This window comes from Berghia stephanieae, chromosome 14, assembly GCF_034508935.2.
Source record: "Berghia stephanieae isolate SIO BIC M18660-M18661 chromosome 14, UCSD_Bste_1.3, whole genome shotgun sequence".
In the NCBI taxonomy this organism is placed as follows: Eukaryota; Metazoa; Mollusca; class Gastropoda; order Nudibranchia; family Aeolidiidae; genus Berghia; species Berghia stephanieae.
Window position 1 is genome coordinate 29,172,920 of NC_088373.1, and position 115,000 is coordinate 29,287,919.

Sequence of the window (115,000 nt, forward strand, 5' to 3'; positions counted from 1 at the left end):
TTTGTGGTTTTAATGGTATTTTTTTTTGGTTCCATTTACCTTTTTTCTTTTTTTTCACTTTCATGTTGTTGACATCCAATTGTAAAGAATTATTGGCAAAAAGCCTAAGATTAAATAAACAAAAGAAAAAAAAAAAAACCCTTTAATTTGTCTGCAAACAGCGGCGTATGCGTGTTTGCCTCAAGACTACAATAACCCTCCAGTGGTGGCAGGCGTGGTGTGGGGTGGCATCGAACCAACACTAAAACCCCTCTCGTGACAATCTTCGGAAACTTGACACTCGACGTACCTTTGGGTGGTCCTAACAGCCCATGTCTTACCGTGATGACCTAAATACAGGTCATTATCCATTTTTCAAGGGGGACAATGACGACCCCACACAGTGTTATCTGCAGATAATTTCTCTGAGATCTTGAATCGGAAGTTTTTCAATGGAACACACACCCCCCAAATGTGTTCCCCATTGATCATCTGTGGATTTTCTTGGTCGTTGTGTTAAGACAAGGGTACTCCCCCCACCCACCCCCCCCCACCCCCTCCAAAAAAAAAAAAAAAAACCATTCGGGTTTGGGGGAGTGTTTTTGAATGAGAAGTAGAACAATACCCCCTAAGAAATCGTTACGAATTTTTATAAGTTCCTGAGGAGTTGGGTTTAAACATGTCTTAGACGCAACAAAGGGCACACTCAATATTGATATCTGCAGGCGAAAAATTTTTCAATGTCTCTGTAAAAAGGAAATAAAGATATTATAAATTTATCTGAACTTTTCTAATGACTTTATTACCTGTTCAGAAATGTTTGTTATTTCTACTGTTGAATTTTGTTTTATGAATTATGAGTTGTTTTCAATTGTAGACTTTAAAGTGGTTTCTATTTCTGTGTGGCCAAGTTTATCCTAATCAGTACTCATGTCAGGCTTAAATTAACTACAGTTATGCAATGACCATAAAATACGTCACAAAAAAAGGGGGCAAAAAACTTTTGAGAGTTAGCAGTGAGTTGCATTCATATGTACAAACATTAGGAATTCTTTTTTCTTGAGCACTACTAACAACAATCAATTCATCTTTGAGTGATCATAGCTAGGATTGTGCTGTAATAGGGAACAAAGTGTGATGTAAAAAAAACTGGTCCCAAAACTCATTGAAAGTTTTAAAACGTTCTTCCAAGGATGTGACCTACCTTGTGTAATTGACCTTTAGTCTAATGATATGCTGGTCGTCAATAAATATCATCCATCCTCACTCCTTACATCCCGTTATCTTAGAATCTGCTATACATCCTGTTACTAAAATTAGAGTTATGCCACTTTAAGATTCATTAGGGAAAAAACTATTCATTATTAGTCCTCCAAAGGATGGTTACATAACTTCCAAGGAGTTTGGAACTGGAAGACTAGAAAGTGTGATGCAACAACTTCTCGGGGCAGTGTCAGCATATACGTTATCAAAAGCTACGATTCATCCCATTTGATTTGGAAAAAGAAAAACAATTTTAACATGCATTTAAAAAACAGTAATAGTGATAATTGAAAACAACCCGTCAAAATTGTATTGAATGAATCTGATTCAAGAAAATATGTAACTAACTAACCAACCGAAAACATAATATGAAGCCAAAGGTAATACCAAAGGTGATGGCAGCGGTCAAAAATAAACCTATTTGCCCTAATGGGTTGCACATGAGGGTCACGGCTAGCTCTCCACGGTTTAGCCCATTGAAATCTTGGAGGAATGACGATAAGAACATCATAGTTTCACATTAATTGATTGCTATGATAATATTGCCGCCTCCCCCCCCCCCCCTCTCTCTCTCTTGTATCTATATCTCTCATGCTCAACACTCTCACATCTTCTCCGCCTTTCACATACCAGACAAAACAACTAGACACACACACATACATAAACACTAACACATACATACACAAACACACACACTAAATCACTCACTCACACATACACATACATATATTCATAGATATATACATACATACATAAACACACACACACACACACACACACACACATACATACATTAACTTATATGCACAAACACCTAGTACAATCAGAAAGAGGCAGTTGCGGTTTCTGGGACATGTGTGGAGAAGAGACGGAATAGAAAAGTTGGTAACATCTGGGATGATCGAAGGAAAGAGAGCTAGAGGAAGACAAAGAATGACATATCTAAATAGCCTGCAGAGGATCGTGATTCGTGGGAGACAGCTGGAGACAACTGACCGGCAACATGCTCAAGAGTACAAGCCACGATTGATGATGATGATGGAAAATGCGACATCATAAGCATCAATTTAATGGATAAATCAATACAATATAGCATTCTCTAATGGCTTTGTATTGATTTATCGAATTTATTGTACCAAATAATACCACGAGCTTGCCAGTGTCTTATCTTTAAGCAGACATTCTCCACTATCCAAAGCTGATGAAAACTCAAATGGTAAATGTAGATAAAATTTGCCAACAAGTTTAAAGCCACACCTATATAGATAGTATCAGGGTATTTAAGCTTCAAATGGAATGACACATACACTAGCACACACACACACACACACACACACACACACACACACACATCAGCAGTCGCGGCAATACGGCTATAGATTCCAGTAGAAAGATGGGGTATAAATCAAACAATTCAAACCTTTAAACACGTATTATGACAATAAAAAAGGATGAATTGGAACAAAATTTAACTTTTCATTTAAATCAGATTGAACCAAATTTCAAAGAAAGAAAAAACGGTAATTAAATGAAACATTTTCAAAATGTTATCGTCAACACAGTTGAAAGTCTAAAATCTTTAAAATTTCCATTTATTATAATCTAATAAAAACATATTAACTTTAACATCGGAAAAGGACCTTATTAAACAGCTGTGCCGTCAAGAAGATCAGATTCGGTTTGAGTTAGAGGCTGCACTGTTTGACTGTTGAAATAATAGAGGAAGATGTATTTATCTTTTTTTATTTCAGGCGGCAAAATCTGTTAATGTTTATATAATTTATTTTTCTTTTAGAATGAATAAGAAAAATGGAAGTTTTTGGTCAGAATTATTGAGTTTTACACAGCAACATCAAAAAGTATTGACTCCACAGAACTATTGGGGTGCCTATATAGAAACATTCACTTCTGGTGAGGTCAAGATTTTTTTTCTGACCCCCCTGTCCATCCAGAATTGCATTGCGTATCTGGGTCTTTGCACTAGACTAGCATCTTATCCAATGGGTAGCAAGCAATTGCTACTGTCCATCTAACATTATAGAAACTGGGATACACCCCAGTTCTACGGGCCTTATGGCTCTGATGGGCTTCTTTCTTTCTCTTTTAATAGAAATCTATTGGGACAGCCTGGATCAGCTGTGAGGTCTTTGCATTATACCTGTAAGGTAGCACGTTCAAAATACCTGCTGTGCTGTGTGGCCTTAAGCAAATCACTTTACCCTAGCTCAGTTTGCAGCGCTGCATTGAGGCTGATGCTTGGATTACAACAGTCTTCCTTGAAACAGACCCTAAAGACAACTTCCCCCTATGGGATGAATAAAGGGAATTTTATCCTTTAAAAATATTTTTTTAAATTATTGAATATTATTTCCATTACACGTGTATTTCAACCTATGAAAAATGTCATAAAAAAACAAAGTCTAACTACCCACCTAAAATTTGCGCTGCCAACACAGTGAACAAATCAAATTGTCGAAAACGATAATGTCAACTCCTCGACGCACGGCTAACACGTTATAAACATAAACAAAGAAGACGATCCAGACCTGTTATGAAACAGTATTCGGTCAGCAACAACACACTCAGCAGAGCGAAGTGCAGGCGTCAGAACAAACAAAAATACACACCGCACCCCCACGATAAAGCCACGATGAAGATGTCACACAAACAAAATACAAAATTTAAAAGATGAGGAAAGAGAATGCATACTTAAAAGGAAACACAAGAAAGAGATTACATAAAATATGAGAGGGGTAATTGAAAATCCGGAAACGACCAACTAGACAAACAAGTTGCGAATATTGACAGATCGAAAAATGATCAGGCAATGTATCAAGAAGTAAAATACTTAACAACAAGTGACAACAAAAATCTAAAAGTGGCAGACAGTACAGGCAAAGGTTTGACAAACCCAGACGATGTAATGACAACACGCTTCAGCAGACGTAACGTCACTTCCCTCGCAATGACGCATGGTAACTTAGTAACAGTAACTGGCTCTAAACTATCGGAACAATGGCGGACGCCCTTATGAAATATTTCTCCGACAAGCATAAAAGCGTATCCAGGAGGAAAAAAAACCTTTATGAATCTGATCATGTTTTGACTTTTACACATTCTGATCACAAGACATATGAAAAGTTCTAGCCAGCATGAAGAATAAAAAGTACTGATTTTCTTTGTTTAAAACCACGATGGCCGCCGTTGCATCAAACTATTGAATCCAATTGTATCTGACTACTACAAAAAGTTCAAAGATGGAAAGACACATTCTATCTCATCGTTTTCAGGACAACCATGTCCAATATTCAGGCCCATTACACCAAGGGAGGTAAGACTCGCCTATAATAGGCTATGTGGTTTTGTGGTATGACACTCGCTTTCGGATTGGAAGGTTCTGGGTTCGAGTCTCGCTCGGTGCATAGTTGAGTCCTTGGAAAAGGCTCTTTACTCACATCTCTCACTGTACTAAGGCATAAAATGAGTACCTGGCCAATAACAGCGTTGTCTCTGTCCCAAAAAAAAATTGTAATATCGCCTGATAGGTGTCATGTCTCGTCCAACATGTTATGTGTTGCTGTTGGCCAGGCATACCTTGTAAAGCGCTTTCAGCACGTTTAGTAGATATTGCGCTATATAAAAAAAGCTCAGCAACAACAGGGCACCAGAAGAACACGACAATATTCCAGAACTTTTAACAAACAGAACACTTATCAGGTAAGGTAGTAGCCAATTTGTTGACTGCACCTTTGAAACACATAAATCCTTCAACATCAACACGGACATTTTAGTTCCTATTCAAAACCCTGGCAAACCAACAAGGTCCACCCCAAAATCTAAGGCCAATTACTCTGCTTAACATTATCATAAAGGCATTGTCAACATAGGATCAGGCCATTCATTGAAACATATCTCTCACCTAGCCAAAGTGGCTTCGGCCAAGACAAAAATACTGCAGATGTTGTTTGGACACATACATGCAGACCTTCCAAATTGAAAATGTCAAATTTAGTAAATTTATATGTCATTTTTTAGTAAATTGACAAGGAAATTAGTAATTTCTAAAACCTTGTTCGAACAACCACAATTTGACATTGATGATCACTTCAACATTACATCGTCATGCTTATCTGCTGTTGATATGCTTTTTATTATTATTATTATTATTATTATTATTATTATTATTATTATTATTATTATTATTATTATTATTATTATTATTATATTATTATATCATTAATATAATTGTATTTGTTATTATTATATTATTATTATTATTATTTTTATTATTATTATTATTATATTATTATTATTATTATTATTATTATTATTATTATTATATTAATATAATTAGTATTATTATTATTATTATTATTATTATTATTATTATTAGTATTATTATTAATATAATTATATTATTATTATTATTATTATTATTATTATTATTATTATTATTATTATTATTATTATCATTATTATTATTAACAAAATTATCATTATGATCAACACTATTTAAGTATTACAGCCAGAATCTATGGGTCCTCAATCAACATCAGTGCACCTCAAGGAGATAATTTGAGTCCAATCTTGTTCGTTGTTTAAATGGAAAATGCACTAAGAATTACTACGTAAAGCACAGTCCGCATTTGAAAATAAACTTCAATTAGAGAAGCAGAACACACCACAAACTCCTTGTCAACATCTAGAAAACTGTATATAACGAATTTATCAAAGGAAGAAAATAGCTGGTGAAAAACAAAAACAGTGGGATCACTACTACTAGGAGATAAGGAAGATATCCAGAGAAAAAAAAACAACTCTCTGCAATTGCTCTAAACAAATTACAGTAAATATGGTTAAGAAAAGATAAAATCAAAATCGCAACAAAGATCAAGCTCTATAAGTCCCTGGTCAAATCTGTCCACAATGACAACTGTGGAACATTGACTATTATTTGGAACAAAGAAGAAAAACTCAATACATTTCATAGAAAATACTAAGAATCATGCTGAACATCCGCTATCTTACAAAAATTGTAAACAAATCACTCTATAAAAAATGCAATGAAATGCCACTCTCAAACCAAATATTAGAAGCATGATGGAGACTATTTGGACATGTACTTAGAAGAGACAACAATATTCCGGCAAACAAAGCCATAACAGCATACTTCACACAATCAGGTCAAAACAAATATCAAGGCAGACCAACATCAAACATTCACACAATATTAAAACAAGCTTGAAGCGCCTCAAGAACAATCAAGAGCTAAGGTCAGAAGACCTTGCAGACCTTCAGTCCCTCGCCAAGGACAGCGAACGATAGAGGGAATTTGTAAATAGGAATTAGAGAAGTCAGTAAGTCACGTTGAAAAATTACGTTTCCACCCATTCACTAATGCCCTTTACAATATCTCAAATGGCATTTCGCTTTAAAGTTTAGATTTACAGGATTGTCTAGTATTGGTGTGCCATTAATTATAATTAAGTTGTGTCCTGATCTCAATCCACTCCTTGTTGTGGGTAGTGAGCATTTTTCAGTCAGTGAATATCAGTCTTTTTGGTCGACAATTAGCACTATTCACTCTAGTCGAATTCAGTGGTTGCACGCGGATCACCTCTTCTTCCTCCCCCCCCCCCCCCCCCCCTCCCCATATGTTTGCCCAAAGTTAAGAGTCAAATACACCAATAAGGCAAATGCAGGTATCAACCAACCCCCCCCTCACAACCCCTCCACCTCCACACTCAAAACAAAATAGACACAATATATTTTCAGCAATAACTATTAAAATAGGATTATAAGCTATTTTTAAAAATTAAAAGAAAAAAAGAGTGGAGGCACTTTTGATTGAAGCAAACATCCAATCAGCTGCTTTCAAAACCAAAGTTCATTCATCTATCAATCCACCCACATACCCTTCCATCCATCCATCCATCCATCCATCTATCAATCCACCCATCCACCGACCAATCTGCCCATCCATCCATCCATCAAATGATATTGCCTTCTTTGTAGATCTCCATTTCCAAAGCCAAACAAAATGACTACTGTGCTTAGAATAAAGTTCAAATAAGCATCAATTATTAATTTTGTTGGTTTTGTTGTTGTTGTTGTATAGGTTGAGGAACAGAGAAGAAAGTAATATACACTAACCTTCCTCTTCCCCCTAAAAACACACACATACACCAACACACATTTACATGGCAACAACCAAGCATTCTATAGAGAAATATATTGGTTTGTACAACAAGAAAGCCAAACAATACTTACTTAACTGACTCAGTGCTTGCACTTTCTCTCGCTAGGAATAATAAATAATTAAACAAATAATAATAATGATGAAAAAAAGAAAAGATAAATATTCACATTTATATCAGGCTACAATTCCATAGTTTCACCAAGACCAATGTGGTGTCATTTTTTTCAATGACAAATGGGGCCAAATTTTAATTTCATTAACATATATTCTTCCATTACACTATCCATCATTAATAATAATTTAAAAAAAAATTATTTAACTTCCAACCTAAAACAATGTAGATGCAATGCATAAGCAACACGCCTTTAAACCGACAAAACACCTTTAAACCCGTCACTATCAGTCTCCTATCCATAAACTACAACCACTAGTATTTTTATGTATAAAGTTGAACTACTTACGTTTATTATCTGTTTCTTCAACTTCTGAGGATGAAGGAGAAAAAAAGAAAAAATGTGTAAATCAATAAATTAAAGGCAGTATCTATGTACACGGTTACCGGGCACCTAGCCTCAGGATCTACGTACACGGATTATCCAGTAACTGGTTTGCCACTGCAATACAAGCAGTGGATGGACCTTGCATTGTGTGGATAACAATACAATTTAACCCATAAAAAGCGAGATCTTACTTTAACCTAACACCAGATCTTATTCTTAATGTTATCATTAAAAAACAAGCTATGCGATTATAGCTTAGTACGCTTCAACAGTGGTAACGTCACTTCCCTCATGACGCATGGTAACTTAGTAACTGGCTCTAAACTATTGGAACAATGGCAGACGCCCTTATGAAATATTTCTCCTATGAGCATAAAAGCGTATCCAGAGGAAAAATAAATATTATAAATCTGATCATGTTTTCACTTTAAAACATTCTGATCATAATATATATGAAAAGTTCTAGCCAGCATGAAGAATAAAAAGTACTGATCTTCTTTATTTAGAACCACGATGGTCACTGTTGCTGGGCAACGTGACATCAGACTATTGAATCTAATTGGTGGAAACTATTTATTCTGCATTAACAATAGGGAAACTATTATCTGGATGAAAAAAAAAAAATCAGTGTTGCTGTTAAGAGTTTAAAATTGCACGAATCACGTATCATAAAGCACCACCGTAGCAGCCCTACGTCATCAGCTAACCCATTGTTTCTTTCATCTTCCCCAATACTACCTCCCCCCCCCCCCCCTTCTCTCTCTCTTTCTTGTCATAGTGTCATCCCTTCCCCTTCGCATCTCACAGTGAAACGAAAACTTTCAGCTCGGTTTGCAAATACATGTAGGATTTGTCTCTCACTAGGCCTAGGCTAATGGATTAAAAACCAAAACATCGAGTTGTGGGTGTCTAATACCAAATTATAGATTCTCTGCTTGGCCAATTTAATCAGGCATTTGGCCGTCTGGCAGCCCAGTTATTGCTTACGTTCTGCCTATAACACACACACACACACACACACATAAAGAAACAAAACACAAAGAAGTAGAAATGAAAGAAATCAAGGTCACAAGTTACTGCGCACCAAGCTTAATGCCACCCCCCCCCACCCCACCCCAAAGCATGGTACAAAGGTTACAGTGCACGTAGATCCTGATGCTAGGTGCCTGGTTACCGTGGACGTACGTAGACACTCCGTAAATTAAATACATGTCCAAGGACAAGTAGTCAAAATATTTTACGAATATCTCACAGGGTAGAGTGAAGATATGTGTTTTGTTTTCAAGAAAAGTTGTCAATGACATGATTGAGATGATTGTGTCCAAAAAAAAAATAAAAAATATGCCCAGTTAGTGCTAGATTAACTTTGAAAACATTTCAAACAAAACTCCTAACAATGTGCCTTTTCATGTTATCTGGCTAATTGAGAGGAAGTAGCTCGTCGACTTCCAATGACCGCCTCCTACTGTCTCAAGGCTGTAGTGGACAATACAAATTCAATGGCGGCCCTATTGGTCTTTTCCTTGAATTTGATTAAGTTATGTGGGTTGAGTTCTCTTTCTATTTGAATATAAAATCTAAGAACTTGGATTGCATTCTCTTAATCTTCATAAATGATAAAATTAAACTTTTAAAATATGGATATTTTACGTTACAAATATGTCCAGTTTTATCATGCTCAACATATAAAACACTTGGGATGGTTAGGTCATCATGAAGTACAGGCTAGAGCTATAACAATAACTTTGAACAAAGGATTAAATAAGACAGAATAATAATACAATTGGTAACAATAGTACAGATAAAGATTATAATAATAACAACAACAATAATAATAATAATAATAATAATAATAATAATAATAATAATAATAATAATAATAATAATAATAAAATATTTGATTTATATTTATTTTCTACACCTCATATCGGATCTTAATAGTGCTAATGGATTTTTTTTTTGGGCCGTATTTGATTTTAGATATAACCATTTTTCTAGTAAGAATCAAATGATTCATCCACATGTGATCCATTTCAATGATTCCAACGTAATCAATTAATCCCACCATTACTTTTTTGTAATGTAATCTAATTGTACATGTTCCCCTATCTTATTGTTAATTATGCTCATGCTCTCTCTCTCTCTCTCTCTCTCTCTCTCTCTCTCTCTCTCTCTCTCTCTCTCTCTCTCTCTCTCTCTCTCTCCCGCCATACATATTTACCAATTTACAATAAAATAAGAAATGCTCAGTGTAGTCTATTTCATTACAGTATTGACATTTATTTGAATTTGCAATGTTCATCTTATAAAGCAGTATATTGGTAGGGTAAATATGGATAATTTTCCATTCTAAAATCCTTAATCATAATCTAGATTCTTTTGAATATACACAAGGCATCATCCAATATTTTGATTGTATCTCTATGCTCTCTTTTTTTTTGTCTTTTCCAAAAGCCCTTAATGTGTTCTATTGATCCCTCTCCTTGAATCTGTTGCCATAATTCTTTTCTGGAATGATGTTGAATAATATTCTCCAGTGGGTAACATATAATGATAAGGACAACATACCATTAGTGACATTAATGATGTTGTTGATATTCAGTTTGATGATGGATGTCTCTTTGTCCAGACGCCAGTGGGTAACATATAATGATAAGGACAACATACCATTAGTGACTTTAATGATGTTGTTGATATTCAGTTTGATGATGGATGTCTCTTTGTCCAGACGCCAGTGGGTAACATATAATGATAAGGACAACATACCATTAGTGACTTTAATGATGTTGTTGATATTCAGTTTGATGATGGATGTCTCTTTGTCCAGACGCCAGTGGGTAACATATAATGATAAGGACAACATACCATTAGTGACTTTAATGATGTTGTTGATATTCAGTTTGATGATGGATGTCTCTTTGTCCAGACGCCAGTGGGTAACATATCATGATAAGGACAACTCACCTTTAGTAGGTATTCCAAACCCATGCTTAGTGTGAGTGGAAAATGGCTGCCGTAACGCAGAATCGGATATCGAGTGCCATTTTCCCTTTCTACTTTCCCCCTTATTTTTAAAATGAAACAAAAAATTATGTGCACCAATGAAATAGTTTTGTTTTCTTTTTTCAATTGTGACATTAAATGTCAACAAAAACGGGTTCTGTTAAATAGTACTCATGTGCTTTAAAAGTACTATCAACCCGGCTTGGACCGTGAAGACGATCTCTTATTTTTAAACTTCGCCTTATTTAAAAAAGGATAACTTGGCAGTGAATTAACAGATTTTCTCGTGGTTTTCGACAATCTGGACAACGGAGATTTCCTGTCATGCGAGTTCAACAGCATTTTTTCTTTGAGTGGTAGAAGGCGGTTTAAATCTCAAGTAAAGACCAAAATGTAAAAAATATCAGGTCATTTCAAATTTAAAGGTCTTTGCTGTTTCATCAAACGATCGGGGATGCATTTTTACGTCTAAATACATCAACTTTGTATGGAGTTTTAATTCCACGAGTGAGGCAGAGCTACTTTTATGAAGACACTATCCGCAGTTTTCCACTCATTTTGAACGAGGTTGGATAATGGCCGACTGAGAGCAATCGTCGATTCGACGGCGAATGACGGGTTGCGATGGACAGAGATGTCTCAACAAAACGAAACCAGTAAGTAGCTAATGATACATTTAAATATTATTATCATGTTTTAAAAACATTTCTTCCACTGTTTTTGTCTGAAAGTGTGGTGTTTGTGTGTCCGTTTTTTGGTGACGGTAAAGCGAAGTGAGCTAAGTCTAAGTCTCAATCAAGTAGACTGTGGTTTTCACGGTCATCTAATTAATTTGGAAGCATAATGACATCCATTTCACCTATTTTTAACAAATATGTATATTTCAGAGTGTAGGTATAAGAAATTTTGATCGTGATTTTAAGCTGTTAATCGAATAATGCAATTACTAGTTGGGGGGGGGCTGAGATGGCGATTTTTAGCAACGAAATGTCGATGGCACTCGCTAAAAATGACAGGCGCTGATTGGTTGATTCATTGGTTATAAGGTCAAAGGTCTTCCTTGACGGCAACGTAAACATTGGCATTATGAGAAGTTGATTTCTTATTTTCTGAATGCTTCGGAGGATTTAAGCAAGGTTTGTTTAGTACAAGTGCAAATATCTTTTAGTCTTATCTACCGTTCTCTCAATGACTCAATAATTAGTTTTGCACTTTCATATAATATCTGGGACGAGAGTGCAATTGCAGTGCCGTTTTCTTTCTACTCGAGCAGCAGGTATCAAGTTTGGATCTTTAAACTTTCAGAAATTAGCATAGACCTATTGCTGCTGTGTAATGTATGTAGCAGATGCTTTCAGCATATTTTTTATTGTGGTGAAGTGAAGCACTGGAGAAATGCTCATACTATTATGACTGCTTATATATTGTACATTGTTTCATTTCCCTTTGGCATTTGTTTATAATTCCCTACTCTTTTTTCTTCCAACAGTTTCAATTTCAACACCCTTCCCATCTTCTTTGAGGGATGATCCCTTCAAAAGGCTTGCATTTTCCTTATGACTGGCAAAGGTCGTCGACCAAGCCTTCCCAGCCCTGTGCCTCCATTGACAAACAAGCTGCTGTGTCAGCTGCACCTGCTAAAGGATGAAGGCAATGCCACTTGGAACGATGTAAGTTCTTTTGCTTTTTAATATTTTGAAAGACATAGAGTATCAGTGCAGTACTCACGCTCCTGGGAGCAGGAGCAAATGTGCTTTAATCAGAGCATATATATATGAATTTGGAGAGATGTTGTACAGTACAACCCAGATATCTCGACGCCGGTCAATGTGCTTGAATCAGAGCATATGTGAATTTGGAGAGTTGTTTTGTATTTTAAAAATGTAATTCCGTAACCCGACTCTAGAATGCTTTATCATGTACCGTGATTATATTTAGTGTGCTCAAATCCTGCTAGAACACGCAATTTTTAGTTAAGACTATGAGATGTGGCCCGTGGAGAGTAGTACTATAATCATTGTATATATCTTCGTTAATGTCTTCCTCTCGTTAATGTCTTCCTCTTTTCTGTTTTTGTCATTAACTAGGTACATGATCTTCGTTAACGTCTTCCTCTTTTCTGCTTTTGTCATTAACTAGGTACATGATCTTCGTTAAAGTCTTCCTCTTTTCTGTTTTTGTCATTAACTAGGTACATGATCTTCGTTAACGTCTTCCTCTTTTCTGTTTTTGTCATTAACTAGGTACATGATTGGTTTGCTACAGTTCACTCTGGACAATCCGTAACCGTGTCGCAGTTGCAGCACAGATGCCAGAGTGCCTGGAAAACTGCTGGAGCTCTCGTGCAGGGTGAAAGATATATGGACTTCATCGGTGCCCCCATAGACTTTAATGAAATTCCTTCTGTTTTAATGGATGTTAGAGAGCGAGAGAAACACCTTAAAGTTGTGAATGCTGTAATCAGTCAGGGTGGTGTTTGCACGACAAAGGAGGAAGTTGATGAATTGATCAGTAGAGACAGAGGGGGTAATAGGGTTGAGAGTCTTAAAGCGCAGATTAGATATAGAAAGTTAGTGCTCCAGGAGAAAGAACTAAGTTTGACAGGTAATTTGGATAAATTGTATCAGTCCCTTATTTCTTGTTTGGGATCGGGAGAATTTGAACCACCTAGAAAGCGTCTTAGGGTCAGTTAAAGTTATCGCCAATGTGCGTATGTTTGATTTAATTAATTTTTTTTTTTTCAGTCTTCTACTACTATTTAGCACCATTGGTTTCAGTTGAATTATGCATGTTTTAGGACCTTTTTCTAAGACTTGTGACTTGTTTTAAATGAAGTTGACATGCCTACTAATGTTTTTCATATCACAATTATGTAGTCCATCAACTATTTTTCATACAGCAGTTCATTCATTATTGCAAATTTTGACCATTATTTGGTGACACATATACTTGCACTGCTTTAAAGTATATCATATTGCATGATTAGTTGTATTGTTTTAGTATAAAGAGATAGCTGAGAGAATACTGAAAATTTTGATATGCGGTTTGTGTATGTAGTCCGGAGGGCTGAAAAGTTATGTTGATTCGAAATACGCCGAAAACGCGAAAATTTCGCTTTTCGTCCGAAATGTTGATTTTTACGTTTTTTGCCAGTTTTGGATGTCTGTAACTTTTTAATTTGACCTATGTCTTGTATGAAAAAAATTAGAGTGTATCTGTGTGCATGGTGGAGTGCACAGATCAACTTTAGGCCGTGTATGATATTCGTATTTTGAGTTGTGTAGCCACCAAAATGGCCCAAATGGCAAAATTTGTCGAAGATGTCGTAAAATTTGACGTTTTTCTCATTTTTAGGATCATGTATTTTATCATTGTGTTACGAATGGTTTTATTCTTTTTGCTTTTTTATTTGCCTGGGTTCCACAGATGTTAAAACCCTCCTATTATCATTTGTTGGAGGGTTTCATTCTCATTTACTTGCTTTAGAAGATGACTCAATGTTCATGTTCGATTAATCGTACAAATTTTTCTAAGTCCAATAAACTTTGAAAGCCCGTAACTTTTTTGTTTTTTGAGATAATTACATCTGGTTTTTTGTGTTCTTCATGGGTTTTGAAGCTGTGTCCAAATAGACAAGCGTCAGGCGTGCATTTTAAATTTGAATTTTTGGTTTGGAATACCTACCTTTAGTGACATTAATGATGTTGTTGATATCAAGCCTGATGATGTTGGCACCTTTGTCCAAACTCCAGGTTAAATCAACCCTGATGTCATCAGACAGATTGTTTCTCTCATCCTCTGGCACTAAGTCTACCACCTTTACTCGCCTCTTGTTTAGCTGAAAAAAAAAGTGACATCGAAGCATGATGATGATGACCATGATGGAGATGATGACGATGATAAAGATGATGATGAAGATTATGAGGATGATAAGGACAATCATGAAGGTGGTGGCACTAAAGATGATGATGAAGATTAATGATTATGATAATAGCAATGATGATGATGATGATGCACAGTGTTCCAAATTGCTTCTCAGCGATCTTTTAGTCTGAGTCACTAAACCGTGAAGTCAGTGATTTCACAGCAGGTTATCTTAATCCTGGGTGCATTCCATACTGATCCCTATCTTCTGTTTTTTTGTGTTAATTCAAACATTTTTTCACCCCGATAATTGAATATAACATATCTTTTAGTTGAATATCATTTACCCTTCTTTGCTACACATCATTGTGAAATTCTAATCAAAATAAGTTTATTGGTTATGTTGTAACTTGGGTTATAAAAGTATGTACATAATAGAATTTTGAAAAGTGATTTCTCAAATATAATTAGTGATATCTCATTAACCAAACGATAGATTTCCTTCGTTGATAATTTATAAGTTTTTAAATTTTATTGTCTTTTTTGGTGTGAAAGTTCGGTTAGTGCGCAAAGCGTAGTTTATTTTTTATGATTTTTTTTTTGGTTTCACTTATCAGGTAAAAAGGGAACATACACTTGACATACAATTAAAAATCTCAATTCACTATGTTGTTTATGTGCTAAAGGTGCACTAACAGTTAAAGAAAAGCCTAAAAACAGGAAAAACATTTTTTGTAAAGACTTCAAAAATGATATCAAACTGTTCTTTGACATTGATATTGGAACGGACCTTAAAAATAAACATTCAGAAGTTATATGTTAAAAATGTGAAAAGAAAATGAGAGACATGAAAACATATACGAGTCTACTAGCAGTTGTAGAATCTTACAAGACCTGTGAATTGCTCACCGATGTGCCTCAAGAGAAAAAAAGAATGGGAAACTAAGATCCCAATCACAGAAGAAAAAATAGCCTTAGTTGTTCATAAAGAGAAACTGTCAGAACGATGTGGGCCAGTCTGCAGTTCTCTTGATGACATATTAAAAACAAACACAATCATATCTCAAGTATGTCACAGTCGTAGCTTCATAGGAAATCATTGCCATAGATATTACACACAAGACGTTTACAAAAAACTCACTGAAAATGTTGTTTCTAAAACATACATGTATACAAACAATAAATTAATCAGAGATAAAGCTGAAACTATAAACAAATGTTTTGATGAAATAAATGGAGCTTATTCTGAAATACATTCACTAATTTCTCACACAAAACCAGTCACAGAGACAGTAATAGAAAGTCTTAATAGCAAGATAGAGAAATATATGACAATATACCGTTATTACTTTTCTCAAAATGTACTTCCAAAACACCAAATATTGGAAACCCATTGCATACCTTTTGTGAAGAAATATACTTTTGATCTAGGTCTTTTAGGAGAACAAGGAGGTGAATTGTTACATTCAACAATTTCAAAAATTGAAAAGAAAACAATGAGAACAGAATCATCTCAATTAAAAACAATAATAAAAAGTAACCTCCTGCAGGTTTCTCCTGATATCATGTCGCATGTGCCCCCCAAAAAAAGAAAGGTAGAGAGAAATGAAAATTTGATGAATCAAACAAAATAATACTTAAACATCTTTAAATATTTGACATATTACGTGGTTAGACTTCCTCTAAAAATAGAGCTGTTATTTGTATATTTTGAGTTATATGTTGCTTTCTCAATCCCCTCCCCTTTTCTTCCTCTTTTCTCTCTATCCCTTTCTCCCTCCAACTATCCTCCGTTCAATAGCTACATCCTCCACCACAAATCTTTTTGTTCTTTCTCATACCTAAACAGATCCATACACATACCAACACACACTAGCAACTCCCCATCTCTAACACAAACACACACACATACACAAATATAAACACACACACATGCATTGACACGCAAATTACTCAATACGCAAATTACTTAATATCTAATTTATAAATGGGTTTGGACGCATTAATGGACTCTACTAGTTTTCACAATGACTTTTAAAATAAAATGAATTCATTTTTTTGTAAACACAGATAAAGTGCTGGGTATCTGCTTTTTAAAGAAAGTGAATATATAATATTAAAGTATGTTTGATGGCATTCTAACTATATTCTGTAATCTCGAGTTGTAATACAAGAGAGATTGCATATTGAATCCTCAAGGATGTCGAATGTTGAATGGGAGGGGTCAAATATCAGACGGAATAGTGAAATAACCAAATTTCTGGCACATGTGAAGTTTTGTGAGTAATAAGAAATAGTCTTTGACTTTTAATTAGTGAATTTTTTTTCACTTTGGTCGTTTAAATTTTTAGATAATTAAGAGTTTATTATGCATGTTTGAGTGAATTTTTTTTTCAAAAATACTCTAAAAGTTAATGTTTAGTGTGAAAATTATAGACATCTAATTATTAATAAAATTATACCAGAATAAAGATCATCTTCTCCTTTTTCTAAGTAATCACTTTGTATTTATAAATAACATTTTTAAAATAGTTAAAAACAGGTTTAAAAACCATAACAAAGGTTGATAATTTCAATAGCCACAAAAGGCTCTGACTGAATAGCAGAAATCGGTGAAGCGTGACAGTATGCATTGTGAGAGCAGGGGTAAAGCGGGCTGAACGAAAAGATCGCTTTTGGAACACTGTGGATGATGATGATGATGATTATGATGACCATTAAATGCCTGACTACATACTGCATTATTTCCGTCATCGGGCCCTGACTTATGGTAAAATTCAAATCCAACATCAGGGTTCTTTTTCAGGGTCTGTGTTAGCTTGGAATTTTTTTCCACCTGATCCAGGAGGTTGTTTAACTTTGCATTTTTCTTACAAATTAATCTGGAAGACAAATCAAAATATTTTGGGAGAAAATAGATATAAGAAAGAGAGAGAGAGGGAGACAGAGAGAGAGAGAGAGAGAGAGAGAGAGAGAGAGAGAGAGAGAGAGAGAGAGAGAGAGAGAGAGAAAGAGAGAGAGAGAGGGAGGGAAGGAAGAGGGGGGGGGGGAGAGGAGGGGAGAGAGCATAATGGATATCTCAATTCAAGCACGAGTGATTCCCTTCTATTTACAGAGATGCCAACTTAAAATTTCAGATAACATGCGGAGGAATTTCAATGGTGAAAGAGAAATTTTATGTAAATGGACGGGATGGTATTTGGCATTGTGGTTACATTTTGTCTAATTCTAAATAGGAACTAATTAGAACTATACGACAACACAATAGCAAAAATGGTGGTAGTGGTGGTGGTAGTCGAAGTGGTGGTAGTAGAAGTAGTAGTAGTAGTAGTAGTAGTAGTAGTAGTAGTAGTAGTAGTAGTAGTAGTAGTAGTAGTAGTAGTAGTAGTAGTAGTAGTAGTAGTAGTAGTAGTAGTAGTAGTAGATGATGTGGTGGTGGTTGTAGCAGTTATGGTATGAAGATGATTTGGTGGTTGTAGTAGTTGTGGTAGTGATGGTTGTTGTAGTGATAGTGATGATGTAGTTGTAGTAGTACTGGTAAAGATGATGATGTTGTGATTGTGGTTGTAAAGGTAATAGCAATGGTGTGGTGGCAGTGGTGGTGATTGTATTGGTAGTGGTGGATGCGACGATGATTTGATAGTGGTGATTGTATTGGTAGTGGTGGATGCGACAATGATTTGATAGTGGTGATTGTAGTAGTGATAGTGATGATGATGTAGTGGGTTGTGGTTGTAGGAGTAGAGGTAGTGTGGTTGTAGTGGTGGTAGTAATGATACAAAATGCGTTGATTAAAGGAAAAAAAATATTATAAATTTTGAAAATCAAAATAAAGTATTTTCAGTTGTATTATAAAGGGAAATAACCCATTTATGTTTTATGTTTATTGTCAATACAGTCCTTGATTGAAGGCTTCATTGTCAAAGATTTTGTTTTTATTTTATTTTCATTTTAACAAGTTCTATTTAACAAGAAGTAAAAGCTTAAATAAGATCTGAGACCATTTGAAGTCTAAAGTAAGCTTATGCATAATTCAATGCAAATATTCAAAAACGGTGTGAAAGGTTTTTAGTGAAAACCAACGTTTCAATATCAACTGAAAAGATAATATATATAGTACAAAATAATGCCCCAACAGTTGATGTGTCAGATGCAAACAGATCAAATTTAGGACAGAAAAGTGACACTACATGTGTATAATTGTCACCTTAAAATAACCTACACAGGCCTGGCGCACCGGTATTTCCTAGTATCAAAAGTTAACGTTCCAATGGTGGACTAATGATAAAGCCCGCAAAAGAGTCACAATGCCAGCAGGCTATTATTATAATAACTAAAACAAAAACGAATTTCCATCATATGCCGGCGAAATTCACCCATGAGGCACTATCCATAATCTGTTGAACACAATAGAAACCATTCATTGAAAATTGCTTGTGATAGTTAAATTGGATTCAATGAAAGGATGTCAGGTAAGGTTTTGACCCATGAGTAGTTTGTTGCTAAATCCTTATCACAAAAATTTGACCCATTGCCTCAATTTGTTATTATTTTAGGCGTCACCACACTTCGAACATTGAATTTAAAACCATTACAAAATAATTCAGACGCTAATAGTTTGAGACACTGCATTCTTTCTTTTCATCGGAAATTATAAATTCTTTTTTTAATCATATGATTTAGACCTAAAAGTCAATCTGATTGATCTCGACAGACAAAATATCGGATTGATATGGTGGGCACAAAAAGATGTCTCTGATTGTTAAAAGTAAAAGTTTCTGATAATAATACACGTTTTTGACCTGATGATGGAAGAGGCAGTTTAAGCAATGTTATGGTGTTGTAACGGATTGTACTTACTGCAATCTCTTGCTCATGATATCTGTTAAGTAAAAAAAAAAATAAAAAAGAATGAATGAAAGAAGACAATTGATATAAAATAGCATTATCATTAGTTTAACATCTCATAAACAAGTAATGTTACATTGGCTTCAAGGTTATCTTTTTTTTTTTTTGTTCAAACTTTCGAAATATGAAAAATCGAATTTTGTTACATTAGTCTGCCACAATTTCCGTTTTGCTTAAAAAACTGCAATTTTACTAAGAACTTCAAAGCATCACGTGTTCCTTGCATCGATAAATTTAGTTTTGTACTTTGAAATACAGCAGCAATTTGGTGTCTTTCTTGTGAAACAAATGAAGACAGCTTATTCCACTGTTAAAATAATGGCATCAAAACATTTCCCTTTGTCTACCAGCAAGCATACTTCAGTACGATATAAAAACCTCAGTTCAATTGGTTCCATGTGTTTGCTGGGAGTAAACACTGAATTTCAGATCCATATCAGTCCAATAAAGATATCGTGGGATAATAAATGACATCAGACTTCCACATATTGCGTATCTATAACATATTATATGAAGTTGTTTTTGTAGAGTGACTATATTCTTATTATGCCAATATGTTGCATATCCAAAGGTCAAAGTGGTACATCCTTTTAAAATTCGATACACCCTGGTGTGTACATTATACCCAGTTGAAAATAACTAAAGTAGAGATGGACTAACGTCATGGTTAGTTTTTTGAAACACCAGATCTAATAGGCCCAGCTACCCAATCACTACTGGGTGGACAGGGAAGGGGGTCGATCTAAAAAAATCTCTTTTATCATCTTGGCCCCTTTGCGTGTAAAGCAACAGAGCTACCCCCAATGAGGCCGTAGGCTAAGAGTTAATATTTCCATATCGTTGTCACAAGACAAATACATGAACACACCACATTAATAGTATTAGTATGACATCAATCATTGCTAATTGAACTATATACAACCCCCCCCCCCCTTACACACTTCTTTTCCATTGTGTTTCTTTCAATTCTAAACAATAAAAAGTTTTCAATCTCAAATAATTGTGACCGTTTGTTGGGGGTCAACTATGACTCCTTGACCCTTAGAATGAACGTGCCTATAATTAATTTCTGAATTGTCTGACAGTTTTATGCACACCTTTTCAGATTTTTTATCTTGCAACAGTGTTTGTTCCCTAATATATCACTATGATATTTGGGAGGAATGATACTCACATTTGTATGCAAAGAAACATAAGATGGCCACTACAATCACAGCAACAATGATACCAATGACGGTGTTGGCCATTCCACCACTGCCGGGTTTTTCTGTTTAAATTTAGTCAAAAATCATTACAACACTACGTAAAGCCATAATTATGTGTTTAGATACATACACGCACACACTACATATCAATCAAAAGCATACATCAATTCAGCACAGAAGGCAGTGATTTTTAAAGCATAATATTTAGATTATAATAACTATTCTTATCCTAAACCTTCTGAGTTGGCCATACTATCATTTCATTACAATTATCATCATCATCATCATCATCATCAGCAGCAACCTGTGGATTCCATAATATGATTATTACTATTAACTTAATTTGTTAGACCAAGGCCTTCGAAAAGTCATAGCCTGACACTGGCCAAAAATTCCAAGGCGACAGTCATAATCAAAGTTAATAATAATATGTGGTATCATTTGTTTCTTGAACACTATGAACAAAACTCACTGGGTGTTGCACTAACCTAAACAAAAGATGTCACACTACATGTGGTGACAGTTTATAGAATGCATGTAGTTGACGTCAATCAACTCTTTTTTTCATGTTTTAGACAGCCCATTGGGTGATAAGTTCCAACTAAATTTTCTCAAATTAACTTTAAACATTTAAGGTTACACATAGTTTTGCATTAGTATGATTCATATGGAGGGTAGAAATGGTTAATATTTTCTATATAACACACACACTATACAGTTAGCATCTTTCTCTCAAGCATTTGTAAACTGAGGATTCTTAAGCTTGACAAATTGTATAGAGCCACAGATTTGTTAAAAAAAGCATGAATTCTTTATGTCAAAAAAAAAAAAAATGAGGAAGGCGAGCTGGATGGAGTAAGGGAAAGATTGGAAGTAGGAGAAATGGTGTTGAAAGATGGATAGATAGATAGAGAGAGAGAGAGCGAGAGAGAGAGAGAGAGAGAGAAAGAGAGAGAGAGAGAGAGAGAGAGAGGATGAAGAAGGAGGGGGGGGGGAGTAAAACCCCACCCTGTGACCCCCACTCAAGAGGTCAGGTTGAAAGAGATGTAAGTAGTGGCAAAATCATTCTTAGTTGACATTTTAAATTCAATTCAATTGCTTTTCTTTCATCGTTATTCAATTGAAAGACTTCCTTCATTTATGAGTGGTTTTGGATGAGAAATGGTGAAACAATAAGATTAAATCGCATTTATTGGGTTTCGAAAACTTGTATTAATTTAAGAATTTCAGTCGTTAACCTCCTGAAAACTCTTAAATTATAACTTGTGTTTATAACCATATAGACGTGCTTTCATTCAAGAGCAACTTTTAAATAACGACATCGTATAACACAACACAATCTGGAACAAGACATAAAATATAAAGACAAGTATGAATATTTGATGAATGTCGATGAAATTTTACAAACTTATGAACAGAAAGAATGAAATCAAATAATTCTAAAATTTAAAAAAAATAAACCACATATGCAAACATCCTATAGTTTTAAAACCAGAAATCGCCAAGAATAAATTATCAAACATAATTGAACATTTGAAAAAAAAATAAAAGTGGAAGAAAAAATTTGTCCCCAACACTGACATGACTTTTTCTCTTCTGTTTCATTTTAACCAGGAAACATTTTCTTCACAATGACATCAGTTTAAGACGACAAACCAGAAACTTTTAAGAAATCGGGTGAGGTGGTCAGATGGCTAATGCATTGTAATTTAGAAAGGGGGGACGTTTATTTGATCCAAAATTGTTTTTTGTTTCAATGTTTAAAAACAATTTTTCATTCGTTGTTTTATCTGTTCTTCACTTGTAAGATTGCTAATCCCCCATTTTCTCTTGTGGACAACATGATTGATTCCTGTTTACATCAGGCGTTTGATGGATTATTCTTTATTCTTTGGAGGAATATCTAAAGATGGCATAATATTACATCCCTCTTCGTAAGGTTCTAGTGGTGCTGAAAGGGTGCATGCTTTTCCCATAAAAGCACTCAGCAAACGATTTTTAACACTGTTTTAGTTTTACGAAGGTTGCTAATGTATTATAACATTTATAAAAGTCCACAGCAACAAACCAGGACTTTTTCTTTGAATCGGATGACAAAGCAAGGCGAAGTAATCAAAGAATATTTTTTAATCAATCATTCAGACTTCGATGAAATTATTAAATAATTTATGAGATTTTTTTCTCCAAACTATTCTTTGTGAAATGGGGGTAACCAGAAGGTCTGAGATTCGAACCCCAGTCGATTTTTTGGGATGTTTTTTTTTTCTTGTATTTTTCTTTCTTGCTTTGTCTGGTACCTTCCATACACACTTCTTCAGATCTTCGTGAAATAGGATATGTAATAACGACGTGTGTTGTTATTCGCTCCAGACATCATGTATAAAAACGACACAAGTTGAAAATTTGCCTATTCTGATACCGTACAAAAAGATGTGATCTGCATTCTCTGTTTAAAATGAAAATAGCAATTTGTCAGTATAATGTGGTTTTGTGTCGAGGAAATAAAATAAAAATCTTAAAGAAAAAAGGTTTTAATACAAATAAAATCTGAATGGTTGAGTAGAGATCCAAGTAAATGAAATCTCCTCTAACTTTTATTTTAAACTCTTAAAGAAACAGTGTATTGAAATGGTACAACGATAATATATTATAACTAATAAATTTAAACTCAGTGCGATAACATTATTGATAGCGGAAAGGAGTCCTATAACATTTTACCCATTTCTCCAGTTCGGTTCACTTGAAGTAGAGAGGGAAAGATGATAAAAGTATTATGTGTTGGGTAAGCCCATTGTGTCTTCTTTAGAAATGTGCATTAACACAAAAATAAGACAGAGAAAATTTTATTTTAATTTTGTAAAAGAAAGATATGAATTTGTATGGTGAAATTTACAAGATATAATATAAAATAAAACTTGGAGAAATGAGTTATAAGAGACAAATGATTTCAGGTTGCTTTCACCTCTGAAGTTCAGTGTAATTATTAAACCGTGAACATTCAGTCAATCAGTTCAAATTAATGAATAAAGAAACAAATAAATAAAAATCATCATATTGTTATTATTATTATTGTTATTATTATTATTATTATTATTATTATTATTATTATTATTATTATTAATTATTTTATTATTATTAGTTATTATTATCATTATTTTATTATTATTATATTATACTATATTATAATAATAATAATATATAATATAATAATAATAATAATAATAATAATAATAAATATATATCAATCATCATCATATCATATCATCATCATCATATCATCATCTCATCATCATCATCATTCTACCATCATTATTATTATTATTATTATTATTATTATTATTATTATTATTATTATTATTATTATTATTATTATTATTATTATTATTATTATTATTATTATTTATTATTATTATTATTATTATTATTATATATTATTATTATTTTATTATTATTATTATTATTATTATTATTAGTAGTAGTAGTGGTAGTAGTAGTAGTAGTAGTAGTAGTAGTAGTAGTAGTAGTAGTAGTAGTAGTAGTAGTAGTAGTAGTAGTAGTAGTAGTAGTATAGTATAGTAGTAGTAGTAGTAGTGTAGTAGTAGTAGTATAGTATAGTATAGTAGTAGTAGTAGTAGTAGTAGTATAGTATAGTATAGTAATAGTAAGTAGTAAGTAGTAGTAGTATAGTAGTAGTAGTAGTAGTAGTAGTAGTAGTAGTAGTATGTAGTAGATAGATAGTAGTAGTAGAAAGTGGGAGCAGGCACTTATGTTGGTAACAACAAGATATGAAGTGAGTAGAAAAGTGCCAGAAGACAATAGAGAATAAAAATTTTTTCGCGGTGGTGGTGGGGTTTGAACCTGCGACCTTATTGGTACGACAACTCCGCCTGGCAGGTGAGAGCGTGGCTCTACCGTGTGAGCTATCCACGAACACAAACAAAAATATTCGTTTCAAACCCAAAGTCATTTCTAGATCCCTCTCTCACCCACTTCTTGAGATCGCCGATTCGTTCACCACCATCGCAAAGTAATTTGACCAGCAGTTAAGCTTAATAGCCAATATTCTCATCACAAACATATAACATAGAAACGATTGAGACATTGAGTATGCTCCGGTGTATGGGGTGAATTTTTAATTCAGAAAAGTGAGTGGAGCAGGCACTTATGTTGGTAACAACAAGATATGAAGTGAGTAGAAAAGTGCCAGAAGACAATAGAGAATAAAAAATTTTTTCGCGGCGGTGGTGGGGTTTGAACCTGCGACCTTATTGGTACGACAACTCCGCCTGGCAGGTGAGAGCGTGGCTCTACCGTGTGAGCTATCCACGAACACAAACAAAAATATTCGTTTCAAACCCAAAGTCATTTCTAGATCCCTCTCTCACCCACTTCTTGAGATCGCCGATTCGTTCACCACCATGTGATGAGAATATTGGCTATTAAGCTTAACTGCTGGTCAAAATTACTTCGCGATGGTGGTGAACGAATCGGCGATCTCAAGAAGTGGGTGAGAGAGGGATCTAGAAATGACTTTGGGTTTGAAACGAATATTTTTGTTTGTGTTCGTGGATAGCTCACACGGTAGAGCCACGCTCTCACCTGCCAGGCGGAGTTGTCGTACCAATAAGGTCGCAGGTTCAAACCCCACCACCGCCGCGAAAAAATTTTTTATTCTCTATTGTCTTCTGGCACTTTTCTACTCACTTCATATCTTGTTAGTAGTGTAGTATAGTAGTAGTAGGTAGTAGGTAGTAGTAGTAGTAGGGAGGTAGTTAGTAGTAGTTAGTAGTAGATATAGTATGTAGTAGAGTAGTAGTATTAGTAGGTAGTAGTAGTTAGTAGGTAGTAGTAGTAGTAGTAGTAGTAGTAGTAGGTATGTAGTAGTAGTAGTAGGTAGTAGTAGTAGTAGTAGTATGTAGTAGTAGTAGTAGTAGTAGTTAGTAGTAGTAGTAGTTAGTAGTAGTAGGTAGTAGTAGTAGTAGTAGGTAGGTATAGTAGTAGTAGTGTATAGTAGTATAGGTAGTAGTAGTAGTAGGTAGTAGTAGTAGTAGGTAGTAGTAGTAGTAGGTAGTAGTGTAGTAGTATGTAGTAGGGAAGTAGTAGTAGTAGTAGGTAGTAGTAGTAGTAGGTAGTAGTAGTGTAGTAGTAGTAGTAGTAGGTAAGTAGTAGTAGTAGTAGTAGTAGTAGTAGGTAGGTAGTAGTAGTAGTAGTAGTAAGTAGTAGGGAGTAGTAGTAGGTAGTATAGTAGTAGGTAGTAGTAGTAGTAGTAGTAGTAGTAGTAGGTAGTAGTAGTAGGTAGTAAGTAGTAGTAGTTAGTAGTAGTAGTAGGTTAGTAGTAGTAGTAGGTAGTAGTAGTAGGTTAGTAGTAGTAGTGAGTAGTAGTAGTAGTATGTAGTTAGGTAGTAGTAGTAGGTAGTAGTAGTAGTAGTAGTAGTAGTAGTAGGTAGTAGTAGTATAGTGTAGTAGTAGTAGTAGTAGTAGTAGGTATAGTAGTAGTAGTAGTGTAGTAGTAGTAGTAGTGTAGTAGTAGTGAGTAGTAGTAGGTAGTAGTAGTAGGTAGTAGTAGTAGTAGTGTAGTAGTAGTAGTAGTAGTAGTAGTAGTAGTATGTGTGAGTAGTTGTAGTAGTAGGTAGTAGTAGTAGTAGTAGTTAGTGTAGTATGTAGTATAGTAGTAGTAGTAGTAGTTAGTTAGTAGTAGTAGTAGTAGTAGGTAGTAGTAGTAGGTAGTAGTAGTAGTAGGTAGTAGTAGTAGTAGGTAGTAGTAGTAGTAGGTAGTAGTAGTAGTAGTAGGTAGTAGTAGTAGTAGGTAGTAGTAGTAGTAGGTAGTAGTAGTAGTAGGTAGTAGTAGTAGTAAGTAGTAGTAGGTAGTAGTAGTAGTAGGTTAGTAGTAGTAGTAGGTAGTAGTAGTAGTAGGTAGTAGTAGTAGTAGGTATAGTAGTAGTAGTAGTAGTAGTAGTAGTAGTAGTAGTAGTAGGTAGTAGTAGTATAGTAGTAGGTAGTTAGTAGTAGGTAGTAGTAGTAGTAGGTAGTAGTAGTAGTAGGTAGTAGTAGTAGTAGTAGTAGTAGTAGTAGTAGGTAGTAGTAGTAGTAGGTAGTAGTAGTAGTAGAGTAGTAGTAGTGTAGTAGTAGTAGTAGTAGTATAGTAGTATAGTAGTAGTAGTAGTAGTAGTAGTAGTAGTAGAGGTAGTTAGTAGTAGTAGTAGTAGTAGTAAGTAGTAGTAGGTAGTATGTAAGTAGTAGTAGTAGTAGTAAGTAGTAGTAGTAGTGTATAGTAGTAGTTAGTGTAGTAGTAGTAGTAGTAGTAGTAGTAGTAGTAGTAGTAGTAGGTTAGTAGTAGTAGTAGTAGTAGTAGTAGGTAGTAGTAGTAGTAGGTTAGTAGTGAGTAGTAGGTAGTAGTAGTAGTAGGTAGTAGTAGTATGTAGGTAGTAGTAGTAGTAGGTAGTAGTAGTAGTAGTAGTAGAGTAGTAGTAGTAGTAGTAGTAGTAGTAGTAGGTAGTAGTAGTAGTAGTAGGTAGTAGTAGTAGTAGGTAGTAGTAGTAGTAGGTAGTAGTAGTAGTAGGTAGTAGTAGTAGTAGGTAGTAGTAGTAGTAGGTAGTAGTAGTAGTAGGTAGTAGTAGTAGGTAGTAGTAGTAGTAGGTAGTAGTAGTAGGTAGTAGTAGTAGGTAGTAGTAGTAGGTAGTAGTAGTAGGTAGTAGTAGTAGTGTAGTGTAGTAGGTAGTAGTATGTAGGTAGTAGTAGTAGGTAGTAGTAGTAGGTAGTAGTAGTAGTGTAGTTAGTAGTAGTAGTAGTAGTAGTAGTAGTAGTAGTAGTAGGTAGTAGTAGTAGGTAGTAGTAGTAGTAGTAGTAGTAGTAGTAGTAGGTAGTAGGTAGTAGTAGTAGTAGTAGTAGTAGTAGTAGTAGTAGTAGTAGTAGTAGTAGTAGTAGTAGTAGTAGTAGTAGTAGTAGTAGTAGTAGTAATATATTATTATCATAATCATCGCCATCATCATTATTATTATTATTGTTTTGTTTTTGTTTTCAAGAGATTTACGGCGCTTGCAATAATTTAAGGTCATATCAGCGCCAGTAAAAAGGAATAAAATCGGATAATAAAAACATTCTAGACATACCTACAATTAAAAGGACTAGAAGAAAAATTAAGACAAAAGGGAATGATACAAACAGGGAACAAATGTAGATTCCAAGAGCACACTATCAGTGTACTTAGTTTGAGATTACCCAAAAGTCTCACCCAGACAACAGCACAAGATCCCAGTAAGAGGAATACACTCAGATGTTTACAAATCACATGTTAAAAAAAAAGTTAATTAAAAATAACAGTACAGAACAGAGAGATGATTTGCAAGGAAAAAATAGCATCTCCCAAAACTCTAACTTTACGTTTGACTGTTTCCCTCCACGCACAGGGTATTCGGCAAGGACCGGGACAAAACCAAGTAATCTCATTCCAAGACAAAGACAGAGAGCATGTTGGAAACATATTGAGGTGTGAAAGACAAAGTAAGTGCCTCCCTGCCGGCAGTGGATTACTATTATTGCCATAAATAATAATAATAAATAATAATAATAATATAATAATAATAATAATAATAATAATAATAATAATAATAATAATAATAATAATAAATAATAATAATAATAATAATAATAATTTTATTATTATTATTATTATATTCATCATCATCATTATCATGCTTTCATGATTATTAGCATTATTATTACTAGTGGTAGTTATAACGATTCAGCTCCGACTTCGTTAAACAAGTAATATGACTTGGTAACTTTTAATATAGGCATATATACAATACGACCAGCTAGGGCGGGTTTTTTTTTCTGTAACTAACTAAAACAAAAGCACAAATCAACACTCACACTTACGTGCAAAACATGCATTACACAAATAAATGCGTAACTCTATAAAGAATTATAACATAGTTACACACAGGCGAACAACTCCATATATTCATACATAGCCAAACAACTCCAATACATTACAATACATATTACAATAGTAAAGTAATAGTAGTAGTAGTAGTAATAGTAGTAGTAGTAGTAGTAGTAGTAGTAGTAGTAGTAGTAATAGTAGTAGTGGTAGTAGTAGTAGTAGTAGTAGTAGTAGTAGTAGTAGTAGTAGTAGTAGTAGTAGTAGTAGTTAGTAGTATTATTAGTCGTATGTAGTTAGTGTAGTATAGAATTAGCATTAGTAGTATTATTATCGTATTATTATTATCAATAACATTATTATTATTATTATTATTTTATTATTATTATTATTATTATTATTATTATTATTATTTATATTATTATTATTATTATTATTATTATTATATATTATTATTATTATTATTATTATTATTATATTATTATTTATTATTATTATTATTTATTATTTATTATTAATTATTATTATATTATTTTATTATCATTATTTTATTATTATTATTATTATTATCATTATTTTATTATTATTATTATTATTATTATTATTACTATTACTAATGAAGAACCCACATCATTTGTGGGGAAATAAAGACTATTACGAACAAGCACTTGTCTTTATTATAATGCAATGTTATTCTGGAAATTAACATAGATCAAGATCAATCTTGTGAGCAAGAAAAAAAAAGCCTGTCGGTGAGCGCGCACTAATGAATCTGGTCTGAAATTATGCTGCTAAGCTTAACTAATACATCGTTCATGCAATTTTTGCAGTTAAGAGCCAATCGATAGTTATAGTGGGAATGGGAAAATAATCGCTAGGATAGAATACCGGTTTATACTAGTGGTCGTCTGATCGATAATAACAATATTAGCAATAATGATTGTGTTAACAACAAAAACAACAATAACAACAACAATAATAACAACACAATAAAAACAGGAGCAGCAGTAAGAACAACAACAATAATGATAACGACAGCAATATTAATAGCAATGATACCAACAACAACAATGACAACAGTTACAGGTATAAGGATAACAACAAAAATAATTACAATCAATGATAGTAAGTAATAAAAATAATAACAAAGACGACCATAACAAAAACAATAATAACTTTAACAACAACAGTAGAAAATATGATAAAAATAATAACAATTATAACATAATAACATTAAATGATAAAATAATATTTTTTTTAACATACACATATCAGTTATTGTTTTTAAGGGTTTTTCGGCAGTTGCAACACATTAAGGTCATATCAGCGCCAGTAAAAAGGAAGAAAATGGGATAGAAAAAAGTTATAGAACTACAATTAATGCACACAAGAAAAGGTAAGGCAAAGGGGATTTGGTTCAAATAAGAAACAGGTGTAGATTCCAAGAGCACACTATCAACGTACTTAGTTTGAGATCACTAAAAGTCTCATCCAGACACAAGAACAGGTCCCCACTAAGAGGAATACACTCAAATGTTTTACAAATCATATAAAGAAAACATAATGCAATGCACAACAGAGAGATTATTTACAAGGACAAAAATATCTATCTCCCAAAACTAAGTATACATTTGAATGTTTCTCCCTTCAGCCAGGACCAGGACAATCTCATTCCAAGACAAAGACATAAAGCAAGTTGGAAACAGATATAGGGGGATAGAAGACACAGTAAGTGTTACATATTATTAATAGAATATTAGATATATCTGTTATGTAATCGTCCTCTTGTCGACTAGACCCAATTAAAGATGGCCGACTTATTATCATGTGTTCCTTGATGTTTATAAATTAAGATTACTTGAGCTACACTATATAACATGGTGTCATATTTTTTAAAAACCTAATTGACTTTAGTGCTTTATTCAAGAAAGGATTTTCTGTGATTAAAATTTTATAATAAAATTGTGACATTGATAGACGAAGATATCGCACGGAGAAGTTTACGGTGATTTACGGGAACCGACTGCACACAACTGCAGGAAATAACAACAAACCTGATACCTATATAATATTGAATACTCGACGATGTAACACTACAATATAACTCGCTTAACTAAATTCAGAAAAATCAGCCTACAGTAAAACACTCTTAAACTACATTCTAGAAAATCCGCTTAAGTTGAAGAATAGCTAAAAATGTCTCCCAGCTTAAAATTAAAACAACCAGAGGAGATGCAATTCTCTAAGAGTGGAGAACAGACTCTCATGGAGAGATGGAGGTCATGGCAAAAGACTGTGGAACTCTACCTCCAACTAGCAATGCCGGAACACAAAGAAAGAGAGAAATGCAATGCCTGACTATAAATCATAGGCCAGGAGGGTAGAGACATCTACTCAACATGGAATCTGTCCTTGAGGAGGAAACACAGCTCGAAATTATTCTCAACAAATTCAGCGAACATTGCAGTCCAAGAACAAACATAACATTAGAGAGATTTAAATTCAACACCAGAAACCAAGAAGAAGGAGAAAACATTGAAAGCTATGTGGTAGAATTAAAGAAATTAGCAAAAAACTGTGCATTTGGAAACTTTGAACGTGAGCTGATTCGAGATAGATAGTAGTGGGTATACAGTCCCAAACACTAAAACGGAGACTTTTGAGAGAAAGTGATTTAACATTACAACAAGGAATTGACATGTGCAGGGCCGAAGAGCAATCGAAAAAAGGGATGAAACTGATAGAATTAGAGCCAGAATGGGGCATCATCGGTTTAGGAAAACTACATGAAATCCAACAAAAGAACATCGCCCAAACAACCATTAGAGAGATTTAATTCGGAAAAGAAGGAGAAAAGAGCTATGGGCGAATTAAGGCAAGCAAAAACTGTGTTTGAAATTGTGTGGGAGAGAATGTAGGGAACAGTCAAGATAATTTCCAAGCCGTATGCAAAGCGACCCACCGATCGAAAGATTCACGCCAGAACGGTAGAAGAAGGGTTTATGATGTAGAAATAGAACCCGAATCAAGTTATGATGAACAAGAATACAATTATGTTGGTGCAATCAGAAAAACAAAACAAGAAAACAATCAAGCGTATATCACGCAACACATTCATGACTGCCCAATCCGGTTCAAAATTGACACAGGAGCACAGGCAAATGTCCTTCCCCTCAAAGATTTCAAAGAAATAAACAAAAATCGTGAAACAAAATTGTAAAAAACAAAACAAAAACTCTGCATCTATTCTGGAAACATTATAAACACCAAAGGAAAATGTTTCCTGGAAATCATGGGAAAGAAAATATTTTTTTTTGTTGTAGACACTAAACAAGACGCTATACTTGGTTTAGAACCCTCAGAACATTTGGACTTGATAAAAATGATGGTGATAAATAAAGATAAATCTGAAGAATACAGCATATACAACGAGAATAAAGATGTGTTCACTGGAATAGGAAAACTTGAAAAAAACTACAACATAGAGCTGAATGCAAACGCTCAACCGGTAATACATCCACCATGACGAGTCCCTCTGGCATTACACGAGAGAGTAAAAAAAGAACTAGATCGTATGGAAGAGCCTGGAATAATCGAAAAACAAAATGAACCAACAGATTGAGTGAGCAGTATGGTCATAGTGGAAAAGAAATATGGCAACCTCAGAATTTGCATAGACCCGAAAGACCTAATTAAATCTATTAAAAGAAAGAGCACTATGCAATTCCATCCGCAGATGAAATTTCAGCAAAAATAGTAGGAGCAAAATATTTATCAAAATTCGATGCAATGTCCGGATTCTGGCAAATCCCCCTCGACAAACCAAGTTCGAAACTTTGCACAATCAACACACCATTTGGAAGATACTCTTTTTTCCCTGCCCATTCGGTATTAGTTCTGCCCCCGAGGTTTTTAACAAAAGAATGAAAGAAATATTCGGAGATGAGGAAGGAATTGAGCATTTTTTGATGATGTTCTTGTATGGGGAGAAACAAAAGAAGAACTAAATAGAAGAACAAAAAGGTTCTTGGAATTGGCTAGGAAAGCGAATTTGACATTTGGAAAAGACAAAAGTGTCATTTGAGCAGAGAGTTTGAAACATCTAGGCCATATCATTAGTTCAAATGGAACAACACCTGACACGGACAAGATCGATGCCATTCAAAAAATGAAAATTGACGACAAACAAAAACTCCAAAGGTTTCTAGGAATGGTCACATATGTTGGTAAATACATACCAAATTTATCGGACATTACTAAACCACTGAGAATGTTGCTGGAAAAAAGTACTGCATGGCACTGGAATAATGAACACGAGGTGGCTGTGAATAAAATAAAAGCACTTATTACTCAAAGTCCAACTCTGAAACATTTTGATCTCAACAAAAACATCGTTATAACGGCAGACGCAAGCCAATATGGACTTGGTGCTGCACTTCTACAAGAGGGTCAACCAATATATTATGCATCAAGAAGTCTGAGTAAGCGGCATGAAAAGCACAAACCTCATAATTCACATGAAATCTATTTTCAGTAGGCACAGTATAATACCAGAGACTCTGATCACAGACAATGGACCCAACTATGCCAGTGAACCATGGGGGAAAGTTAACGGGGATCAATTTGCCTGAAAGACAGAGTGGTGAAGCCGGTTTGCCTGAAAAATATGCTAATTTAATTAAATTTTTTTGCGATCTACGACTCGCCGGTTGAGTGCCAACCTCTATGACCCTAAATGTGTTTTTTTTTTTAAGCAAAAAAAAAAAAAAAGAAAGAAAAAAAGAAAAAAGGATTTAGTCTGCATGATTGAAAACAAAATTTATATAAAAGCTAACACCAAATCACCGTTTATACACTCATTCGCAGCAATCTCTAGTGATTACAGTATTACCTGATGTATGGAAACACCAAGAGAAGCCATCACTTTAAATTTGTATAGTAAAAAGGCTCAGAAATTGCAATACCAAGGCTTATTACAATTCGAAACACCCCAAAGAAGTGATCAAGAGACCCCAACCATGGTACTTGTTTTGATGCTAGTGTTGGTATAGGTTGTAGTAGTGATGATGCTCTGGTGATACTGATGATGACGTGGTGGTTGTGTCAATGTTGTGATGGTGGTTGTAGCAGAGGTGACTACTATTACCATTACAACTACTACTACTTTTGGTTCAAATATGGGAAATATCCACCTATGTGATATACAAGTTGAATACCCCAAAAATAGTCTTAGTGCATTTTTTAAAAAACCTACAGCGTTCTTACAGCTCCCCATTTAATAATAATAATTCAAAAATTAAACTCATACAAAATATTAAAGAAAAATATTAAAAATGTAAACAATCAAATCAAAGTATTTTCAGTTGTATTATAAAGGGAAACAACCCCTTTATGTTCATGTTTATTGGCAATACAGTCCTTGATTGAAGGCTTCATTTTCAAAGATTTTGGTTCTATTTTATTTTCACTTGGCATGTTCAATTTAACAAGAAGTAGAAGCTTAAATGAGATCTGAGACCATTTGAAGTCTAAAATAAGCTTATATGCATAATTCAATGCAGATCTTCAAAAAATGGCGTGAAAGGTCATAGTAAAAACCAGCGTTTAATAACCAAATGAAAAGATAAATAGAGTACAAAATGTGACGCATCAGCTGATGTGTAAACAGATCAAATGTATGAAAGAAAAGTGACACACATTTGTCACCTATGAAAGAATATTAAATAGTCTACACATCGGTGCATCGGTATTTCCTAGTATTATAAGTTAATGTTCAGGTGGTGCAATAATGATAAAGCCGGCAGAAGAGTCAAAATGCCAGAAGGCAATTATTACATTTACTAAAAAACGGGAATTTCCGGCACATGCCGGCGAACTTTCACCCATGCAGTGAACAATTTTTAAAATACAAAAGCATGGGCAATCAAACATATCACCAGCAGCCCCAGATACCCACAGAGTAATGGTTTGGCAGAAAAAAACGTCCAGACTATGAAACGGTTGTTGAAGAAATCGGAAATTGAAGACCCATATCTAGCAATACTTAACTTCAGGACGACACCCCTAAAACACTCAAAGTCACCTGCAGAAATTTTGATGGGTCCAAAACTTTGAACAAAACTAACAACAGATAAAAAACAACTCGAAACACCTAGGACCAGTCTTGCACAGACAGCAATGAGAGAGAGCCAAGAAGCACAACGTTGTACCTACAGAGGTCAACAAGACCTTCCACCACTCTCACGAGGAGACAACGTGTTTGGAGACCTGCCAAAATCGTACAGGCCTAAGATGAACCTCGCTCATACGTGACAACAACAGAGGAGGGTTCAACAGTTAGACGTAACCGGCGTGACATACTAAAACCTTCCAACTGTTACGCCAGGAACCATGAAGTACCAAACGTAATCGAAAATGCCAACGATCGAGCAGAGACACCTCGCGTGGACTTGAACCAGCCAGCAGAGGAACGAGAAACGCAGTCCACAACAGTTCCATACCTCATGCCCAGCGGGAGAACGTTATGTTTATGTTATGTTTTTAAGGGTTTTACGGCGCTTGCAACACGTCTAGGTTATATCAGCGCCAGTAAAAAGGAAGAAAATGGGATAGAAAGTTCTAGAGTTACAATTAAAGCAGCCAAGAGAAAGCAAGACAAAGGGGAACTGGGAACAAATAGGGATCAGATGTAGATTCCAAGAGCATACCACCAATGTACTTAGTCTGAGATCACCTAAAAGTCTCATCCAGACACAGGCACAGTCCCCACTTAGAGGAATACACTCAAATGTTTACAAATAAAATACATATCATACATAATACAGTGCATAACAGAGAGATGATTTACAAGGAAAAAAATATCATCTCCCAAAACAATAACTATGCATTTGACTGTTTCCCTCCCAGTCAAGGACTCCGGCCAGGGTCGGGACAAAACCGAGCGATCTCACACCAAGACAAAGACAGAAAGCAAGTTGGAAAACAGATATAAGGGGATAGAAGACACGGTGAGTACATCCCTGCCCACTGTGGAGGTAGGGAACCCCACCCAGAGCGGTAGAACGGTAATTCAACCAGCAAGATATCGCCAACAATGAGATGAGAAAAAGAAAGTTTATACTATAACATAGTGGTGTGATTAGTTTATTGTTAAAAAGTAAATTACGTCATCAGTGTTGTGCTGATTTTAAGTGACGGCATCTAGTTGCAACGGGATCCTAAATATAGTCATATATTCGAAACAATTCACGGAATACAAACATTCAACATCAGTAGAAATCCCTTTACTATTTAGAACTGGATTGAAAGCAACACGACATAGAACGAGAACTTTATCAAAATCAAAACAATTCAAATCAAAAGTTGATAAACGGAATATAAAATGTCGAATGGAACAAACGATTGGAGAACTTTCATTAAAACATTATTATGTGATTCTTAGAGCAGAGATACAGTACCAATTTCGAAAGAAGGGAGATGTTACATATTATTATTAATAGAATATTAGATATATCAATTATGTACTCATCCTCTTGTCGACTAGACCCAATTAAAGATGGCCAACATATTATCATGTGTTCCTTGTTGATGTTTATAAATTAAGATTACTTGAGCTAGACTATATAAGAGTAAGTACCTCCCTGCCAACTATGGGAAGTCAAGAACCCCACCCAGTATATCAATTATGATAAATATTATATAAATATATGCACAATACATACTCTTTGTTTTCGTTTGGTTTGCTATTCTTGTTTTGTCCAAGAGAGATTGTACCTGGGTATTGCGGTGGGATCTGAGCTGTGATATATTTATGTGGGGTTGGACTGGACTTACTAATTGGGGGAAGGGGGGGGGGGTGTCAGATAAAAAAGACAGAGTATTCGTTGTTATATCCTATGTGCCGCTAACTTTCTCCGAAGGCTAACTAAAAGGCAAGAGGGAAATGAAAAAAAAAAAGAATCTAACGCATGAAATTTCTGTGTTGTTCTATTCTATGAGTCTGTCTTTAATGATAAATGATTGGCTTTGTCTATCAACTTGGGCAGATGAGTTTTAATTTTGTTGTTCAGTGCTTTGGATACAATTTTGTAGTCTGTGTTTAAAAGGAATATCTGTCATCTGCATTTTTTGCGGCCGCAAATGGCAATTTGCGGCCGGAAATATCAGGGCGATCCGCAAATGTGGGCAAATTTCCCAAAATTGGCAAATCGTGGCAAATTTGGGGAAAATTGGCAAATCACGTGGCAAATTTTGGGGAAAAAAAAGAAGCGAAAACAAAATACAGTGGACTCCGGATAAGACGATGCCCAGGGGAACCGAGAAAAAAATCGACTTATCCGAAAATCAACTTAACCGGAGGGTAACCAAATGAGCAAAAACTCATTTGAACAAAGCAAACCAATCTAGAATAAGTATGTCCCTTCATATCGCGCGGTCTCTGTAGTGGTCGTCAGAGGTTACCCCAATAGCCCCATAGAGGAATCAGAATACATAACAATCGGAATTTGAGATTTTAAAAAAGCGGAATCAACTTATTGTTATTGACTATGACATGCTTTGCAACAGAAAATGTAATAGACAATCCAAAAGTACTCAAATGATTAAAAATAAAAAATGTGTAAAAATGTACAGATTGTGTAAAGACTAAGAATGGGGTCAAATAATAATAGAGAACACACAGGTCCTGGCCGTCTGAGAGCAAAGCATTGAATGGATGGATTTAACCTTGTCAGGACCCTCCTCCCCCCACCCCTCCCACATACACACACCTAATCAAGCAAACGCGCGTGCCGGTACACATACACACACACACACACACACACACACACACCACGGACACAGGGCTAAAATTAAATAGGGAAAGAAGCTGACCGTACTCAAATAATATTATTACCGATTGAAGCCAACATATAATATTACCAAGGTCATTGACCTCACGAATCGGAGTCACAATAATAATAATAATAATAATAATAACTTCGGTCAACCCCACTCCCAAACATAAAATATTATCCGACATCAGCAGCACACACTTTGAAGAGACTAATCAGACATACAAAATGTGTGTTGATTGACCATAGGAGATGACGAAATAAGCCATAGCTCACTTTTTTTTTCGCTAGAGATTTTTTTTTTTTTATTTTCCTTGATGGGAAAGGTGAAAAGCGGAATTTTTGCCTTGAATGTGAAATGTATACCAATTAAGTGAAATTATTCCGCGAAAAGCTGAAGGGTAGGAGCCTCTAGGTCAAGGTCATGCTTCTTGTAAATCGTCGAGACAGAAATAGCTGGTATGCCAATTTCCTATGCGATGATTTTCTGTCGCATGCCAAACTTTCCAAATGCATCGAATCTTGAATCTTCCTTTTCCGCGATAGGTTTGCCATTGTAGTTGTAGACTTGACTCGAATTATTCTTGATAAAATTGATACTAATTAAGAGGGCCATTACATAGGATGGCCTGGGATTAGAACCAAAAAAAAAATCTTGAACTTGAAGTTGCGAGAATGTAAAATTTGAGATGGAGAAATTAAAGTTATTCAATACTGCTCATGTACATTGAACACGGACGTCAGGCAAAGCACCTACATTACATCGATGTGCGCCAATCGTTCGCGGATATTCTTAACCACTTAAAATTCTTACTGGTAGCTTTTTTAACCAATGGAAATACTTGTTTATTTGTGATTTTTTTGTAGTCATGAGTGATAAGAACATCGACTTAAGCGACATCGACTTATGTGGAGTTTTTTTTTTTTTTACTAATGTTGTATAGGAAGAAGGGGGAGGGACCAAGAAAAAAAATCGACTTAGGTAAAAATCGACTTAGGCAACGTCGACGTATCCAGAGTGCACTGTAACGAAAGAAAAAAAGTGCGAAACTTGAGAAATGTTGCAGCTTTGCCTGGGCCCAAACCAAGGGAAGCTACTCTCTACGGATAATGATCCTTTAATATCTTTGTAACAACGCTATTGTGTAAATTAATAAATGTAGCCTCCTTAAATGTAATAAATTGTCTTTTATATATTTTTTTAATGTATCGCGTGTTAATTTTTACTGAAACGCTTAGTTCTCCTCGGCAAATTTTTTGGTAAATCTTGGTCTTTTTGGCAAATTTTGGGGGTTTTTTTTTGGCAAATTTTAGGTCCCAATTTGGCAAAAAAAAATGCAAATGACAGGAATATTGGTCTGTATTGCTTGACGTCTGTCATGTTATTTCCTTTTGGTTTGAGGATTATGTTTGATGTGTTTTGGCTCTTTTATAATTGTCCTTCTATACACATTTCTTTTGATTAATTGCACACAAAAAAAGGTGTCTTTGTAAGGGGGAAGGAAACTCTGTAAAGTTCAACATTTTAGGCCATATGGACCTGGGGACGTGTTTGTGTCCATATTGTCTATATTATTGTGTTGTAGGTATTCGTGGGTCATCTCTAGATCTAGCTGTTCCTTGTTCACCTGTTAGCTTTTTTGTATATTTAGTGTAATGATCTAGTATGTCTAGGTGATGCTTTGCCGCGCGTTTACAATTTTGTAGAAATCGTAACAGGTCTTAAGTACTTCTGTCTCGTCTTTTGTTATATCCTGTCTCGTATTCTAAGTTTATCAATCCTTCGTCTGTTCTGTAATTCATCGGCTAACCTAGCTATATTATTCTTCTGGACAGATAATAGGCAGTTCACACATACATACAAATGCAACTCCAGACAAAAAAATCATACTACCCCGAGAGGACAGATACCACCACTACTCACAAAGAAAAAGGAAAACATCAAAAACACAATATGCAATCATGAGAATGAACCACCACCCCTGATAATCATCACTTTAAATATCAGAGGGATGAGACAAAAGACTGTCCCCGCCCCCTCGAGGTTTGAGGGACCGAATTAGTCCAAAACAACTATCTTGTACAGCCAGCTCTGTCTAAAGTCAGGGAGACTACGTACAAGGGTTGCTGGGAGTTTTTTGGCTCAAAACGGGAGTGCCATCCATAATGTGCTTGAGAGGGGTATCCCCATTATTAAGCCAGTTGTTTGTAAGCATCTCCTGTCAGACATCATGGTGCTGGATTGCTGCCATTATCGGGCCCCATTCTCTAGGTTTTGTTGCCAGAATTCCTGATATTATATGCATGGATTTGCAGAGTTTACATCAACCTTCTCAACGTTCTTGCTTCTACCTAACACTGAAGCACAATACTCTGCAGTAGAATAGCATAGGATTTGGGTCTGGTGACATCCTCACTGAGTACACTTTTGAGGCGGATCCACACTTTACTTTGAGTAACCAGCGCACAGTCAGCCGCTTATCCCTGCCTCAGGGAGCGGCATGTCTCTAATGTAGACATTAAACAACACTGGAACCAGAAGAGATCCCTAAAGGACACGATTCCTCAGTTTCCTGACTTTGCTCGTGGTTCCTTCCAGTGTGACATGGAATTGTCTTTCCCCTAAGATTAAAGAGAACAACTTCAAGGTCTTTTGCACCTTATGATCTTTGCAAGTTTGAGCATTAACCCTTCGCACCAGACCAAATCGTATGCCGCTGATAGATCTATGAGTGCAGCACCAGTTTGCTGTTTCCACCCTTAAGGATCACTGCCTTGACGTTGGTTGGAGTGCTTGAGGTATATCAGGGGCAAAGGAGTAAATCTGGTTGCCCATCCGTCACTAGACCATCCTGGATGTCGAGCCTTTAAGCAGGTGCCTTGAACAGCCCGCACATTATAAGTGACAGAATGGAGTTTCAACCCGACACCCAAATGGCTTCGGCTATACCAGGTTCCGCACTACCACATCTTTATACATAATGTAACATTCCAGCACGGCTTCCTTGAACATTTTTGCATGTCCCATGGCATTTGATGGGGAGGGAACAGGGGGGGGGGGGAAAGCAGTATGGCTCAGCTGTAGGGTCTTTGCATTGCACCTGAAAGATACCTAGTTTGAATATCCACCATATTATGTGGTCGTCAGCAAGCCAATTCTCCCTAGTTCAATTTACGGCGCTGTGCTGCAGTTGACACCTGGGCTATTCCAGTCTTCCTTATGAATATTCCCTAAAATAAATTTCCTCATGAGGATGAATAAAGGGAACTTACTTTATTGATATGCTACAAGTGTGCGTGTGTGTGTGTGTATACAGTGTGTAGGTGCCTGCAAATGACTTTGGCAATAGTACGGCAGGCAAGACAGCGATTCCTTAAGTCATGACTGATCACAATTTCCCAGTAACTGGACGCTTTTTTACCCCTTTTTTTCTTTTCATTTTTAATTTATTTTTACAATATATGAAAGCTGTATTCAAAAGCATTTTAAAAAAAATCATAGACCAACTTATCTAATGACCATTTTAATTAGTATTAATTATATCAGTTGGATTTAACTTCGACGTGCTAGATGTTGTTGGGGCGATGGAATGATTCAAGAGCAATGTTTACTTTCATTCTTCATCCTAATCCGCCATAACAATAATATTTGCTAGTTATAGTTCCATCGCAGATGGCAGAGAAAGGTAAAACAGTCGCAAAAAGGGGAAATCCAAATTGAGTTGTGTACATCTTCATGATTAAAATAATGATATAAATGCGTGTATGAAGGGACGAATTAGTGAAAACAAAAGAGATATGTCATTTCTAAAAAATATTATACTGCTATATTGCGGAAATTAACGTAGATCAAGACAAATCTTTTAAGCAATCAGCAGTCAAATTATATGGAAAGCCCAAAGGCCAAAGGTCAAATTAAGGACTATTGATTACACCTCATCAGATATTCTAAATAACCATTTGAATCAACGGTGAAAACTAATTATATATTTTTAGATTTGCCAGTAATACTGTGTTCCATGATAAAAATGTAACATTGTTTCAAGGGAACAATGTTGATCTCTAACCCTATTTTGTTAATATTATCATCATCATCATTAGTATTATTAGTATCATTATTATTATTATCATCATCATTATTATTATTAGTATCATTATTATTATTATCATCATCATCATCATTATTATTAGTATCATTATTATTATTATCATCATCATCATTATTATTAGTATCATTATTATTATTATCATCATCATCATTATTATTAGTATCATTATTATTATTATCATCATCATCATCATTATTATTAGTATCATTATTATTATTATCATCATCATCATAATGATGTTGACATCATTATTATTATCAATATTATTATTATTACTATCATTATTATTATCATCATCATCGTTATTGTTATTATTATTATTTATATTATCATTATTATTATTATTTTTATTATCATTATTATCATTATCATTATAATCATTATTATCATCACCATCGTTATTATTATTATTATTATTATCATTAGTCATATTATCGTTATAATTACTACTGATATGACGACGATGGCTATGACTATACTACTACTACTCCTACTACTCCTACTACTACTAGTGGAGAACCCTCAATATTTGCGGAGAAATAAGGCTGTTACCAACAGTAGACCTGTAAATGAGCTTTATAAAAATTGACTGAAACTGAAACTCTTCTTCGTAATTCGTCGTAGCGGTAAAATCCAAAGAATCAAAATGAAAGGTAAACAGCAAGCTCACTTGAGCAAAGCAATGGCAGAAAACTAATTTGCGCGGGAATTAATTAGGCTACTTACCATTGTTCCTTATAATTAGGTACCCAATCAGTGAAGAAACTTAGAAACGGTCAACCAGTTTGTTTACAACATGAGGCAATCGAGATGTGCTTGTAGTAGGGCTGGGCGGGTACCCGGGTACCCGCGAGTAATAAAGTTAAACCGGGTACTCGGGTAAAAGGGGCGGGGTAACGGGTACCCGCTTCAACAAATGGAAACCGTACTGAGAGTGATCATTTTTGGCGGTTTTAATATTTTTGAACAAAAATTGGAAATAATACAATTTTATTTACATATTTACATTTACATGACATTTTTTTCAAAAGATTTTCCTACTTTATTTTTCAATTACAATGATTTTTTTTGTTTTATTTGTTAACACACATTTGATTCAATTTTGGAATCAATAGGTTAAGACTATATTATATTAGTTCTTATCTTTTAAAGGAATCTCAGGTACTTTTATTTTATTTATTATTTATTATTTTTTCATTGTAGTTAATTATCTTTGTTTTTCACTTCAGTTTCGCTTCATTTGTTGTAATAAATAATAAATTAATAAAAAAATTAAAAAAAATAAAAAAGCCCCCCCCCCCTCCCCCACAAAAAAAATTTTGGGGACAAAAGTCACTCCTGCCACGGGTACCCGCGGGTACCCGGGTAATCAGACCACTACCCGGCATTACCCGGGTAATGATTTGGGCGGGTAATCCCAGCACTAGCTTGTAGCAATCATTTAACTTTCGATTTGAAGGTGTCTACATAACGAACTTCCGGTGTTTCGAATTTTTCTTTCTCATACTTTTCCTGTCCTTCAAGTAAATGTGGTCAATTTTGGCTTAGACGAAACAGTGAAATTTATCGCTCGGCGGCTCAGTTAAAATTGGCTACGACAGGTTTCGAAAGTGAAAAAATAATTTCACGAAGGCTGTGTGAAAATACACTGGGGTGTGTTCAGACACGGCAATTCTAAAAAGCGTCGCTTAGCCTTGGCAATATATATCCATCATTAATATAAACGGCCCATGAGCTATGCGTGGCGCTGTGGAACATTCCTAGTTAACTTTACAGTCAATCGACTACGATTCATGAATTCTTTCTACTTTCTGTATTCATTTCTTTCTTCCCTTTTAAAAAATATTTGAATTTGACGAATTGACCGATTTCAGTTAATTGACTGAGAATTTACAGGTCTACAACAGTAAGGCACCCATCTATTTTACTTATTATACTACTGTATAATGGAAATTAAAATACAGCCATCACCGATCAAAATCAGTCCTATTATGTAGGGGGACGAAAAAAAATTAACAAGAGGGGTAGAATATTATTACTATCATCATCATAATTGTTATGATTATGATTATGATGATGATTTTTATTGTTATTATTATTATAATTATTATTATCATTATTTTTTAAAATTAATATCAGTATTTTATTATTATCATTATTATTATCATCATCATCATTATTATCATTATCAATATCAGTATTTTATTATTATTATTATCATTATCAGTATTTTATTATCATTATTATCAACATCAGTATTTTATTATCATTATTATCAACATCAGTATCATATTATTATTATGCTTATTATGATTATGATTATTATAATGATGATGATGATGATTATAATTATTATTATTATTATTATTATTATTATGATTATGACTAGATGATGATGATGATGATGATGATGATGATTATGATGATGATGATGATGATGATGATGATTACTATTATCATTATGACGACGCCGATTATTATTACTAGGGTTGACTGAAAAGTTTTAAGCCCTTTTGATGTTTTTGTTTGTTTATGTTTTTAGGGGTTTTACGGCACTTGCAATGCATTAAGGTCATATCAGCGCCAGTAAAAATGAAGAAAATGGGTTAGTAAAAAGTTATAGAATTACAATTAAAGCACCCAAGAAAAATAAGACAAAGGGGAATTGGTTCAAACAGGGAACAGATGTAGATTTCAAGAGCACACTGTCAAAGTACATAGCTTGATATCACCAAAAAGTCTCATACAGACACAAGCACAGGTCCCCACTAAGAGGAATACACTCAAATTTTACAAATCATATATAATATGTAAATAAAACATAATACCGTGCATATCAGTATCAGATAGATGATTTACAAGACAAAAAATATCATCTCCTAAAACTCTAACTATATACATTTGAATGCTTCCCTCCGAGCTAGGGTATCCGGCCAGGGCCAGGACAAAACCAAGTAATCTCATTCAAAGACAAAGACAGAAAGATGTTGGAAAACAGATATAAAGAGATAGAAGACACAGTAAGAGCCTCCCTGCCCACTATCATAGGTCAGGAACCTCACCCAGTAAGACCTATTGAATATCTCTGAGTGTATTAAACTGACCAGTATAAACTATATATCAAAATGTGCGTAATTTACTTTTCTATTCGGTCACCATATTTTGTTTTGCTGCCATTCTTTTATTTTAACTTATTTGAAAGTACCCCTATTCCAACATGTCAGTCGAAGAAATAACACACACAGTCATGGGTGAAAGTTACTCAATGATATTAATCCTGCAAAGGCAGGTGTTCAGAAAAAAAAAAATCCTGCAACTACCAATAAGAGGAAAAAACAGAAGTGTGGTTAATTATATAAACTACTATAAACTAAATATAAATGGCGACAGTTGCCGGTTTTTTTCATTTTCGAATTCCGGCCAGACAAAAAAAAAACGGCGAGACCTCTTTTTCAAAAATAAAAATCCGGCCATGCCGGATTTTTCCGGCGAACTTTCACCCATGCACACAGTTAAGCAATAAACAGCATGCTATGATTGAGTTCTTTATTGGAGAGAGATGTGCATTCATACACATTCATAAATGGCAGAGATATGTTTAAGGTAATATGTGTGTTTGGTATTCGAACAGTTCAAAGTTGGGTTAAGTGATTATTTTCACCAACATTTATGAGCGGGCTCACAGTGGTTGCTCATAAACTGCATCAAGCAAAGCAAATCATGAACAAATTGACAAGCTTAACCAAACCAAGGCGCCATATAGAACAATCTGACATTTTGCAAAGGCTTAGAATTTCATAGGGAAGAGTTGAATATATCTTTCGAGAAATCCTGGGTTCCAGAAAGGTATGTGGCCATTGGATACTGATAACGCTCGCACAAATGTGTGATCACCTTGAAAGAGGAAATTTCCTTGTAGTTGTAGGACAAGCCCTTAGAGTTCCGATTTAGCTCCGAGTGACTTAAGAGACACCTCAAGGCGGCAAATTTTGTCAGTGATAGCGAGATGCAGGGAAGTGATTCAATCATTTCCAATTTTGTCACGCGAATTCCTCTTTGACGTGATAAAATGACTGGTTTGTTGTTGGCGGTTTGTGTGGATGGGAACAGTGACTATGCTAAAATTTTTAATAATACATGGAAAGGACATAAACTAAGCTTTGTTTAGATACTTTTGTCAATTTCGTATCTATTATAGTTTTGAAAATACAAAATGATTATTATTATCATTATTATTATTATTATCATCATTATTATTACTATTATTTATTTTTATCATTATTATTACTATTATTTATTTTTATCATTATTATTATTATTATTATTGTTGATTGGTTCTATAAGAATACGTAACACCTTTTACTCTAAGACATCATTACATACAATTATATAACAACTTCCGTTTCTAAACCTCGCTCTCACTCACTCTCTTCTCAAGCCATCAATACTCATCACGATCATCACTCATTACTTTATCATTTATTAATAAAGTTATATCTTTTCATTCGGCTCGTCAATGTTATTCATTGTCTTTGGTTATGTTCCCAATCATCATGGTGGCAGCGGCGTAAAGAACTTCACTCGTCCTGTGAGTTAACAACGAAAACAATTAATTGTTATTCTATCAAGTTCATCATTATCTCCGGGGAATCCCCCCGCATGGCATTTTCTCACTCTCAAGGGCAATAACTCTTGGAAATCAGAATTAATCGCTCCTAAGTGACATTCTCGCCAAAATTTCTATCCAAGGGAAATAACCAACTAAATTATCACAATCACTGTTTGCTTATTTTTTTTGAAAGAGTTGCATCCCTGCAATTATGGCAACTTCGAGATCAACAATGTCAATTCCTCCGCCAAGACCACTCAACATGGAAGGCAACTTAGCTTCGAATTGGCGACAATTCTCTCGTGACTGGACTAATTTTGAAATCGCTACTGGGCTAGAAAAAGGGGATGACAGATGCTACACTCCTATCTTGCATCGGACGAGCAGCTATGAATATTTACGATGGCTTCAATTTCGAAGGAAAGGAAGAAACGTTCGAAAATATTACTGAAAAATTTAAGCTTTTCTGTGTGGGGAAAACTAATGAAAGTTATGAGAGATATATTTTCAACTCCCGACAACAAGGACAGGAAGAATCGTTTGAAATGTACCTCTCGGAGCTGAGAAAACTGATAAAATCTTGTAATTACGGCACTATTGAAGATAGCCTTCTCCGTGACAAAATCATAATTGGAATCAAATGTGAGGAAACAAGAAAACACCTGCTACAACAACAAGACCTTACACTACAAAAAGCAATTGATACTTGTCGTACACATGAAACAGCCAAAACACAACTACAAAACATGACACTACAAGATCACACCATACAGAAGGTACATCAAACATGACACTACAAGATCACACCATACAGAAGGTACATCAAACATGACACTACAAGATCACACCATACAGAAGGTACATCAAACATGACACTACAAGATCACACCATACAGAAGGTACATCAAACATGACACTACAAGATCACACCATACAGAAGGTACATCAAACATGACACTACAAGATCACACCATACAGAAGGTACATCAAAGCAACCATTACTCATCGTCTCGACATTCTCTTAGAAAACCCCAATCTTCTCATTCAAAACCTCAATTTCCTCAGCAACGGCATCGATCTTCTCACTCTCACTCTCACCAAAAACAACAATCCTCTACACAATGGATACACTGTTGCAAATTCTGTGGCAAAAGTCACGAGCGAATCAAAGAAAAATGTCCAGCTTGGAATAAAACATGCAAGAGCTGCAACAGAATGAATCATTTTTCATCAAAATGCTCTCGCATTCATACGATTCAGAACGAACATAACACCTCATACTCAGACGAAGATGAAAACAATTATGTTATGAAGCTGGGTACAACAGCAATATCAGCTAGTATGATCGTTAACTTCAAAAAAGTTAAATTCCAACTTGATACTGGTGCGGACGTAAACACCATAGAGAGGAAATACGTGTTTTCACAACAGATCAAACCAACACGTAAAACATTGGTCATGTGGAACAAAGAGAAACTATCTCCTATCGGTGAGGCAAAATCAAAACTAAAAATCCAAAAACTGGAAAAATGACATACATCACTTACTCTGTTGTCGAAGATGGATTCAACAATCTATTAGGATTGAATACTCTCAAAGAATTGAACCTCATCAAAATCGAACATGAAAATTTCATTGCTAATGTAAATGACAGCAAAAATGATCAAGTGGACATCGGTGACCTCGGTACTGCTGTACTTCATATCGACGAAAACAGTAAACCAAGAACACTTCCATGCCGAAATGTACCACTCGCATTGAAAGCAAAAGTCAAAAACGAACTGGACAGATTGACAGAACGGGGCATAATTGAGCCTATCACTAAACCCACTGCTTGGGTCAACCAAATGGCTGTGGTTGAAAAGACAAACGGCAAAATAAGAATATGTTTAGACCCTCAACAGCTAAACAAAGCCCTCAAGCGGGAACATTACAAAATGCCGACACTCGATTACATACTTCCGAATCTCAACAACGCCAAAATTTTCAGCAAATTTGACGTCAAAGAAGCGTTTCATCATGTAAAACTTGATGAGGAATCCTCAGAACTCACCACAATGATTACACCATTTGGCAGATATCGTTGGCGTAGATTACCTTTTGGTCTCTCTGTAAGCAGCGAAATATTTCAACAACGGCTAAACGAGGCTATCGAAGGCCTATCAGGCTGCACGAACGTTGCTGACGACATTCTCATATTTGGATCATCTGTCACAGAACACGACAACAACGTAAAAGCATTGAAACTTAGATGCAAAGAGAAGCGAATCAGATTGAATGATGAAAAAGCTTGCATCCAGCAATCAGAAATACAATTCTTAGGACACGTCATTAATGGAAACGGCGTGTAGATTCCAAGACCCACATTTGTCAAAGTACTTATTTTTTACACCAAAAAGCTTCTTTACAACACAACCCCGGGTTCCCCACTAAGAGGAATACACTAAATTTTTAAAATCATTTTAAATATGTAAAAAAAACCCATAATACATCAAAACAGGAGATGTTTTAAAAGGGACAAAAAATTTAAACTCCTAAAACTTAACTTTTCTTTGAATGTTTTCCCTCCGACTAGATACCCGGGCCAGGGCCGGGGCCCAAAAACCAAGTAATCTCTTTCAAAGAAAAAGGGACAAAAAGAGGTTGGAAAAAAAGGATATAAAAGATAGAAGAAACGGGTAAGACCCCCCTCCCCCACTATCAAGGTCGGGAAAACCTCCCCCAAAAACCCATTGAAATTCTCTGAGGGGTATTAAACTGACCAGTTAAATTTTATATAAAAAATTGTCGTAATTTATTTTTATTCGGTCACCACATTTTGTTTGGGCTCCCCTTTCCTTTTTTTTTAAATTTAAATTTATTTAAAAGAACCCCTATTCCAACATGTCATCGAAAAAATAACCCCACACAGTCAGGGGTTGAAAGTTACTCAATGATTTTAAATTTGGGGGGTTTGAAAAAAAAATCCTGCAACTACCAAAAAAGGGGAAAAAAAGAAGTGGGGTTTAAATTTATAAAACACTATAAAAAAACTAAATATAAAGGGGCACATTTGCCGGTTTTTTTTTTTTTCAAATTTCCCGGGCCCAAGACAAAAAAAAAACGGCGAGCCCTTTTTTCAAAAAAAAAAACCCCCGGGCCCATGCCAGGGCAAAATTTTCCCACCCAAATGAACCCCCAATTTTTTTAAGCAAAAAACACATGGCTATGTTTATTCCCTTTATTGGAGAGAGAGTGCCCCCTTTAACATTCAAAAAATGCAGAGTTTATTTTTAAAGGAAATTTATGTTTTGTTTGGAAATCAAAAACAGTTCAAAGTTTGGGGTTTAAATGATTATTTTCAACCCAAAAATTTTTGACGGGCCCACAATGGGTTTCCCCCAAACTGCATCAAGCAAAGCAAAAACATGAACAAAAATTTACAAACTTTTAACCCAAACCCAAAGGGGCTATATAGAACAAAAATTTTCATTTTGGGGAAAGGGTTTTGGGGAATTTCAAAAGAAGGGGTTTTGAATAAAATTCTTTTCGGGAAAATTCCTGGGTTTCAAAAAAATATGGGTTTGGGGAATATTCGATATTATAAACGCTCCCCCAAAAAAAACCAAAATCCCTCACCCTTTAAAGAGGGCATTTCCTTGTATTGTAGAACAAACCCCCCTTTAAATTCCCATTTAGCTCCCAATGACTTAAGAGACCCTCAAGGGGGCAAATTTTTTTCAGTGATTTCCCAGATCAGGGAAATGATTCAAACGTTTCCAATTTTCACGTAATTCCCCTTTGACGTGATTTAAAAAGGGCTGGGTTTTTTGTTGGCGGCTTTGGGGGATGGGAACAGTGCCATGCTAAAATTTTTTTTGATACATGGAAAGGGCTTAAAATAAGCTTTGTTTAGATACTTTTGTCAATTTCGTATCTATTATAGTTTTGAAAATACAAAATGATTATTATTATCATTATTATTATTATTATCATCATTATTATTACTATTATTTATTTTTATCATTATTATTACTATTATTTATTTTTATCATTATTATTATTATTATTATTGTTGATTGGTTCTATAAGAATACGAACACCTTTTACTCTAAGACATCATTACATACAATTATATAACAACTTCCGTTTTCTAAACCTCGCTCTCACTCACTCTCTTCTCAAGCCATCAATACTCATCACGATCATCACTCATTACTTTATCATTTATTAATAAAGTTATATCTTTTCATTCGGCTCTGTCAATGTTATTCATTGTCTTTGGTTATGTTCCCAATCATCATGGTGGCAGCGGCGTAAAGAACTTCCTCGTCCTGTGAGTTAACAACGAAAACAATTAATTGTTATTCTATCAAGTTCATCATTATCTCGGGGAATCCCCCCGCATGGCATTTTCTCACTCTCAAGGGCAATAACTCTTGGAAATCAGAATTAATCGCTCCTAAGTGACATTCTCGCCAAAATTTTCTATCCAAGGGAAATAACCAACTAAATTATCACAATCACTGTTTGCTTATTTTTTTTGAAAGAGTTGCATCCCTGCAATTATGGCAACTTCGAGATCAACAATGTCAATTCCTCCGCCAAGACCACTCAACATGGAAGGCAACTTATACTTCGAATTGGCGACAATTCTCTCGTGACTGGACTAATTTTGAAATCGCTACTGGCTGAAAAAGGGGATGACAGATGCTACACTCCTATCTTGCATCGGACGAGCAGCTATGAATATTTACGATGGCTTCAATTTCGAAGGAAAGGAAGAAACGTTCGAAAATATTACTGAAAAATTTAAGCTTTTCTGTGTGGGGAAAAACTATGAAAGTTATGAGAGATATATTTTCAACTCCCGACAACAAGGACAGGAAGAATCGTTTGAAATGTACCTCTCGAGCTGAGAAAACTGATAAAATCTTGTAATTACGGCACTATTGAAGATAGCCTTCTCCGTGACAAAATCATAATTGAATCAAATGTGAGGAAACAAGAAAACACCTGCTACAAACAACAAGACCTTACACTACAAAAAGCAATTGATACTTGTCGTACACATGAAACAGCCAAAACACAACTACAAAACATGACACTACAGATCACACCATACAGAAGGTACATCAAACATGACACTACAAGATCACACCATACAGAAGGTACATCAAACATGACACTACAAGATCACACCATACAGAAGGTACATCAAACATGACACTACAAGATCACACCATACAGAAGGTACATCAAATGACACTACAAGATCACACCATACAGAAGGTACATCAAACATGACACTACAAGATCACACCATACAGAAGGTAATCAAAGCAAAACCATTACTCATCGTCTCGACATTCTCTTAGAAAACCCCAATCTTCTCATTCAAAACCTCAATTTCCTCAGCAACGGCATCGATCTTCTCACTCTCACTCTCACAAAACAACAATCCTCTACACAATGGATACACTGTTGCAAATTCTGTGGCAAAAGTCACGAAACGAATCAAAGAAAAATGTCCAGCTTGGAATTAAACATGCAAAGCTGCAACAGAATGAATATTTTTCATCAAAATGCTCTCGCATTCATACGATTCAGAACGAACATAACACCTCATACTCAGACGAAGATGAAAACAATTATGTTATGAAGCTGGGTACAACAGCAATATCAGCTAGTATGATCGTTAACTTCAAAAAAGTTAAATTCCAACTTGATACTGGTGCGGACGTAAACACCATAGAGAGGAAATACGTGTTTTCACAACAGATCAAACCAACACGTAAAACATTGGTTTATGTGGAACAAAGAGAAACTATTCCTTCGGTGAGGCAAATATCAAACTAAAATCCAAAAACTGGAAAAAATGACATACATCACTTACTCTGTTGTCGAAGATGGATTCAACAATCTATTAGGATTGAATACTCTCAAAGAATTGACCCTCATCAAAATCGAACATGAAATTTCATTGCTAATGTAAATGACAGCAAAAATGATCAAGTGGACGTCGGTGACCTCGGTACTGCTGTACTTCATATCGACGAAAACAGTAAACCAAGAACACTTCCATGCCGAAATGTACACTCGCATTGAAAGCAAAAGTCAAAAAACGAACTGGACAGATTGACAGAACGGGGCATAATTGAGCCTATCACTAAACCCACTGCATGGGTCAACCAAATGGCTGTGGTTGAAAAGACAAACGGCAAAATAAGAATATGTTTAGACCCTCAACAGCTAAACAAAGCCTCAAGCGGGAACATTACAAAATGCCGACACTCGATTACATACTTCCGAATCTCAACAAACGCCAAAATTTTCAGCAAATTTGACGTCAAAGAAGCGTTTCATCATGTAAAACTTGATGAGGAATCCTCAGAACTCACCACAATGATTACCCATTTGGCAGATATCGTTGGCCCTAGATTACCTTTTGGTCTCTCTGTAAGCAGCGAAATATTTCAACAACGGCTAAACGAGGCTATCGAAGGCCTATCAGGCTGCACGAACGTTGCTGACGACATTCTCATATTTGGATCATCTGTCACAGAACACGACAACAACGTAAAAGCATTGAAACTTAGATGCAAAGAGAAGCGAATCAGATTGAATGATGAAAAAAAACTTGCATCCAGCAATCAAAATACAATTCTTAGGACACGTCATTAATGGAAACGGCGTTCAAAATGTGCGTAATTTACTTTTCTATTCGGTCCCCAATTTTTTTTTAGCTGCCATTCTTTTATTTTAATTTAACTTATTTGAAAAACCCCTATTCCAACATGTCAGTCGAAGAAAATAACACACACAGTCATGGTGGAAAGTTACTCAATGATATTAAGGGGGGTGTTCAGAAAAAAAAAATCCTGCAACCCCAAATAAGAAAAAAACAGAATGGGTTAAAATAAACACTATAAACTAAATATAAATGGCGACAGTTGCCGGTTTTTTTCATTTTCGAATTCCGGCCAGACAAAAAAAAAACGGCGAGACCTCTTTTTCAAAAATAAAAATCCGGCCATGCCATGGCGAACTTTCACCCATGCACACAGTTAAGCAATAAACAGCATGCTATGATTGAGTTCTTTATTGGAGAGAGATGTGCATCCATACACATTCATAAATGGCAGAGATATGTTTATGGTAATATGTGTGTTTGGTATTCGAACAGTTCAAAGTTGGGTTAAGTGATTATTTTCACCAACAATTATGAGCGGGCTCACAGTGGTTGCTCATAAACTGCATCAAGCAAAGCAAATCATGAACAAATTGACAAGCTTAACCAAATCAAGGCGCTATATAGAACAATCTGACATTTTGCAAAGGCTTAGAATTTCATAGGGAAGAGTTGAATATATCTTTCGAGAAATCCTGGGTTCCAGAAAGGTATGTGGCCATTGGATACTGATAACGCTCACACAAACGTGTCATCACCTTGAAAGAGGAAATTTCCTTGTAGTTGTAGGACAAGCCCTTAGAGTTCCGATTTAGCTCCGAGTGACTTAAGAGACACCTCAAGGCGGCAAATTTTGTCAGTGATAGCGAGATGCAGGGAAGTGATTCAATCATTTCCAATTTTGTCACGCGAATTCCTCTTTGACGTGATAAAATGACTGGTTTGTTGTTGGCGGTTTGTGTGGATGGGAACAGTGACTATGCTAAAATTTTTAATAATACATGGAAAGGACATAAACTAAGCTTTGTTTAGATACTTTTGTCAATTTCGTATCTATTATAGTTTTGAAAATACAAAATGATTATTATTATCATTATTATTATTATTATCATCATTATTATTACTATTATTTATTTTTATCATTATTATTACTATTATTTATTTTTATCATTATTATTATTATTATTATTGTTGATTGGTTCTATAAGAATACGTAACACCTTTTACTCTAAGACATCATTACATACAATTATATAACAACTTCCGTTTCTAAACCTCGCTCTCACTCACTCTCTTCTCAAGCCATCAATACTCATCACGATCATCACTCATTACTTTATCATTTATTAATAAAGTTATATCTTTTCATTCGGCTCGTCAATGTTATTCATTGTCTTTGGTTATGTTCCCAATCATCATGGTGGCAGCGGCGTAAAGAACTTCACTCGTCCTGTGAGTTAACAACGAAAACAATTAATTGTTATTCTATCAAGTTCATCATTATCTCCGGGGAATCCCCCCGCATGGCATTTTCTCACTCTCAAGGGCAATAACTCTTGGAAATCAGAATTAATCGCTCCTAAGTGACATTCTCGCCAAAATTTCTATCCAAGGGAAATAACCAACTAAATTATCACAATCACTGTTTGCTTATTTTTTTTGAAAGAGTTGCATCCCTGCAATTATGGCAACTTCGAGATCAACAATGTCAATTCCTCCGCCAAGACCACTCAACATGGAAGGCAACTTAGCTTCGAATTGGCGACAATTCTCTCGTGACTGGACTAATTTTGAAATCGCTACTGGGCTAGAAAAAGGGGATGACAGATGCTACACTCCTATCTTGCATCGGACGAGCAGCTATGAATATTTACGATGGCTTCAATTTCGAAGGAAAGGAAGAAACGTTCGAAAATATTACTGAAAAATTTAAGCTTTTCTGTGTGGGGAAAACTAATGAAAGTTATGAGAGATATATTTTCAACTCCCGACAACAAGGACAGGAAGAATCGTTTGAAATGTACCTCTCGGAGCTGAGAAAACTGATAAAATCTTGTAATTACGGCACTATTGAAGATAGCCTTCTCCGTGACAAAATCATAATTGGAATCAAATGTGAGGAAACAAGAAAACACCTGCTACAACAACAAGACCTTACACTACAAAAAGCAATTGATACTTGTCGTACACATGAAACAGCCAAAACACAACTACAAAACATGACACTACAAGATCACACCATACAGAAGGTACATCAAACATGACACTACAAGATCACACCATACAGAAGGTACATCAAACATGACACTACAAGATCACACCATACAGAAGGTACATCAAACATGACACTACAAGATCACACCATACAGAAGGTACATCAAACATGACACTACAAGATCACACCATACAGAAGGTACATCAAACATGACACTACAAGATCACACCATACAGAAGGTACATCAAAGCAACCATTACTCATCGTCTCGACATTCTCTTAGAAAACCCCAATCTTCTCATTCAAAACCTCAATTTCCTCAGCAACGGCATCGATCTTCTCACTCTCACTCTCACCAAAAACAACAATCCTCTACACAATGGATACACTGTTGCAAATTCTGTGGCAAAAGTCACGAGCGAATCAAAGAAAAATGTCCAGCTTGGAATAAAACATGCAAGAGCTGCAACAGAATGAATCATTTTTCATCAAAATGCTCTCGCATTCATACGATTCAGAACGAACATAACACCTCATACTCAGACGAAGATGAAAACAATTATGTTATGAAGCTGGGTACAACAGCAATATCAGCTAGTATGATCGTTAACTTCAAAAAAGTTAAATTCCAACTTGATACTGGTGCGGACGTAAACACCATAGAGAGGAAATACGTGTTTTCACAACAGATCAAACCAACACGTAAAACATTGGTCATGTGGAACAAAGAGAAACTATCTCCTATCGGTGAGGCAAAAATCAAAACTAAAAATCCAAAAACTGGAAAAATGACATACATCACTTACTCTGTTGTCGAAGATGGATTCAACAATCTATTAGGATTGAATACTCTCAAAGAATTGAACCTCATCAAAATCGAACATGAAAATTTCATTGCTAATGTAAATGACAGCAAAAATGATCAAGTGGACTCGGTGACCTCGGTACTGCTGTACTTCATATCGACGAAAACAGTAAACCAAGAACACTTCCATGCCGAAATGTACCACTCGCATTGAAAGCAAAAGTCAAAAACGAACTGGACAGATTGACAGAACGGGGCATAATTGAGCCTATCACTAAACCCACTGCTTGGGTCAACCAAATGGCTGTGGTTGAAAAGACAAACGGCAAAATAAGAATATGTTTAGACCCTCAACAGCTAAACAAAGCCCTCAAGCGGGAACATTACAAAATGCCGACACTCGATTACATACTTCCGAATCTCAACAACGCCAAAATTTTCAGCAAATTTGACGTCAAAGAAGCGTTTCATCATGTAAAACTTGATGAGGAATCCTCAGAACTCACCACAATGATTACACCATTTGGCAGATATCGTTGGCGTAGATTACCTTTTGGTCTCTCTGTAAGCAGCGAAATATTTCAACAACGGCTAAACGAGGCTATCGAAGGCCTATCAGGCTGCACGAACGTTGCTGACGACATTCTCATATTTGGATCATCTGTCACAGAACACGACAACAACGTAAAAGCATTGAAACTTAGATGCAAAGAGAAGCGAATCAGATTGAATGATGAAAAAGCTTGCATCCAGCAATCAGAAATACAATTCTTAGGACACGTCATTAATGGAAACGGCGTTAGGCCAGATTCTCAAAAAGTAAAAGCAATTACTGAAATGCCAGCTCCTAACGATGTACAAGGCATTCGACGTTTTTGTGGACTTGTACAGTACCTTGCACGGTACATCCCTAACTTGTCTTCAAGTGCAGAACCACTTCGTTCACTCACCCACAAAGACACTCCTTTCAACTGGTTCGATACTTGTCAAAACGCTTTCAACGAAATAAAAGACAAGATCGCAACTGCTACTTATCTCGCATACTTCGATCAAAAGGAACAACTCTACCTACAAGTCGACAGTAGTGGTGACGGTTTAGGTGCTGCTCTCATTCAGCATGGTCGACCAATAGAATTTGCTTCACGTGCTCTCACTAATTCGCAAAAGAAATGGGCTCAAATCGAAAAGGAAACACTCGCCATAGTATTCGCCCTGGAACGTTTTCACCAATACACCTACGGCCGACCAATAATCATACAAAACGATCACAAACCTCTCGAAAATATCCTCTCAAAACCTCTGGGCGAAGCCCCAAAACGATTACAAAACTTGATGATGAGAATTAACAAATACAACATCAAATTCGAATTTGTTCCTGGATCACAGCTAAAATTAGCAGATACTCTCAGTCGTGCATTCTTGAAGGACAGTGCAGAAATAGAAGAACACTATATTAATGCTATTGAAATCCGCGACGTAACTCTGGATAAAATAAGATCAGAAACTCAAAAAGACAATTCTCTCCAAACGTTGATAAAATATGTTCAAAGCGGATGGCCAAAAATAAATGAATTACTTCCAGAACTGAAATCCTATCACCAAATCAAAGATTTCATTGATATTTCTGATGGACTACTGATGAAAGGAGAAAGAGTCATTATTCCAAAATCTTTGCAATCAGAGATAAAAACGCATCTACACAGTTCTCATTTTGGATGTGATTCCATGATACGACGGGCTAGATCAACCGTTTATTGGCCCAACATCAATGCAGATCTCAAACTACTTGTTAACTCTTGCGATGCCTGTCAGAAATACAAACCATTGAACACGAAAGAACCACTGACTCTCCACGACGAAGGGACACAGGCATGGCAAAAAGTAGGAATTGATTTCTTTGAATTTGAACAGAGAAACTACATCGTGTATGTTGACTACTTCTCAAACTTTATTGAAGTTGAAAAACTCGCCAATATTACCACGTCCAACTCAATCATGACGCTCAAGAAACAATTTGCTAGATACGGTATACCTCAAACTTTAATTTCTGACTCTGCAGCACAATTTCAGTCAGAAGAATTCAAAACATTTTGCAAAGATTGGAACATCGATCACAGAATGTCTTCACCTGGTCATCATCAATCAAATGGAAAAGCAGAATCAGCAGTAAAAACAATTAAACGCATGATGAAAAAATGTTTCCACTCAAAGACCGACCCATACGAAGCTATGTTGGAAATTCGAAATACACCAAGAGACAATATGCCCAGTCCAGCCCAACTTGTTTTCGGTAGACCAACGAGATCATTCATACCCACAATGTTTCAAACTCAACAAACTGACCCGAACATTATAAACAACAGAAACCGCCGACGTGGCGCAATCAAAAAACATTATGATCGAACGGCAAAACCACTATCAGAACTCTCTCCTGGACAGCCTGTCTAATTCAAACCGCTAAACAGCAATGTTGCTCAGAAAGGCATCATCAAAAGCAAAAACAACAAATCATATATCATCGAAGGTGACAACACTGCTAATGCATACCGGCGCAACAGACGATATATTCATCCACGCAACTACGATACTTGTGCAACACCCAATTCCAATGTACGATCACCCAATGACGGTAGACATGCTCATGACACTCAACAGCAAGAAAAACACACAGGATATGAACTATCGTTGAACATTGACAATAATGAACATACTGCTCAACAACGTCACAGAAAAATAAGAAATAAACCTCGTTGGTTGAATGACTATATTCAATATTGACCATTCTCTGGATAATATAGAACAAAGTGAACAATGACAGATAACATCATTATAAATAATTAATAGACTCATCATTTTTTTTCTGTGAAAATTAATTTAGAGAATCTCTTGTTTTAAATATTTTTCTTTGGGGAAAGGAATGAATGGATGGATCAATTTATCTCATATCACTGTACTTCATAATCATTTTTTTAAAAGAAGAAAGGATGTTGATTGGTTCTATAAGAATACGTAACACCTTTTACTCTAAGACATCATTACATACAATTATATAACAACTTCCGTTTCTAAACCTCGCTCTCACTCACTCTCTTCTCAAGCCATCAATACTCATCACGATCATCACTCATTACTTTATCATTTATTAATAAAGTTATATCTTTTCATTCGGCTCATCAATGTTATTCATTGTCTTTGGTTATGTTCCCAATCATCAATTATCATCATTTATTTTTATCATTATTATTATTATTATAATTATAGCCATCATCACCAGTGGATTCATACGAACAGACAATTGGTGATTATCGAAGACTAGATGAGAGATGGAAGTCATGGCCAAGACAGAACCTTGCGGAATTCAAGATGATGACGAAGATAATACAAAACACGGAAAGTGGTCAGAGAATAGATAAAAAGAATGGCCAAACCATTGCAATAATGCAGGTCAAAAGACTCTCGGTAATGTCTTGGCTTGCATGTAGTGAAATAATGGGAGAAATTGTCAATTGTGACAAACCGTCTTTAAAAAACCCACTATTATGGCAGTACGAGCAAGATGCAAACATTTTTTAAAAAAATAAATGAAATCTAATTATAAATTCTGAACAATAAGTGAGAATAATTTGCTTTGTAAAAAATAATGAAAGTCATTTCAGGAACTTAAAAAAGCTGAAAGTTTGTAATGGTGATTTTTTACTTTAATTCCAATTTTAAGCACAAATATAATTATTTACCTTGACAAAATATTATATCGTTTTGAGACTGTTGGTTACATTTGAATAAGTACAGTTTGATTTTAAAAATAAAAAAGTAATGATAGAAAGAAAAAAAAAGTAAACAAACAAGAATTCTGAACTTACCTCGCAGCAGGACCTCTGTGGTTTGATTGCAAGCATCAGCAATATACGAGACATATATCTTGCCTTCTGAAGAGGCTACTTGAGTGCTAATTTCAAATTCTGTACTAGTAGAATTAAGATCCTTTTTGTTCGATCCCTGGATCCTGAGGTAGTGGTTGGCAGTATTGTTTATTCCAGTGACGTTGTAAGTTATGTGCAATGTTACATCTCGTTTGACAGTATAATTTTGATATCCCTTCCGCCAACTCTTTGTTTCACCATTGACAGTGAGAAACTGTAGTTGCCCATCTAAAATTTCAAAATAGAGTAGATTCTAAAATAAAGAAGCGATGAGGACAAAACGCCTAATATTATCCATGGCATATCATCTTTAGAGGAAAAACAAGTAAAGTTGTTTCAACCTGGGAAAAAAAGACCTATTTTTCAACTAAACAATAAAAAGTCAAGGGGGAAAAAAATCTGAATTTCATTTAAGCAAATAAATAATGAAAATCAGATTTTTTAGAGACAACTAAATTAACTAACTGAATTAGGGTCAATAAAAAGAATCTGAATGTACAAATCTGCATAAATTAAATGTTTCAAATGCTATCAGGCATCCATTAGCGCTACATCAGCTTTTTGTGACATGTCTGTATCCATTTCACTCAAGCATGTCTATGTTTCACCCTTCAGCACTGTGGTTTGGATGATGATGATGATGATGGGAGGTACCAGGTTTGACTCCCTGCTGCGCTGTGTGGGCTTAACCAAGTCCCGTTCACTTGAAGCACTGCATAGGTTGTTCTAGCCTTCCCTTGGAATAGACACTAAAAAATTCCCCTTTGAGATGAATTACTTGAAGTTATTTTTTTTTTTTTACTATTACTTAACTGCTTTTTTTGTTTTTGTTTTTGGAAACAAGGCATACATTAATCCAAAATAGGAATTGAACCCAATACAATCTGGCATTGTCTCTAGAACAACACAGTAAAGACACTTGGTCAGTGATATTCTCCTATACAAATTCTACAATCATAAGTCACGCACCTCTTGTTTCTTTTTCAGCTACTTGATCGCAAATTAAATCACGGAAAAGCATTTTCTATTTGTGAAAGTAATAAACTTGTTGTTGTTTAAATGCAGCAACAAAGAAAGAAAAAGACAGAAGGAACTGAGCCATAAACGGTTTCTCTCCACAATTTTCTATCGTGCTGTGAACAATATCTTGATTACTAGAAAACAAATAAAATATCAAGATTGGTACCAAAGGTGCAGTCAGAATTTGTGGTATTTATAGCAAATAATCAATGAGTGTCTTTTAATTCAATTTTTATTTCATGAGCTATATATGTTAACAATTGGTATTGATGCAGTTTTAATGAGCATCAAAACAAGGTTTTGATATACCGAGTGAAATTAAAAAGAAAAAACAAACAAACAAATAAAAGACACTAGTTTTTTTAATCTGCTCAATCCCTTATCACAAGTTGTTTCTTATAACTAGAAATTATGTAAGTGAAAAATAAAGACAGATATTTATATGCTGTCATCATTGTTGACATAATTCAAGCCTCCTTTAGTGAAGAAGAAAAACATGTGTTAAGTAATACAACACAACCTTCATCACAATGATTAAACAAATAAAGTCATTTTAAATCATAAAATGATTAAATAATGTTTAAAAACGTTATATAAAAAAAGCTTTGTATTACCAAAAAACGAATCTAAAAACTAACAACTAAAAGATTATTTAAATATATATTTACTGTGAGTTGAATCATTGATTCTGAAGTGGCGAACGACTGCGCAAAACATTCAGCCAGAGGTACGTTTGTCAGTTGTATGCAAAGTTTTGTTTGTGGAAATTTCTTACTGATCAAAAGTATTATTTTCAAGAAATTCGTGTCTCTTAGTGAGTGGTGGCTTTAGTTTGTGGTTAAGAGTTTTAATTCTGTACAATTTCTTTAGTTTTGGTGATTTTCTTCTTCTGCAGTCTTCACTTTAACCCAAGTTTCGTTGCAAAGACATTGACAGTTCACATTCAATACCAGCGCCAGATTCTTGTTCCTGTATATTCGTCCTTGACATTTGTAACTTTTGGGATCTCTTGACTCAGGCTATCTGCATCAAGATTTTGATTTTATTTCTTGGAAAAAGTCGGTTTACGTTTTGTTATTTTTATGTGGACTAAAAATTCTCTTAACAAATGTAATAAGACCACATTCAATTATATTAAAGGTTTGGGCACAATAACCTCAACTAACTGGTCAGTACCTTTGCTAGAATAAGAAGCTCACACCAATTAACAAGCCTGACACAAAAACAGTCTTTGAAGCTCTTAAATCTTTAATTTCACCTTCAAACGCTTTCCTTTGTGGTATGTCTTCAATGTAAGGAACACGCCACCCAAAACAATACTCAATCTCAACATTTAGCAAAATCCCTTTCTTCCCTTGATCTTCCCGTAACAATGGTACCCGTTCGTCGATTACACGAGATAAGGCTGTCACAGCGTAATTAATTACCGCCGCAGGTGATCCGGTAAGGGGAGAGCACTGAGTAAGAATAAAAATGCAAATAACGTGCATTTTAAACTTATTCTACTGCCTTGACATCGAGTAAAGCACCCGATCTTTTACAACTAATTATTTCATTCACTTCTCTTCTTTAATATTGCTTTTTTGTGGTGAAATTCCATTGGAAAATAAATTATTTTGAGCTGACAAAGAAGGTAGGTAAAATCTTGCTTTTTAATGTTATTTAATTTAGAAAAATATTAAAATAATTACAATGTCACCATGAAGTTTTCTTTTTTAAGAGTCTATTTATAGTAAGCATATCTATTTCTATCACAGTGAAAACAGAATGTTCATTTAAGCAATAGTTTTTGAGTTATGAGCGTTTGAAATTAAAGTGATTGAATTTAGTAAAAGAGATAGTTTGTCAACGGAAAAAATGAAGTATATAACCTACTTGTAACATAATATTACAACAGCTGAATGTATCTTTTTTTTACATTTCAAGACCACGTACTACAGACCTGCCAACCTTCCCAGGATGAAAAGTGTATTCTATGACCCTAAAAAGTGTATTTTGTCCGCGTGAGTGGAAAAAAAGTGCCCACTATACACAAATTTATATAAAAGCTAACACCAAACCCAAATCAAAATAAACTCTGATCTTCATCATTCAAGCAATCTCTAGTGATTAAAAAATTATCGATTTATCAAGAAACTCAATGACTATTTTAAATTAGCATAAGGCTTAGAAATTGCAATATCTAAGGAAATTGCTTTCGAAACACTCAAATAAATGACCAAAAGGCCCCAAACATGTACGTAGTATTGATGCTAGTGCCAGTGGAAGAAGTGGTGGTTGTTGTAGCTATGGTGCTCTAGTGGTGGTGGTGATGATGATGAAACTGTGGTGGATGTGGTGGTGGTTGTGGCACTGACAATGCTGTGATGGCGGTTGTAGAAGTGGTGATGCCATGATGGTGGTGGTAAGAGATGATGATGCTGATAAACCAAATAAACTTGTGATGGTGATATCTGCTAGCCCAGTAAATCAGTTATGAGTAAGTTTTGAGATATATTATTTGGGAGAGTGGTCTTCAATTCAATACATGACATTTTGCAGCAGTGGCAAGATACTTCCATATATGTTATCTAATGATCCATCTCTCTCTCTCTCTTTTTTTTTTCTCGAGCATTCACTCCTCCTCCTCCTCCTCCTACTACTACTACTTTTACTACTACATCCTACTAATACTATTACTTTGGTCAAATGATGGGAAATTCCTAAGTATGTAATATGCAAAGACAAGTTAAATACTTCTAAAATGGTTATGGAGAATGCATTTTGAACCAAATACTGTTCCTAAAACTGCCCACTTTGTAATTCAAGACTCGGATGAAATAATTAAGGAAAAAAAGATCATTATAAATTTTATAAATCAAAATAGAGTAATTTTAGTTATTATAAAGGGAAATAACCCATTTATTTTAAAATAATTAGCAATACAGATTTTAATTGAAGGCTTCAAAGTCAAAGATATTGGTTCAATTAAATTTTCACTTAGAATTTTCTATTTAATAAGTGGCAAAAGTTTAAATGTGGTCTGAGACTATTTAAAGTATAAAACAAGCTTCTATGCATAATCCTATGCAAATCCTCAAAAATGTATGAGAAAAATATTGGTGAAAACCGGCATCATATAAGCAACTGAAATGATAACTATAGTATTAAATGTGATGCATCATTCATTCAGAAACACAGTCAACAGTTGGTGTACGACACGTGTGTATCAATGCATCAAATGTAGCAACATCATTCACATCACACATCTTTTAAAAAATCGTATTAAATCCACGAAAATCGTATCCGCGTATTTGGGGTCCAAAAATCGTACTAAAATACGATTAATCGTACTGGTTGGCAGGTCTGGACTATAATATTCAATGTACCTGTGCTTATTTTTGTTATTCTTTTTGTTATCTTCATTTAGCCAAGCTAGTTCAATTAAATTTTAAAGTATCATTGTTCTTATTCTTATCTACTCGTGCCTGAGAGCCTAATTGGGCGTTACACATACTCTCGCTCCCACACACACGCTCTCTCTCTCTCTCACACACATATATATATATTCCTTAATATCAATCATTCTAATTACATGTTATATGTTATTTTATCTAAACAGATCATGGATATGGAACATTCTTAGGATAGCCATATTTTCAAACTAGAAAACTTGTGTAGGTTTTAAAATGTAACAATCCGGAATGTAGTGGATTTTCAAAAGGATATTATCATTTGTCACATTGATGTCTTCCAAGATGTATTAGGTTGTCATTCCCCCTTCATATGTAGCAAATCTGTCTCATCAATCAATAACATCAAACATAATGGTGGTGTGGCAACGCTAAATTACTTTCTAAGAAATACACAGAAAGATGTAAATATCTGGACTGGGTATCATTCTAAAGTTGGGGACATGTGTGTGGCTCTTGCAGAACACATGATTCATTTAGGGAAGGAAATATATTTAAGACAAAGGCAGAACATTACACCTGAGGAAACAGAAACTGAACGAAAGCAACACACCGATCTTGATGTAAATATTAATGAAGGCCTTGACTGTGAAAATTACTCATACACAGAACCGACCACAGTAGAAGAAAATTCGGAAACAGAAATACTTATGCAGCTCGTGAGAGCACTTGCTGGACAAGAGATGCCTGGAATTCATGACGGTATTCAAAATTACGAAACAAATAAACAAACGAAATGTAAACTGCAAATTGAACACTCAATTCCCATTGCTCAATCAACACCTGTTAGAATGAAAGATGCATCTACAAGTCAATTCAAATCTCCACGCAAAAATACAGTTCAAATAAATAGCGCAACGTCACCCATAACAAAGGGGCAGTTAATTGTATTGCCGCACGAACAGGACCTCAGCAATCACCCATTAAGTAGAGAAGAAACAATAAGTGCAAGACTTATAAAAAGAAAATTGAATATGTCAGAAGATAAATAACAATTGAATTAAAAACTAAAGGTCAGTCTATATAGTCCTCAGAAAGATTACACGACCAAGGAAATTGGCATCAGCCGTAAGTTCACCTCAAAAGAGGCGAGCCCGTGAAATAGAAAATTTGCGATCAGTTGTCGCCGGAAAAACAAATGAAAGCATAATTACACAGCAAGTAGCGGAACTGAAAAGATTACGGGGAAACAAAAAGGGTTAGGATTTAAAAAGAAGGAATTGTCAGCACAGGAAGCCCTAGCAATGAAGGAAACAATGAACATAACTTATCGCCAACTCAGAATCCAGACTCAGTTTTTAAAACCTCATGGCCCAATACTTCTGAATGAGCATGCAATTCGAGCAGTTCATAAAGATATAACAGAAGGAGAAATTGAAGTGAAAGAGAAATAATTTGAAAACCCCAAAACGTTCGAGGATTGCATATCAAGTGCTGCCTAATGAAAGATTTGACAAGGTTTGTGACAAAAATGCTTGACTAACATAATAGCAAATCGATGCTTACTTGGCACAACGGCACAATACCAAGTGACGAAATTTGGCTAAAGGTTGGTGGTGACCATGGCAAAAATAGTTTTAAAATGGCTCTCCATATTTTGAATGTACTGAACCCCATGCAAAAAAGTATACCACATGTTAGCAATGGTCAAGATAACAGACATGATGCGTAATATGCAGACAATTTTAGATGAACTTAAACCACAACTTGATAGGTTGAGATATATGGTATGGAGGGGGAAAAGTATCAGATTGGTTTGTTTTTTGAGATTACTGGTTTCTTTGCAAACTTTATGGAATGTCGGGGCCCTCTGGTACTTTTCCATGTCTATGGTGCAAAACCAGCAAACGTCAAATGCAGGATCCATTACAAGTAATAAGAGGCTGAGCCAAGAAATCTTGAATCTCTCCATCACAATGTTGAATCTTTCTACAATGATGGCGGGGTCATCAACAATGCTAGATATTACTTATAATCGTATTCATCCACCGATGCAGAACGCCAACTTTAAATTTGACTTACAGGAGTTTCAGACACCACTCGTAGGAATTTCAAAGCCGAAAGAGGAATTTCCACACACAAGAAAAAGGAATTGTGTTTACATATTGTATAGTTCTAAATAGATAACTGATTAGAATTAAAATATGATACATAAACACATTGCCAAATACAATCCAAAAGTTCCTTATTTCAAATGAAGTAAAGCGCCAAAACCTAATGGTAGAGATTTTAGTACTGGTAGTAATGTGGTGTTGGTGGTTGTATTAATAGTAGTAGTGATGATGAAGATGTGATAGTGGTTGTTGTTTGTAGTAGTATGGTAGTGATGATGATATGTGGTGGTGACTGTTGAAGTAGTAGTTGTAGTGATGATGATGATGTGGTGGTGGTATAGTGGTTGTAGTAGTTTTTGTTTGTTTGTTTTTAAGGGTTTTACGGCCCTTGCAACACATTAAGGTCATATCAGCGCCAGTAAAAAGGAAGAAAATGGATAGTAAAAAGTTATAGAATTAAAATTAAAGCACAAAAGAAAAGGTAAGACAAAGGGGAAATTGGTTCAAATAGGAACAGATGTAAATTCCAAGAGCACACAGTCAAAGTACATAGTTTGAGATCACTGATAAAGTCTCATCCAGACACAAGCACAGTCCAACTAAGAGGAATACACTCAAATGTTTACCAATCATAAATAATAATATGTAAACTAAACATAATACAATGCATTAACAGAGAGATGATTTACAAGGAAAAAAATATCATCTCCCAAAACATAACTTTAGTACTATACATTCGGACTGTTTTCCATCCCAGCCAAGGAACTCCGGAAAGGATCAGGACAAAACTAAGTGAAATCATTCCAAGACAATGACAGGAAACAATTGGAAAACGGGTATGGGGAATAGAAGACACAGCATGTACTCCCTACCCACTATGGGAGGTCAGGATCCCCACCCAGGTTCTAGTAGTTGTGGTCGTGATGATAATGATGTGGTGGTGGTTGTAGTAGTGGTGGTAGTGTTGTTGATGTGGTGGTGATGGTGGTTGTAGTACAAATGGTAGTGATGATATTGTGGTAGTGGTTGTTGTAGTAGTAGCCGTGGTAGTGATGATAACGTGGTGGTGGTTGTTGTAGTGGTAGTGGTAATGATGATGTGGTGGTGGTGGTGGTTGTAGTAGTAGTGGTAGTGATGATGTGGTGGTGGTGGTTGTAGTAGTATTGCTCGTGATGATGATGTGGTGCTGATGGTTGTAGTAGTAGTGGTAGTGATGATGATGATGATGTAGTGGTGGTTGTGTGTAGTAGTAGTAGTAGTAGTAGTAGTAGTAGTAGTAGTAGTAGTAGTAGTAGTAGTAGTAGTAGTAGTAGTAGTAGTAGTAGTAGTGGTGGTAGTGATGATGATGTGGTGGTGGTGTTTGTAGTAGCAGTCGTGGTGGTAGTGATGAAGATGAAGTGGTGGTGGTGCTTGTAGTAGTAGTGGTAGTGATGATGTGGTGGTGGTGGTGGTTGTAGTAGTAGTGGTAGTGATGATGATGTGGTGGTGGTGGTTGTAGTAGTAGAGGTCGTGATGATGATGTGGTAGTGGTGATTGTAGTAGTAGTGGTAGTGATGATGTGATGCTGGTGGTTGTAGTAGTAGTGGTATTGATGATGATGTGGTAGTGGTGGTTGCAGTAGTAGTGGTAGTGATGACGATTTGGTTGTGGTGGTTGTAGTAGTAATAGTAGTGATGATGATGTGGTGGTGGTTGTAGTAGTAGTGGTAGTGATGATGATGTGGTAGTGGTAGTGATGATGTGGTGGTGGTGGTGGTTGTAGTAGTAGTTGTGGTAGTGATGATGATGTGGTGGTGGTGGTTGTAGTAGTAGTGGTAGTGATAATGATGTGGTAGTGGTTGCAGTAGTAGTGGTAGTGATGATGGTTGTAATACTAGAGGCAGTGATGATGATGTTGTGGTTGGAAAGGGGGGGGGGGTATCCTTGGAACAAATTGACCTCACCGGAATTTGACAGAAGTTGCCCGGAGCCCGGAATTTTTTGCTCCAGACCGGAGTTTTTTCCGGTGAAACCGGAGTTTTGGCATCACTGCACCAATGGTATCGATCGATGTTGATCATGTTTCTCCACCTTATCTCCACTTATTACTTGGAATTGTTACAAAGCATCACAAACTTTTAGAACATAAACTCAAACGTTTTGATGACGCCTTATCTAAAGAAAAGGCCAAAAGAAATGTATGAACTGAAGACAGAGAAAGATTTCGTCAAAACATGCATTATAATGGCTGATACGGACAAATGTGTGAGGAAAAAATGGGAAAAAGAATTGAAAAAAGTGAAACAGAGAGATTATTTGAATTAAAACACAGAAAAGACCAACGAAGAGGTCCTGCCATGAAAGCTGTCCAATCAGTTCTTGATAAAAACAAAATAGTTTGACAGGCATTTCACGGTGGACATTTTATTGGCAACCATTGTCATAAATATATCACAAAGAAGGTCTACACACAACTCACCAAGGCAGCAATTAACATTGTTACCACAAACACTCAACAAGACACTTTAGTAACACACATCTTAGACTTAGAAAGTAAATTCAATGATCTCAATGATCAATTCAGGAATGTGCATCTAGCCATTTCTCACACACAACCAATGACAGATCATGATATTGACAAAGCAACGGAAGCTATTAATGCATGTTTACAACTTAATAGAACGCAATATCCACATTCAATTACACCTAAACTACATATTCTTGGACATCACTGCGTTCAGTGGATGAGATGCTATAAATTTGGGCTTAGATTTCATGGCGAGCAGGGTGGCGAAATGCTTCATTCTACCATAGCAAAGTTAGAACAGAGAGCAAGAGGAATAAGGAGTGAAAGTACAAAGATGTCTTTCATTATGGAATCATCCATACTTCAAACGGCACCCGAGATAACGTGTCACTTTTCTGAGCAACAGGAGGACAAAGATGGATTTTAGATGCAAACATTTATGTAAATAAAACCAATATTATTAATTTTTATGTTTATAATTATATAAAGTGGATTTCTGATGTAAATAGGAATGGTATGTGAAAATACAACTTTCATTCAGTATCATAGTATAATCTATTAATATTTAAACATGTAGACCTTCAATAGAGAGATAAAATAGAAACAGCCAAAACTACTATATTTGGCAACGTTGAAAGCGGAAGGCATTGTCAGTCAATGGCTAAACCTTCTAGTCTGTGCACTTCAAAGGGTTATAACAATACCCCCGTGACAATTCTGTGGACTAACACCCCAATTTCTGCCTCATAAAATACACTCTCTATTGATGTGAGGCAACCCGTTATCGTCTTGCATCCACCTGCATTTGCTTGTCAGAGAACAAAGAAAACCCAACTTCAAAAGCTTGTATCTTCGCCCTGGCTGCTGAATTGAGGTAAATAATTAATGTTCTGTTTTCCTCGTTCTTTTATCTTTCATTTAATCCAAAAAAAATATATAAAGTCCAGGGTGACAATATTAAAATATTTGTTGAAAAGTAAACATTAACTTAATTTATTTTTTTTTGCTCATCAAAAGTGTCTAAATTGGTCGACAATTTAGCTTTAATTTATGATAAAGAATGCTTTGTATTTGGTAACAAAATAAATTTATTAATTGTCTCATTTCGTGGATGGTAAAGACAGGTCTTTGACATATAATAATATTAAAGTACATCTAATTAAAGGCAACGATAAATTGGCAGATAGTGAAAAAAATTATGGGTGGTGTAAAGTGCTCGTACAGGTACCACAACAGGTCAGCTGGGGTTCAGATTGCGGTCAACAGCGGCGGTTAATGGGTTTTTGGGAAACAGCTAAATGTTCATTCGTTCGGTGCTGTGGGAATATAAAACAATCTCAGGGGCCTAATCGAGTGAGTATGAAATATGAGTCAAGACTTCTAACCTGCAATCATCTGCTGCAGCTGTTGACATGGAGGCATGATAGGGCATCACATCGTCCTGGAAAAGCACATTTCCATTTCGAAGCTTCCCTGGATATTTTGCATCTGACTTAGTCTATTTAAGAGTTCCCATTCACTGAATTGTTCTTAAGATGATAGTCAAACATATTAATTCCTTCCTGTCACAAATCTGTCATTTTTTTTTTCAGAATGCTAGGAGAATTTCACAATAGCATCTTTCGTCTTTCATTTGCTATAGCTTTCTTTTGACAAAGTTGAATTTCCGATTCACATGCTTCTGTGTGCAGCAACATAAAAAGTTTATATTAGAAGTTTCCAATATTTTACGTGTAATCTTATGAGAAATTGATGTTGTCCTAAACATGTCGTGCGATTCGACCGATTTGTTCAAAGTCAAAACTATTCATATTTGATCAACCCTAGTCTATATGAGGCTGTGCCAAAAGGTCGTTTAAGTGAAACTCACCACAAAGAGACCCCAATTCTAAATCATTTGGGACAACTAAGGAAAAAAGGGTTTTCATCAAATGACGGCTATCTCACCAGAACAACATGACATAACAATATTCATGCAGTTAAAAAAAACCCCAAAAAACACTCAAAAACACTAAAACGTCAATCTATATATTCAAACATCTTCCAAGTATTCATTTGCACCCCACACCATTAAAGATTAGAACGTTCTTCCTTTTGCACTCAAAATAAATGATATTTGACATATTACTGAACAGTACACTAAGAGTGGTATTTGCTATAAGGCTGTATCATTAAAAAAAACAAACAGTTCATTGATTGTCTGGATAATTAATGGAAGATCTACTAATAATATTGTTCTTATTCCAACTGCTCAGATCTGCAACAGGCAAAACAAAATGTAAATTTTTTATATAATCCTATTTAAAAATATGAATAGCAAAAGAAAGAATCCATATCAATACAAGATAAAATGTATGATTGTTATCCTTATCTAAATGATTACCACCATACCATTCTATAAGTTAGAATTAATATGGAGTCAAACAAACTGTTTCTGGGCAAAACAAAATATTATCTTAATTTGTGATCGAAATAAATAGAAAAATAAAAGTAAGATGAATGAATAAATGTGATATGCAGTATGGTTGGATATAAATTGATTATTATGGTCTATTTGCTTTTTGTTTTCAATAAAAAGAAGTTATTTCTGAGTAAAATAGCATTTATTGGCACCTAAATTGTTCTTCAATTTCGAATTTAAAAATAAAAATGATTAAAATTATGATGAAAACTAGAGAAAAGTGATAATCAGTACTCTTGGACATACCTTGTGTGACTGGATAAATCTGCCAATTACTCCGTACCAGGTAATATGTTGTTCTTTGCAAAATGACTGCTGAAAAGGCAACTCCACTATATACAGCCTTTGAATCGAGGCGATATTTGAAGTGGTACTCATCTCCATCTTGTTCATAGCAATAAAAAAAATTATTTTCAATAGGTTTACAGAGGCCAGGACCGTAATTTGCTTGTATACTCTGTGGATGAGCAGAGTGAGCACTGAACTGATGTAAGGTCCTTAGAAATTCGTTACTCTTCCAATAGGTTTAAAAAAAAAAGAAGAAAAAAATAGGTTCGAACTTTAAACATATAATAATTCCTAACTCAAAATCATCACACTATTTCAGGAAATACCAGTCTTAATATGAACAATGCTGTAAATCTTTTGGAAGCTTGTTCCAAAGGGTTGGGACATTTTTTAAAAAAAGAGAGTCCTCCACATGTCACATAAGAGCTCTTTCCCAGAATATTTAGCAGTTTTCCATTGGATGACGAGTGAAGAGTTTGGGTCGGTGTATAGAACCTCAGTCTGTCATAGAGTTAAGTTAGTTGACATGTAAAGACTTTTAAATCAAAATACCAGAAATTTGAATAATATGTGACCCAATGCCTCAAAACGGTATTATGTCGGGATGAACAAGGTGCTGGAAATTCAATTTATCGATACAAATATTATAAAACTTTGGCTTAGTTTTTCTCTTCATTAAGTTGGAGAATAGATATTATTTCTTGCATTGCAGAAAACTCGAGCTTCAATTTCTCATCAAGTTGTTTCAATATTCCCTTTCCAAAAGATATTTTCATCTCTTCATAATACTGTTCTGACCGATTATATCCGTAGTTAACCGGGTTACTTCTACCCAATGCCTATTTATTACATTTTTTTGAGACAAATTGTAACCATATGGTTCAAAGCTAATGGTTTTAGTTTTTGCATGTTAATGGCAGTTGAATAAAACTATTTATGTACAGACTCTGTAATATTTGGCTGATCTAAAATGGCAAATTCTGTCTTTTCATCATTTATTCAACATTATTTGTTGTCATCCAATGTTTGACATTATGTACACACTTGTTAATGGTAACTAATGTTTGACTTAGATCATTTTGTTCAGATGTCATATATATCTGTCTAGTTTCTTTTGTAAATGAATATATAATGGCTGGTCTGATAATATTGAGGGGTAAAGGGAAATTGAGTCATTGAAAAAAAAAACTAAATTATGCCTCACAGTGTTCCAAATTGCTTCTCAGCGATCTTTTAGTCTGAGTCACTGAACCGTGAAGTCAGTGATTTCACGGCAGGTAATCTTAATCCTTACTAATCCCTATCTTCCGTTTTTTTTGTGTTAATTCAAACATTTTTTCACCCCGATAATTGAATATAACATTATATTTTTTAGTTGAATATCATTTACCCTCCTTTGCTGCACATCATTGTGAAATTTTCATCAAAATAAGTTTATTGGTTATGTTGTAACTTGGGTTATAAAAGTATGTACATAATAGAATTTTGAAAAGTGATTTCTCAAATATAATTAGTTATATCTCATTAACCAAACGATAGATTTCCTTCGTTGATAATTTATAAGTTTTTAAATTTTATTGTCTTTTTGGTGTGAAAGTTCGGTTAGTGCGCGAAGCGTAGTTTATTTTTAATTATTTTTTTGGTTTCACCTATCAGGTAAAAAGGGAACATACACTTGAGATACACTTAAAGATCTCAATTCACTATGTTGTTTATGTGCTAAAGGTGCACTAACAGTTAAAGAAAAGGCTGAAAACAGGAAAAACATTTTTTGTAAAGACTTCAAAAATGAAATCAAACTGTTCTTTGACATTGATATTGGAACGGACCTTAAAAATAAACATTCAGAAGTTATATGCTATAAATGTGAAAAGAAAATGAGAGACATGAAAACATATAAGAGTACTAGCAGTTGTAGAATCTTACAAGACCTGTGAATTGCTCTCTGATGTGCCTCAAGAGAAAAAAAGAATGGGAAACTAAGATCCCAATCACAGAAGAAAAAATAACCTTAGTTGTTCATAAAGAGAAACTGTCAGAACGATATGGGCCAGTCTGCAGTTCTCTTGATGATATATTAAAAACAAACACAATCATACCTCAAGTACTATATCATAGTCGTAGCTTCATAGGAAATCATTGCCATAGATATTACACACAAGACGTTTACAAAAAACTCACTGAAAATGTTGTTTCTAAAACATACATGTATACAAATAATAAATTAATCAGAGATAAAGCTGAAACTATAAAAAAATGTTTTGATGAAATAAATGGAGCTTATTCTGAAATACATTCACTAATTTTTCACACAAAACCAGTCACAGAGACAGTAATAGAAAGTGTTAATAGCAAGATAGAGAAATATATGACAATATACCGTAATTACTTTCCTCAAAATGTACTTCCAAAACACCACATATTGGAAACCCATTGCATACCTTTTATGAAGAAATATACTTTTGGTCTAGGTCTTTTAGGAGAACAAGGAGGTGAATTGTTACATTCAACAATTTCAAAAATTGAAAAGAGAACACAATCAATGAGAACATAATCATCTCAATTGAAAACAATACTAAAAAGTAACCTCCTGCAGGTTTCTCCTGATATCATGTCGTATGTGCCCCCCCAAAAAAGAAAGTTAGAGAGAAATGGAAATTTGATGAATCAAACAAAATAATACTTAAACATCTTAAAATATTTGACAGATTACGTGGTTAAACTTCCTCTAAAAATAGAGCTGTTATTTGTATATTTTGAGTTATATGTTGCTTTCTCAATCCCCTCCCCTTTTTTTCTCTTTTCTCTCTATCCCTTTCTCCCTCCAACTATCCTCCGTTCAATAGCTACATCCTCCACCACAAATCTTTTTGTTCTTTCTCATACCTAAACAGATCCATACACATACCAACACACACTAGCAACTCCCCATCTCTAACACAAATACACACACACACATACACAAATATAAACACACACATGCATTGACACGCAAATTAATACGCAAATTACTTAATATCTAATTTATAAATGGGTTTGGACGTATTAATGGACTCTACTAGTTTTCACAATGACTTTTAAAATAAAATGAATTCAATTTTTTGTAAACACAGATAAAGTGCTGGGTATCTGCTTTTTAAAGAAAGTGAATATATAATATTAAAGTATTTTGATGGCATTCTAAATATATTCTGTAATCTGGAGTTGTAATACAAGATAAATTGCATATTGAATCCTCAAGGACGTCGAATGTTGAATGGGAGGGTTCAAATATCAGACGGAATAGTGAAATAACCAAATTTCCGGCACATGTGAAATTTTGTGAGTAATTAGAAATAGTCTTTGACTTTTAATTAGTGAATTTTTTTTTCACTTTGGTCGTTTAAATTTTTAGATAATTAAGAGTTTATTATGCATGTTTGAGTGAATTTTTTTTCAAAAATACTCTGAAAGTTAATGCTTAGTGTGAAAGTTATATACATCTTATTATTAATGAAATTATATCAGAATAAAAATCATCTTCTCCTTTTTCTAAGTAATCACTTTGTATTTATAAATAACATTTTTAAAATAGTTAAAAACAGGTTTAAAAACCATAACAAAGGTTGATAATTTCAATAGCCACAAAGGGCTCTGACTGAATAGCAGAAATCGGTGAAGCGTGGCAGTATGCATTGTGAGAGCAGGGGTAAAGCGGGCTGAACTAAAAGATCGCTTTTGGAACACTGTGGCCTCTTATTAAATTTTATACTCATAATGATAAAATAATGGTGATTAATTATGAATTTGATAAGTTCATGTGCATTTTTTGTATTTCGGTTTTCGGATATTGACTGCAAACATTTTCAGTGATTTTAAACTTTTGAGTTGAGACCCCTAGGACCTAAAGTTTGTATATACATATGTTCATTTTGTCTTGCCTTTTGAAATAAGATCGTTTAATAAATATTGGTATGAAATCAAACTACATAAATCTTTTTGTTTAATCTTTTCCCCATTTGTTACTTTCATTTTATGTCACATGTTGCATTGATTATCATATGTAAACGTTAAATAAATGTAGTCATATTTGGTATCAGTTTGTTGATAATGATTTAAATATTATGATAAAAATATAAAAATTAATTTTAACGGATAACATAATTGCAACATGCACTTTATCGAGTAATTACTTCAATACGATTCGTACAATTTTTTGAGTCGACAAATACAATGATATACATAAGAAGATTATTTCTCATATTTTACAGAGAACATAATTAATTATCATTTATAATATTAATATAAGTACTTAAATTGGAAATATTATCTTAATATACCCTGGTTTGATAGTAATAGATAATCAGAGAAGCCGATGGAAAAATGGCATATTGGTTGCTGATCGAGTAATAAATCTGATGCATAATCATTCGCAAAACAATTCATGGAAAATACAAAAAAGGACATTTTATCTTCATTTTCAAACTTTAAAAACTATAAAATATGAAATTTTATTTAAAGAAAGCATGAAACACAAAAGAAGAAGAAGAAGAAGAAACTGAAAACAACTTACATCCCGGCCATCTGAATCTTTAATGCTTATGGTTCCATGCCAGTCACTTTTGTCTACCCCACTCATGTCAAGCGTGACTTCACTAGCAATGTAGTCTATATCATTACGAGGACATCCTACATCGGTAAGGAATGGTCCCATTGTCATTCGTGGAACAGTCCCCATACAGAAACCTGTCAAATAATTTGCCAAAGTAAGAAAAAATGTTAGGACATGAAAAATAAGAATAAAAGACATAAATAAATTAGTTAAAGTATTAGAGGAAAAAAATGAAATAGAACCAGAGAGGACAAAATCGTAAGATTCAAGTGATGCAAATAAAGCTATTGAGTAAGCACCTGTAATTACCAAATTTGAGCACTATTGTTAGCAATGAGAAGTTCAGTTCTTGGAAAATGCATTTTACTCATATTCTCCCACTGTTATCACGAGTAAAATGATTCCATGAACAGTAACAGTAATTGTACCTGTCGAAGAAAAGGTTGAAATGACCCCTTTCATCCGACATGTTTAGTGTTGCTGTTAACTGGGGGGACCCTGTAAATCTCTTTGAGCACATTTAGTGGATATAGCGGAAAGCAGACTAGATCTGAAATCATCTACTTTGACATTGACAGGCCCATTTTTGTCAATTTTCATCTTTTATCCACAAATAAGTGTCATATATAATTTTAAAGCTTGAACTAGGAGGATTCAGAATTTGTCAAAACTTATGAGCAGGAGACGATTATGTAAATTTAAAATGTAGGTCAATCAACGGTGACCCCGATTTACATGTAAATGCAAAATTAAATTTTAAAAAAAAGGTTAACAATCTGGAGATATAAATGATTTAAAATACTTGTACTCAGGTCTATTATTTTTCAAATAAATAATAGACAGAATATTTTTGTACTTTGCAGCGAAACTAAAATTTATTCTACAACAAGATTATATGAGATAAATAATGAAAAAATAATGTGTAATATTTTTCACTTTCATTTCAACTTTGACAAAGAAACGGGTCATTATGGCCAATTGCGTTGTCAAATTAGGTGAAAAATAGTTCACGGATACACGTCTGGTGGGTCCTCTTTTATCAATCACACACCCTGCTCTGTGCATATGCATAAATTGTCCCGCTATTCCTTGGAGGAACTGCACGGTGAAACTCCCTCTCCTCGAGTACCTGGTATAAAAACAACATAGAAAGACATAGTTGATAACAAGATCACTGCTTTAAACATATTTGATTCTGTTGAGGGCCTATAATTGCGTAAAAGAAAGACATTCCTAAGAACAACTATTCCCACTAACAACTGTAGTTTGCTACATCACAGAGGTTAAAGTGTGAATATATGAAATAAATTAGTATATGAATCTACTAAAAAGATATATACATATACGTCTAAAATCTCATTACAAATTTACTCATTTTTTTCTGGAACGTATCATATTTTTTCCCTTTCAATATATAATTAGGGGTTATTACTGATTTTATCCATATAGTTTAGAAAACTTACAATTGTTGAGTAATTTCTATCAAGCCTGTGTATCTTGCATTGTAGTTAATCAAAATGTTTACACTGAAGAAAGTGCTTTTTGACCCGTTGGCCAGACTCCACTGCTGCATATTCATGGAAAGCAGAGTGTAATGTTGCTGTGGCACTAAAATTATATGTTAAGAGAACAAATCAATGCATTTAATCTTAAATTGCTTACAAAATTCAAGTGATTAGAATGTTAAGATTTGTCTTTATATTGAAATATTCAACATAAGTTTCCAAAGTTTACATTTATTTATCAATAATGTCCAAGTCCATACATTTCAGGACTCTTTTGCCCATGCAGATTTTGTACACGCAGGTGACACCAAACTTTCTTTTGCGCAGAAAAAAAAATATTCCAAAATCTCAAGTTAAAAAATCAAAAGTTTAAAACATAAAACCAGAGCAAGATTAATGTCTCCAAACCATTTACAAACTCTTTCAAAATTATTAATAAAATAGGATTACATTGAAATTCGTTGCATGGACGGAAAACCGAAGACCACGTCTCATAATTCACTCTAAAAACAACTAAAATGTTAATTATTTGCTGATTTAATCAATTTCCTACACTAATTTTAGTCACTTGGACAAATTTGTATTGAAAAATATCAAAGCTTGTCTGCTATTTAGAATTAAGTTTCCATAGTCAAATTGGTGACATGAAAATACAACGATTACATCATTTTTACAGGAAATAACTTGTAAACAAAGATGGACATAATTTTTTTTAAATTTTAAATCATACAAATTGTAGTTAATAAATCTAAATTTTGACCAAAAAAAAAAGGAGTTAAACTTGAAAGAAAAGTGATGATTCACGTACCTCATCTGATCCATTCCAAAGTAAAACCTGCGTGTCTTCAAAACGCCGCTTTCTTTAGGTAAGATATCCTTTAAAAATATAAAGGAGTGAAATTTTTGCACCATGTTGTTACCACAGCAACCGGAAGAGTTGATCTATCTAAAAAAAGGCAACTATTGTTACCAAATCCAAATTAGATTTTGAGGTATTCTGTTGTCCATGTAGAAAATGCTTTTCCAGTCATTGCTGTGTTTTCCGCCACATTCGAAATGTGAAAGCTCAAGCAACACGATATATCATCATCATTATTATTAACACATTATATTATTATCTGTATAATTATATTGTTATTTTTATAATTACACCATTATCATTATTATAATTATCATTATATTCATTATCATTATTACTGGGCTCTCAAATCAAAACTTAGACGACCAATGAAAATTTTTGCAATTGGTATCCGAACACCATAGAATACAAAGAAGAAGATTAATACAAAGCGGAGTTGATATTTTTTTATGCCCCCCCCTCCCCCCCCCCCCCCCTCTAGCCTGCCTCCCTAACCACTCAGCAGAGGGTCTGTTAGTTCTGGCAGAAAGTGCTTTTGCAATAGACTATAATGTCCTATCTAACTATGTAAAGGGTGGCGAGTCACTTTAATGCTATATAAACCATAAACTCGATGGGACTGAAGGTTGTGAATAATTTCTATTTTTTTTTCCTTTATACAAAATTAGCGACACGAATTTAAATCTTTAGGGAAAGATAAAAAGTTTTAATTTCCCAAATTTTATTGCAAAAAAAACACTTAGTCAAGGGATTTAAAGTTAAGTCTTAAATCCATATTGGGAACTTTATTCTATGTGCTTTATATTACAACTTTTAACAACTACCGTGTACATAGGTCTATTTATCATACCAATGTTATGAACAGACTCAAAGGGTGCAGACGAAAACAACACACTATCACCCCATCATTGGTCACCGACCAACCCCACACCCGCTACCTCTATGACCTCAATCCTCACTTAAATTAACACTCGTCCCCCATCCAATTTAATCACTTCAATAATTACTCCTCACCGTTCTACGTCAAATCAGTGCTGAAGGTGACAAAAAGTGAAAAAGTAGGAAAATGTTGAACGATTGCCTTTAAGCCCCATTTTTACTTCACTTTCTTCTTCTAGGTTCCATGCCTGGTCCAGGCTTCGGATACTGCATGAATTATCTCTCTCCATTCCTCCCTGTCTCTTGCTTTTTCAAACAGCTCTTGGATTGTTAGGTTGGTGAAGCCCTTCAGTTGGTCTATGAGTGTTTTTCTTTGTCTCCCCCGGGCGCGTTTACCAGGTATTTTTCCACAACTTGCCAGGTATTCATTCTTATCTTTCCTTACTATGTGTCCGAAAAAGGATAGTTGTCGATCCGCTATTAAGGGCATTAGTTTCCTTTGTTGGTATGTTTGTTTTAGCACTTCTTCGTTCGTTTTGTGTGCAGTATACGATATTCTCTGCATCCTTCTCAAGCACCACATTTCAAAAGCTTCAATGTTCTTTTGTGTTTCTGCATTTGTAGTCCAGCTTTCGCATCCGTATAACAAGATTGGCCACACGTAGCACTTCAAGACTCGGAATCTAATCCCGAACGACATCTGTTTGTTTTTCAAAATGTTTCCCAGGTCCATGAAGGCCTGTTTGGCTTGAGTTATTCTTGCTCGTATGTCTCGGTTACATCTTCCATCTGTTGTCACTATTGAACCTAGGTATTTAAAACTTTCTACGTTGGTAAGTTGCTCGCCGTGAATCATTATATTGCAGGTGTTGTTGTTTTCGGGGTTTTTCTGTATTACCATGCATTCCGTTTTGGTGATATTCACTTCCATTCCCTTGGCTTCACTATCTACTACCACTTTGTCAACAATCTTTTGAAGTTGGATTTCTGATGTTGCAATGAGTACCGTATGTCTGCGTATCTTATATTATTTATGTTGTGACCTCCTACTTTTATTCCCTCCATATTAGTTATGCCCCTCATGATTGTTTCTTGGTATAGATTAAACAGATCTGGTGAGGCAACACACCCTTGACGGACTCCTTTCTTAATAGGAATGGAATTTCCTGTAGAGTTTCCGATTTTGATAGATGCCTGTGGGTGTAGTATAATGTTTGCATGAGTCTGAGGTCTTTCTCATCAGCGCCAATGGAGTGCAGTTGTTTTAGTATTTCTTCGTGGCGTACTCTATCAAAAGCTTTTTTGTAGTCGACAAAACAGAGGTATAGTGGGGTCTGAACCTGTATAGCTCTTTCACTTAAAACACGGAGGAGGTATATTGCGTTCCTTGTCCCTCTGTCAGGTTGGAATCCATACTGTTCTTCTGCGATTTCGGGGTTAATCTTATTCCTTAGCCTGTTGATAATTATACGCAACAGTATTTTGTTGATGTGGCTTATTAAACTTATAGTTCTAAAATTTTCGCATCTGACTGCACCTGCTTTCTTTGGTATTGCTATGAAAATAGAGTTACAGAGATCTTCTGGAATTTTCCCAGTGTTGTATATATTGTTGAATAATATGTGAAGTTCATCAATTGATAGATCTCCTAGGCTTTTTAATACCTCTACAGATATTTCATCAGGGCCTGTTGCTTTACCATCCCTCATTCGTTCCATGGCATGTTCAATTTCACTTTTGGTGATGTTTGGTAGCTTAATGGTTCTTTGAATTTCAGTGGTGGTTCATTTCTATTTGGATCATTGTACAGTTCGCCTATGTTCACCCATCGGCTTTCTATATGTTGTTCTTCAAATAGCAGTTCCCCTTGTTTGTTTTGGATACAACTTCCTGCTGCTTTGCTTTTCCTTTTCCCTGATAGTTCTTTTATTCTTTGGTGAGCTTGTTGGGGGTTGGGTTTGTATTCTCTTTCGATTTCGCAGCATTTCCAGTCTAGATAGTTCTCGTGTGCCTCGATGCATTTGAATTTAATGTGGTTGTTCAATGTTTGGTATTCTGCAGGCCCTCTGTTGCATTTTCGTCTTTCTTCAAATAGGTTTAGAATTTCATTTCTCATCCATTCCTTTTTGCTGTTTATTTGAGCTATTGGTAAATGCTTTTCTGCAGTTGCTTTGACACACTTTTGGAATATATCAAATTGTTTTTCACATTTTTCGTTATCAGGTTCACTTTGGCTTTGTATCATGAGTGCATTTTCAAATTCTTCTCTCATTTTTGTTTGTATGCCATTGTCTTTGCATAACCTGTAATCCCTCTTTATTCTACCAGCTGTTCTCTGAATAGCTTTAAACTTTATCCTTACTGTACAAACAACTGGGACATGGTCACTGTCTACATCGGCGCCTGGGTAGGTTTTGCAATTTAATATGCCATTTCTGAATCTTGATGATACTGCTATAAAGTCTATCTGGTTCCTTGCTCTGTCCCCTGGTGATTGCCATGTCCAGGTTCTTCTTGGGTTTTGTTGAAACCAGGTGTTTGAAATCATTAATTTATTTGTTCTACACCAATCTGCCCAGATGTTTCCTCGCTCATTTCTGTCTCCGAGTCCATGTGGTCCGATTATGTCACCATCTCTGCCTCTGCCAATCTTAGCATTTAGGTCCCCCATTACCATAAGGACTTCTTGTGATTTACACATTCGTTTTGCTTTGTCTAGTGAATGGTAAAACTCTGTCATATCTGCATCTGTCGCCTCTTCTGTTGGTGCATAAACTTGAATAATATTGGTGTCAACTACAGGTCCTCTTAGCTTAACCAGCAAAACTCTGTCTGAGATTGCTACGTGCCCTTTGTAAAATTTGGTTGACTGTTGGTCTAAGATCATCCCTACTCCTTTTTGGAAAGAGGTTCCACCACTCCATATGATCTTATATGTTGTGTTGTTTTCTTGTTTTGACATGGTTCCCTGCTCTTTCCATCTCATCTCTGCCAGGCCAAGAATATTTATTTGGAGCCGTTTCATTTCTTTTAGAATGTTGTTTAGTTTTTCCTTTTTGGGCACAGGTCCTGACATTCCATGTCCCAATTTTGGTTTTGTCACATTTGTTAAATTTATTTCGCCTAGTAACTGGCTACTGTTTCGGTGTGACCTGACGAACATCACGCTCCCAACCGAGCGAGGCAGCAGTCTTCCGTGAAAACATGCTCCCTTTACGCTGTCACCGTTTAACTTTTTGGACTTATTCATGCAGTTAACTCGGCAAAGTTACAAGAATGGTTTGCCATTGCCTATTCTTGTCGCCCTCTGCAGTTGGCCAGCTTGACCTGTTACCGTTCGACACCATGAGGAGGTTGCAGTAGGGCTTGATGATGATCTATCTTTGCAGACTTGGCATCATCCATTTGTCGAACTTACTTCACTAAACCCCACTTTTAGAGCAATTGAGATGATAGACTATCATTGATACTCTAGCTAACTTCTGGAGAGTGGGAAACTGCCCCTGTGTGTTCCACCACACATCAACTCTCTCATTGCTAGCTCATTGTTTTGAGAAAATGTAATTTTTTAAGGGACGAAATTCCTCCTCTGGACTCCAAAATCGCGGGTTTACGCGGATCCGAGGAAAACCATCAGCACTGTCAAATGTCATCACTGTCCTTGTCAGACAGTATGAAATGAATGACCACTGTGACAACAAACCACAGTAATTGCAATCATTTACAACTTGTCACTCTTTGATAAGATATTGATCCACCTTGACGATTTTAGAAATTTTGAGTACGCTGGATTTGTCATTCATGAAAATATCTCTAAAAGTCGTTTCACTGTATCTACCCCAACACAAAGCCAACAAAACAAAAATATCAATAATTGACTTTTTATCAGACCAGTGAATTTATGGCTGTTCAATACAAAAACAAAAAGCATCATATTTTTACGGGTGATTTTAACATTGATTATTTCGGAAATAAAAATGAATCTAAAGTATTTAGGAAGCTTATTCAAACAAAAAACTTTATCCAGCTTGTAAGCAGTCCTACAAGCAACCATGACCACACAATAGATCAAATGCTTAAAGACAGTGAACATTCTCTCTCTTCACCTGTCTAGATCATTGAAAATTCATCTCAGACCATCATTTACTTGTGTTTTATTTCAAATGAAGCACAAAGTAAAAAAGAAGATAACATCTCGTAATATGAAGAATGTATTCATTCACATTCTTAACCAAGACCTTGACCATAACCTAAAAAATAAAAATGATGCGAATGGTCTCCATAAGTCAATTTTTGATATGGTGGACAAGCATGCTCCCTTAAAAACCAGACCAGTGAAGGTGAGACATCAAGCACCCTGGTATAATACAGGTATAAAAATGACTGTATTAGCCAGGAGGCGGGCAGAAAGAAAATGGCTCAAGTCCAGAGACGATGTGGATGAGAAATTGTACATCGCTGCTAGAAATAATGCGAAAACCATCACTATCAGGGACAAAAAAGAAATGTTATGAAGACAGCCTAAAAAACGTTGGACGTTCAAGACAATTCTTTGATTTAACCAAGGAACTGCTGGGATAACAGATGCAAGCAGCTCTCACATTGTTAATCGATTGGGCAGATCAACCAACTCGCTTTGGTCAATATTTTAAAGAAAAAACTGATGCCATCAGAAAAGAACTCACATGAATTTCAAAACAACATTTGACAAGTTTTATGGTGATTCGTTAACAACTTTTTCAAAGATCACTGAAGCTGACTTACGTGACTGCATTATGTCGTTTCCAACTAACAGTTGTGATCTGGACCCTGCAAATACTGCCATGCTAATAAATTTCATTGATGTAATTTTAACACCACCTACATGTATTGTAAATGATTTGTTGCAGTCAGGTGCTGTACCAGACATTTACAAAGCTGCTCATGTCCAACACCTATTGAAAAAATCTGATCTGGATAAAGAGAACTTTTAAAAAACCTGTCTCTAATCTTGCTTTTCTCTCTAAAATCTTGGAAAAGCTTGTTTTGAAACTTACAATTACTGATACTGTCTCATCTTAAAAATAATTGTCTTGAAGAAAGATTTCAGTCAGCTTATAGGCAACACCATTCTACAAAAACCGCACTTGTGAGAGTTAATAATGATTTTCTCTCTGTTATAGACAATAGTTTATGTTCTTTGCTGAATTTTCTTGATCGATCTTCCGCTTTTGACACAATTGATCAAAATCTTCTCCTCAAACGTCTTGTAATTACTTACAGCATGTCTGGTGCAGTGCTTGATTGGTTTATTCAGCACTTAATTGAAAACAAAAAAAGAAAAAAGATTGAGCTTTTATATAGTGCAATATCCACTAAACGTGCTCAAAGCGCTTTACAAGAGGACCCTGCCCAACAGCAACATTTAACATTTAGGATGACAAGACATGATGTCTTTTTGGCGATTTTTTTTTTTTTCGGACAGAGACCGCTAATAACGGCCAGGTACTCATTTTACACCTGAGTACGGTGAGAGAAGGTGAGTAAAAAGCCTTTTCCAAGGACTCCAATGCATGCTGAGTGAGAAAGCGAGTGTCTACCACAAGACCACATAGCCGCACAAATTAGGTTCAAAATTTTTTTATGATCGGTCTATCATCCCTTTCAAAGGACTGTCAACTATGCTTTATGTAATGCTGTTTGATATTAACAACAAAAAAAACTTTTAACTCTTTCCTTACAAGCCATTTTCAGAATTTTCCCCAAAAATTTTACACCCACCCACAAGAACAGCTTTTTTATTACTCAAACAGAAAAGCAACGAATACATTCTATTTATAATAATGATCAGCAAAATGAACTCTAAAACAAAGTGTCATGTATTTATTGCTAAAATAAAACATTTTTCTTTAAATTGTGTGATTTACAAAATAAATCAGAATGATAAAAGTGCTGTTCGAATTGTAACGAATGTGATGATTTTCCTATGGTTGGTAAGGAATGAGAATGGGTTAAATCAATGTTCTTAATTTAAAATAATGGGAAGATCACACCACAGTTAATCCTCAGTCCACAAAATATAACATATGATGACCTTCAATGTGAATGAAACCGTACCAGTACCAGAAAAAGCAAGAAAGAAAAAAAATGCAAGAAAAAAGAACAATCCAAAAATAATCAGTCGTCCTCGGCTGGAGATCGAACCTCTGACCCAATGAGTAGTAACTATAATCAGGAGAGTGAAAAATTGATGATTCAAAGTAATTAATATTTTAAAATCTTACAATATTTGATATACATGAGCACACTTCTAAAGAGTGAAATATTTTGAGTTATATGAAGATTTCTCAAGGACGTCGATTGTTGAATGGGATGGTTAAATAATCAGACGGAATAGTGAACTAACCAAATTTCCGGCAACAGATGAATGGAATGGGCAGACTTCTGTCATAGCAGAGTACTGGCAGCAAACGTCAATGATGATGACGCTGGATAGTGAGTGAGTGAGTACCTTTAACTAACCCTAATACTAAAAAACAAACACCCTAGCACCTTTACTGAGACTTTATGACTAACCCTAATAGTAAAAAACCAAAAAAAATGCAAAAAAAAAAATACAATCTAAAACTGCTTTCAATACTTCACAAAACAAAATGGCGGCGGAAAACCAAACAATGGTCTTATTGGTATTAGGAAAGTTTATACTTTCACTTTCACTAATCTATCAAGGTTTTTTTTTCTAGAGTTTTTAAAATGCTATAGTAGAATATTGACAAATTGAATAAATAAACACATGACAAAAGTCCACGTTAAAAATACAAATTGAAAGAAAAGCTACCACGGGGAGCTTAGGAAGGCCTCCCTCAATGATATCAAATTACCTGATAAAAAAAGGAAAAATCCCAGCAAACGGGCTAAATGGCAACATTTCTTGTCCCGGATCATTTTAAATCTGGAATTTCAAACGAAAAAAATGTATCAAACATTCCTAGACTATTATAACTAGACAAACTGGTTAAGTCAAATATAACTAACCTTATTTTGCCAAGTATTCGGGAAAATAGAGTTCAGCATTATTTTGCCGAGCATTCAAATTCAAGTTCAAGAATTTGAATTAGAGGTCAAGTTTATTTTCCGAGCGTTCGGAGAAAGAGGTCAAGTTTAGTTCCCGAGCATTCAGAGAAATAGAGATCAAATTTATTTTCCCGAACGTTTGGAGACATTGAGTTCATGTTTATTTTCCCGAACGTTCGGAGAAATAGAGTTCAAATTTATTTTTCTGAACGTTCGGAGAAATAAATAGAGCCGCTTACTTCTTAAGTCATCAGTAAACAACATTTCAAATGCTAGATGACAGATGTTCTCTACAAGACCATTCTCACTAATTCTCAGCTAAGTTCTTGTTATTTTATAAAAATATCTTATGCCTCTAGCCTATCTCTTTTCTTCATTTTTTTTTTAGTGTAATGGATGGGAAGTACAAACACATTGAACATGTTATTGTCCAAACTTTTAATATTCAACTTCCTGTCTTATCAGGGTAAGTAACTCATAGTAATCAAACATCAATAATTAGGTACAACAATGATTATGTCCCATGGACTGATAACTGCTTTGCCATACACATGGCAATTTTTTCCGGTGACGGGACTGGTCTCGGTCGATGCGACCCACTTCGCGCGATCAGTTGCAGGGGATTTTTGCCTATACACGTGAGGAAGTGCAAACCGACCATCACCGGTCCCAGTCACTGCCTCTCTTATCTATTTTTCGACTTGCTCATAATCATATGTGCGTATAATTGACATTTTACATTTTGAAATGAAAGTGGAAAATTGAAAGGCTCTTTTTGGTGTCATCATTACCTCTATGTTAAAGAAAAAATGGACAGAAACAAAGAAGAACGGGAGCCTTTGAAGTAAAAAAAGTGGCTCTTAGAACGGCAAAAATATACCCACATAAATTTACTAAATGAATTGCTCTTATATCCAAGAAACTTTGCAAATGGCTTAAGGATGGACGAGGAAACATATTTGGAGTTGTTATCCCTCATCACGCCTTTGGTCGAGAAGAGTGGCATTGATAAGAATAGCCATTTTATCTCACGAGGCCATCTACTTGGTTGGTTCCTCCAGGCATTTCTCAAATTCAAAATTTTACGCCGTATCCTCTTTATCACCATCATGGAATGTTTGTACAAACTCACACGGTCATCAAATGCTTTCTCTTTATTTTATTACAATAGTCCTTACATTTTACATTAGACAGACATTCATTTTGATGATTTTTTATCAATGTGATCAAGTGTATTTTGCCTGGACCAAAATGCCATTGTTAACTAGATTAAATAAAACTTAGTTATAATTTTTCGCAGAAAAAATATATGTCGTCTTGAACTGCGGAATAATAATTTCCATCATGATAATTATAATGTAATTATTGTAATAATTACAAAATAAAATAAATCGACAGCGCACCAGCCCTCTCCCCTCAGCTGTTACATCCCGTTTTGTGTGTTTATCAGAACCTATACCTATCATCACACATACATACATCTATTTTAGTTTTAAATCCAAGCATTAAAATGTGATCTGGACGCGCAGACTAGATTGATTTCATGTCGCTGATTGAAAATCTGCAATTTCTTTTTTTTTATATATATATATATGGTCGCAAAAAAAAAAAAATAATAAAAAAAAAAGCAACAACATTTTTATGTTAAGGAATGTCTCCCAAATGAGCCACGAATACCGGAAATGTCAATCATCCGACCTCAACGATAGCCGGTGAAAGGGTGGTAGGAATTTGGCCGAAAGGCTCAAGAAATCAAGCACTACTTGATATGACCCATTTACACGTGGCAGCGATCAATGGGCCGATCGCTTGTGTCGATTGCGAATCGCGAGACACATATGGCAAATCCTCTGTCACAACGGGCAGATCCGAATACGCTTCAACAGTCGTAACTTCACTTCCCTCGCAATGACGCACGGTAACTTAGTAACTGGCTCTAAACTATCGCACGCCAGTATGAAATATTTCTCCGACGAGCATAAAGGCGTATCCAGAGGGAAAAAAACCCATTATAAATCTGATCACGTTTTGACTTTTACACATTCTGATCACAAGACAAATGAAAAGTTCTACCAGCATGAAGAATAAAAAGTACGAAGTCTACGCGAACAGATCACACTTTAATGCTGGGATTAAAAAAAACAACAACAATAAAATAAATTAATAATTTTAATTTCATATTTCAATGCAGAAAAAGTCGATTCGCTATAGTAGTTTAAAGAAAAACGCATATAATAATAATAATAATAATAATAATAATAATAATAATAATAATAATAATAATAATAATAATAATAATAATAATAATAATAATAATAATAATAATAATAATAATAATAATAATAGTAATAATAATAATAATGATGATGATGATGATGATGATGATGATGATGATGATGATGATGATGATGATGATGATGATAATAATAATAATAATTATTATTATTATTATTATTATTATTATTATTATTATTATTATTATTATTATTATTATTATATTATTATTATTATTATTATTATTATTATTATTATTATTATTATTATTATTATTATTATAGTAGAACTTTATTGTCCAAAAAAATATAAATTCATTTTGTTTCACCTCCGTGTCAATACAAAATAGAATTATAATAAATACACGAGCACACACGACCACAAACATACATGATTTGACTCCTTATTAAAATCATTTATCACGTAAAAACAAATAATACTGTGTAGCAGAGAAGAAAACATGAATTTAAATTTAACTAAACGAACAATCACGAAGATGATGACGGTGATAATGATGATGATGATGATGATGATGATGATGATGATGATGATGATGACGATGACGACGACGACGACGATGATGATGATGATGATGATGATGATGATGATGATGATGATGATGATGATGATGATGATGATGATGATGATCATGATGATGATGATGATGATCATGATGATGATGATGATGATGATGATGACGACGATGATGATGATGATGATGATGATGATGATGATGATGATGATGATGATGATGATGATGATAATGATGATGATGATGATGATGATGATGATGATGATGATGATGATGATGATGATGATGATGATGACGATGACGACGATGATGATGATGATGACGACGACGATGATGATGATGATGATGATGATGATGATGATGATGATGATGATGATGATGATGATGAAATCGATGTTGCTGCTGGGTTGTATAATGTCACCTATTTAAAAGATTTTATACACCAATGCCTGTCGATCACTCCATTCAAACTGCCAAATGATTAAATTATACGCTAACGACACAGCGATTGTAGTTGTAGGTCTGTTCAACTATTATGATGATAGCATCAATAAAGATATTGATCAAGTTGATTTAATCACTAAATGGTGCTCTGATAATATGCTTCACTTAAATATCACAAAGACTAAAGAACAGATTCTTGATTTGCACTTAAAGAACAATATGAACATGAGAAATTGAATTTTAAAAACGATGAGGTAGAAGTAGTAGATGAATTTAAATACCTCGGAGTGTATATTGACAACACTTCCACTTAAAAAAAAAAAAACCAGTTAGATTTTATTAACAAAAAAGTGGGGCAGAGATTGCATCTCTTGAGGAAATTTAGATCTTTTGATTCAATCTGATGTCACGTCGCCCAGCAACGGCGGCCATCGTGGTTCTAAAGAAAGAAAATCGGTACTTTTTATTCTTCATGGTGGCTAGAACTTTTCATATGTCTGGTGATCAGAATGTGTAAAAGTCAAAACATGATCAGATTTATAAATAAATGTTTTTTTCTTCGTCGGAGAAATATTTCAAAAGGGCGTCCGCTATTGTTCCGATAGTTTAGAGCCAATTACTAAGTCACGTGCGTCATTACAAGGGAAGTGAAGTTACGACTGTGGAAGCGTATTAGCGAAAAAACAACGATTCTAATGTATAACTCGCTTATAAGAAGTGTTATTTCCTTTGGTATTGCGATGTGGTACGGAAACTGTTGGGTGAAAGATAAGAATAAACGAAGTGGTTATTTGTACTACCACTACAAATAGCGAAAACTACCTCTTTTCACTATTTGTACTCCCAGAACTCTTATGTGTTTAAAGTTGCAAACCACCGCTCCTTTACCTATTTGTAGCTACTCCCAGCACTCTTATGCGTTTAAAGTTGCATTTGTGAGCTTTCAAGGACCAGCCGACCAGCCTCCACTAGTGCTGGGTCGAGTTTGAAACGATCAAATCGAGCGGGTTTTCGATCGAGTCCTCTAAAATCGAGTCGGTTTCGAGCGGGTTTCGAGTCAGTGACGTCATCGAGCAGTGATTCGTTTGAAAAAAAAAAAACACGAGCAACTCGTTTGCCACAGGAAACTTCACATACCCCTCCCTCTCTTATGTCTGTGGCTGGCTTGACTGCAGCTGGTTATGATGGGGGCTGCCAGATGGCCAAGTTCAAAATTGGTTACTAAGAAACGCTTTTCTATTATTATTCATTTTAAAAAAAAATCTTTTATTTAAAAAAAATGAAAAGATAAGTTTATCCAACTGTAGTCGATTGTTTTGTTAATCAAAACAAATGAGTTTTTCAAGGAGTCAGAATGCTTGTGGTGTTGGGCTATTTGGGGTCTATTTGACTACTTGGGCAAGAAGAAATCTGGCTGTCTGGCAGCCTTGATTATGATCGTTCGTCGCATCACACACACATACACACACACACACACACACACACACACACACACGCGCCATCAAACAGTTGTTGATGGTGAAGGGTTGAGACCCCCCCCCCCTCCCACCACCATCATCCCGCTGTCACCTTAACATTTCATATTTATGTCGCGCCAAAAGTTGTCAGCCGCCCCCACCTCCCATAATTTGTCACTGGTCGTCATCGCCTCTTGTGTGTGCGGGAAAGGTCGTGCCTTTCATTTTATTATTTGAAAAATAAATGAACAAGAATGGTGTGTTTTTATTAGGTAGGTAGATAATAATAATATTTAGCAGGTTCCACACCCAGACACACACGGATTGCCCGGACACGATGATAACGATGCCGACGACAATGGATGACGATGATGATGATGATGATTATCGTGTTTCTGTTTAAAAAATGAAATACTTTAGCAGGTTCCACCCCCACCCCCCACACGGATAGACCGGACCCGAAGATGATGATTGTGGTTTTGCTGGCTGTTACGGCTGTGATGAGGATGATGATAATGATGATGATGATGATGATGACGATGGCGCAGATGGTGATTATTTGTTCGGTCGCTCAGTGGTACGGTGTCTCTTGTCACAAAATCAAGCCTTGTCAATGGCCGGATGAGTGACAGTGATTGTTGAAAATTGTGATCCAGACGTTAAGTCCGTGTGTCAGGCACTTGACTCAGGTGTGAATGTATTCTTATCTTATAAGCAATGACGGGTATTGTAAAGAGCTTTAATACAAAAAGACTCCAAACAGCGATCGGTACCTACTGTACGAAATGGATGTATGGTCGATATGGCGTGCCGGAGGAATAAATTAAATAAAATATTGTGAAGTTCATTGAGCATGGTAAATCCTTGGAAATGCGCTTTGAACTAATACACCTGCTAGACAACTCCGATTCCAATATAAACGACTGATTAATATTCCCATATATAAACTATAGTTAGCTGAAAATCTTTCTTTGTCGGGACTCCAAAAGTATGGAACGAATTAGACAAAGAAATCAAAGGGTCTTTTAGGAGCACTGATTGATTTTAGATTGATTATTACATTGAAATGTGTTGATATTTATTTTATCCATTATTATTAGGGTGGTGGTGGTGGTGGTGATGATGATGATCCCGCTGATATGATGGTGATGATAAATAAATTAAACATAATTCCCTTTATTCATCCCATAGGGGAGATTCGTCTTTCGGGTCTATTCTAAGGGAAGACTGGAATAACCCAAGCGATAGCCGCAGTGCAGCGCCGCAAATTTAGTTAGGGCAAGGTGACTTGCTCAAGACCACTCAGCGGCGGGTGATCGAACTCGGTACCTTTCGGGTGCCAACCAAAGACCGTACCGCTGCCCCTGATGATGATGATGATGATGATGATGATGATGATGATGATGATGATGATGATGATGATGATGATGATGATGATGATGATGGGAACTAACAAAGAATACACAGGCATCTAAAATTGAAACATTCCATATTCAAAGCTAATGTTTTACTTTAAAAAATTGAGCTTTACAATATCCACTAAATGTGATCAAAGCGCTTTGTAAAGGGGTCCCCGGTCAACAGCAACATTTAATATGTAGGACGGGACATGCCGCCTGTTAGGCGATATTACAATTTTTCAGACAAAGACAACGCTGTTAACGGCCAGGTACTCATTTACACCTGAGTACGGTGAGAGAATGTGAGTAAAGAGCCTTGTCCAAAGACTCAACTATGCACCGAGCGCGAGGCTCGAACCCAGGACTTTCCGATCCCAAAGCGGGTGTCATACCACTAGACCATTATAATGCACGAGAGCCATGGTCGACTAGAGTACTACCTATAGTTACGTCATGACTAGACCACATAGCCGCACTACTGTAGGAGTGTTCATTGATAGAGGGATGCGTGTGTGTCATAGAAATAGCCTTAGTGTGTGTGTGTGTGTGTATGTGTGTGTGTGTGTGTGTGTGATAGTCAAACTTTAGTAGGTTTAATGAAGTCTTGTCACACACGCGTGATACACCTATACGAATTTCCCTGCCACTGCCACCCAGACACACTAACATCTGACAAGGAGTGAGGGCTGTGGAAGAACCACAGACTACCGTGTGCAAACATTGGCGATTGGTATCGGATGGCAAACTGTGATCGTTTGAATTTGAAATGATTCGAAACACTCGTTACCCCTCCGCTCGCTCGAATCCTGATCGTCTCAAGCTCGTCTCACGTGTCAAGATCGTCTCAAGCTCACAACCCGCTTGATCGTTTTACGATCGAGTGATCGTTTTACTAACTCGCTCTTCCGGCATTGAGATCGAGCACTGACTCGTGGCTTGGCGCTCGGTCGTCGATCGAGTAAAAGCGATCAAATAACCCAACACTAGCCTCCACTTTTCGCGGTCTTTCTTTGAGAAGTGTGAAGCAAAAAAAAAATGGCCCTCTCGGTAAACGAGACATTCTCATCTTTTCTCCAATTTGAAAACATTCGAAAATGAGAATAATGTACTTTTTATTAAAAAGTCAACAAAGAAGGTAAGTAAACTAGATACGACAATTTTTTTCCTTAGGAAAAAGACCTAGGAGTATTTATTGATAGGAAGCTAAACTTCAAGAAGCAAATTAAAGATGTTCAATCTAAGGCTAGTAAAACACTCGGAATAGTGAAAAGAAATTTCAAGAATCTGAAAACAAAACACATGACTACCATCTACAAGACTATGGTTAGATCAAAGCTGGAATATGCTAACTGCATATGGTATCCGAAGTTTGAGGGAGACAAAGACTGTTTGGAAAGAGTGCAAAGGAGAGCAACAAAACTTATCACACACCTGAAAGACAAAACATACTGTGAGAGATTGAAAGAATTAAATCTCCCGACCTTAGATTACAGGAGAAGAAGGGAGATATGATCCAAACATATAAAATAGTAAAGGGAATAGACAGGGTAGAGGCAGGATTCCTTAAACCAAACAAGAACATTCAGACACGAGGAAACAGCAAGAAACTGAAAAAAGAACGTTTTAAAACAAATGAAAGAAGGAACTTTTTTTCATCTAGAATTGTAAATAACTGGAATAAACTACAAGAAACCACAGTATCAGCAAAAAATTTGAATAAATTCAAAGCAGAGTTGGAGATAAGCAACACCCTAGGAAACAAGTTCAATTATAAAAATTGGTCCAATCATTAATAGATGAGGAGGAGCGAAGGAGACTACACCAAGTCTAAAAGCTCTATACAGAGGTATCCAGGTAATTAAGTGGCAACTCATTTCTCGTCATTCTAACTCTATCACCTTAGAAGAGTACACCACCTCAAACATTTGTCAGTTCATATCTTTGCTTTTATGAGGTCTATTTTCATTTTGAAAAGTTCAAAGTGAACAACTAAACGACGCCGATTCAGTGGTGTATTTGGTCTTATCTTCATGTGAATAAATATTTTATTATTGACTTTTCCAAAATTCCAATAGGTCATTCATTTGCATGTCGTGATCTATTTTTCCTTGATTTCAGCTGTCTCAGCTCTAAACTATACTTTTCTTTCTCAATTAATAATTCATTTTCTGTTTGCAATGTATTACAGAGATGTTGATTTACCACATGTAAAAATTTCAAAGTTGTATCTGAAGCTGTTTCTGAATTATACGTGATTATCCATTGGGATGCTGTGCTTTGGTCACATTTTTTCCTCTATAAATAGAGATTTTCCACCACATAACTTTTTGACCAGTTGAGACAGAGCCATAATTTTTCACTCTAGTTAATGTTTCACTCCCCTTTATTTTTCTACGCAAAATTAATACCCATAGCCACTATTTTGAAAAATTCTTGCAAGTGCCTACTAAGAGGGTTGAACTTGAACCTGAACATGCTCCTTCTTCTTCTTCTTCTTCTTCTACTAATAACTACAACTAGATAGCTTCTACTCCTCTTCTGAATGATCGGAGCCGTTTAAGAAACTAAATTACGGTTTCCACCGGCGCAGCTCTCTAGACTTCCAGTCCCACAGTGCCCAGTATGGGCGGGAGACCTTACCCCCGATGTTCCTCGAGCCTCGAGGTAGTTTCACTTTATAATTGTTTTAGCTTTTGAACTGTGGATCTTTTGTCAAACGTTTTATTTTAATTTTTCAAATTTAGTAGCACTTTAAAGGTCTGCGTTAGGTATCGCTCTGCTGTACTGTAACTGTAAGAGCGTAAGAATAACATGGTAAAAGTACCGTAAAAGTATGCTGATGAAAATGATATTGACAATGAAAAATAAGAAGAACAATAGAACTTATAAACAAATCAATAAAGAAGCTTTAAAAAAAATGAAATTTAAAAGAAGTAAGAAAAAACTGCCTCAAGAAGTGAAAAAAATTGTCCCTGTTGATGAGATGTGAAGTGGACATAATCGTGTCTGTTAAGAATTAGAAGAAATGAAAGATGCCACTTTTTATTTTAAATGTAGATTGCACATTAGCAGAACACTAAAAAAAAAAGTAAAGACAGAAAATCCAATGTGGCAACTTGGTTGCAAGTGAAAAAAGTAAAATTACTCCGCTCAGCATTGCTGCTGGTGTGATGTCTAGTGTTAGTTAGGTGTCACTATATTAGAGTGATATCTTGTTACTTCATATTTTCATTTTAAAACCTGTAGAACAACTTGATTGATTTGTAAATTCCTTATATGACCATTGTTTTAGTAATCACCACCATGAAAATCACCCATGTGATAAATTGGTAAGACTCATTCATTTTATACTGATTTTCCATCGACATTTTGTCCCTGCAGTTTTTCGCTGCCGAAAATTTTACACTTGACAGCAATTAATCGCAAATTCTATTTTAGTCGCAATTAGACTCAATTTTTTTTTATAAATATGTATTATTTTTTCTTTTCTTGTTACTTTATATTTTCAGTACTTAATTGTCCCTCCCCCCTCCCACTATTGAGTGTAATATATAGTAATAGATTAGTTAGGTAAATGCACTGTTGACACCAGGACCAAATGTTTAAAGGACAACAGCCATTCCAACTCATATTTTATTACGATACATTCAAGGTGGCGCACTGAGATGGAGAGATGATGACCAGCTTGTGACAAAATTGACTGTTCCAGAATTTGTATTTTTTTTTATTAAAAAAAAAATTTCTTGGAAGGGTTCTGGGCAGAGAGTTCACATTTTTCTATCCCTTATATTTGTTTTCCCTTTCCATTTTGCTCCCTGTCTTTGTTATGGATTAAGATTGCTCATTTTTTTCCTGGTCCTTGCGGGGGTCTTTAGTTGGGAGGCAGACAGTCAAATACAGTACCTTTCTTCTTGAGATGATTTTTTATACTGTAAATCATCTCTCTGTTATGTACTGTTATAGTTATAAGTTTTGAATATTATTGCATTATGTAAATGTTTTAGCAGGATCCTTTGCTTGTGTCTCAGTGAGACTTTGAGGTAATGTCAAAATTGGTACATCTTTGAGGTGCTCGTGAAATCTACTGTTCCCTATTTATTGAATCAGTCACCATATCATCATCCTTTTTATAGTGTTGTAAGCGCTATTAAGTCCTGTAAGACAATATAAGCAGATCTAGGTGGTGGTATTTTTTTGGGTCTTTTTTTTTTGTCTTTGGTTTTTTTTTTGTTCCAGATAAGGAATTTTAAGATTTGATGGTTGTCCATAGACTTTTCAAAATAAAATTTGACTTTGACTATAGGTACGATGCAGTTATAAGTGCTTGATTTCTGAGGACTAATTATAAATGGTGACCACTCTATTGCGTTTTTGTATGCCATGAAAATGTTACAAAAGACAATGAAGCGACGTTTTTTGGGAATTCTGCAGTCATTCATTTAACCCTTGAATTTGATGAGCGCCTGTTGCATTTTAGTTCATTCAAGTATTTTAGAGTGACAAACACAACTCGTGCATTATGGGTTTATATGCAGATTTTTGTCTTTAAATTGTCAATAAAAAATAAAATGCTTTTTTTTTTGTTTTGTTAGCTGGCAGGTCTGAATTGAATGCTATTGCATACAATTTTGTACTTTTAATCTTTTTTCTTTTTACATTTAGCCATCCTCACTTTATCCGGAGAATCGCCTGCCCCTCGTGAATGAGACAGTGAAGGCTATGGCTAAAACAAAGGTGTCCACAACCCAACTTAGGCAATACATTCAATCAAGCCAAGGATAAAATGTATTGCTAAAGATGTCGAAGATTTGCAGCGGAGATTGTTCAAGACTGATATTGATAGGACGGACGGTGAAACGGTACAGGAATTACTGAGAGAGATAGAGGAGGAAGGAGGTGTAACAAAGTTCAGTGTGAATGAGGATGGTGGTTTTGAGTATTTGTTTTAAGTAACGGGAAGAATGAGGCGTGATGTGAGTGTTTTTTGTGATGTGTTTGTTATGGATGCAACATACAAAGTAAATCGATATTTGTATCCACTTGTGAATGTTATGTGCATAGATGATGAGGGTCATGGCGGGCGAAAGACTGGAAATCCATGACCAACCTGAAACTGACATTGTACCAGTATGACGTGTGACAAATACACAGGAAGGACTGTATCGAATTGTATCTTCAGTGACAAACAGGATCAATAGCTTGTTTCAAGTTATGGTAGAACATCAGTTTCTGCAAAGAATCTCCCAGTTGGAACAGTTTTTGACTCTTGTCTCTGAAGATAAAGACTTTGACATTGTTGACATGACTGACTTAATACAGACAAATCCCCATTCTAACCCTCTTTCTGACTTTTCAGAGACACCAGACATTGTAAATGCACGTACTGACCAGAGACCACAGACATTATAAATACACACTCTGCCCAGACAGAGACCACAGACGTTATGGACACACAAACTGACCAGACAGAGAGACCACAGACGTTATGGACACACAGACTGACCAGACAGGGACTCCAGATAACAGAGACATGCGACCATAAAGATGCCCTTGACACGACAGAGACAGTTAGACTGCGAAATTTTTCAAATGTGACTCTACACAGGAAATTTCAGGCCGAAACTGTGTTATACAGGTCGGTACAGAATAAAACAAATATAACACAGGAGACCAAACACTGTGTTGTAGAATATCAAAATTTCAAAGGTGGTCGGTCAGTGACGAAATAAAAAGGGACATTATAAGTCGTAATATCACATCTCAATAAAAGAGTGTGATAGTAAAAAGGTGCCCGTTAACAATTGAGTCGGTCAAGTCTCTATCCAGATTCAAAAGGATAGTGCAAAGTCCTGTATGTAAAACAAATTTGAGAAGCATGGTTGTTCTCAATACTTGTTGGGTCGTGATCGGTATAGAGTGAAGTAGTGTTCATGCATTTTGACATTTTCTTGATCTTTTAAAATAAAATTATAATTTAATTTAATCAACAGACTTGTTTAATGATTTAAAGATATACTTTTGTGGGGACCTTTTGTAAAATCATTAGTCTGATTGTAGTTGTAAATTTCTTTATATTCTAATGTCATAAAATCAGTGACACCACTGAATCCCTACCAGCGCTTTTACTCACTGAGTCCCTACCACCAGCGCTTTTACTGAGTCCCTACCACCAGCGCTATTACTCACCCAGTCCCTCCACCTGGGCGGGGTTCCTGACCTCCCTTAGTGGGCAGGGGGGTTCATACTGTGTCTTCTATCCCCTTATATCTGTTTTCCAACATGCTTTCTGTCTTTGTCTTGGAATGAGATTACTTGGTTTTGTCCTGGTCCTGGCCGGATCCCCCGGCTGAGAGGGAAGCAGTCGAATGTATAGTTAGTTTTGGGAGATGATATTTTTTTCATTGTAAATCATCTCTCTGTTATGTACTGTATTATGTTTTATTTACATATTATATTTGATTTGTTAACATTTGAGTGTATTCCTCTTAGTCGGGACCTGTGCTTGTGTCTGGATGAGACTTTTAGGTGATCTCAAACTAAGTACTTTGACGGTGTGCTCTTGGAATCTACATCTGTTTCCCATTTGAACAAATTCCCCTTTGTCTTACCTTTTCTTGGGTGCTTTAATTGAATTCTATAACTTTTTACTATCCCATTTCTTCCTTTTTACTGGCGCTGATATGACCTTAATGTGTTGCAAGCGCCGTAAAACCCTCAAAAACAAACAAACAGTCCCTACCACCAGCGCTTTTACACATTGAGTCATAGAGCTTTTACTCACCGAGTCCCTACCACCAGTGCAATTACTCACCGAGTCCCTACCACCAGCGCTATAACTCACCGAGTCCCTACCACCAGCGCTTTTACTCACCGAGTCCCTACCACCAGCGCTTTTACTCGAGTCATAGAGCTTTTACTCACCGAGTCCCTACCACCAGCGCTATAACGCACCGAGTCCCTACCACCAGCGCTTTTACTCTTCGAGTCCCTACCACCAGCGCTTTTACTCACTGAGTCATAGAGCTTTTACTCACTGAGTCCCTACCACCAGTGCTTTTACTCTTCGAGTCCCTACCACCAGCGCTTTTACTCACTGACACTGTCCCTACCACCAGTGCTATTACTGAGTTATAGAGCTTTTACTCACTGAGTCCCTACCACCAGCGCTTCTACTCACTGAGTCATAGAGCTTTTACTCACTGAGTCCCTACCACCAGCGCTATAACTCACCGAGTCCCTACCACCAGCGCTTTTACTCTTCGAGTCCCTACCACCAGCGCTTTTACTCACTGAGTCATAGAGCTTTTACTCACTGAGTCCCTACCACTAGCGCTTTTACTCGAGTCATAGAGCTTTTACTCACCGAGTCCCTACCACCAGCGCTATAACGCACCGAGTCCCTACCACCAGCGCTTTTACTCTTCGAGTCCCTACCACCAGCGCTTTTACTCACTGAGTCATAGAGCTTTTACTCACTGAGTCCCTACCACCAGTGCTTTTACTCTTCGAGTCCCTACCACCAGCGCTTTTACTCACTGACACTGTCCCTACCACCAGTGCTATTACTGAGTTATAGAGCTTTTACTCACTGAGTCCCTACCACCAGCGCTTCTACTCACTGAGTCATAGAGCTTTTACTCACTGAGTCCCTACCACCAGCGCTATAACTCACCGAGTCCCTACCACCAGCGCTTTTACTCTTTGAGTCCCTACCACCAGCGCTTTTACTCACTAAGTCATAGAGCTTTTACTCACCGAGTCCCTACCACCAGTGCTATTACCGAGTCATAGAGCTTTTACTCACTGAGTCCCTACCACCAGCGCTTCTACTCACTGAGTCATAGAGCTTTTACTCACTGAGTCCCTACGACCAGCGCTATTACTCACTGAGCCCCTACCACCAGCGCTTTTACTCACCGAGTCCCTACCACCAGCGCTATTACAGAGTCCTAGAGCTTTTACTCACTGAGCACCTACGACCAGCGTTATTACTCACCGAGTCCCTACCACCAGCGCTATTACTCAGCGAGTCATAGAGCTTTTACTCATCGAGTCCCTACCACCAGCGCTTTTACTCGTTGAATCCCTATCACCAGCACTTTTACTCGCCGAGTTCCTACCACATGGCTATTACTGAGTCCCTAACACCAGCGCTAATACTATTAGCCACCAAATCCCTACCACCAGGGGGACAATATAAGCTCAAATTAGACCCCAAAAATTCTTACAGTGATGCAGAAAAAAACAACGAACAGATCTCTTTCAAATTTACACAAAATGTTTCTTACAACAAGATGGATAGGTTTAGCAATTGTCTTGAAAATAAATTTTTCAGAATTTTTTTTCGATTTCTTAGTGAAAATTTGGTGTGACATGACAGGAAAAAAAATTGATTTAAAAATTCATAAAACTGCTAAATTTTTGTTTAGGGAGCGTTCACATATTACGTCATCAAAAATTTGCCCTTTTTAGACCCCCCCCCTCCCCCAAGTCATCACTTGTCATCATTGACCTGACCCCCCCCCCCCCCCCCCAACAGATGATGACGTCATCTAATTTAATAAAAACTAAAAGATAACTTTAATTTCACAATATTTATTATTCGTTTTTCAAACCATAAACATTGATTATCAACGTTTGATAAAACACATTCAGACATTTTATTAATTTCAGAAACTGTTGATAATTTATGTTTTACGATACAATGGGGACATAAAATTTAAATTTGCAAAGATAAAATCTAACAAACATTATTTAAATTAGGCTACTTGGTGCAGGTGCTATTAAAAAAAATTCAGAAAGTGTAATTTAAAATATTATAGGAGGCAAATTATTTTATAGCATATTAGTCTTTTAGTGGAATGAATTTCTGTTTCAATTTCCAAACATAAAATTAATTGATTCAAAAATGTTTCTGCCTTGGACCTCTGGCAATGTACTATAAATAGTATCATCAATTTCATCTTCATCGTCATCATTTTCTCCCATTTGCTGTTCTTCATGTATGCCGCATTTTCGTGAATGGTCTTTCATTGCTGTGATCGAGGAGTGATACAATGAACATTGAGGGCAAGTTCGCCTTTTGAGAAGTGATACCCCTTTCCCATTTTGTTTCTTGAGAGATGGGCAATACTCATCATAGCAATTTATCTTTAGCTGTTTTGAAAGGAACAAACTTTGAAATAGGCTTAATTTGCCTATGTTTTGATGACATCATCTTGGGTCTGACCCCCCCCCCCCCCCCCCCCATGTCAACACATGTCAACATTTGGTAGACCCCCCCTCCCCCCCTAGCTGATGACGTAATATGTGAACACTCCCTTAGCCCAAAATCCATCCATCATGATGCAAAACACATCATAAGAAAAATTCTGACCAAATTTGAAGACAATCTGATGGGAAACAATCCAGATGTGAATGTTAGAAAATCAGAGAATGACGCACAATGAAATTTTGAGAAAATGAAAAATTTGTCTTTAATTTGATAATAAAGCCAATTATGCAGACAAAGGCCAACATTCATCAAGTATATAAACAATATGGAACAAGAAAACAGTAATATTTTATAAATTGATCAAATTCTGAAAAAAATTCTAAACGATTCGCTAACCCATACCTCTAAGAAAAAAATTACGAAATAATTTAATATCTGCTGTTATTCACCAAAAAATTACTTTAGTGGTCAAATATGCTTTATAGTTCTAAAATTCTTTAATTATATCTCATGAACTAATAATGTAATGTATAATTTGATGTTAAACACCAAAAATAACTGAATTAAAAAAAACAACTTTTTTAAGGGGCAACATAAGCTAAAATTAGACGTAAAACCCTAAAATTCTAACATAGATGCACCAAAAACTAGCATATAAATTTCTTTCAAATTTAAACACAATGTTTCATAAATAGCTATATCATGAAAACTCTTGGAATAATTTTTTTAGAATTTTTGATTTCAACTGAAAATTTAGCGCGGATCAACAGGAACAAATGAATTTTAAAATTTATAAAATTGCTAAATTTTAATTTACCCCCAAACACTTACATCATGATGTAAAACACATCATAGAAAAGATTCTGAATAAATTTGAAGATAATTTAAAGGAAAATGATTAAGGTAGGATTGCTAGAAAATCAGAAAAATGACATAAAACAGACATTTGAGAAAGCGCAAGCTTTTTCTATAATTTGACATAAAGTTAAAAGGCTGATTTTGCAGACAACTAAAAGAAATGATCCATCAAACTTTCAAAATATGACCGTAATAGGACAAGAAAACGAAAATTTTGTAGATTGATCTAAGTCTAAAAAAAATTATAATCGGTTCACTAACCCATACCCCATAGATAAAAAAAAATGCTGTAAAATTGATTTTTTTTACGCCCAGAGATAAAATAATTTTGTGGTCGAATATGATGTCATACCTTATGAATTCATCATTATAATCACAAAACCTAATTATTTACTGTATACAATAGGTTATACAGATGATTTCTAGATATATTAAATGATTTTTCAAAATATGATAGGGCACGCTATCCTCATTTTTCATTTTTTTATTCTACTTGAGAGACAAGTCGTATAAAATTAGATATCTAGTCAAGTTGAACTGCAAAATCAATTCTATTTTAGACAATAAAACAGTTAAATAGTGCACTAGCTCTGAATAAAAAGCAATTTGCTTTCCCAAACCCTTGGAATAAAAATCTCTTTCGCCTCAATACAGAAAAAGTCAACACTACTTGTTTGCCACCACTTTTTTTGTAGTTCCACAAAGAGGGTTGATCCTGCTCTGGATGGAAAAATTGAAATAAAAAAGAGACACAGTTCATTAGCAATTTTTGGAAATGGCATTATTGTCATAAAATGCATTTGTCAAAGACATAGGGAGCGTTCACATATTACGTCATCAAAAATTTGCCCTTTTTAGACCCCCCCCTCCCCCAAGTCATCACTTGTCATCATTGACCTGGCCCCCCCGCCCCCCCCCCCCCCCAACAGATGATGACGTCATCTAATTTAATAAAAACTAAAAGATAACTTTAATTTCACAATATTTATTATTCGTTTTTCAAACCATAAACATTGATTATCAACGTTTGATAAAACACATTCAGACATTTTATTAATTTCAGAAACTGTTGATAATTTATGTTTTACGATACAATGGGGACATAAAATTTAAATTTGCAAAGATAAAATCTAACAAACATTATTTAAATTAGGCTACTTGGTGCAGGTGCTATTAAAAAAAATTCAGAAAGTGTAATTTAAAATAGTATAGGAGGCAAATTATTTTATAGCATATTAGTCTTTTAGTGGAATGAATTTCTGTTTCAATTTCCAAACATAAAATTAATTGATTCAAAAATGTTTCTGCCTTGGACCTCTGGCAATGTACTATAAATAGTATCATCAATTTCATCTTCATCGTCATCATTTTCTCCCATTTGCTGTTCTTCTTGTATGCCGCATTTTCGTGAATGGTCTTTCATTGCTGTGATCGAGGAGTGATACAATGAACATTTAGGGCAAGTTCACCTTTTGAGAAGTGATACCCCTTTCCCATCTTGTTTCTTGAGAGATGGGCAATACTCATCATAGCAATTTATCTTTAGCTGTTTTGAAAGGAACAAACTTTGAAATAGGCTTAATTTGCCTATGTTTTGATGACATCATCTTGGGTCTGACCCCCCCCCCCCTCCCCCATGTCAACACATGTCAACATTTGGTAGACCCCCCCTCCCCCCCTAGCTGATGACGTAATATGTGAACGCTCCCATAGCAATTTTAAAAAAATGATCATTATTCACACCAACACACTTGAAATTTCATTGGTTTTACATCCATAGAACAAAACTCTTGGCAACAAACTATAGTCATTCGTTAAGTTAATACATTCAGTAGTAATTCAATTCAAATGATGCTTTGCCATTTTCATTTAGAAAAATGAGCATTTATTTTATTGATCACCAATAAAAAATGTAAAGGCGCAATGGAGATTTGAAAACATTACAAACCATTGTCAAAAAGTGCATGCAGACACTCTGGTCTGCTGGCCCAGATGATGGTTTGCTGATTGATGAGTTTTGCCACAGGCAAAGGTTTGCCTCAACACACCTTGCCAGAATAGCCCTTGAGCCAGCATCTTTATGGATTGTCAGGACACCAGTAACGTCAACAGTGTTCTTTCATGTTAGCTGTCAATGAAAACAAAAAATTAAATTAAATTCACTACAGCGAAATAGGCACATACATGCTAATGCTAAAGTTTATAACAGCAACACTTCGCATGTTGAACGGGACATAACGTCTGTTAGGCAATATTACAATTTCTTCGGACAGAGACAACGCATTTAACGGCCAAGTACACATTTTACAACTGAGTCCGGTGAGAGAAAGTGAGCAAAATGCCTTTTCCAAGGGCTCAACTATGCGCAGAGCGAGGCTCGAGCCCAGGACCTTCCGGTCCAAAAGCGAGTGTCATACCACTACGACATAGCCGTACGTAATTTAAAAAATATAATAAAAATAATCACACTAATATAATTATCTCACATTGTCATCATCATAGGCATTTCAAAACTACTAATAATACTACCACTACAGATATCTTATCATTATAAAATATTACTCTCTCTCTCTCTCTCTCTCCATGAACATAACATACAAAACCCAATTTTCCGATAATAAAAAAACAGCCACCCCCCCCCCCCCCCAAAAAAAAAGTTTTGAAAAAGTATGGACGATGCATGCTGTGTCGGCCATAATAAAGATAATAACAATAACTGAATGAAAAGTATTTTTTAAAGGACCCTGAGCCTGGAATGTCGTGAGTACTCGAAACCTCTTGATCATGATCTTGACAAAATTAGCAACCTTTTGACTGGTGATCGAACAATGAAACACCTGGTTTTAATCGTCTGACATGGAAGGCTGATTTAAATTATTGGGGGGGGGGGGGGAATTAGTATTTTAATTTTTTTAAGCCCTGTTATTGTTATTTTTCACAAAATAAAGTTAAGTAATTCGCGGTGGCGCCAAATGTTTCTTCCGCTGTTGCACAATCAACAAACACACAACCCCAAAGCATGTTTAGTTATAAAAATAAGAAATGAATTAAAATGTGCATTTCGTATGCTTACCTTGTAAACTGAGTATTCTGTGACTTGAAAAGAGTGAAGAATTACCAAAGTCCGTCAAAATCAACTTGTAATAATAGTAATAATTAATAATGTGATTGTGATGAGATGAAGTGTTCACTTTTTGACTTCCAGATAATTCATTGTATATTGCAGTTCTATCCGTATAAAATGTTATATTTTTAGTAATTACGCAAATTCTATTTTTAGTAAGAGTACAAATAAGCTCTGGCGTTATTTGCAGTGGTAGTACAAATAAGCGTAGCCAAGAATAAAATCCAACATATAATAATTATCGCTTGGAAAATCGTCGGATGTGATTTTTTAAGAGCATCTGAACCCCACCAGAAAAGTCTCCCGAGAATAGCAAATTCTATATTTACCCAACCATCCCATCCCCTACATCATTTACTTAAATTGTTGCCATCTCGTAGAAGTTTCGAAAGCATTAAAACTAGAACTAACAGATACAAAAACTCTTTTATACCCACAGCAGTTCGAGTACTAAATGAAAAGAAGTAACACACACACACACACACACACACAAACACACACACAACTATATATATATATATATATATATATATATATATATATATATATATATATATATATATATATATATATATATATAATATCTTACCTATTACTAGACATTGCCTTATTCTGGAATATTGATTTTTTAAAAAATCTATCTATCTATCTATCTATCTATCTATCTATCTATCTATCTATCTATCTATCTATCTATCTATCTATCTATCTATCTATCTATCTATCTATCTATCTATCTACCTGTCTGTCTATCTATCTATCTATCTATCTATCTATCTATCTATCTATCTATCTATCTATCTATCTATCTATCTATCTGTCTATCTATCTCTCTCTCTCTCTCTCTCTCTCTCTCTCTCTCTCTCTCTCTCTCTCTCATATAACAATAGCACAATAGCAATTGTTTGCTTTCCTTTGGATAGGACGCTAGTCTATCGCAAATAGCTTTTCGCCAAATCTAACACAGTAAGATCCGAGAGAGAGGGAATGGGGATACCCCTCTGAAGCGCATAATGGACGGTGCCCCGTTTCGAGCCGAAATAAGTCCGGCAACCCTTGTACCCAGATTCCTCGACTTCGGACAGAGATGCATATACGAGATGGAAGTCGGTTTGGACGAATTCAATCCCTCGTGGGGGTGGGGACGTAAACTCCTCTAAGCTTGGTGGAAGTTGCCAGGCTTTGATCCCAGTAAGAGGAGACACTGGGTGGCTGCGAATCGGCTTCGGTCGAGGAGCTGCCTAACAGTAAGTGCCCTTCATCAGTGGGGACTTTCCACCTGTCCCACATGTACCCGATGTGGGCAAGAACCCGAAACGGCAGAGCATCTAGTCGAACGGTGTGTCGTGACGATGCTACCAGGCGGGTTTGCGACGGTGCGCGAATGCGGACCGGACTTGCTGATTGGGTCGATCGTCATAACATGGTAGTGTGAGAACTACAAGAGGCTGCTGCCAAATCTAACAGACTCAGCTACCCATTCACTACTGGGTGGACAAGGGGGTCAGACAAAATCTCGACTGCTCCCGGGAAAAATCTCGGTCCCTTGAGGTGTGAAGCGAGTGCTCTACCACTGAGCTATCGGGACCCCCATTGCTGTCAAAAATCTCGGTCCCTTTAGGTGTGAAGCGAGTGCTCTACCACTGAGCTATCGGGACCCCCATTGCTGTCAAAAATCTCGGTCCCTTTAGGTGTGAAGCGAGTGCTCTACCACTGAGCTATCGGGACCCCCATTGCCGTCAAAAATCTCGGTCCCTTTAGGTGTGAAGCGAGTGCTCTACCACTGAGCTATCGGGACCCCCATTGCTGTCAAAAATCTCGGTCCCTTTAGGTGTGAAGCGAGTGCTCTACCACTGAGCTATCGGGACCCCCATTGCTGTCAAAAATCTCGGTCCCTTTAGGTGTGAAGCGAGTGCTCTACCACTGAGCTATCGGGACCCCCATTGCCGTCAAAAATCTCGGTCCCTTGAGGTGTGAAGCGAGTGCTCTACCACTGAGCTATCGGGACCCCCATTGCTGTCAAAAATCTCGGTCCCTTTAGGTGTGAAGCGAGTGCTCTACCACTGAGCTATCGGGACCCCCATTGCCGTCAAAAATCTCGGTCCCTTTAGGTGTGAAGCGAGTGCTCTACCACTGAGCTATCGGGACCCCCATTGCCGTCAAAAATCTCGGTCCCTTGAGGTGTGAAGCGAGTGCTCTACCACTGAGCTATCGGACCCCCATTGCTGTCAAAAATCTCGGTCCCTTTAGGTGTGAAGCGAGTGCTCTACCACTAAGCTATCGGGACCCCCATTGCTGTCAAAAATCTCGGTCCCTTTAGGTGTGAAGCGAGTACTCTACCACTGAGCTATCGGGACCCCCATTGCTGTCAAAAATCTCGGTCCCTTTAGGTGTGAAGCGAGTGCTCTACCACTGAGCTATCGGGACCCCCATTGCCGTCAAAATCTCGGTCCCTTTAGGTGTGAAGCGAGTGCTCTACAACTGAGCTATCGGGACCCCCATTGCTGTCAAAAATCTCGGTCCCTTTAGGTGTGAAGCGAGTGCTCTACCACTGAGCTATCGGGACCCCCATTGCTGTCAAAAATCTCGGTCCCTTTAGGTGTGAAGCGAGTGCTCTACCACTGAGCTATCGGGACCCCCATTGCTGTCAAAAATCTCGGTCCCTTTAGGTGTGAAGCGAGTGCTCTACCACTGAGCTATCGGAACCCCCATTGCCGTCAAAAATCTCGGTCCCTTTAGGTGTGAAGCGAGTGCTCTACACTGAGCTATCGGGACCCCCATTGCTGTCAAAAATCTCGGTCCCTTTAGGTGTGAAGCGAGTGCTCTACCACTGAGCTATCGGGACCCCCATTGCTGTCAAAAATCTCGGTCCCTTTAGGTGTGAAGCGAGTGCTCTACCACTGAGCTATCGGGACCCCCATTGCTGTCAAAAATCTCGGTCCCTTTAGGTGTGAAGCGAGTGCTCTACCACTGAGCTATCGGGACCCCCATTGCCGTCAAAAATCTCGGTCCCTTTAGGTGTGAAGCGAGTGCTCTACCACTGAGCTATCGGGACCCCCATTGCTGTCAAAAATCTCGGTCCCTTTAGGTGTGAAGCGAGTGCTCTACCACTGAGCTATCGGGACCCCCATTGCTGTCAAAAATCTCGGTCCCTTTAGGTGTGAAGCGAGTGCTCTACCACTGAGCTATCGGGACCCCCATTGCTGTCAAAAATCTCGGTCCCTTTAGGTGTGAAGCGAGTACTCTACCACTGAGCTATCGGGACCCCCATTGCTGTCAAAAATCTCGGTCCCTTTAGGTGTGAAGCGAGTGCTCTACCACTGAGCTATCGGGACCCCCATTGCCGTCAAAAATCTCGGTCCCTTTAGGTTGAAGCGAGTGCTCTACCACTGAGCTATCGGGACCCCCATTGCTGTCAAAAATCTCGGTCCCTTTAGGTGTGAAGCGAGTGCTCTACCACTGAGCTATCGGACCCCCATTGCTGTCAAAAATCTCGGTCCCTTTAGGTGTGAAGCGAGTGCTCTACCACTGAGCTATCGGGACCCCCATTGCTGTCAAAAATCTCGGTCCCTTTAGGGTTGAAGCGAGTGCTCTACCACTGAGCTATCGGGACCCCCATTGCCGTCAAAAATCTCGGTCCCTTTAGGTGTGAAGCGAGTGCTCTACCACTGAGCTATCGGGACCCCCCATTGCTGTCAAAAATCTCGGTCCCTTTAGGTGTGAAGCGAGTGCTCTACCACTGAGCTATCGGGACCCCCATTGCTGTCAAAAATCTCGGTCCCTTTAGGTGTGAAGCGAGTGCTCTACCACTGAGCTATCGGGACCCCCATTGCTGTCAAAATCTCGGTCCCTTTAGGTGTGAAGCGAGTGCTCTACCACTGAGCTATCGGGACCCCCATTGCCGTCAAAAATCTCGGTCCCTTGAGGTGTGAAGCGAGTGCTCTACCACTGAGCTATCGGGACCCCCATTGCTGTCAAAAATCTCGGTCCCTTTAGTGTGAAGCGAGTGCTCTACCACTGAGCTATCGGGACCCCCATTGCTGTCAAAAATCTCGGTCCCTTTAGGTGTGAAGCGAGTGCTCTACCACTGAGCTATCGGGACCCCCATTGCTGTCAAAAATCTCGGTCCCTTTAGGTGTGAAGCGAGTGCTCTACCACTGAGCTATCGGGACCCCCATTGCCGTCAAAAATCTCGGTCCCTTGAGGTGTGAAGCGAGTGCTCTACCACTGAGCTATCGGACCCCCATTGCTGTCAAAAATCTCGGTCCCTTTAGGTGTGAAGCGAGTGCTCTACCACTGAGCTATCGGGACCCCCATTGCTGTCAAAAATCTCGGTCCCTTAGGTGTGAAGCGAGTGCTCTACCACTGAGCTATCGGGACCCCCATTGCTGTCAAAAATCTCGGTCCCTTTAGGTGTGAAGCGAGTGCTCTACCACTGAGCTATCGGACCCCATTGCTGTCAAAAATCCGGTCCCTTTAGGTGTGAAGCGAGTGCTCTACCACTGAGCTATCGGGACCCCATTGCTGTCAATAATTCCATGTAACATGTAGCGGGACATCATAGGATTTGCAACCTCTATATAATTAATTCAAATTAATAGGTCGATTCTGTGAGTGCAGAGCTGACAACCTATGTAAAACGCCCGTGTGGTGTGGAGATTATACATCATTTGATACAAAGTTTAAAATTTAATCTCCACCTAAATACCACATTGCATAAATGATGACGATGATGATGATGATAATGATGATGATGATGATAGATGATGATGATGATGATGAAGATGATGATGATGATGATGATGATTATGATGATGATGATGATGATGATGATGATGATGATGATGGCCCATCACTGTGTCGTGGAAAGTCAGGAATGATCGTTCCATCCGGCAGATTTTCCTTGCCGGTCCAAATCTCCGCGCTTTGCCCTTGCGTGTAAATTATGGCCTAATAACTCGGATCGGCCTGGTGGGACAGAGGGTTCAACCGCTGTCCCGCGCGTTTCTCCATCGACACAGGAATTTGGCCCGTTGAGTGTTGAGCATGCGATTTGCCCTGTGCGGGTCGATCGTGAGGGCTGAACACCACGCATAAATGGTTGATAAGAATGTAACAGGGGCACGACTTGAAACCACCATTTCAATGTCAAGACATCAAGGTTGGAATATGTCAGTACCTATGATCATATACTTTGCTCGATGGCCAGCCCATTAAATTTTTTTTTCCCATTTTAATCCCATAATGAAATGAAATCAAATATCTATCTATAGATAGACGTCTAATTCTAATCATTAAAAAAAAAAAAAAAATAACAATCGATAGTAAAATTATAAAGATTTAATTCTTACCTGAAAACAGTTTGAATTTGCAAATTTATCCTAGCAATAGATACATGATCATTATAAGATTGAAAATCGTTTTTGAATTGCAAAAGATACAAGATTTGTCACTTTTATATTATAAATTTTCACATTTTCGCCTTTCTTCTCTCATTCATAGGGAAAGACAGACGTCTACCCACTAAAGTCAATATTGATATGTTGTTTTCGTACTTCGTACAAAACAGTGCATAAGAGTTGTTAAAGAAAATGCAATGTGGTGTGTAAGTTTGTGTAAAATTAGGAATGTCGTCTGCAACTTGGCACACTTTTCATCACTGTGTTAATCGTTAGGCGTCATCTGATTGGTTGACCTAGTTTTAAGAGTAAAGGGCGAGCCAAGATTACAAATGAGAGAGAGAGAGAGAGAGAGAGAGAGAGAGAGAGAGAGAGAGAGAGAGAGACGACAACAATGGTGTGATCTGTAAAACCGCGATCAGTGATTAGATAGATAGATAGATAGATAGACAGATAGATAGAAAGGTAGAAAGATAGATAGATAGATAGATAGATAGACAGATAGATAGAAAGGTAGAAAGATAGATAGATAGATAGATAGATAGATAGATAGATAGATAGAGATAGATAGAGAGAGAGAGAGAGAGCAGATACGACAACAATGGTGTGATCTGTAAAACCGCGATCAGTGATCAGATAGATAGATAGATAGATAGATAGATAGATAGATAGATAGATAGATAGAGATAGATAGATAGATAGAGAGAGAGAGAGAGAGCAGATACGACAACAATGGTGTGATCTGTAAAACCGCGATCAGTGATCAGATAGATAGATAGATAGATAGATAGATAGATAGATAGAGATAGAGAGAGAGAGAGAGAGAGAGAGAGAGAGAGAGAGTGAGAGAGATTTTCGGAATTAATATAAAACAATGGGATGGAACCTCCATCTGTAAAAAAAATGATGACAAAGAAGGAAAAGTTAATCATGAATGAAAGTTAAATATTCTAGTTAATAAATAAATAAACAAACAAATGCAGTGAGAATTTGTAGAAAGTGTGGGTAGGTACCACATGGTCGATCAACCCGGCCACCAATCCATCTATTTGGCATACACGTATTTACAGGACTGATTACCGAACTCTTGATCATTGTGTTGTAACGACCAATATTTTGTAATGATTTATAGATAATAACTCGTATAGAGGTTTCGATTCCGGAGGCAAAAATGAAGAATTGTGCGTGCGTGTGTGTGTGTGTGTGTGTGTGTTTTTGCTACGTTAACGGGACAATTTCATGTTTGCACACTCACGTTAAGTGGACACACCCCGTTAAGTGGACGTCCTGATAATGTTTTGATGTCAAAACCAGACTTCCCGCCAGTTTTTAGATCACCTGACAAATTTTTTCCAAGAAATGAGTTGGTCTTTGCAACGGAGCGATTTTGTCGTTTAGACACACAGCTCTATACACACCCCGAGTGTATGCCGAAAATTGCGGTGTCCCGATAACTGCAGAGTAAAGTTAATTACGTGTGTATAGGCTGTGTGTATGAAATTGGACCTCGTTGTTTTCGTTTCTTAGACTCAAACTCAAACTCAAAGATGGAGGACCGTAGCAGTAGTCCAGTTTATGCGGTATAAACAATCTTACTTTAATATTTTATGTTTGAGGCCTACATTACAATTTCTACTGTAGTTTTACTGCATTTCTTAATTATTTTTTTTTCACTTGTCGTTCTTTCATATCTCTATACATAGAAATAATAAATAACATTAACTAGCAGGTATTCCCGTTCTACGAAAGAAAACGAGGAGGGATAAGCAGCCATGGATAGATAGATAGATAGATAGATAGATAGATAGATAGATAGATAGATAGATAGATAGATAGATAGATAGATAGATAGATAGATAGATAGATAGAGAGACAGACAGACAGATAGAAAAACAGATATATTCATAGAAAAATAGAGATAGATAGACAGACCAACAGGAAGACAGATGGACGGACAGACAGATAGATAGATAGACAGGCAGATAGATAGATAGATAGATAGATATATTTATTGATTGATTGATGGGAAGGGTCCAAGACTTTTGAGAGAGAGAGAGAGAGAAAGAAAGAAAGAGAGAGAGAGAGAGAGAGAGAGAGAGAGAGAGAGAGAGAGAGAGAGAGAGAGAGAGAGAGAGAGAGTCTGCTGTACTGTAAGTAGGTTAGGAATTCGAAAATTTCAGATCACAGCTATCTGCCTGAAATAAAATAAATACATGAATATATAAATCAAAAACGTACATTAGTAGTACCAAAACTATAATGACGATCGGGAGGACAACGGGGTGATAGGAGGATTAATCAATCAACTTCAGTTACACTCACCCTATTCACAACTAGATATACCAGAAAAAAAAAAGAAGAAGAAATTAGTATATCCTTTGAACTCTGACCCCTCTATTTTGTTTTCTTGGATAAATCTCATTTCGTCTCATAACTCTTATAAAAGATTGGAAACACAACCGGTACTGGAAGTTATTTGTGGAGGAGGTCGTCGTTTTTATGGCGACTCTGAATTTTTTCAAAAAATTACTTTTTAACTAATCAAATTGTGAAGAAACCAAACATTATTTTTTAATCATTTAGATACTGCTCCCAGCCTTTCGTCGTTCCCAATCAACAATCCAGATATGACTGTTCTTGGTTAGTCAGGTTTTCAATCTATATAGAGCTATAGTGTTTGGGGCTTAGTTCCATTACAATAAGATAGTATATTATGAGAGTTCAATTATATGTACACGGTGTTCACCGATATGCTTCCTGTCGTCTGTTCAGTTACAATAAGATAACCCACTCCGATTCACAATCCGATTTGTAACTCTTTTAATCTTCGCTTCCTTATCCATTTATTTCAATAATCTTTCTTGTTCTTGTTCTTCTAGTTTTTCTTGTTCTTATTTCTCTTCTTCTTCTCCACCTGTTGTAATTTATTCTTTCCTCGCATGATTTTTCGTCATATTCATTTTTTTCATCCTTCTTCATCTTCAGACATTGACTGCTTGTCAAACTGATCTAGATCTAGTCTTTGGAGAAATGCGAAAAGACTTACATACAGATTATGTTTTCTGATATTGATGACGATCCTAATGACAGTGATTATGTCCCTGATTCTAGTGATTCAGACTTTGACTCTTTTCCGACATTTTTACCAGTTGGTCTTTTAGAAAAACCTGCGACTGTAAAAGTTACGGACTCAAGATCACAGGAGTACACAGATTTATCAGGCTCGCAAGAAAATGTAGGCAACCAATTAACAGTGAACCAAAATAGAATTGAGGGATGTTATCTGCCAAACACAAGAGGAGATTCTAAAAAGCATTTCTGTGTTTTTTGTTTTTTTTTTTTGTGGTAAACAGCAGGCAAAGTTAAAACGTCATCTTTTATCACAACACAAGAATGAAAAAGATATGGTGCCTTTACTTAATGCTTCTTCCCTAACTAAAAAAGATGAACTTGCCAAACTTCGCAATGCTGGTAACCATGCACACAATATCAATACGCTGAAGCAAGGAACAGGCATGGTGGTGGTCAAAAGAAGGGAAAAAAACATTAACTCAAGTAAGCAACTTTGTGCCATGTTTGAGATGTATGGGTTGGGTCTCTAAGAAAGATCTTTGGAGGCATAAATGTGTAAACAAAGCTGAAAGTGTACCCCGGAAGCAATTGGTTAAA

General features: G+C 35.9%; 1 protein-coding gene and 2 long non-coding RNA genes across 3 annotated transcripts; 1 reads left to right on the top strand and 2 right to left on the bottom strand.

Moving 5' to 3' along the window:
• Positions 1-2,818: 2,818 nt before the first annotated feature.
• Positions 2,819-87,073, bottom strand: LOC144959410 (uncharacterized). Its single transcript, XM_078891988.1, has 14 exons — positions 86,869-87,073; positions 86,437-86,507; positions 76,295-76,467; positions 71,701-71,911; positions 59,903-60,190; positions 36,525-36,635; positions 23,640-23,660; positions 20,891-20,983; positions 19,669-19,690; positions 17,546-17,690; positions 14,629-14,782; positions 7,903-7,926; positions 7,513-7,543; positions 2,819-2,947 (listed from the first exon to the last, which is right to left on the bottom strand). Exons 2-14 carry the CDS (start codon positions 86,498-86,500, stop codon positions 2,887-2,889), a joined length of 1,398 nt encoding a protein of 465 aa, XP_078748114.1. The 5' UTR covers positions 86,501-86,507; positions 86,869-87,073; the 3' UTR covers positions 2,819-2,886.
• A 7,077-nt stretch (positions 87,074-94,150) lies between these two features.
• Positions 94,151-98,719, top strand: LOC144959658 (uncharacterized). Its single transcript, XR_013642644.1, has 2 exons — positions 94,151-96,065; positions 97,399-98,719. It is a non-coding gene; the product is annotated as an uncharacterized LOC144959658 (long non-coding RNA).
• Positions 98,720-102,182: 3,463 nt separating this feature from the next.
• LOC144959720 (uncharacterized) lies at positions 102,183-106,139 on the bottom strand. Its single transcript, XR_013642672.1, has 3 exons — positions 105,882-106,139; positions 104,757-104,936; positions 102,183-103,528 (listed from the first exon to the last, which is right to left on the bottom strand). It is a non-coding gene; the product is annotated as an uncharacterized LOC144959720 (long non-coding RNA).
• Positions 106,140-115,000: the final 8,861 nt, after the last annotated feature.

Excerpts from the sequence above, each read along its gene's own strand:
- LOC144959410 (XM_078891988.1), bottom strand. The coding sequence starts at position 86,500 with ATGATCCGGGACAAGAAATGTTGCCATTTAGCCCGTTTGCTGGGATTT. Across the intron at positions 7,927-14,628 it reads CATCATTAATGTCACTAAAG|AAGTTGAAGAAACAGATAAT; the intron begins GTAGGTATTCCA and ends CTTCATCCTCAG. Across the intron at positions 2,948-7,512 it reads GCAAGCACTGAGTCAGTTAA|TCAAACAGTGCAGCCTCTAA; the intron begins GTAAGTATTGTT and ends TTATTTCAACAG.